At 35.5% G+C, this 135,790-nt stretch overlaps 5 protein-coding genes and 1 long non-coding RNA gene across 34 annotated transcripts; 4 read left to right on the top strand and 2 right to left on the bottom strand.

The window, feature by feature from the left end:
• The first annotated feature begins 13,669 nt into the window (after positions 1-13,669).
• Positions 13,670-22,971, top strand: LOC100251485 (putative disease resistance RPP13-like protein 1). 23 transcript variants are annotated; one of them, XM_059741492.1, is made up of 7 exons: positions 13,670-18,177; positions 18,770-18,948; positions 19,555-19,608; positions 20,782-21,398; positions 21,647-21,743; positions 21,810-22,421; positions 22,529-22,971. In XM_059741492.1, the coding sequence occupies exons 1-2, from the start codon at positions 13,976-13,978 to the stop codon at positions 18,780-18,782; spliced, it is 4,215 nt and encodes a 1,404-aa protein (XP_059597475.1). In that variant the 5' UTR covers positions 13,670-13,975; the 3' UTR covers positions 18,783-18,948; positions 19,555-19,608; positions 20,782-21,398; positions 21,647-21,743; positions 21,810-22,421; positions 22,529-22,971. The 23 variants fall into 23 exon arrangements, with proteins under 23 accessions (XP_059597475.1, XP_010659115.1, XP_010659106.1 ...); XM_010660813.3 differs by having other exon boundaries at positions 20,782-21,743; XM_010660804.3 differs by adding an exon at positions 19,332-19,406 and having other exon boundaries at positions 18,770-19,231; positions 19,555-21,743.
• An 11,896-nt stretch (positions 22,972-34,867) lies between these two features.
• On the top strand, positions 34,868-44,007 carry LOC100853979 (putative disease resistance RPP13-like protein 1). 2 transcript variants are annotated; one of them, XM_019224431.2, is made up of 8 exons: positions 34,868-39,215; positions 39,796-39,913; positions 40,098-40,260; positions 40,358-40,437; positions 40,587-40,640; positions 42,670-42,766; positions 43,385-43,463; positions 43,571-44,007. In XM_019224431.2, exon 1 carries the CDS (start codon positions 35,058-35,060, stop codon positions 38,646-38,648), a length of 3,591 nt encoding a protein of 1,196 aa, XP_019079976.1. In that variant the 5' UTR covers positions 34,868-35,057; the 3' UTR covers positions 38,649-39,215; positions 39,796-39,913; positions 40,098-40,260; positions 40,358-40,437; positions 40,587-40,640; positions 42,670-42,766; positions 43,385-43,463; positions 43,571-44,007. The 2 variants fall into 2 exon arrangements, with proteins under 2 accessions (XP_019079976.1, XP_019079975.1); XM_019224430.2 differs by having other exon boundaries at positions 39,796-39,977.
• A 14,040-nt stretch (positions 44,008-58,047) lies between these two features.
• LOC100259966 (uncharacterized) lies at positions 58,048-67,294 on the top strand. 3 transcript variants are annotated; one of them, XM_010660796.3, is made up of 6 exons: positions 58,121-58,235; positions 58,493-58,979; positions 65,250-65,356; positions 65,493-65,610; positions 65,694-65,846; positions 66,813-67,294. In XM_010660796.3, the coding sequence occupies exons 3-6, from the start codon at positions 65,349-65,351 to the stop codon at positions 67,002-67,004; spliced, it is 471 nt and encodes a 156-aa protein (XP_010659098.1). In that variant the 5' UTR covers positions 58,121-58,235; positions 58,493-58,979; positions 65,250-65,348; the 3' UTR covers positions 67,005-67,294. The 3 variants fall into 3 exon arrangements, with proteins under 3 accessions (XP_002263648.1, XP_010659098.1, XP_059597796.1); XM_002263612.5 differs by having other exon boundaries at positions 58,048-58,979; XM_059741813.1 differs by lacking the exon at positions 58,493-58,979 and having other exon boundaries at positions 58,125-58,235.
• LOC104881267 (uncharacterized) lies at positions 61,108-61,608 on the bottom strand. The gene is made up of 2 exons (XR_787293.3): positions 61,384-61,608; positions 61,108-61,285 (listed from the first exon to the last, which is right to left on the bottom strand). It is a non-coding gene; the product is annotated as an uncharacterized LOC104881267 (long non-coding RNA).
• A 20,930-nt stretch (positions 67,295-88,224) lies between the features above and the next one.
• Positions 88,225-94,931, top strand: LOC100242877 (nudix hydrolase 16, mitochondrial). Its single transcript, XM_002263990.4, has 4 exons — positions 88,225-89,110; positions 91,184-91,298; positions 91,935-92,018; positions 94,464-94,931. The coding sequence occupies exons 1-4, from the start codon at positions 89,040-89,042 to the stop codon at positions 94,734-94,736; spliced, it is 543 nt and encodes a 180-aa protein (XP_002264026.1). The 5' UTR covers positions 88,225-89,039; the 3' UTR covers positions 94,737-94,931.
• A 488-nt stretch (positions 94,932-95,419) lies between these two features.
• On the bottom strand, positions 95,420-114,978 carry LOC100265166 (E3 ubiquitin-protein ligase KEG). 4 transcript variants are annotated; one of them, XM_010660793.3, is made up of 17 exons: positions 114,568-114,760; positions 113,731-114,483; positions 111,271-111,636; positions 110,955-111,185; positions 109,584-109,706; positions 109,152-109,488; positions 108,884-109,041; positions 102,276-102,433; positions 101,460-101,581; positions 101,158-101,292; positions 100,262-100,389; positions 100,009-100,113; positions 99,665-99,898; positions 98,123-98,456; positions 97,848-98,036; positions 97,428-97,733; positions 95,420-97,064 (listed from the first exon to the last, which is right to left on the bottom strand). In XM_010660793.3, the coding sequence occupies exons 2-17, from the start codon at positions 114,462-114,464 to the stop codon at positions 95,826-95,828; spliced, it is 4,899 nt and encodes a 1,632-aa protein (XP_010659095.1). In that variant the 5' UTR covers positions 114,465-114,483; positions 114,568-114,760; the 3' UTR covers positions 95,420-95,825. The 4 variants fall into 4 exon arrangements, with proteins under 4 accessions (XP_010659095.1, XP_059598232.1, XP_059598231.1 ...); XM_059742249.1 differs by having other exon boundaries at positions 100,262-100,386; XM_059742248.1 differs by having other exon boundaries at positions 113,731-114,978.
• Between the last annotated feature and the right edge of the window lie 20,812 nt (positions 114,979-135,790).

The following is a 135,790-nucleotide window of genomic DNA, read 5'->3' as shown; positions in this document are numbered from 1 at the left end:
ATTGCATGTCCTTCATCATCAAGTTGTCCAACAGAAATCAGATTTCTCCTCAGGTCAGGAATATGTCGAACCTTCTCTAGTAACCAAACAGACCCGTTGGGCAACGATATCCGGACGTCTCCCAGACCCATAACATCCAAGGCTAAACCATCAGCCAAATACACCTTACCAAAATCGCCTGCAACATAATTCTGTATGATTTCTCGGTGTGTAGTGGTATGAAACGAAGCTCCTGAATCCAAAACCCAATCATCAAGTGGACTGTCTACTGCAATAAGTAATGCATCATGTACCTCTTCTATTACAGCATTAGCAGAATCATCTTCATTCTTCTTCTTAGGGCTTTTGCATTGCCTTTTAAAGTGACCTGTTTTCCCACAATTCCAGCATTGTACTTGTTGGCTTGATCTAGATTTGCTTATGTTCCGATTAGAATTTCTGGAATTTGATTTACCCCGATTTGAATTTCTGTCATTACCTTTGCCTCTTGTCTCAAGGTTTAGGGCAGAACCAGATCCTGAGGTTTCACCTGCATCTCTTCGGCGAATCTCCTCAGCCAGAATTAAATCTCGTATATCATTGTACTTGAGCTTTTCCTTTCCTGTAGAATTGCTTACTGCCATCCTCATTGACTCCCAACTGTTTGGCAAAGAAGCTAAGACGATCAGAGCACGAATCTCATCATCAAAATCAATTTCTACAAACGACAATTGATTTGTGATTGTATTAAATTCATTTAGATGTTGTGCTACTGATGCATTCTCTGCCATCTTCAAATTGAACAATTTCTTCATCAAATGCACCTTATTATTTGCGGACGACTTTTCATACATACCGGACAAAGCCTTCATTAGATCTGTTGTGGTCTTCTCCTTTACAACATTGTGTGCAACAGACCTAGATAGAGTTAACCTAATAACTCCTAGAACCTATCTGTCAAGAAGCGCCCATTCTTCAGCCTTCATATTCTCAGGTTTTGTCCCCAAAAGAGGCAGATGCAATTTCCTCCCATAGAGATAATCTTCAATCTACATCCTCCAATACGCAAAGTTTGTGTCATCAAACTTTTCTATTCCAGACGCCTTTCCTGCTTCCTCTGCCATTGCTCCCACTCAAACCTAACCCTAGACTCTAATACCAGTTGAAGAGAATTAAACTGAATTCCCAACCCGTGAGAAACAAAAAATTAGAGAAAACTCACGCCAAAGAAATACAATCACACGCATAAGACAGTATTTACGTGGTTCAGCAATTTGCCTACATCCACGGAGTTGCAAGGATATCACTATTATCAGGGAAGAATACAGAGTACAACCTAGCAGCTACAATATTCTCTCTATATATATAACACGACAACTCCACCACACTAAAAAACCCTAATTACAAAAAGTGGTTCCACAATGGGCTAAACGAGCCCAACAGGCCTCAATAAATCTCCTATTAAAAAGCCATGCAATATTATTCGGGTCGGGTTGTCAAACCGGATCAAACAAAACTAGGCTCCACAAAGCCCAACAATATGATGGCCCTGTGCATATGTATGATGCTGAGTGAAAGAGCCTGATTGGAGCCATGTCAGGTCATGCAAGCTGGGTGTTGAGTGTGGATGTGAGTCCAGGTGGGGCAGCAATTGCCACAGGTTCAAGTGACAAGACTGCAAGACTATGGGACCTTAGCATGAGGGCCACCGTGCAGACAATGAGCAACCATGCTGACCAAGTGTGGGGCGTGACATTCCGTCCACCAGGGAAAGCAAGTGTTCGGGCTGGTCGACTTGCAAATGTATCAAATGACAGGAGTATATCATTGTTTAATAACCTGGGAACATTTGGAGTTTTGTCTTCTCCGCAGCTCTTCTTTCTCCCTCTTAAACAATTTGCTTATCTCTCTATTTTTTCTCTTTAAGCTGCTCTGTAATGGTGAGAGAAAGAAGTTGAAGCCTATTATTTCGTCTTTCACTCCTAATGGGGATTTCCTCGCCATTTTATCTCCCGACGGAACATTTAAAATTTGGAACACAAGTTATCAAAGTCTAGTGGCAGAGTGGAAGGGGCTAGATGTGGACTCTAGTATGAGTTATTCTTGTATGACATGTAGTTTTGTTGGAAAAAAATGTAGAAAAGAACATGGCGCATGCTTATTATTGGCCCTTGTCACAAATGATGGGAGCATTTTGGTGGTCGATATTTTTGTTGGTGAAATGAAGTGGGAATCTTCCAGATACCATCCTGGAGGAATTATGGGACTTTCTTTTGCAAATAAAGGGCGTATTCTTCATGTAGTGGGTACTAATGGAATGGTCTCAACATTGAAATAAGAAAATGGAGAACTTATAGGAGAGTTCAAAGCTTCAAAGAAGTCGATCTCTTCTTTAGTTTTTTCTAGCGACGAGAAAATGTTAGCCATAGCTGGTAGCAAGATACGGGTTCTAAGCTTGGAAAATGGGAAAGAACTTCTGAAGTTCCCTAATGATTTGGAGTCTGTGCAGAGTATCTGGATATCTAATGATGCCAATACCATTGTTACATCTGGGTTTGGTGAGAAACATCTTCAAGTGTGGAACTGTGATTTGAATAGCAAGACTGTCAGTAAAGGGCCTGTTCTTTCCATGAAACATCCTCCAGTAGTATTTGAATGCAAGCATGGTTGGAATGAAGATGATGGTTTAGTCATCCTCTCAGTTTCCAGTTCAGGTATAGCTTATTTGTGGAATTTGAAGACCACATTAGTATAGGAGTATAATCCAACAAAGATAATGGTAAAAACTAAAGAAGATGGGAGTACTTGGAGAAGGCCAAATTAAAGGAGTTGATGTCTGGTGGTGTGAATTCACCTGTTCGTGCCTTCAAGTCAATTGGTAGACAACCTATTTTGATTGATTTTGTCAAGGGCTCTCACATGTGAGATAGAGATGGCAATAGTAACAAGCACAACGATGTCAATGGCATGGTTTTTGGGGCTAGTATCATAGGCGGCATCCACAAGGATGTATTTGATAAGGATTTCTCTTCACTTGGAACTGAACTTGATCTTGGGAGAGTTTCGTCACCTAGGTTGAACATGGTTGTTCAAAGTTTGCTCATTGGTGAGTCATCTTTGATCAGTGGAGAGACATAGCCTTCAACTCTGATAGAGACACTCATGATAGTTGAAAGCAATGTCACAAGATCCTCATCTGTTCAACAAAATATCTTTCTTGCTCTGACATCTAAGTTTCCAAGTACAACAGCTAGTCTTAATATGGCTGAAGCATCAGTGTAGGCTCCATCATGAGTTTCCATTACATCAAAACTTATTTGTTAACACGTAGTGGCTTGATGAATTGGCAACTAAACTATCTAGGTAATTAATGTTTATGGCACCGTCTTTTCCTAGGCCTTTGGTTTTACATTCTCTTGATAAACTATAGCTCTAAAGTTGTGGTCAGAATCAGCGACATGCTTGTTGTTTCCTAGAATATACAGCAGCAGCCCTCTTCCTCGCATAAGAGAATGGTGTTTCTTCCACATCGAGGGATGTTTTCAGTCCAAAAAATAATGCTAGCAGCTGAACAATAACCATTTAGTTTGGTGTTGTTTATTCATTTGCATCTACTTACTTCAATCATGGAGATTCCAGTAAAGTTGGAGGGATATCTGGGTACAGGAGGTTGGGCATTCACAATATGAGGAACATAATCACTAACCTTGGTGCATTTGATCAGCATGTCCCAGAAGTAACCAAATCAATGATTCGTGGGGCACCATGTACACATCTCTCCTTCATGCTTCCATACGTGCCATTTACATCTTCATCTGCTTGATTTTAAAATAATGTTTCAAACCATCATCTTTGATTTCATTCTCAAACATTCTTCTGTTTTTAGTTATTTTAAATCTTTTTTTTTTTTTTTTTAGCTTTCTCATCCTTAGAATTTGTTGTCATCTTTCCTTCTAGCAAACAATTTCTACATCTCTTTTGTTTTAAAAATGTTTTGAAATAAGCATGAATTAAATTCCGTAATTTCGAATAATGGAATTTATGGAATTAATTCATGCAAAAATAAACGGGCTTTGGTGGGAGCCCAACATGAGTGACTTTATAATTAATTGATTGATTGACCAATTTAATTGTCATGCATGATTGATTTATCCTGTTCTCTGACGTGCATGCTATTATTCCTTAATTGTGCACTAACCCTCCCTCTTGATAGCGCATAGTGGCTCACTGCCCAGGTACGTACCCATTTTCACTTTGATCAGTGTCTATGCATGTTCTAACTCTCACGTATGCATGATTTATTCTGGGTATTCATTTATTCACTCATTCATTGTCATGATTGCTTCATCTCATTAGTAGAAACCCGACTTTAGGGACTTAGAGGGGTGCTACGGTCTGTACCATACCTTCCCGATAAGTAAACTGACCCTCGAACCCGATCTGGTTTTTCACAGACCACCTTTTCCAAAATAAGAAGTCACACTTAGGGTTTTGTTTCTTATTTTGTTTACCCTTTAAAAATAAAACAAAAATAAGTGGCGACTCCAAGTCATTTTTGAACAAATAAAATCATTTTCAAAATAAAAATCGAGTTTGCCATCGAGTGGAAACGCATAAACCAAAATGCGGGGTCCACACATATGTTTATAATTTTCATGTAAAAAAAAAAGACTTATTTTTACACACAACATATATACCTTGAAAGTACATTTCAAAATTAGTTAATAAAATTAATTTTAAAAAGTCTACTACAAAATATAATTTTTATTAGTTTAATCAAAGTTATAAAAAATTACCTATTAAACATTTATATAATGGAAATATATATATAATTTCATATGCCTTTGTAGAAAGAGGACTTATGTATAGTTGGTACTCTCTTCCTTTTTGGTCGCCCCTCTCTAATTGTAGTAGGTATTACATGTCACATGTGATAAACATTTCTTCATGATGGAGCTAGAAATAAAGGTGGTGGAGGTAGCAATCTAGATTAACGTGGGCCATACCTATCCCTTAGAATGGTTGGGGGTAAATCTAGTAGAGTAGATGTGACAGTTTCTACAAGTACAAGGACAAATATAGATAACTTTGGTAGTAATAGAGAAAATGGTGCAAATATCTATGCTAGGGGTATGACTAATGTCTTAAACTCAGGTCTTAATGGAGTAGCTAAGGAAGCATTAAGGTGCAATGAAAGGTGATCAACATATTGGGTGGCAGGTATTGAAGGTGGGTTTGAAGATATAGTAGGTACTAATAATGGGTTTAAAGAAGTAAGGGTTGTACTAATGTTAGGTCTAAAGAAATGTGTTATTGTACTGATTGTGAGTTTAAAAAGGTAGGAGGTTGTACTAATATTGGATTTGCAGATATGAGTGATTGTACTGATTGAAGATAAAGAGGTAAAGGGGTTGTAATGATGTTGATGTTGACACTAACAAAGAGATAGACTAGGATTAATATATTTACCTTCCTCTAAAGATATCCATCAACCTTAAATAAGTGACAATTGAGTAACTGTCAACTGAATTGGTGGATCATACAAGGTAGTTAAATATTAAATATTAATGATAAATGAATATAATAATATAATAAATATTAATATTATAAGAATCATAAAATTGAATATGAATGTATTATAAAATATATTTTATTAATTTATTATTATATAAAATACATGAATATGAATTTATTTATATTCATAATTTATTAATATTGAGAGCTATTCATTTAACTATAACTTTTTTATTTAAAATTTTTCTTTATAAGATATTAGAAAATTATATTTTATAAATAAATTTATTATTAATTTATTTATTATAAAAGAATATATAAATATTAATTTATTAATCTTCTTTATATCAAACATGTATTAATATTAAGTAAATAAATATAATATGATAGTAAATATTAATATTATCTGAGTAAGTATTTATTGCAAGACTTCTACCTCCAAGATAAAATGGGAGAGAGAGAACGAGAGAGAGAGTGTGAGCGCGGCGGTGAGCGAGAACGTGAGGAAGGAAAAAGGCGAGTTTACGCCGGCGAGGGAGATGAAGATAAGGAGGGGTCTCGAAAAAGGCGAAGAGGAAGCAGGTTCACAGTAGAGTCCAAGGTGTTCGAGTTGGAGCTTATAGAGAGAAGAAGAAAACCCCAAATATTTATAGAGGAAAGTAAGGGGGTAGTTTCGTCTTGGGTCAGAGTGGGAGTGGAGAGTTTAGGGTTCCTAATGGAGGGCCTAAACCACTGTATAAGGGACGAGAAGGAAGACGATGGGTGAGGGAATGCAAGGAATAGGGGAGATCCTACTCTCTGTTGCGAAGAGTAAATAAAGCGGGATGCTTCCTCCGGCTAAGGGTAACTGACTTGGAACGAAAACAATATTGTATCCACATCCCAAAAGGTAAAGGAGGAAAAAAGGGATGGGCTGCAATGGCGGAAAATCTACAGATACTACGAAGGTCAATCAACAGAAAGGACAATATGCAAGAAGAAATGATCGGTGGAAACATGGATGTGAAAATAACGTTCGCGGAAGTGGTGAAGAGACCGATTTGCAGAGATATAAATTCAATTCAGGTGAAGGAATGGAGGGAGGAAATCCACAGAAATCTGGAAAAATTGGAGTATTGTGTTGTTGGGAGTTGGAACCCTAGGTCAAGCGATGAAGGAGATTTGGAGAAATTGAGGAAATTTCTGGCGAGCTCTTAGGGATTGAAAGGAAGGTTAGGGTTGGCAAAATTGGAGAGAAGCAGAATCTTGTTGGAATTTGAATCTTTGGATGAAGCTCAACGAGTTTCGCTTTCAAGAGAAAAAATGATGGGAGGGTTAAGGCTGAGTTTTGAGAAATGCAGTGGATGTAGGGAGGAGGAGGAACAAAGTAATGAAGTTTGGGTTAGAATCTTTGGACTACTAGTATCGTTGTGGAACCCGACTATGCTGAGAAGGGTGGGCGATGAATGCAATGGCTCTGTTGCCATCGATCCACAGACGGTGAAGCTGAAAGAGCTCCAATGGGCTAGGATTCTAGTTAAGACGGACGACGGAGCTAAACCGAGTACGTTGGTGATTGGGATTGAGGAGGAAGCTTACACCCTCGCCCTCTGGTGGGAGCTCAGGTCGTCAGTAAAAAAGGTTAGGGTTGACAGTCGAAAATGGGGGGAGGTCAGGAATGACAACCTTTCATGCTCCGTCTTGCGCGTGGAGGTGGAATCGGCCATTGAAAAGCCCGAGGAGCTACTATTGTCAGATGAGGGGACGGGGAGGACGGAGAGGGTTATGGGTCATGAGGCGATAGTTGACTGGGCCCAACAATTAGTGCCCATGGGATATGAGAAAATGGTTTGTGGGTCGAATCCTTCGGACCTAAAGTTAAAGAGAGTGGTGAAAGAAGGAACGAGGCCAGAGGTTGGGCCATCCAAGAGCTGGGCTTTTGACAGGGATGGCTCTTTGATGGATGGGGCCAGACCAATTAAGCTCACGGCTCAAGAGTCAATCTTTGAACGACCCGAGGAACTAATGCATTCAGATAAGGGGCTGGGCTGGTAGGAGAGTAACTTGGGCTGGAAAGGAAAAGTAGACCAAGCCCTGGTGTTAATGATAAGGGGCGTAGAGAAGAGCCCATGTGGGCTGAGTGCAGTGATGGGTCTGACATTAAAGGAAAGGGTGACCATTTATGTTGGACTAGAGGCTAACCAGCCCAAAAGATGGGCTAATGATGGGAGAGGCCCAACGGCTGAGATGGAAGAAGCCAGATCAAGTCAGTCCATGGCCCAAAACAAAGGTAAAAGATCCCTGGAGAAAGGAAGTCTTCTGGATTGCAAAATTGCTAGCAACGGGAGTTCATTAGAGGGAGAGCACTTAATCATCTGGGAGATAGAGGAAATAAGGAAGAAAAGGGAAAAAGTCATACTCTTAGCAACAGACAAGGCGCTGGTAGAGGAAGCCATGAGGTATGATTTTGGACTAAGAATAGAGAGGGAAAGGGGCTATGAGTTTTCTCATCTCATCCTGTATTCTTTTGATCGGACTCTGGAGGGGGAGTCTTTCGATCACTCTGGGGTGCTAGGGGAAAGAAATGAAGTTGGCCCCGGAATGGATGGCAATGGATGCTGGGACTTGGTAGAATTCAATAAGGACCGTAATTTGGCTAGGGGGGTGGAGTGGAATTCAGAGAGGACAGATCTTCAAGAGGTCAGAAATAAGAAAGATGATAGATGGGAAGAAAGTAGCTTGGCCAAGTTTAGTAATTTTTTGGGCCTTTCAACAGAGGGGTTGGAAAAGGAAATTTTGAACTTCCTGATCAAAATAAGAAATAAGACGGGAGAGAATTCATAGCAAAGAATTGGAAAAGTCAAAATTTGAAAGGGAATTGAAGAAGCTGGAGTGTTCAGTTAATTATGAGAAGGGGTATAAGCAAAAAGACCCTTCACAGGGCAAAGGGGATCAACTTGCAATAGATTAATGAAGCTAAAGCTGATAAGTTGGAATGTGAGGGGGGCAAATGATAGGTCCAAGAGGAAAATTATCAAGACATTCATAAGAAATCAAAAAGTTGACCTACTGTGTATTCAGGAGACAAAAATTCAGCCAATGTCGGAAGGCGTGGTGAGAAGTTTAGGCTCGGGAAGATTCTTAGATTGGAGGGTTTTGGATGCGGATGGGGCAGCGGGATGACTGTTGATTTGCTGGGATAAAAGGTCGCTGGAAATTGTGGATTGGGAGGAGGGCCAGTACTCTATTTCGTGTAGATTCAAGAATATGGAAGATGAGGTTGTTTGGGTGTTTACGGGAGTCTATGGCCCATTCACTAAAGAGGAAAGAGAATGTTTGTGGGAAAAGATTGGGGCTGTAAGAGGAATTTGGGACGAGCCTTGGTGCTTAGGGGGTGACTTTAATAGTACCCTCTTTCAAAGAGAAAGAAGCCGACAAGGGAGAATAACCTCGACCATGAGGATGTTTGCACATATTATTGATGATTTAGGGCTGGTAGATTTCCCGTTGCAAGGGGGAGTGTTCACATGGAGCGGGGGCCTTAATAACCAGACCTGGGCAAGATTGGACAGGTTCTTGGTGTCTCTTAGTTGGCTAGATCAATTCAATGGGGTGATTCAAAGAAGGTTGGCCCGTCCTATGTCTGACCACTTCCCCATTCTTCTAGAAGGAGGCGGGCTAGTTATAGATTAGCAGCAAAGATAAAGGAACTCAAACAGAAACTAAAAGTTTGGAATAGAGAGGTCTATGGAAATCTGGAAGGTAACAAAAATGTAGCCCTACAACAAGTGGATTATTCAGACAGTGTGGAAAGTGAAAGAAGATCGTCTTTGGAGGAGACAGAATTAAAAAAGGAAGCAAAGGAAAGCTATAAAAAATGGGTTCTCTTGGAAGAAAGTCATTGGAAACAATTCTCAAGGGAGATATGGCATAAGGAAGGGGATAAAAATACGAGATTTTTTCATCGAATGGCGAAAGCCCACCATAACAATAACTCCTTGGACAAAATTAAAACTGATGGGGTTTGGCTGTTAGAGGAACAGGAAGTAAGGGAAGGGATTGCAAATGCTTATCAACAGATGCTCTCAGAAGACTTGGGGTGGAAGGCGGATATTGGGAGGATCCAATTAGATCAAATTAGCCAGCAAGAAGCAGAGAATCTTGAGATTCCGTTCTTTGAAAATGAGATTCATTCAGCTTTGATGGAGATGAATGGGGATAAAGCCTTTGGGCCGGATGGCTTTACTATGGCGTTTTGGCAAAGTTGTTGGGATTTTGTGAAAGTGAAGATCTTGGAGATGTTTAAGGAGTTTCATGAGCAAAGCTCCTTTCTCAAAAGTCTCAATAATACTTTTCTGGTTCTGATTCCTAAGAAAGGGGGAACGGCTAATTCAGGAGATTTTAGACCCATTAGCCTCCTGGGGGGCTATACAAATTGATGGCTAAAGTGTTAGCTAATAGACTCAAGAGAGTGTTAAACAAAGTGGTAGCCCCAACTCAGAATGCATTTGTGATAGGAAGACAAATCCTTAATGCTTCTTTAATTGCGAATGAGGTGATAGACTCGTGGCAGAAAAGAAAAGAGAAAGGGTTCATTTGTAAGTTGGATATTGAGAAAGGGTATGATAGCATCAACTGGAAGTTCTTGTTGAAGACACTACACAAAATGGGATTTGGCTCAAAGTGGTTGGGTTGGATGTGAAGTTGTATATCTTCAGCCAAGTTTTTAGTTCTAGTTAATGGGGTTCCAACTGGATTCTTCCCGAGTTCTAAAGGGCTTCGTCAAGGGGATCCATTATCTCCTTACTTCTTCATTCTGGGAATGGATGTTCTAGATGCCCTAATTAGAAGGGCGGTTGCGGGGGCTACCTCTCAGGTTGCAGTATTCAAGGTGATAGGAGACACAATCTAAAAATCTCCCATCTTTTCTTTGCTGATGATACAATCGTGTTCTGTGAGACTAACAAAGAACACCTAACACATTTGAGTTGGATTCTTTTATGGTTTGAAGCAGCTTCAGGCCTAAGGATTAATTTGGACAAAAGTAAAATTATCCCAATTGGTGTGGTGGAGGAGATTGAGGAAATGGTAGTGGAATTAGGATGTAGGGTGGGCTCGCTGCCTTCTCAATACTTGGGCTTGCCATTAGGGGCTCCTAAAAAAGCCCCTTCAGTTTGGGATGGGGTGGAAGAGAAAGTGAGGAGGAGACTAGCACGATGGAAACAACAATATATCTCCAAATGGGGGAGAATCACTCTCATAAGAAGCACTTTGGTTAGCATGCCAATCTATCATATGTCTTTGTTCCGGATGCCTAAGTCAATGGCTAGGAGATTAGATAAAGCTCAAAGAGATTTCCTTTGGGGAGGGGGAAGTGTGGAAAGGAAAGCTCATCTAATCAAGTGGGAGGCGATTTGTGAGGATAAGAGCAAGGGAAGGCTAGGCTTAAGGAAGCTAGTGCTCTTGAACAAAGCTTTGCTTGGTAAATGGATCTGAAGATTTGCTTATGATAAAGATAATCTTTGGAAGCAAGTGATAACGGTGAAATATGGGCAAGAAGGTCATGGTTGGAGAGCAAAGAGGGCTTATGGAGCGTTCGGAGTAGGGGTGTGGAAGGAAATTTAGAAGGAAATTGATTGGTGCTGGGATAACATGGGGTTCATGGTTGGGAATGGAAGCAAAATCAATTATTGGACTGATGTTTGGTGTAATGGTACAAGGCTATCTCAAGAGGGGTGGAATCTAAGACTTTTGAGGGGCTTTAACGATTGAGATGGATATGATAGGGAACTTGCTACATGCTCTGAGGGATTACAAGCCCTCTATGGAGGAAGATTCAATCTACTGGAAGGGAGGAAGGAATGGCAAATTTAGGGTCAAAGAAGCTTATAGATTGGTGGCCAGACCCAATGATATTGTTTTTCCATCAAGATGCATTTGGGTGGATTCAGTCCCAACCAAGGTTGCATTCTATGCTTGGGAGGCTACATGGGGGAGGGTGCTCACTCTTGATAGACTTCAAAAAAGAGGACGGCAGCTTCCTAATTGTTGTTTTCTATGTGGTTATGAAGAAGAAATTGTAAATCATATTTTTATTCACTGTATAGTAGTCAAAGTTCTGTGGGATATTATTCTTGGGTTATCAGGTATGCAGTGGGTCTTTCTAGAAACTGTAAAGGAGGTCTTAACTAGCTGGAGGGGCCCTTTTGTGGGAAAGAAAATAAAAAAGATATGGAAATCCATACCGTTGTGTATTTTTTGGACGGTTTGGAAGGAAAGAAATAGGCTAACTTTTAGGGGGGAGTGTTCGATATTCAAAAGTTAAAAAATTCTTTTGTTTGTAGTTTGTGGAGCTGGGCTAGATTGTATATTGGTGAGGAGCGTATGTCCCTTATAAGGTTCTTGGAATGGTTAGCGTCCAACTAAGGGGTGGTGAGCCTTGTTGTTCTTATTTTTTGCTTTGAGATGGGGTAGTTGCTTTGTATACCCCTTATATACTTGTAACTTTCCGCCTCTTCATTAATATATCTTGCTTTACTTATAAAAAAAAAATTAATATTATCTAAAAAATTAGCGTCTTAAATTTAAAATATAATATATATTTTTTGACCCTTCAATATCTATGGAAATCATGCAAATATATATAAATATAAATTTATTATTAATTTCTTTATAAGTTTTTTATTTAAATGTTTTTGTTATATTTTATAAAATGTTAAAAAATTATATTTTATTACCACGGGCTATGTACATGTTTTTAGACTAGTACTCATAAAAATACAACCTTAAAATCACATAAATCACAAAGTAAATATATATTTATGAGAATTAAAACAAAAAGAAGACAAAAAATAAATAAATAAATAAAACTAACAAAAAAATGTAATTACCAATTATATTCCCAAGAAACTGTAAAGGAGGTCTTAACTAGCTTGAGGGGCCCTTTTGTAGGAAAGAAAATGAAAAAGATATGAAAATCCATACCGTTGTATATTTTTTGGACGGTTTGGAAGGAAAAAAATAGGCTAACTTTTAGGGGGAAGTGTTAGATATTCAAAAGCTAAAGAATTCTTTTATTTGTAGTTTGTGGTATTGGGCTAGATTGTATATTGGTAAGGAGCGTATGTCCCTTATAGGGTTCTTGGAATGGTTAGCGTCCAACTAAGGAGTGGTGAGCCTTATTGTTCTTATTTTTTGCTTTGAGATGGGGTAGTTGCTTTGTATACCTCCGGCATACTTGTAACTTTTCGCCTCTTCATTAATATATCTTGCTTTACTTATAAAAAAAAATATTAATATTATCTAAAAAATTAGCATCTTAAATTTAAAATATAATATATATTTTTTAACCCTTCAATATCTATGGAAATCATGCAAGGATATGTAAATATAAATTTATTATTAATTTCTTTATAAGTTTTTTATTTAAATGTTTTTGTTATATTTTATAAAATGTTAAAAAAATTATATTTTATTATCACGGGCTATGTACATGTTTTTATACTAGTACTCATAAAAATACAGCCTTAAAATCACATAAATCACAAAGTAAATATATATTTATGAAAATTAAAACAAAAAGAAGACAAAAAATAAATAAATAAATAAAACTAACAAAAAAATGTAATTACCAATTATATTCCCAATGTTCCAAATATATATGAGAAAAAATAAATATTTTTTTCATTACATTAAAATATTTCATATAAAAAACTAATTATTTAGTTATTAATATGAATGTCCTTATAAAAAAATCTATCCTACCATGAAAATAAAAAGATAATATAAAGAGCAAAATATAAAAAAATATATATGAAAAATTAATTTATTAAATATTAAAGATACAAAATAATACAAAACCCCTTATAAAGAATATCCCCTAATAAAAAATATAAATAAATTATTTAATATATTGTTGGAAGATATTTTTTGTAGGAAAGAAGTACAAAATACTTCGATATATTCATGAAGGGTATTTTTTATATTTGAATTAGGAATACATTTTTTATACATAAAACACTTTGTATATAGTGCCTTATAGATTATCTTATTACTTTATTAATAGGTTGATTTATTCAAAGTTAGATTTCATTTTCTATTTTATTATAGTTTATTTTTATGTCTTCCAATTTGTTACATACATGGGCCCAAATTCACGACCAATGTAAGTAAAGTTTCATATTTTCCAGGACACAACCCCATGTGTTCTAGTACTTTGTCCACACCATGTGGATCCTCACCGCCGCAACTTTATACTGCGCGTTAATTCGATTGGGAAAGTTATGCTTTGGGTTATCAAAATCATATATTTTCCACATCACCGACCCAAAACCTAACTTTCCCAATTCGGATTCACATTCATGGAACCTTACAGAATTTTTTTGTTGACTCAACGATATGAGTTGCAGAGACTTCATTTAAAGCCCTTGGCTTCCTACAAACCATTATTCAGAGCTGCAGAGAGTTTCTTTAATAATTCCTTTTTACTTGCAAACAAAGAATCATGGCTGATTTTGTTGGGGAAGCTATTTTGTCTGGTTTCATCCAGAAACTGATTGACATGGTCAACCCCCCTGAACTCTGGAATTTTGCTAGCGAAGGGCATGTCCATTCTGAGCTTAACAAGTGGAAGAAAATTTTGATGAAGATCTATGCAGTCCTCCATGACGCAGAGGAGAAGCAGATGACGGACCCCCTGGTGAAGATGTGGCTTGACGAGCTCGGAGACTTGGCTTATGATGTGGAGGACATCTTGGACGGCTTCGTCACTCAAGCTTTGCGACGCAATTTGATGGCCGAAACTCATCCTTCTGGCACTCAACCTAGCACAAGTAAGTTACGGAGCCTCATCCCTTCTTGTTGTACTAGTTTCACTCCAAATGCTATTAAGTTTAATGCGGAGATGTGGTCCAAAATCAAGAAGATCACCGCCAGGTTACAAGAAATTTCTGCACAAAAAAATGATCTCCATTTACGTGAGAACATTGCTGGGGAGAGTTCTACCAAAACAAGGGAAATACTACCCACTACTTCTTTAGTGGATGAGTCCCGTGTTTATGGTAGGGAAACAGATAAAGCAGCCATAGCCAACTTGTTACTCAGGGATGATCCATGTACTGATGAAGTCTGCGTGATTCCTGTTGTCGGTATGGCTGGTATTGGCAAAACTACTCTCGCCCAACTTGCATTCAACGATGATGAAATAAAAGCTCATTTTGATTTGAGAGTTTGGGTCTATGTTTCTGATGATTTTGATGTCTTGAAGATCACGAAAACAATTCTACAATCAGTTTCTCCGAATACTCAGGATGTTAATGATCTTAATTTGCTTCAGATGACATTAAGGGAGGGCCTTTCTGGGAAGAAATTTCTTCTTATCCTAGACGATGTATGGAATGAGAATTTTGATTCATGGGATTTTTTGTGCATGCCAATGAGATCAGGGGAACCGGGTAGTAAGCTTATTGTCACAACCCGTAATGAAGGTGTTGCATCAATCACTCGAACTTACCGAGCTTATCGTCTTCATGAGTTAGCATACAAAGATTGTTTATCTGTATTCACTCAACAAGCATTAGGGAAAAGTAATTTCGATGCTCATTCACACTTGAAAGAAGTTGGCGAGGAAATAGTGAGAAGGTGCAAGGGCTTGCCTTTGGCAGCAAAGGCCCTTGGTGGCATGTTGCGCAACCAAGTAAGTCATGATGCATGGGAAAATATTTTAACAAGTAAGATATGGGATCTACCTGAGGACAAAAGTCAAGTTCTTCCTGCACTCAAGTTGAGCTATCATCATCTCCCTTCTCATTTGAAGAAGTGTTTTGCCTATTGTTCGATATTTCCAAAAGGCTATGAATTCGACAAAGATGAATTAATCCAATTATGGATGGCTGAGGGTTTTTTTCAACAAACAAAGGAAAATACCCGACCAGAAGATTTGGGTTCTAAATACTTCTATGATTTATTGTCAAGGTCATTTTTTCAACAATCTAATCACGATTCATCACGATTTGTGATGCATGACCTAATCAATGATCTAGCTCAATATGTAGCGGGAGAATTCTGCTTTAATTTGGAGGGTATATTAGTGAATAATAACCAATCCACCACTTTTAAGAAGGCTCGTCACTCATCTTTCAATCGTCAAGAGTATGAGATGCTTGAAAGATTCAAAGCCTTTCATAAGATGAAGTGTTTGAGAACACTAATCTCATTGCCACTCAATGCATTTTCTAGATATCACTTCATACCAAGTAAGGTAATAAATAATCTTGTAAAGCAATTTGAATGTTTACGAGTATTATCTTTAAGTGGCTATTACATAAGTGGAGAGCTACCACATTCGATTGGTGATTTGAGACATTTGCGCTATCTCAATTTGTCTAACTCTTCAATAAAAATGTTACCTAATTCAGTAGGACATCTTTATAACCTACAGACATTGATATTATCTGATTGTTGGAGACTCACTAAGTTGCCTGTTGTGATTGGAGGCCTAATCAACCTTCGACATATTGATATTTCTGGTACAAGTCAACTACAAGAGATGCCTTTCAAGATCAGCAACCTAACAAATTTGCAAACATTATCTAAATATATTGTGGGCAAAAATGATAATTCCAGAATAAGAGAATTGGAGAACTTGCAGGATCTTCGAGGAAAGCTTTCCATTTCAGGGTTGCATAATGTGGTGAATAGTCAAGATGCGATGCATGCTAAGTTAGAAGAAAAGCACAACATTGAAGAGTTGACGATGGAATGGGACAGCGATTATGATAAACCACGAAATGAAATGAATGAGATGAATGTTTTGGCAGGGCTACGACCACCCACAAACTTGAAAAAGCTCACAGTGGCATATTATGGTGGATCAACATTTTTAGGTTGGATAAGGGACCCCTCATTCCCATCAATGACACAATTAATTCTAAAGAATTGCCAAAGATGCACCTCATTACCATCTCTTGGCAAATTATCCTTCCTCAAGACCTTGCATATCAAGGGGATGAGTGAAATTAGAACCATAGATGTGGAGTTCTATGGAGGGGTTGTCCAGCCTTTTCCATCCCTGGAGTTTCTAAAGTTTGAGAATATGCCGAAATGGGAAGACTGGTTTTTTCCTGATGCGGTTGAAGGAGTAGAATTATTTCCACGCCTTAGAGAGCTTACCATAAGGAACTGCTCAAAGTTAGTTAAACAGTTGCCTGATTGCCTGCCATCCTTGGTGAAACTTGACATCTCTAAATGTCGAAATCTGGCAGTTCCATTCTCAAGATTTGCATCTCTGGGTGAACTAAATATAGAAGAATGCAAGGATATGGTGTTGAGAAGTGGGGTGGTTGCAGATAGTCGTGATCAGCTGACATCTAGGTGGGTTTGCAGTGGTCTTGAAAGCGCAGTGATTGGCCGCTGTGACTGGCTTGTATCATTGGATGACCAAAGACTGCCTAGCCATCTGAAAATGTTGAAGATAGCCGACTGCGTCAACCTGAAGAGCCTGCAAAATGGATTACAGAATCTCACTTGTCTTGAAGAGCTGGAAATGATGGGATGCCTAGCAGTGGAGTCATTCCCAGAGACGGGTTTGCCGCCCATGCTGAGACGTCTTGTGCTGCAGAAATGCAGGAGCCTGAGGTCGCTGCCCCATAACTACAGCTCATGTCCCCTTGAATCCTTGGAGATTAGGTGTTGTCCATCTCTCATCTGCTTTCCACATGGTGGGTTACCCTCCACCCTCAAGCAACTGATGGTTGCAGATTGTATACGGCTAAAGTATCTACCAGATGGAATGATGCACCGCAATTCCATACACAGCAACAACGATTGTTGTCTTCAAATACTGAGGATACATGATTGCAAGTCTCTCAAGTTCTTCCCAAGAGGGGAGTTACCCCCCACCCTTGAGCGGCTTGAGATTCGGCATTGCTCCAACTTGGAGCCAGTATCAGAGAAAATGTGGCCCAATAATACAGCTCTTGAGTATTTAGAGTTGAGGGGTTATCCCAATCTGAAAATCCTACCAGAATGCCTTCACAGCGTCAAGCAGCTCAAAATAGAAGACTGTGGAGGTCTGGAGGGGTTTCCAGAAAGAGGGTTTTCCGCCCCCAACCTCAGAGAGCTCCGTATTTGGAGATGTGAGAATCTCAAGTGCTTGCCCCATCAAATGAAAAACCTCACATCTCTTCGGGTTCTCAGCATGGAGGATTCTCCGGGACTGGAGTCCTTCCCAGAAGGGGGTTTGGCCCCCAATCTAAAATTTCTTTCAATTATAAATTGCAAGAATCTGAAGACTCCCGTATCTGAGTGGGGCCTCCACACCCTCACCGCTCTTTCGACATTGAAGATTTGGAAAATGTTCCCAGGCAAGGCTTCCCTTTGGGACGATAAGTGCCTTTTTCCTACACCTCTCACTAACCTCCATATCAACTATATGGAATCCCTGACCTCCCTGGATCTCAAAAACATCATCTCCCTTCAACATCTATATATTGGGTGCTGCCCTAAGCTCCACTCCTTAAGGCTAAGGCCAATAGCACTTGCAAGTCTTGAAATCATTGGCTGTCCTCTTCTTCAAGAAACAAAATTTCCCTCCATTGCCGACATCCCCAAATTCAAAATTGATGGCAGAGTAAAGTATTCTACATGTGGTGGAAACAGAATGGAAACAGAAAGCCATTCAACGCTATCCTTTCATTGTTCAATCAGGTACAACCTTGTTTTCACTTCTTTTTGTTTTTCTTTCCCACCCCCACCCCCTTTTTTTTTAAGTTTTTTATTTTCATATTTTTAATATTATTGTCTTAGAAGTATATTTAATGGACTTAGCCATGGATACCCAGATGTGAATTTCCATTCAAATGTTAGGAGTTTTTAGTTGTGGAAGCAAAAATGTATTTTGAAACTTGAAACATTTCTTTTAACCAAGGAAAAGAATCATATTCATTCTTAAACTTCTCTAGGACAAGATGAAAAAAGTAAACATACATTGGTAGTCAGTGAATCTTAAGCTAACCATGGCAGCAAGGGGCTAAAGCTGGTGTTGAATGAAAGAATGAGGATTGTTGTTTGCTTTTCCAAATAGCTTCATGGTATAACATTTCTAATTTTATAAATATTTACATTGTTTCTTACTCCAATTTCTTTCTGAACATTATTCCTTCAACCGCTTGAAGTGTAATTATAAAGCGACAACTATGTACTAACTATCTGAAAAGAGCTCATGTCTATAAATGTATGAAGTTCTCCCTGTTTTGTCCATATGCTAATTGGACTGCCAATTTTCATTGCAAATTCACAGGGATCTGGCTTAATAAGGATATGGCAAGTAGTGCACAGGGTGAACAAGAAGAGAGAGAGAGAGATGAGACATGATCCATTCTCTTGATGGATAGGTGATTTTGGCTTGGCTGCAGTTATTGATTGGGGGTTTTCTATTAAATTCGTGATTCCCTTTTTTGTTCTTTACCTCAATTCTGGGTGAGCATGGTTACTTCTACTTTTCTATTAATTCTAATGTAATTTTGTCTTTCTATAAATAACACATGCTTACAGCAGCCTCTGGCCCTGCCTAATTGGTATATCACTCATATGTTTCATATGAAGGAAACCTCAATGACATTCTATTCCACCTTTAATAGCATCATGGCCCCCAAACTGGTCTATTCTTATGTGTTTCCAATTCTTATTACATGCAATATGATGGATCGTTCTTCCTAATAATTCTTCTTTCCCTAGTCAAGAAATGAAAGCAAACAAATAGGTATTATGTCTGCTTCTTTAGGATGCCTGGCTTCCAATTTCATTGATCCAATATCAATTCCACTTTTAGATAATGATTGAAATTTCTTCTCAACATGTAGGAAGGAAAAAGAAAAAGGTGAATATTATTAGATGCAAAACTTCCTAATCACTAACTGCTACCTATTCACTTGCTGGTATATTCTTCATTTCTTGCTGCAATCATGGCTTGGTATTTCTTCTTAATTTTTTTGTTTTTCATGTTGCTCTTGTCCATAATCCTCCATTACAAAGATACATTATTTTCAAGATTAAGAGCCTTGGGAATTCTGTCATCTTTTGCAGTATTGTTGACTGTGGTAACTTCGGCCCAGAAATGCTATTTCATGGCTGACTCTGGTAAGACATCTTTTCTTTTTAAAGTTTATCAATAGAGTTTGTCATTTTTAAGCACACAAGCACATATAATGCCTTAAATATGGTTCTTTATAAATGTGCATTACATTTATGAATATTTGAAACTGGCATGGTATTTCTTAGATTAAGAAAATGGCAATAGTTAAATAGTCTTATTCAGTGTTTGATGTGTATTAATGATAAGGTTATAATACAATATGTTGAGATCATTTGCTTGCTCCGGTTCCAAAGGTTCTTGGAAGTTGGTTGTAGTGTTCAGAAATGGCATCTTGCTTCTTATCCAAAATATGATTTTAGCAAGGCCAGGAACCTAAAGAGGTGGTTTTTTGGTTTTTGCAAATTTTAATTCAAGTCATAGATTCGGTTAGTTCAAATGGGCTGTTGCTTCAACCTAGTATCACCTTGCATCATGGACTGCAGGAATATCGAGCCCTGACCAAGTGGGGCATGCATAAACTCTCCTCTCTTCAAAATTTCACCACTGTTACAGAGTATGTGTATGCTTCCTCTAAATATAATCTATAAGATATCCCACATTGGATAGGAGAAAAACTTCTTGGCAGTTTGCACTATATATGTATGAGTTTCTCTTAACAATGTAACATGTTTTAAATTGAAAAAGGCTCCTTGGGTCCAAAGCGAACAATATGACTGGAAGTAGGACGTTACAAATGATATCAAAGTTGATCCCCAACCTTAACCCCAGTGAGGTGTCCCTCTATTGAGAGTAAGTTAAGGGGCCAAAGGACCTAGAGTGAATAATATCTACATGGTTGGGGTCATTTCAATCCATCCATGCAGCTCCACAGCCTTACTCCTCTTGGAGTACTAGGAGTCACCTAAGCTTGGGTGCCTTTTGCCAAGGAAGGGCTGTTGATGGCCACACTTCCAAATATAGAAATTAGTCCAAGATAGTGCACATCCCTACATAATGATAGCTTTTCACATATGAATAAACTCATGTTGAATTTTATTTCCATATATATCACAAAAATGGAAGCAGAGTCCATCTCATTCATAAAAGACAATTGTTATGAACTTGATACAATTTTCTACTTTTGACATTATTGAAATCGAAGTTTGTACTTTGATACTATTGAAATGCTAGTTTCTACATTTGATGCCATTGAAATTCTCTGGTCATGTTTGCTGAAGGAAAGGGCTCCCTGCAACACTCTCAATGCTTAAAATCAAGAAATTTCCGATTTTAAAAAACGGTGTTAAGAGGGTGTGGGGAAGTGACGTCTTTGTAGCAGAGCAGGTTTTGATTGGAATGCCTCCTCGGTGGTGTTGAATGTATAGGGATCTGGCAGTGCCATGGACTTGTAACCTTGGAGGAACAAGGGCTGCCTCACAATCTTAAATATTTGTAATTAGAAATTTGTGCTAACCAGGAGAAGCAGAGGACTCTGCAGTTTGGCCTGCAACCCTGCACCACTTTCTATCAGAGATTGTGTGCTAACCAGGACAGGCCCACTTGCTTCTCTTTCATCATTGTATATTTCTAGCCTATGTCCAGGTCTGGCTTCTCTACAGATGATGGCTGTCTTTTTCCTACAACTCTGAGCAAACTTTTGATTAGTAAACTGGATTCCATGGCCTCCCTGGCTTTCAAAAACCTCCCTTCTCTTGACAGTATATCCGTCTATGGGTGCCATGAGCTCCAGTCCAAAGGGCTTCCAGAAACATTTCCAAGACTTGAGATAAGGGACTGATAACAATGTTCTAAGATGAATTCCATGTTTTCTACATGCAAAAAAAAAATCATTCAGGTATGGCTATTTGCAACTCAACTCCAGTTCCAGATTGTCCTCTCATGAATATATGGCTTTAGCAGCTCTTACTAATTGGCATTTTCTCTTAACTTGTTGGCCTCAGTTCCACACAAGCATGGTTAGTTCTACTGTTCTATTGAATTTGCTTATGATTTTATGTTCTTAATAAATAGAATAAACCTAAACCTAAAACTGTGTCTAGACTCTTTTGACATGCTTAACTGGGCTGTTCTTCTTTATTTCAGATCAAGACATCCCACATCCATTTCCTGCCATTAGATACTCATCATATGGGCTGCTTAAAATGAAAGCAACAATATGTCTTCTCCTCTTTTCAATAAGGTAAGCCTGCCCACTCACAATGTGCAGCTTCTGTTTTCATTGCCCTAATAGTGAGTTCATTTTCAGATAAAGAATGGAAGTTTCTTCTCTACATTTAGGAAAGAAAGAATAAAAAGAAGATGCAGGTGAAATCCAAAATTTCCAAAATTCAAGCTACATATTTGCATGTCAGTATGTTCTTGACCTCAACAATTCATGATTATCTGTTTTTCAAAGTTAATGCCTCATTTTTTAAATTTAGTGCTTCATTTTCAGAATTTCTTCTCTCAGGTAAGAAGAAAAGAACGATGAAGGTGGTCAATGCTTATTAGGACTTTCTTTTCTGCTATTGTAAAAATGATCAATAAGATTGAAGATTGGCAAGCATGAATATGTTACTTTGAGTTATCAACATGTTTTTTTATTTTTTTTATTTTGAAATGTTTGATGTTTTCATCATGTTTTTAATCCATTTTCATTTCTTCTTTTCTCAGAAAAAATAAATAAATAAATAAAAGAATCCTCATTTCTGCTGCCAAATAGACCCTTATACAAGTTTAGCATTCTGCATCACTCATCCAAGATTTCACTCTTCTTTTTGTGTTTGATATCAGCTGGAAAATAAAAATGTCAGAAAGTATAGAGGTGTCCAAGGCATTGCTGTATACACTTGAAGAGACCAGTCTTACCTTCCTCAAGGTCTCTCTCTCAAACCATCTCTTTCTCACATAGCAGTACACTTAGGAAGGAAGCAGATGATTGCTAGTACTAACATGGTGGTTTGGTTTATATGTAACAATAAAAAGGTCCATGATGCTGGTCAGCCCTGAGCTGCACTAGAGCTATTGAAGAGGTGGATTGAAGACAAACTTCCTCAAAAACCCATGCATGGCTGAATCAAACGAGCCAGAAAAATGGCCTGCTCAAATGTGATTATCTCTGTTGTGTTGAAGCCTATATCTTGTTTAATTTATCTTGCTCACAGTTGAATAATTTGTCCATGTTGAACATTGCATGCTGCCCTTGAATTCTCAGTATGCTTGTAAATATTCGCCCACAGCCAACAACTACAAACTCTGGACTTTACAAGTGATGATGCAACAAAAATTTCCTTTGGGAAATAAGAATGTATGCTGCCTGTGTATATCATTCCTCTTTCTTGTTATCTTAATGTTTGCTGTACTTGTGGGCTTACTCCTTTGACTTGGATTTGAAGTTTAATAAAGGTGTACTACTATTATTTTCTTCTTGTTTCTTTCTTCCTTCTCTATATTTTACTTTTTAACTTGCAAAATACAGGTCAATCCTCTGTTTTCGCATATAAATTACTGATGAAACAGTAATGTCATAAATATAATTTATATATTATTAAAATTAAAAATAAATGTTATATATATACATAATTTAAACTTAAATTTTTTATTTAATATTATAATATTAAATAAGTAAAGATATTTCATCTTTTTATCTTTAATATTGACATGTTAAAGCATCATGATAATATATAAATATATTAATATTTCTAATTTTATTAAATGACATAAGCATATTTAAAAAGATATATTCAAAGTTAAAATAAAATTTTATTATTTACTTTATTCCCAATTTTAGGTGTTATAGATTTTAATGTTCTAATATTCCAATATATTAAAAATTAGAATAATACTTGTAAATGCATACTTGAATTCTTTATATAATGAATAATAATACTTTTAAAATAAGAATGGTTAAAATATTTTATTTAAAATGAATTTAAAACTAAACAAAGTTTTTTTAAAAAAAAATATACATATAAATAAGCCAAGCTTTTTTATTGTAGGTACTTATTTATTACTCAATTCTAAACAAAGTATTTTGGATCAATTTTGAAGCATTTTCTAAAAATACTCTCAAATGAACTCTAAGAGGTTGTTTGAGAAATTGACTTATTGATCTAATAACTTAATTTAAATCATTAAGTCGATTAAACATGTTTAGTAAAATAATTTAATATTACAGCTTAAAGTTAATAATAACTTTTAAATATTAAGTTAAAATAGTTAATTTATTCTTAATGTCAAATCTATTTTATCTCATTAACCCTCATATAGTGAGTGTATATTTTACAACTATAACTCTACATCGATGATTGATTTTTATGGTAAATATATTATGATTATCTTATATATTTACAATACTTTAAATATAAATATTTAACAAACAAATTTATTTTTTAAGATTAATAATAAAAAATAGTTATTAAAACTAATAAGTGTAAATAATAGTTAAAATTCATAATTGTAAGTATGTCAAATCGATGATTTAGTACTTAAAATAAAAATCAAATAATAAGTTTTAAGTAAATAATTTAATTATGATTTAACTCAAAATCAACTCAAATGATTAAGTAATTAATATTAGATTTTACCAAACACCCTCTAAGTCTTAATTTATTAGAGCTCGTTTAGCAGTGATTTTAGAAATTACTTCTAGCATTTCTAACATTTGAAATTTTTTATTATTTAAGTGTTAAAAAGACTAAAAACATTTTTAAAAATCAATATCAAACATACTCTTTGTCTCGTTTGATTTAGAATTTATTTGTATAATGAAAAAATTAAAAATATGTCTATTGTTATATGCAAATAAAAAATAGTAGAGATAATTTGTTTTGTATTAGTTTTTTTGGTATATTATTTTCTTACATTGATTTAAGTGTTTTATGAATTTTAAGTTATTTTTTTTAAAAAAAATATTAGACTCATTAACTACATATTAAATTTCGTTTAACTAGCAAATGTAATAGGTATTATAAATGAATGTGTAGTTACTAGGAGACAACTAAGATTAAACTAGATGGGTCTTGTATGTTATATCCTCCAATTGGAGCCAAAGAATATGGAAGAAGCTTAGGTGACGACTCTTGGACTATTGAACTCCAAGAAGAGTTAAATCAATTCACTAGAAATGATGTGTGATACTTAGTCCCTAGGCCTAAAGATAAACATGTCATTATTTCTAATGCAACCAGTAGATAGCAGATGAGAAAATTTTGAACCTCCTCAAAAACTTGGTTGATTCGTACAACAATTCAGAAACTGCTAAGTTATGACATTGACCAGGGGTTGAGTTTATGTGTATGGGTCATAATGGTGGAAACCAAAAATTGTAAAAACATATGAAGGGAACGAAGAATGTCAGGATCCATAGGAAAATAAAAATAGCTCCTTCATAATTCAATTTTGAAGTTGACTTAACATTCCACTATAAAGAGTCAATTGCACTCTTGTATCCTATGATATTACAACAAGATATAAGAACTTGAGCTCATGACCTACTATTCACTCTATGCATACTCTCTATGAACTCATGTCTATAATTTAACAAGGTGAATACTATCAACCTCTCAAGATTATCTTTACAATCATTGAGTCTCATATTTTCCTATTATGTAACCAATTGACATATTCTAGCTCTCCAAGAGCATATGTTAAATTTCAATTAAGGAATTACTACGACCATAGATTTCCTGATCACATGTCCTTAGGATCATCCAAGAGGACACTTTGTCTCAAACTTATGAAATATCATGGTGTCTATCTTAAGTATACTTGTTGTCACCTACCTCAATCAATAGTGACTGAATCCATAAGGAATATATGACCATCTAATTAGGGTCTTACCCATAGGTCAAAGCCACTATAGACTTTAACACTTAGTATCCTCTCAAAGTTAAGAGCACATATGATATAGTAGTTTAGTGAGATCATGGCTACTTGATAACCAATCTTATGACTTACTATAAGTCTTGTCTAATATGTAACCATACACATTAGTGCATTAACTAGGGAAACTCATCTCCATAACCAAGATAAGTTATCCCTTCAATTATGAGATGTGCACGACAACCTCAAATGGATTGTTTAAGTTCATAAATTAGTTGTGAACAACTCATCTCCTTACAAGAAATATATAACTTGGATCTTCCGATCAACTCCTAATACACTTAAGTCATATATAATGTAAGAGATGTTGGACCTAAATGCAGAGAAAGTATAATGTATGAAAAGGATAAATAGATTTAGGAAATTGGATCATAATTTAAATAATAAATTCGTATATTATTGTACCATGTCATTCTCTTAAAGACTCTATCCTAACAATGTCAAATCACTATAAATCGTTTGCATTTCTTTTGTTTCATATCTCTTTATTTACTTGTATTTTCATTTATTGTCATTTGTATTTATTTTAGTAAACATTGTTTAAATTTGACTAATTCACCCCCTCTTACGTGTTTACCTAGTTTGGATTGGCATAGACTTCACAATAATAAATAAATAAAATGTGTTACTAACTTATTTCATCATCAATTTTATTTTGTCGTCAAAATCATTTAAAAATATATAATAGTGATTTTTAGTTTTTTCATTAACCCTTTATTGAAAAATTAGTTCTTGTAAATGAATTAAGTAGATTTTATTTATAATTCTAATTTTTTTATATTAAATAAATGAAAAAATATTTTATTTTAAAATAAGTACAAATTTAACATAATTCAATTAAAAATAGAGTGTGATTTAATATAATTCTCATGTATCCATTGAAATAGTTGTTTATTTTAATTTTTTACATGAAGGAACTAATAATAATAAAAAAAAATGAATTAAAAGAAGACAAATTTTAGTATAAAACCATTTAATAATAAAAATATTTATTTTATAAAAAGGATAAATATGGTTAGTCAAATCTTTATTTTATAAAAAAGAATAAAAATCTTTATTTTAAAATTCACTTACAATATTTACCTTATGTAGTTATTCAAATCCTTTTAAACAAATTTAGCACCACTTAATTTGGTTTGTTAAGCTTGCTAGGATAGTCCTCGTACATGTATCAAGCATGGTAATAGAGTTTATAGTAATTCAGCTATGAATTGGCCTTTATTTAAGGCATCAAATGCAACCTTTTCTCGACTAATGACACTTTTAAATAGTGTTTAGTAAGTTAATTTAATGACTTAAAATGATTTAATAACTTAAATTAAGTTATTAAATAGATTAAACATGTTTAGTAAAATAATTTAATATCATAACTTAAATTTAAAAATGACTTTAAAGTATTAAATAAAAATAATTAACTTTTTTTTTATCCCAAATCTTTTTTATCTTATTTGTCCATAATCTATTAAGAATATATTTAACAATCATGACTTTACATCCATGTCTCATTTTTCATAGTAAATATTTTAAAGTTGTCTGATATATTTATTTAAGTATGAAAGTTTAATAAACAAATTTATTAATTAAGATTAATGAAAATAAATATTAGTTAAAATTAATAATGATAAATGTTAATTACAACTATGAGAGCAAATATTTCAATTTGATAACTTAAAATAAATTTTAAGATAATTTTATCAAACAATTTTAATGCTTAAAGTAAAAAATAAATCATAAATTTTAAATTAGCAACTTAAAAATAATTAAACTTAAAGTAAATTTAATTAATTAAACACTCACTTAACTTTTCAATTGATTTTCAACATTACCCAAAGAACCGTCTATGGTTACTATTTAAGAACTGCATTTGGGGGGGAAAAAAAAGCAAGGATTTGACTAACTTGTTAGTTATGACTTATGACTTAAACAGAAAAAGTGGTACTTCATATCATATTTTCTAGGGAAAGTTGTGTTCGTAGCCAGCTATTTGAAAGTAATATGACAATCAAACTCTAATAAGCTGGAATATGAGATTTGACTGTCAAATGGAAAAATATTATCTTTCTCATGCACTCTTTACTAACTCCATGTTATGTTCCTAAATTACCCCTCCATGCCTCCATGTTAGTTGTAACCTTGTCCCTATATCAGCAGCACACCCTCCGTGTTATAGGAGAGACTGAAAATTTTAAAAACAGAAAAATTTGAATTTGAAACCTATGAAAAATCACCTGACCCGACAAATGGTTGTTATTTCCCTAATCTGAAACTTTTTTTCTCTCTAATTTGGGAACATTTCTCTCTCTCTCTTAGCTTCATCACCCATACAATCCTGAGACCCATCTAAAATTTCCCAAAAATTGTCTCATTTGAGAGAAAAAAAAACCATTAATCCACAACTCCAACTTGTGTGTTTCTCTCTTATCCACATAAAAGTGCAACAAAATGGAGCATTCCATCCTAAGAATGTCCAGTTAAAAGACGACTTCAAGAGGTGCATTTGTGATTGTGAATTTACTACAGCAGTGCGTACCTGAACGGAAAGTTGGAATCTAAAATATTGGCTTCGTCAACAAGATATCTCTTCCTGTCATTGAGTCGCATTTTGCCCTAACCCCAAATTGAAATTTGAAGGTAAATAATTTTTATTTATTGTTCTTTAGTTCCTTTGTTTAAAATAGAGCACAGCAACGATTTTCGAGTCGTTGGTAGACTTGAACTTTTGTATTGGGTTGTGGAAATCATATTATTCCCAAATAACCATAAGACCTACAAGTCGCATTGAATCTAGATGGAACTTACAACATATCCAGTTGCAAGTCGCATTGTTATTTTGGGGACTGTACCTTAGGTACCATCTTAACGGAGCTTAGGTAATACCTTAATTAAACTTGAGTATTACCTATTCGAAGCCTTGGAACTTCAATTGTGGACATTACTTACTTCATTTGTGACCCTTAGAGCATGTCATTATGTGATTATTTAGTGTGGTGAAATGGTTCACCTTTCTTATTTTGGGGACTATACCTTAGGCACTACCTTAATAGCCCTTAGGTACCACCTTAATCAACCTTATGTACTACCTTAACCGACCTTAGGTACTAACTTAGATAAAGTTAGGTACTACCTATCTAAAGCCTCAAAACTTCATTCGTGACCCTTAGAGCATACCATTATGTGATTATTTTGTGTAGTCAAGTGGTTCACCTTTGGTATTTTGAGGACTGTACCTTAGGTACTACCTTAATAGCCCTTAGGTACCACCTTAATAGCCCTTAGGTATTACCTTAACCGACCTTAGGTACTACATTAGTTAAAGTTGGGTACTACCTATCTGAATCCTCAGACCTTTATTTCTGATCCTTAGAGCATCCCATTATGTGATTATTTACTATGTTCAATTGGTTCATATTTGGTATTTTGGGGACTGTACCTTAGGTATTACCTTAATAGCCCTTAGATGCCACCTTAATCAACCTTAGGTACTACCTTAACCGACCTTAGGTACTACCTTAGTTAAAATTGGGTACTTGATCGCTCGGATTTCTATCGTTTATTGGATCAAAACAAAATTTATAACATAATTCACTATTCTATAGCAATTTGTACCCAATCAAAAAGTGGTTTTAGTACAAACTATTGTAGTATAGTGGTTTTTAGGTATCGTCCACAAGGATGGATTATTCTTGGTAATCAAGGCTTGAATGAGAGAAGAAGAAATGATTGAGATTAAGTGAAAATGATTTGACAATTCATGATTACAATTCAAAATGACAATGATTCCCAATTGAGAGGAAAATGAAATGTAAAATAGAAGAAAATTAATAGAAAATGAAATTCTTGGAGTTATGATTTTTTAGAAAACAATCTCTATGGTGAATAGATGTTAAGATCTAATTTTCATCAAGTTAGATTGAAAACCTAAATTTTCATTGAAACCGATTTTTTATTTAGTTTTAGATCTAGATATAATTTATCTTCAAATTAGGTCATCGAATCCAAGATATTAATTCAAATCATATATTCAATTCATCTTAAATTATCTTCCAATGATTCACACAATGCAACTATTCAATCTCATCAAATCTAGCATTAAGAATTTGATTAATCTACCTAGCTTGCATTGTAGTAATCATCTAAGACAATTTGAAGAGAAAAATCCCAAAATTTTCAATTAATCAATCAATTGGATCAAATTACCTTTGCGATTCACCATAGATCACCATAGATTTTGCCTCTAAATCTCTCCTCCTCCGAGAAAAACGAGATTTAGCCACTCATGCTTAGAGATTTGGTCTCACAAGACATGTTTGGCTAGTGAGAAAATGAGAGAAAATGAAGGAAAATAGAGAATTTTATAGAGAGAAAATCTAGAAAGTTCTACAATTAGAAAAATGTAAAAAAGTCTTCAAATGAGTAAATCAAGTTTCTATTTATAGGTCAAGGTCAAGTGGATACTTGGCATCATCTAAGAGGTCTTCCGGAGGCTTCTTCACCAAGAAATCTGGAAAAAATGCAATTTCGCACGATTGTGCGAAGTGGAAAATTGATCAGCACCATTTTCACCTTCCTGGAGCATTTCGCATGACTGTGTGAAATTTTCGCATGGTCATGCGAAATTAGTTTTCACTTTTTCCCTTTTAGTTGTAGCCAAATTCCCCTTTGATCCATTTCGCACAATTGTGCGAATTTTTCACATGTTCATGCGAAATTGAAAAACATAGTTTTTCAACTCTTTTTTGTCATTTCTTCCATTTCTTTCTCTTGATTCCACTTTAACCACCTCCAAATCAATTCCAAATCCTGGTCCAAACCAATTTCATTACTTCTTTCATTGTGCATTTGGATCATCATCAACTTTATTTGTTCTCTTCAATTTGATTCATCTCTTTTGTCACCAATTTATCAAAATCATACCTTGAAATGACTCCAAAACTTCATAAAAATTGTTAGTAACTCTTGCTAGGGCAAAAACATATTAATTGAGTGTTTTAAGCATAATTACTACCCAAAAGATATGACACTCATGAGAATTATTATCTAAAATGTGTGGTTTTTTATTAGTAATCAATACTACCTATCCGAAGCTTCAGACCTTCATTTGTGACCCTTAGAGCATGCCATTATGTTATTATTTAGCGTGTTCAATTGGTTCACTTTTGGTATTTTGGGGATTGTACCTTAGGTATTACCTTAATAGCCCATAAGTACCACTTTAATCAATCTTAGGTACTACCTTAACTAATCTTAAGTACTACCTTAGTTAAAGTTGGGTACTACCTATATGAAGCCTTAGAACTTGAATCCCACACATTACTTGTTATATTTTGAATTTTGTGGTTAATCATCACTATTATTATCCTAAAATATATATGGTATACATGTGTGAATTATATACCTTTTGTACTATCTTTTGCAATAGTCATTACTTGATTGATTATCAAAAAGTAACCAACAACAATTGTGTCATCAGATGATGAACATGCAAACATAGTATGTAGTGTTTGCAGGTGGCAGACATGGAGTGTACGATTCTTGGGTTTAATGTCAAAAGAATGTGCTCCTTTATAAAGGGAATGTTTACAAAGCATATACTTCTAGAGAGAAAGTTGTCCGAGTTTAGCTGTTTTATGCACCAAGATGGAATAGAAGTAATGAATGTTCATCAGCTGGCAAACCAAAGTCTGAACATGCATTTGATGATAAGCATTCCTTGCAAAATATTTCATATACATATGTAATCAGTTTCTTTGTTGGCTTCTTTATAGCATGTGTTTTGCTTATTGTAATATCTAGTTTAACATAGGTTGTGGAAATGTGTTATGAATATCAATGTCTAGTAATATATTTTCGTAGTGTTCATAGGTACTATGTGATTATTATTATCAACTTTGTTAAACTAAAAATGATGACTCAAACATTTGGCACATAAGACAATTTGTTTGTTAAAACTCACAACATAAGACAATTTGAGATTTTTTAACACATCATAAGCTTAGGAATAAATTTTAGTTGAGATGTAAAGTTAAAAACTGTATCTAGGGAAATTAAATTTTAGCATATTTCAAATTTAAATTAAAGCTAATATGTACAAATTTTTTCAATATAAGTAAAAATAAATTTCTAATTATTTAAATTATGTTTGTTTTTTTATATAAATTATATTTGGATAATGCAAAAATAATGTAATTAAAAAATATTAAAACAAAGAAGAAGGGCAAAGAAATTTTCCTCATCTATAATTTAATCATGGACGATAAAATTATAGGAATTCTTTTTTCTTTATTATTTTTCAAAACCTTAAAAAAAAAAAAAAAAAAAAAAACCCTTTATTGGGAACTTAAATAATGAAAAAACAATTTCATTGACTTATTTTCCCTAAAAGAAACCATACATTTATACAATACACAAATCCTCCTATCATTCTTTATCTTCTAAAAAAATTATTAAATATATTTTCTAAGTAAAAATACTATTTTCTATTTTAAATAATAAGAACTATTATTTAAACAATTTGCATACAAATCCTAAGTTTTCTTTCTTAAAATAAGGAAAGTGGCTTATGTTTTGTTCCTTATGATTCTAATGTGTCATTTGTCTTGGGTGCATTTGGTTTGTGAGAAAAGTACAGTGGGTTTGGTTGTCATTTCCATTTCACATTTCAACATTCCAAGCATTGTCTGAGGCATCTCCTCCTACATTCCAGACATTCTCCAAAAAATCTTCTTGTACACCCTGTATTATTCCTGTTCTCAGAAAGTTGTTATCTTTGTTTGATCATCCATGATAATGTCCAAATAAGAGAAAATTAAATTTTCCAATATATTTTTTTAGGACAATGGGAATAAAATAAAATAAAAAAACATTTATTTTCTTTCCTCAATTTTTTTTAACCTTTCTCCATAGGAACCATACTAACATTCATCTAAAAAAACTACAAAAAACATAATAGAGTCATCTTCTCCTGAAGAAAGAAAACATAAAAAGGATACAGAACAACCAAAAAGGTCTTCATTCAGGCTTCTCATCCCACCTGCTCTTGTTGTGTGTATCCATCTCACGTATCACTTTTTTCAATTGCATCATTGTAGCTAGTATGAGTTGCTTGGTACAAATATCATTAGGCTCATTATCATTGATCCACCTACAAAAACTCATGCGTTTTTGCATTAGAAGACTATCTATTAGTGTTGAGGAGTTGATCAAGTGTGGAAGAGAGTGAAGCGGGTTTTGGTCCAAACCGATGTCTCTCTCATTGGTTCTTTCTTCTTCAGCTGGTGGATTACAGTCTTCATTTCCTGCAAAACAAGTGCTCATACTACAATAAAAAATTATGGTCATGAGGTTGTTTGAACTTTGGATGCACTTTTTTCGGTTTTGTTTCAAGGAAATGCATTTTTGTTAAAGATGTTAACTTTTGTTATTTGGTTGAGTACAAGAAAATTGAAAACAAAGATCTTAACATTCTTGTCAAAGATGCAAACCAATAAAGATTACAAGGGTTACATCAACTGCAAATAAAATTTAACACAATTACTTGAAAAGATAAGCATATAGTCCAAATTACCTATTTCATTAGTTTGTGATGATGCATCTTCAACTCCAGTCGAGGGCATAGCAGCAAATGACATGTCATTATCATCTCATGCATTGCCTTATGATGAATCACCCTTCAAAAGTGAATCATTCAAACAAAAAGTAAATGTTAAGATGGGTTTCTATTTTACCAATATTTCCATATCAGCCTATGGAAACCAAAAAAACCCCTAAATAATCACATAATGGGATGTTCTAAGGGTCACAAATGAAGGTCTGAAGCTTCGGATAGGTAGTACCCAACTTTAACTAAAATAGTACCTAAGGTCGGTTAAGGTAGTACCTAAGGTTGATTAAGGTGGTACTTAAAGGCTATTAAGGTAGTACCTAAGGTACAGTCCCCAAAATACCAAAGGTGAACCACTTGACCACACAAAATAATCACATAATGGCATGCTCTAAGGGTCACGAATGAAGTTCCGAGGCTTCAGATAGGTAGTACCCAACTTTAACTAAGGTAGTACATAAGGTCGATTAAGGTAGTACCTAAGGTTGATTAAGGTGGTACCTAAGGGCTATTAAGGTAGTACTTAAGGTACAGTCCCCAAAATAACAAAGGTGAACCAATTGAGCATACTAATTAATCACATAATGGCATGCTCTATAGGTCACAAATAAAGTAAGAAATGTCCACAATTGAAGTTCCGAGGCTTCGGACAAGTAGTACCCAAGTTTAACTAAGGTAGTACCTAATCTCCATTAAGGTAGTACCTAAGGTACAATCTCCAAAATAAGAAAGGTGAACCATTTCATCACACTAAATAATCACATAATGGCATGCTCTAAGAGTCACAAATGAAGTAAGTAATGTCCAAAATTGAAGTTCCAAGGCTTCGAACGAGTACTACCCAAGTTTAACTAAGATACTACCTAAGCTCCGTTAAAGTAGTACCTAAAGTACAATCCCTAAAATAATAATGCGATTTGCAACCGGATATGTTGTGAGTTCCATCTGGATTCAATGCAACTTGTATGTCATATGGTTATTTTGGGAATAATATGATTTCCACAACCCAACACAAAAGTTCAAGTCCACCAACGACTCCAAAATCGTTGATGTGCTCCATTTCAAACAAAGGAACTAAAGAACAATAAATAAAAATTATTTACCTTCCAATTTCAATTTAGGGTTAGGGCAAAATGTGACTCAATGATAGTAAGAGATATCTTGTTGACGAAGCCAATATTTTGGATTCCAACTTTCCGTTCGAGTATGCGCTGCTGTAGTAAACTCACAATCACATATGCGCCTCTTGAAGTCGTCTTTTAACCACACATTCTTAGGATGGAATGCTCCATTTCGTTGCACTTTTATGTGGACAATAAAAAAACATGCAAGTTGGAGTTTTGGATTATTGCTTTTTTTTTCTCTTAAATGAGACAATATTTGGGAAATTTTAGATAGGTCTCGAGATTGTGTGGGTGATGAAACCAAGAGGGAGAGAAAGAGAGAGAGAGAAATGTTCCCAAATCAGAGAGAAGAAAGGTTTCAAATTAGGGAAATAACAGCCGGTTGTCAAATCAAGTGATTTTTCATAGGTTTCAAATTCAGATTTTTCTGTTTTTTAAATTTTCAGTCTCTCTTGTGACATAGAGGGCTTGTTGCTGATATGGAGATAAAGTTGCAACTAACATGGAGGCACGGAGGGGCAATCTAAGAACATAAAATGGAGTCAGCAAAGAGTGCACAAAAAAGATAATATTTTCCCCTTTGATAGTCAAATCTCATATTCTAGCTGATTGGAGTTTGATTGTCATGTTACTTGCAAACACAACTTTCTCTATTTTCTAGGAACCAGCCCCATGTGGAGCAACACTCTAGTACTTCATCCACACCATGTGGGCCCTCGCCACAACCACTTTCTACTGTGCATTAATTCCATTCCCTTTTATGGAACCTTAGAGATATTTTGTGTTGACTCAACAATATGAGTTGCGGAGACTTCCTTTAAAACCCTTGGGTTCCTCCTACAAACCATTATTCAGAGCTGCAGAGACTTTCTTTGATTAATTCCTTTCTACTTACAAACAAAGAATCATGGCTGGTTTTGTTGGGGAAGCTGTTTTGTCTGGTCTCATCCAGAAACTGATTGACATGGTCACCTCCCCTGAGCTCTGGAATTTCGCTAGCGAAGAGCACGTCCATTCTGAGCTTAACAAGTGGAAGAAAATTTTGACGAAGATCTATGTAGTCCTCCATGACGCAGAGGAGAAGCATATGACGGACCCCCTGGTGAAGATGTGGCTTGACGAGCTCGGAGACTTGGCTTATGATGTGGAGGACATCTTGGACAGCTTCGCCACTGAAGCTTTGCGACGCAATTTGATGGCGGAAACCCTTCCTTCTGGCACTCAACCTAGCACAAGTAAGTTACGGAGCCTCATCCCTTCTTGTTGTACTAGTTTCACTCCAAATTCTATTAAGTTTAATGCGGAGATGTGGTCCAAATTCAAGAAGATCACCGCCGGGTTACAAGAAATTTCTGCACAAAAAAATGATCTCCATTTAACAGAGAATATTGCTGGGAAGAGGTCTACCAAAACAAGGGAAATACTTCCCACCACTTCTTTAGTGGATGAGTCCCGTGTTTATGGTAGGGAAACGGATAAAGCAGCCATAGCCAACTTGTTACTCAGGGATGATTCATGTACTGATGAAGTCTGCGTGATTCCTGTTGTCGGTATGGCTGGTATTGGCAAAACTACTCTCGCCCAACTTGCATTCAACGATGATGAAGTAAAAGCTCATTTTGATTTGAGAGTTTGGGTCTATGTTTCTGATGATTATGATGTCTTGAAGATCACGAAAACAATTCTACAATCAGTTTCTCCGAATACTCAGGATGTTAATGATCTTAATTTGCTTCAGATGGCATTAAGGGAGAACCTTTCCGGGAAGAAATTTCTTCTTATCCTAGACGATGTATGGAATGAGAACCATGATTCATGGGAGTTTTTGTGCATGCCAATGAGATCAGGGACACCGGGTAGTAAGCTTATTGTCACAACTCGCAATGAAGGTGTTGTATCAATCACTCGAACTCTCCCAGCTTATCGTCTTCAGGAGTTATCATACGAAGATTGTTTATCTGTATTCACTCAACAAGCATTAGGGAAAAGTAACTTTGATGTTCATTCGCACTTGAAAGAAGTTGGTGAGGAAATAGTGAGAAAGTGCAAGGGTTTGCCTTTGACAGCAAAGGCCCTTGGTGGCATGTTGCGCAACCAAGTAAGTCATGATGTGTGGGAAAATATTTTAACAAGTAAGATATGGGATCTACCCAAAGACAAATGCCGCATTATTCCTGCTCTCAAGTTAAGCTACCATCATCTCCCTTCTCATTTGAAGCAGTGTTTTGCCTATTGTTCAATATTTCCGAAAGGCTATGAATTCGACAAGGATGAGTTAATCCAATTATGGATGGCCGAGGGTTTTCTTCAACAAACAAAGGAAAATACCCGGCTGGAAGACTTGGGTTCTAAATACTTCTATGATTTATTGTCAAGGTCATTTTTTCAACAATCTAATCACAATTCATCTCAATTTGTGATGCATGACCTAATCAATGATCTAGCTAAATATATAGCAGGAGAAACATGCTTTAATTTGGAGGGTATATTAGTGAATAACAAACAATCCACCACTTTTAAAAAGGCTCGTCATTTATCTTTCAATAGTCAAGAGTATGAGATGCCTGAAAGATTCAAAGTCTTTCATAAGATGAAGTGTTTGCGAACACTGGTTGCATTGCCACTGAATGCCTTTTCTAGATATCACTTCATATCAAATAAGGTAATAAATAACTTTATACAGCAATTTAAATGTTTACGTGAATTATCTTTAAGTGGCTATTACATAAGTGGAGAGCTACCACATTCAATTGGTGATTTGAGACATCTACGTTATCTCAATTTGTCCAACTCTTCAATAAAAATGTTACCTGACTCCGTGGGTCATCTTTACAATCTACAGACATTAATATTATCCGATTGTTGGAGACTCACTAAGTTGCCTCTTGTGATTGGAGGCTTAATCAACCTTCGACATATTGATATTTCTGGTACTAGTCAACTACAGGAGATACCTTCCATCAGCAAACTCACAAATTTGCAAACATTATCTAAATACATTGTGGGAGAAAGTGATAGTTTGAGAATAAGAGAATTGAAGAACTTGCAGGACCTTCGAGGGAAGCTTTCCATTTCTGGGTTGCATAATGTGGTGGATACTGGAGATGCAATGCATGCTAATTTAGAAGAAAAGCACTACATTGAAGAGTTGACAATGGAATGGGGCGGTGATTTTGGTAATTCACGAAAAAGAATGAATGAGATGATTGTTTTAGAGGGGCTACGACCACCTAGAAACTTGAAAAGGCTCACAGTGGCATTTTATGGTGGATCAACATTTTCAGGTTGGATAAGGGACCCCTCATTCCCATCAATGACACAATTAATTCTAAAGAATTGCAGGAGATGCACCTCGTTACCATCTCTCGGCAAATTATCCTTACTCAAGACCTTGCATATTGAAGGGATGAGTGATATTAGAACCATAGATGTGGAATTCTATGGAGGGATTGCCCAGCCTTTTCCATCCCTGGAGTTTCTAAAGTTTGAGAATATGCCGAAATGGGAAGACTGGTTTTTTCCTAATGCAGTTGAAGGAGTTGAATTATTTCCACGCCTAAGAGACCTTACCATAAGGAAATGCTCAAAGTTAGTTAGACAGTTGCCTGATTGCCTGCCATCCTTGGTGAAACTTGACATCTCTAAATGTCGAAATCTGGCAGTGTCTTTCTCAAGATTTGCATCTCTAGGTGAACTAAATATAGAAGAATGCAAGGATATGGTGTTGAGAAGTGGGGTGGTTGCAGATAATGGTGATCAGCTGACATCTAGGTGGGTTTGCAGTGGTCTTGAAAGCGCAGTGATTGGCCGCTGTGACTGGCTTGTATCATTGGATGACCAAAGACTGCCTTGCAATCTGAAAATGTTGAAGATATGCGTCAACCTGAAGAGCCTGCAAAATGGATTGCAGAATCTCACTTGTCTTGAAGAGCTGGAAATGATGGGATGCCTAGCAGTGGAGTCATTCCCAGAGACAGGTTTGCCGCCCATGCTCAGACGTCTTGTGCTGCAGAAATGCAGGAGCCTGAGGTCGCTGCCCCATAACTACAGCTCATGTCCCCTTGAATCCTTGGAGATTAGGTGTTGTCCATCTCTCATCTGCTTTCCACATGGTAGGTTACCCTCCACCCTCAAGCAACTGATGGTTGCAGATTGTATACGGCTAAAGTATCTACCAGATGGAATGATGCACCGCAATTCCATACACAGCAACAACGATTGTTGTCTTCAAATACTGAGGATACATGATTGCAAGTCTCTCAAGTTCTTCCCAAGAGGGGAGTTACCCCCCACCCTTGAGCGGCTTGAGATTCGGCATTGCTCCAACTTGGAGCCAGTATCAGAGAAAATGTGGCCCAATAATACAGCTCTTGAGTATTTGGAGTTGAGGGGTTATCCCAATCTGAAAATCCTACCAGAATGCCTTCACAGAAAGAGGGTTTCCAGAAAGAGGGTTTTCGGCCCCCAACCTCAGAGAGCTCCGTATTTGGAGATGTGAGAATCTCGAGTGCTTGCCGCGTCAAATGAAGAGCCTCACATCTCTTCAGGTTTTCAACATGGAGAATTCTCCGGGAGTGAAGTCCTTCCCAGAAGAGGGTTTGGCCCCCAACCTAAAATTTCTTTCAATTATAAATTGCAAGAATCTGAAGACGCCCATATCTGAGTGGGGCCTCCACACCCTCACCTCTCTTTCAACATTGAAGATTTGGGAAATGTTTCCAGGCAAGGCTTCCCTTTGGGACAATAAGTGCCTTTTTCCTACATCTCTCACAAACCTCCATATCAACCATATGGAATCCCTGACCTCCCTGGAACTCAAAAACATCATCTCCCTTCAACATCTATATATTGGGTGCTGCCCTAGGCTCCACTCCTTAAGACTCTGGACAACAACACTTGCAAGTCTTGAAATCATCGGCTGTCCTCTTCTTCAAGAAACGAAATTTCCCTCCATTGCCCACATCCCCAAATTCAAAATTGATGGCAGAGTAAAGTATTCTACGGGTGGTGGAAAAAGAATGGAAACAGAAAGCCATTCAACCCTATCCTTGCATTGTTCATTCAGGTACAACCTGGTTTTCACTTCTCTTTGTTTATCTTTTTCCTTTTTCTTTTTGAAGTTTTTTATTTTCATATTTTTAATATTATTGTCTTAGAAGTATATTTAATGGACTTAGACATGGATACCCAGATGTGAATTTCCATTCAAATGTTAGGATTTTTTAGTTGTGGAACAAAAATGTATTTTGAAACTTGAAACATTTCTTTTAACCAAGGAAAAGAATCATATTCATTCTTAAACTTCTCGAGGAGAAGATGAAAGAAGTAAACATATGTTGGTAGTCAGTGAATCTTAAGCTAACCATGGCAACAAAGGGCTAAAAAGCTGGTGTTGAATGAAAGAATGAGGAATGTTGCATTGCTTATCCAAATAGCTTCATGGTATAACATTTCTAATTTTATAAATATTTACATTGTTTCTTACTCCAATTTCTATCTGAACTTACTCCTTCAACCACTTGGAGTGTAATTATAAAGCAACTATGTACAAACTATCTGAAAAGAGCTCTTGTTTATATATGTATGAGGTTCTCTCTGTTTTTTCCATGCTAATTGGACTGCCAATTTTCATTGCACATTTACAGGGATCCAGCTTAATAAGGATATGGCAAGTATTGACAGGGTGAACAAAGAAAAAAGAAGAGAGAGAGATGAGACATGATCCATTCTCTTGATGTATAGGTGACTTTGGCTTGGCTGCAGGTATTAATTGGGGGCTTTCTATTAAATTTCTGATTCCCCTTTTTGTTCTCGGCCTCAGTTCTGGGTGAGCATAGTTACTTCTACCTTTCTATTAATTCTAATGTAATTTTGTCTTTCTATAAATAACACATACTTCCAGCAGCCTCTTGCCCCGCCTAATTGGTATATTACTTATATGTTTCAGATGAAGGAAACCTCGATAACATTCTATTCCACCTTTATCAGCATCATGGCCTCCAAATTGGTCTATTCTTATGTGTTTCCAATTCTTCTTATATGCAATATGATGGATTGTTCTTCCTAAGGATTCTTCTTTCCCTAGTAAAGAAATGAATGCAAACAAATGGGTATGTCTGCCTCTTTAGGATACCTGGCTTCCAATTTCATTGATCCAATATCGATTCCTCTTTTAGATAATAATAGAAATTTCTTCTCAATTTGTAGGAAGGAAAAAAAAAAAGAAATGGTGAATATTATTAGATGCAAAACTTCCTAATCATTAACTGCTGCCTATTCACTTGCTGGTATGTTCTTCATTTCTTGCTGCAATCATGGCTTGGTATTTCTTCTTAAATTTTTTGTTTTCCATGTTGCTCTTGTCCATAATCCTCCATTACAAGGATACATTATTTTCAAGATTAAAGATCCTTGGGAATTCTATCATCTTTTGCAGTATTGTGGACTGTGGTCACTTCAGCCCAGAAATGCTATTTCATGGCTGACTCTGGTAAGACTTCTTTTATTTTTAAAGTTTCCCTATAGAGTTTGTCATTTTTAAGCACACAAGCATATATAATGCCTTAAATATGGTTCTTTATAAATGTGCATTACATTTATGAATCTTTGAAACTGGCATGGCATTATGCAGTGTTTGATGTTTATTAATGATAAGGTTATAATACGATATGTCGAGATCATTTGCTTGCTCTGGTTCCAAAGGTTCTTGGAAGTTGGTTGTAGTGTTTAGCCATCTTTCTTTTTATCCAAAACATGTTTTTAGTAAGGCCAGCAACCTAAAGAAGTGGCTTTTTCGTTTTTGCAAATTTTAATTCAAGTCATAGATTTGGTTAGTTCAAATGGGGTTGTTGCTTCAACCTAGTATCACCTTGCATCATGGACTGCAGGAATATCGAGCCCTGTCCAAGTGGGCATGCATAAACTCTCCTCTCTTCAAAATTTCATCACTGTTACAGAGTATGTGTGTGCTTCCTCTAAATATAATCTATAAGATATCCCACATCAGATAAGAGAAAAACTTCTTGACAGTTGGCACTATGTATAAGTTTCTCTTAACAATGTAGACATGTTTTAAAGCCAAGAAGACCCCTTGGGTACAAAGCAGACAATATCTACATGGTTGTAAGCAGGACATTATAAATTGTGAGGTACCCCTCTATTGAGTCACCCAAAGGTCCAAAGGGCCAAAGAGAACAATATCCACATGGCTGGTGTCATTACAATCTATTCATAGATTTCATCAATTAATAGACCACTGAATTAGGATTTCCATCCATGTGGCTCCACAGCCTTAACCCTCTTGGAGTACTAGGAGCCATCTAAACTTGGGTGTATTTTGCCAAAGGAAGGGCTGTTGATGGCCACGCTTCCAAATATAGAAATCAGTCCAAGATAGTTCACATCCCTACATAGAGACTGCTTTTCACAAATGAATAAACTCATTGAATCTTATTTCCATATATATCACAAAAATGGAAGCAAAGTCCATCTCATTCATAAAAGACAATTGTTATGAACTTGATACAATTTTCTACTTTTGACAGTATTGAAATACAAGTTTGTACTTTGTTACCATTGAAATTCTAGTTTCTACTTTTGATACCATTGAAATTCTCTGGCCATGTTTGCTAAAGGAAAGGGCTGTTGCCCGGAACACTCTCAATGCTTAAAATCAAGAAATTTCCTATTTTAAAAACCAGTGGTAAGAGCGTGTGGGGAGGTGACATCTTTGTAGCAGAGCGGGTTTTGATTAGAATGCCTCCTCGGTGGTCTTGAATGTATAGGGATCTGGCAGTGCCATGGACTTGCACCCTTGGAGGAACAAGGGCAGCCTTGCAATCTTAAATATTTGAAATTAGAAAATTGTGCTAACTAGGAAAAGAAGAGGACTCTGCAGTTTGGCCTCCAACCCTGCAGCACTTTCTATCAGAGATTGTGTGCTAACCAGGACAGGCTCACTTACTTCTCTTTCATCATTGTATATTTCTAGCCTATGTCCAGGTCTGGCTTCTCTATCAGATGATGGCTGTCTTTTTCCTACAACTCTTAAGCAAACTTTTGATTAGTAAACTGGATTCCATGGCCTCTCTGGCTTTCAAAAACCTCCCTTCTCTTGAAAGTATATCCATCTATAGGTACCCTAAGCTCCAGTCCAAAGGGCTTCCTGAAACACTTCCAAGACTTGAGATAAGCGACTGATAACAATGTTCCAGATGAATTCCAGGTTTTCTTCATGAAAAAAAAAAAAAAGGAAACTCAATCAGGTGTGGTATGGCTATTTGGAACTCAATCCCAGTTCCAGTTTGTCCTCTCATGAATAGATGGCTTTAGCAGCTGTTACTAATTGGCATTTTCTCTTTAACTCATTGGCCTCAGTTCCACACAAGCATGGTTAGTTCTACTGTTCTATTGAAATTTGCTTATGATTTTATGTTCTTAATAAATAGAACAAACATAAAGCTAAAACTGTGTTTAGACTCTTTTCACATGCTTAACTGACCTGTTCTTCTTTATTTCAGATCAAGACATCCCACATCCATTGCCTGCCATTAGATATTCATCATATGGGCTGCTTGAAATGAAGGCAATGATATCTCTTCCCCTTTTTTCAGTAAGGTAAGCCTTGCCCATTCACAATGTGCAGCTCCTGTTTTCATTGCCCCAATACTGAGTTCATTTTCAGATTAAGAGTGGAAGTTTCTTCTCTACATTTAGGAAAGAAAGAATAAAAAGAAGATGCAGGTGAAACCCAAAATTTCCAAAAATCAAGAAACATATTTGCATGTCGATATGTTCTTGACCTCAACAATTCATGATTATCTGTTTTCTAAACACTTTTTGGGTAAGCCGGATAAGTTACTGCCTCATTTTTTAAATTTAGTGCTTCATTTTTAGAATTTCTTCTCTCAGGTAAGAAGAAAAGAATGATGAAGGTGGTGAATGCTTATTAGGCCTTTCTTTTCTGCAATTATAAAAGTGATCAAAAAGATTGAAGATTGGCAAGCATGAATATGTTACTTTGAGTTATCAACATGTTTTTTTTTCTTTTTTTTTTGGAAATGTTTCATGTTTTCAACATGTTTTTAATCAATTTTCATTTCTTCCATTCTCAGAAAAAAAAAATAAGAGCATTCTCATCTCTGCTGCCAAATAGACCCTTATACAAGTTTAGCATTCAGCATCACTCATCTAAGATTTCACTCTTCCTTTTCTTCTTTTTGTGTTTGAAATCAGCTGGAAAATAAAAATGTCAGAAAGTATAGAGGTGGCCAAGGCATTGCTGCATACACTTGAAAGAGACCTGTTCCTCAAGGTCTCTCTCTCAAACCAGCTCTTTCTCACATAGCAGTAGACTTATGAAGGAAGTAGATGATTGCTAGTGCTGACATGGTGGTTTGGTTTGTATGTAAAAATAAACAGGTCCATGATGCTGGTCAGCCCTGAGCTGCGCTAGAGCTGTTGAAGAAGTGGACTGAAGACAAACTTCCTCAAAAACCCATGCACTGCTGAATCAAAAAAGGCAGAAAAATGGGCTGCTCAAATGTTATTGCCTCTGTTGTGTTGAAGCCTATATCTTGTTTTATATTACACACAGTTGAATAATTTGTCCATGCTGAACATTGCATGCAGCCCTTGAATTCTCAGTATGCTTGTAAATATTTGCCCACAGCCCACAACTACAAACTCTGGACTCAACAGCTGATGAGGTAACCAAAATTTCTTTTGGGAATAAGAATGTATGCAGCTTGTGTATATCATTCCTCTTTCTTGTTATCTTATTGTTTGCTGTACTTGTGGACTTATTCCTTTGACTTGGATTTGAAGTTTAATAAAAGTGTACCACTCTTTCACTGTCATTGCTGCTACAAGCCTATTACTTTCTTCTTGTTTCTTTCTTCCTTCTCTGTATTTTACTTTTGGACTTGCAAAATACATCTGAATCCTCTGTTTCAATTAGATCATTGGTTTAAGTTTTACTTCAATATTATAATATTAAAAAACTGAAAGATATTTCATCTTTTTTATCATTGGTATTGACATATTAAAGGATTTTGATAACATATGAATATATTAATATTTCTAATTTTATTAAATGGCATAATCATATTTAAAAAGATATATTCAACAATAAAATAAAATTTTATAATTTACTTTATCCAAATTTTGGGTGTTTTATATTTTAATATTCTGATATTATAATATATTAAAAATTAGAGATATTCGGTTAAAAAACTTCAAATATTTTTAAAATTGGAAGAATAGTCTCCATTTTGGACATTATTACCCTTTTTTGTTTCCTCAAAAATGTCATTTCCCTCTCATGCTCGAATCATTTTCCTCTCATTTTTCATACATACACGCTCTCTTTTCTTCTAGTGAACTTCCAAACCTATAATGAAGATCAATGAATAAAAATCAACTACAACTCTCTCACATCCTTATTTCTTTTTTAATATCATTCATCTTAATTTCTCTTTATGTTAGGGGTTTTGTGGTTGTTTTTTGCAATGGCTTCTCTGTTGAGATTTTTTAAGTTGTTTTTTGTTGAGATTTTTTGAGGTTGTTTTTTGTTGGTTTTTTTAAAATTTTATTTAAACTTCAACAATGTTTTTTTTTTTTGTTAGGGTTTTTTATGATTTTTTTTAGTTGGAGTTTTTTGTAATTGTCTTTCATTGGAGGTTTTTCGCAATTATTTTCTATCGGAACTTTCATTGAAGTTTTTTGTGGTGGAATTTTGGTTAGGATTTTTTTGCGGTTGTTTTTTATTGGGGTTTTTTGTAGTTGTTTTTAGTTGGTTTTTTTTTTTTTTTTTTTTGGTAGTTTTCTTTAATCTTCTAAAATGTATGAAGATGAGATTGTAGAGCCCTGTAATCTAATATTTAAGTCGAGATGAATATTCTAATGAAAAACTTAATCTTAAGCAAGTTTGAGAGTTTCAAACTGTGCTTGTGGGAAAATGGTTAATTGTCGTATTCCACAGGCTAAGGATAAGTAAAAAGATTTGATAGATAACTTGTCATAATTGGATTTCTTCCAATCTATTTTATCACACTCGTCTCTTGTAATTGAGCTTGTTTGCAATTTTCTAAAAAAGGTCTCTACTCTTTCAAATTCCCAATCATAGAACTCTTTGGAGAAGTGGGAACTCCATTAATCCACCTCCCTTACTTGTTCCCATGTCTCTACCACCCAAGAGTTTTTAGCGATGACTATAATAAATAAAGTCAAGAAATGCTCTTTCAAAGATAGGCCACCACACTACATACTAACCCCTCTCCTACTTGCTTCCACACCTCTACTACCTTAGAGTCTTTAATGATGGCTATAGAGAAAAGGGAAAAACTTTTCTAAAGATGTCACCATGTCTTCTATCGTTTCAAACTTTAACTATTCTTCTATTACCAACTATGAAACGAGATATACTTTTAAAAACCCTCATCATTTCTAATTACTTTGCACACCCCCACTCCAAAACCTTCCCTCACACCCCTCAAGCATTATCTTCCCTCTTCTTCCTCAAACTTTTCCATCATGGCCCATTCCCAAGGTGACTCTCTTAATTGTGAATTTTAACTCTATTTGTCAATGAAAGCCTTATTTGGAGTAAATAAATTTTTAATGTCAAGACTTTCATTCTTTTTGTCCAAGTCTGTAATGAGCCAATTTACCCAATAAGGTCTTTTTTACAAATGCTCCCTCACTCCAAACGATATCTCTTTGGATCTACTCTAATATTAAGATCACCTTCTTGTAATGATAAATGGAGACATTAAATAAATTAGAAGGCTTAATCACATACTTTTGATCGAAGTAAATTTCTCTTCTTTTGTGAGGTGTTACCTTTGTACGCATGACTAGTCTTCTTTGAAATCTCTATGCTATCACATCTTAAATCCCTTGCAGTTTTGTTACGACGCTTTCAAAGGTAGGCTCAAGTATGTAATGGATGGATTTCCCACCCTGCAACCTAGCAATGGCTCTCCTATTTTGAAGTAATTTATTTTTCTCCAACTTAATTTTTAAACCAAATATTGCCTAAAATCATAAATATTCAGCTGAGATACTTTGGTTAGAGTATAATTCAAATAAATTTGATATATCATTTACTCACTAACTAATCATTCAAGTTTTTGTGTCAATTTTTAACTTGACATGATATCATTGATATCATATTTCTTTTCCATGATTTGTTATGCTTAGTTCAAAGTGAAAAGGCAAGGAAAGTACATGTTAGTTTGGCATGTTTTCTAAAATTTATTTTTAAAAATTACTTTCAAATTAAATAACAAACAAAAATAGTTTTCTTGTATTTTCTAAAATAAGAGTATTTGAAAAGTTATTTTAAAAAATATTTCTTAAAAAAATAAAAAAACTCATTTAAGTAAATATATTTTAATAATTTATTTTTATTTTTATTTTTATTTTTACTTTCAATTTATGTTAATATCCATTAAATTCAATTCAAGTCTTATTACAAATAAAAAAAAATGGTTTCATAATTAAAAATAAATATTTTTTTAGTAAAGTATGAATACTAATATTATCATAAAATCATTAATAATATTTTTATTAAAAAAATATATTATTTTATTAGATATTATAAAATATGGATATTTACATTTGTAAATTCATACTTGAATTCTCTATATAATGAATAATCTTTTAAAATAAGAATGGTTAAAATATTTTATTTAAAATGAATTTAAAACTAAGTGAAATCTTTTAAAAATATATATACTCAAGCTTTTTTATTCTATGTACATATATACTGCTCAATTATAGAAAAAGTATTTTGAATCAATTTTACTTAGTACGCTATTAATTGAATCAGTAACTTAAATTTCAAATTACTATTAAAAATTAATAGATTCGTTAGAAATAAAAAAAATTAAAAATAAAAATAAAAACAAAACATTAAGAGCATATTTAGGAGTATTTATATTTGAAGTTCTTTTAGTTGAATTATTTTCTCTAAAATTATTTTTAAAATAATCATTTATCAAATGTTTATCTATGAAAAACTATAAGTGATTCTTTCAATTTTTTAAAAAGAGTTTTCCAAATTTTGTCAAAACACCTAATTTTTCTTCAAAAGTTCTTTTTAAACTATAAGCATTTTTTTTTAAAGTACTCTCAAATGGACTCTAATAGGTTGTTTGCTAAGTTAATTTATTGATTTAATAATTTAATTTAAATCATTAAGTAGATTAAACATATCTAGTAAAATAACTTAATATTGTTAATAATAACTTTTAAATATTAAGTCAAAATAATTAACTTATTTTTAATGTCAAATTTATTTTATCTCATTTACCCATATGTAGTGAGTGTCTATTTTATGAGTATAACTCTACATCCATGATTGAATTTTATAGTAAATATCTTTTGATTATTTTATGTATTTGTAATATTTTAAATATAAATATTTAACAAACTAATTCATTGTTTAAAATTAATAGCATGAGATATTAGTTAAAATTAATCAGTGTAAATAATAGTTAAGATTCATAAGAGTGATTATGTCAATTCGATGATTTATAATAAATTTTAAGTTAATAAAGACCTTTAATATTTAAAGTAAAAACCAAATAATAGGTTTTAAGTAAATAACTTAATAATAATTTAAATTAAGGTAAAATTAAGTAATTAAATAATAAATATTAGATTTTACCAAACAACCTTTATGTCTTCCTTGATTTATTGGTCTCTTTTGATTTAGAATTTATTTGTTTATATGCAAAGGAAAAATAGTAAAGATAATTTGTTTTATACCAGGTTTTTTCTTATATTATTTTGTTACATTGATTTGGTTTTTTTTTATTTTATTTTAAGATATTTTTAAAAATTACTAAACTCATTAACAATATATTAAATTTCCTTTAATTTGAAATTCATTTATCGAATGAAAAAAAAATCATAAAAATGCAATTATATACAAAGTAAAAACAATGAAGTCATTTTAGATGAGATTTAACTCATAAATTTTTATAGTAAAGTTACTTTTTTGTTTTAATTACATTGTAAAGAGAAGCTAATAAAATCATTCAAAATCGCTTTTATAGTACGACTTTATGGTATTTAGAGTGTGTTTAATAGCGTTTTTCTTTTGAAGAGTTTTTAATGAAAATGTTTTTTTTAAAGTATTTTTGGAAGAATCACATATTATGTTTCTCTATAAAATATTACAAATGATTTTTCAACACTATTTATAACCAGTTTGGTAATGATTTTAAGAAGTGTTTCCAAACTTTTTAACACTTTAAAATTTGTATTATTCAAGTGTTAGAAATGTTAAAAACATTTTCTTAAATTACTACCAAACATGTTCGTGTGTTTGGTAGTGATTCTAGGAAGTATTTCTTAACTTTTTTTATACTTGCAAGATAAAAATTTTCAAGTTTTAGAAAATCTAAAAATACTTCCTAAAATCACTATCAAACTCATAAGTGTTTCCTAAATTTTACCAAACACTAGTTTTTTTTTTTTTTAAAAAAAACATTGTTTAGACTAAAAACATTTCCAATAATCACATTTAATTGTACTCTTATTAGATTGATTTTTAGTTTTATGATTTTCTAGTATTAATTCAATCAATGTTTAAGTTCTAAAGATTTTAAATGAAAAACAAATGATTCTAGAAAAAAAATGAGGAGCTTCTAATTTATTTTTTTCTCTTTATTTGTTTTCCTTAAATTTTTCTCAAAGAAAATCATATTTCAAGATTTTAGTTCTAAGCAATGGAAAAATAAATAGATTATTTGATTAGAAGAGTTATTGAAAACTCCATTTTGAAAATTTAATCATTCATCATTTTTTTACCACATTTTGACAAAAATGCTCTTATTTTTTTCTTATAAAAATAACCATTTCTTTTAAAACTTATGTATAAATATTTAAAATAATTAAGGACATTTATATCAAAAATAGATTATTCTTTAAGAAAAAAACATGAAAAATATTAAATTCATAAATAGGGGATTATTTAATATCTTTTAACCAATTAATTCAAAATAAATAAGAAAGAGAACATATTGTTTGTTGTAAAATAATAATGTTGTAAAATAATAAAGTAAAAGAAGAAGAAGAAGAAGAAGAAGGAAAAGAAAATAGAATGTAAAAAGAAAGTTGAACGAATTTTTATTAGAGATTCCCCTTTTTACAATGAGTCATAAAAATAGAAGATCTGTTTTTAAGAAGAAAAGACCATTTTTAAATGTGAAGCAGAGTATCAACCTTTAAAGATCTGTTTGGATCTTTGGAACAAACGAGAAATCCATTCTATTTCCTACTTTATTGTTGCTCTCAAGTTCTCACCGCCCAATTTTTTAACTTCAAAAATCCTATTTCACTGCCTCTCTGCACTGCTTCCTAAGCTGATGCACGAGAAAATAGTATGTTTTCAAATCATCTCAAAATCATAAATAGGCCTATTTGTTTACTGTTTTTAAAAGCTATTCTTTAAAAAACAGTTTTTGATAACATTTTTTAAGGATAGTTTTTGATTTTTTTTTTAAATTATGTTTAAAACCTAAATTCCAGAAAACAACTTTTGTTCTCAAAAACAAAAAAAAAATGCATTTGATAGAATTAATAATTTTTTTTAAATAAATAAAATAAAAAATATACTTAAAAGCTGTTTTTTTAATTAATGAAATATTTTTTTTAGTTAATTTGATATTATAAATATATAAATAATTTTTATATGTATAATTCATTTAAATCAATAAAATGATTTCTTTTAAAAATTTTAAATTAATTATAATTTTTTATTTAAAAAAAGAGTTACTTAAATAGTAAAAAATCACCTACAGTTTCGTGAACAATAAAAAAATAATGAAAATATTTCTCAAATGGTTTTTAAGAACACAAGAAATACAAAAAAATAAAAATACATCCCATTTCTCAAACATGTTTTTAATGTTTTTTGTTTTCAAAACAGCAACCAAACTTCCATCCTTTCACAAATCACATTCCATTTAAATTCTGAATCATCCTTTCTTACTTTCTTTCTTTCATTCATTCATGGATCATCATACACAGCTGTTTTAAGCTTTGTTTTTCTAAATCACTTTCTAATTTTGAAAACACAAAAACAAAAACAAAACACTCTGAATCTGAATCTGCTTTCAGCTAATATATTTTCAAAAGATGAACAACAATAATGACGTCAGCACTGAGACAAAATCATTATCCACTGATTCTGAACTTTGTTAAAAAAAACAAGGCAAAGTATTGTAACCACAATCGGAGCCACCCAACCAGCTTCCTCCACCTACACCGCCCAAACTGCCACGTGTCCGGCGGCGTCCGTCGGCGAGAATGCCAACAACATGAGGGCGGCCATAATGCCCACGGGGAAGAAGAGAAGCATCAGCGGCGGGGGAGGCAGCGGCGGCAGCATCAACGGCAGGACCACCAGCGACGCGGCTAGAACCGCCAGCACCACGACGGACCCCACACTGAAGAACCGTACCATCGTAGAATAGTAATGCCTTTGCTTTCTCTCACTGTCTGTCTCGTCGGACCTCTGACCATTTCTCTCGCCACCGGCTACCGTCCAGTATCAGAGGTGTGGTTGTTGGGCTTGGGGTGGTTTTTCAGAGACGGAGTGTGATATGGCTGGGTGGACTGCCTATTTATAGAGGTCGATGAGCGTGATTTGATCCTCGCCGTCCATTCCTGGTCTTAATCTCATGATGATGCGGTGAACTTGCCTTTGAAGGAAAGTAATAGTACGAGTGAAAACGTGGTTTTTTGTTTTTTTTCTATTTTCCTTTTAATTTATTTTAATTATTATTTCTGTGGGTCTTTGAATGTTGTTGGAAATCAGGTTTCGTACTGTGGTCCGAATCAGACAGTATCACACCTACAGATCCCCATATATTCGGCCAAAACGCTACGTTTTGGAGGAAGATATGCTAAACTTCTATTATTTATCCATTTTTATGCTCTTTAAATTATTATTAATTTATTAAGATAAAAATAAGTTATTTTATTGAGCTCTTAAATAAAATAAAAGGGTCGTTCTTATCTCTTGCATACCAATAATATACATATTAAAAATAAAAAAAATCATTTTTATAAATATTAAAATTATTTCTTTTTTTTTTCATTATCTTATAGTCTTATATAGTAATTATTTTAAAAAATTATTCCAAAAAATAATCTTTGAGAATGGTTTTAAAAAATTATTTTTTGATGTTTTACAGAATAAGGGTATGTTTGGAACCCAAAATGTTTTTAATGTTTTAAAAATAATTTTATATCTAATACTTTACTTTTATTAATTATATATGTTGTATAATTATTATTTTTAAATAATTATTAAAAAAAAGGGTCCAATAGATGAATTAGGTATGGAATTAAACGTGACAAGTTTAATAGAAGTAGAAAGAAAGCATGTGAATAAGAGAATAAAAGAAGCGAAATCCCAATAAAAGAAGTCCTAGTTGATATGATTTCCACTACTCTTCTAATTCTAGTCCACCATCATAATTTTGAATTTGTCTTCCACACATACTAAAAAAGAAATGAAATTTAACATATGGCAGAGACAAAAAAAAATCTTATTAAAGTTATTTTTGTCTTTTTGACCAACATATTTTCTAAACAAATTAAATTTAGGTATAAATCAACTTCCTCTTTTTTAGTCAACTAATCAAAGAGATGTGATTAGATTTTCTACTTTAATAGCATAGAGGCATAGAGGCTATATTCATCACTTTTTCTTTTACCCATTTTAGATGTAAAAATCAAAATTTAATTATATTACTCAAAAATGACAATGAATTTTTTTTTTAAATAAAAATAAAGATGAACCCCTTAATGGGTGGCAAATGGGCTGAATGGGCGGAGGAGAGCAACACACATAAGCTGATGAAGTGGAGGAAGAGAGAAAGGGAGAGAGAGAGAGAGAGAGAGAGAGAGAGAGAGAGAGAGAGAGGAGAGGAGAGGAGATTGAATTGGAAAATGAGAGAGATTCAAAGATTCTCTCAAAATCCAAGAATGCTGGTGATTGAGGAAATGAGGGAGTGTCCTGGTTCAGAGAATGGAGTCTTTTTTTTTTTCTTCAAAGGTGGGTGGTCAGAGGGAGGGAGAGAGGGAGAGAGGGAGAGGGAGAGATGATGATGATGATGATGATGATGATGAATGATGGGTGCTTTGTATAGAGAGAATATATGTGGAAGTAGATAGAGATACGAATCAGAATTGGGCATCATCTGCTTTAATGTGGTACATTGTATGTGTTCTCCCTCCAGGCTCCCCCTACTTCTCACTTTCCAACACACCCTACTCCTCTGACTCTGCCCCCTATCTTTGACCTTTTTCACTTCTTTCTTCCATATTCTCCCCCCTCCTCCTGTCAAACTCCTATTGCTCCTTTTTTTTTTTTCACTTTACATGTTTTTTTTTCTTTGCTTTTAGAAATAATTTTTGTTTTTTCCTCTCTTATTTATAACAAATTTCAATAGCATAATGATGGATTAGAAATAAAGGTTATTAATTTCCAAAAGTTATAAAGTTGTAGGGATTTCTTAATTTTGAACATTCTTATAAATTTTATTTAATTTAAATTTAAAATATGATAAAAGTAATTTAACAAAGAATAAAATTCGAATTAGAATTTTAAGATAATAATGATGGTTCTCTATTTTATATTGAATTCTTTCCTTTACTATATATATATATAATGGTTTTTATTCATACCCCTTACCTTTCAAGAAGAATCTTGAGGTGAATTCAAAATTTGATGACTTAATATGAGCTTATTCATAAGGTTATGCACTCTTTAAATAGGAATTTATTTTCAGAAAGATTTTGACTTTCGTATTTTGGTGAGTCATTTTTCTTCTAATTTCAAAATTTTATAAGTTAATTTTTCTACCATCCTAATAATTTTTTTATTATTTAAATATTATGATAAATTTATTTATTATTTTGAAATTTAAATTGAAAACATACCTTATTAAAGGTAAAGAAAAAAAAGGATTAATTAGGTAAATTTATAATTCAAAACACTTAAAAAGAGTGTTTATTTTTTTTAACTTTTTACTGAAAATAATTTGTTTTTAAATTTTAAATTATTTGTTTTTCTACTTTTTCTTAATTTATTATAAACTTTTTACTAAATGGAAAAAAAACAATATGTTGATTTTTCTTTATTTTTTAATACTTAATAAAAATAAAATATTACAAAAACAAACAATTTAATACTTAATACTATTAAACATTAAAGTTCTATTTGGAGTTAAGTAAAAAAACAAACACCACCTAAAGTTAATACAAATTCGGAGTTTCAAATGCTAGTAATGGTAGTTAATGACATATTCAATATATTTTTAGTTTAAATTTTGAAATTAAAAAAAATATATTATAATATTCAAATAATAAAAGGATTTATAAAGATGTTGGAGAAAATTAACTTATAAAATTTTGAAGTTAAGTAAAGAAAGGAGGGGTTAGATAAGTAATTTTCATAGGATTGGACAAAAGACTTATTCAATTAAGAATTTAGAGCAACTTTATGAAGATTTATTAATTTTTTTAAAACAAAAATTCATTAGGATAATTTTGAGGAATATAATTACATTTATATTAAATTTCGATACAATGAAAATCTCATAACTGTTCAAAGTTATTTAGCGTAGTATTATCCAACACTCATTTATTAACAATTAACAAATTTATTTTTTTCACATGACACTTTATCATGATGATTTTGACAAATATAACCACTTCTTTATTGATATTTGTGTTAATATATATAATTTTTAAGAGGTTTTTTTAATATTTTAATGAGTTTTAATTAATTTTAGTTTTATTGATATTTTGTGTCAAAATATCCATCAATATTTTTCGATATATCTTGATATATTTGTAAAATCAAGTTATCAATATATTTTTGTCAAAATCAATATTTTCATCCTTGTTCACAACCATTTGAGAAGTAAATTCGATTCTAAGGTTTTTTTTTAATGTATATTTCTAGGTCCCAAAAAAAAAGAAGCAAAGTGTTATCATCCACCAACTAGACAAGCATAAGTTAAATTTCAAACCTCACTTGTGTCCTAGATAGGTTTTTTTATGACAATGGGAACAAAGGAAGTAGTAATTTGAATGTTGCTCAAAACCAAACTATTTCAAGTTTTCTTAATCAAAACCAAGTACTTCTAGTGTCCTTAAACAATTTCAGTACAAAAGAGTCTCAAACCATACTTTTATTAAACCCTTCACTAGAAATAACATTTGCTAAAAATTTAGAAATGTAAAAACATCACTGATTCTTATAGAAATAGAGAATTTGAGGTCCAATATGCCTACTATGAAGGTGTACTCTAGGAAAAAAAAACTTTTTATCATTCCATAAGTCCCAAATTTCGACTTGATATCAAGTAATGAAAATGTTAATCATGATGTTTATGCTAACAATGATTTGGATTTGCTTATTACTCTTAGGAAGGAAACTCGATCATGCACTCAACATCCAATCTCTCACTTTGTGTCATTTGAGAGACTATTCCCACAAGATCGTGCTTTCACTTTCAAAATATCATTCCATGAAATTTCTACAATAGTTTATGAAACACTGAACATGAAACGGTGGAAGGAGGCTGTGAAAAAGGAGATGAGAACCTTCTAAAATAAATAAATAAATAAAAACATGGGGAATCGTACACTTATCCAAGGAGAAGAAAATAATTGGATGTAAATGGATCCACACCATTAAATCCAAAGATGATGGGACCATTAAATGGTATAAGGCAAGGTTAGTCGCTAAAGGGTACAATCAAACATTTGAAGTAGACTACTAAGATACATTTGCATCAGCAGCCAAGATGAACACCATTAGGATTCTATTGTCTTTAGTAGCTATTCTAGATTGGTTATTACGACAACTTGACATAAAAAATGTCTTCCTTCATGGCAATCTAGAAAAAAAAGTGTACATGGGCGTCCCACTTTTATATGTTCACAAAGCATTGATGAGCAAAGTGTGTAGACTTAGAAGGTCTCCCTATGGACTCAAATAGTCCTTATATGCATGGTCTGAGGGGTTTGCAAAATCCATGGTAAAAAGAAGGAATTGTCAAATTCAAGGTGAACACACATTGTTCATAAAGCCTTCTCCCCAAGAGAAGATAACTAATATTTTTTGTCCATGTTAATGATATTATAGTCACTAGAGATGATTAATAGAAGATTATAAAACTAAAAACATACTTAGCAAATTAAATGAAATTGAAATTAAAGATTTGGAAAGTCTACAATATTTTCTATGTATAGAAGTTGCTTGATCTGAATAAGAGATTTTATCTTGCAACAAATATATATACAAGAAACATGTGTGCTAGGATGTAAACCAATTAAGACTCTTGTTGAGGCAAACCAAATGCTAGGGGAGAAAATCGAAGAAGGTTCAACAAATCGAAGCACCTATCAATGAATGATGGGAAAATTGATTTATATATCACATGTATGGGCAAATATCGCTTATGCTATAAGTATAGTCAGTCAATTTATACATGTTCTACTAAAATCCCACTTAGAAGTTATATTCAAAATTATTAGATATCTAAAGGCTACCTTGGGTAAAGGAGTAATATTTCAAAGAAATGATGATTTAAGATTGGAAGCCTACACTGATGTAGATTATGCATGATCTGTAGTAGATAGAAAGTTAACAAATGGATATTATATGTTTGTAGGATGTAATCTCATCACTTGGAGAAGTAAGAAATAACCCATTGTTACTTTATCAAGTCTAAAAGTTGAGTTTAGAGTTATGACTCAAGGCATTTGCAAGCCATTGTGGCTAATAATTATGCTCATTGGCCTTAAGATCAAGATAAAAGATCCTATGATATTGTATTATGACAATAAGATAGCTATTAATATAGCTCATAACCCGATATATTATGATTGTACAAAAAATGTGGAAATTGATTGGCATTTCATCATATCTTAGACAAGCTTAGAATGCAAAATATCTTTGCACCCACTTGAGGAGAAGTGTTGGAAGATTTAAGTTTGAATATGAACCTAATTACACTCAATTTTTTCTATAATTACTCTCATATAGTTGACTAGTATAGTTGTATATGTTACAACTATCTATATAGCTGTTAGATATATATTCATTAGATAATTCTTTAATTGATAAAAATTAGGTTTAGAATTAGGCTATCAAATCTCTAATTAGGTTAGGAATATTAATTCCTTTTTCTCAATTCTTTTGTATTTTAAATACTCTGTATAAACTCATAATGAATAAGAAGAGAAGATTTTTTTTCCTTTACTACTTTCAACTTCTTTCCATTTTAATCAATCATTTTTATGTCAGGATTCTTCATATTTTGAGGTTCGGGATCTTAATCATTTTTTATGAGCTCAAAAGCCACTTGAAAAGCGAAAGAGTTGTTAATAACTTATTAAGATCTCATTATTGTAAGATGCATATGCCTCTTCAAGGGCTACTCATTCAATTTATACTTCTTTAGTGGGCTACTTATTAAATATGTCTCTTTAGGAGTTATTTGTTTTATTTGTGCCTCTTTGAGGGCTATTGTTCGTCATTGATCAACCATTTTTTTTTTTAATTCTTCAAGAGTGTTAATTTTTCCTTGTATTCTCCTTCTTCAGAGAATTATATCCTTTAAGTCAGTAAGTCTAACACACTTCGGGACTTTGCTAGATTCATTTATTAGTTGTCATGCAAGGACATCAATTCACATTGGAGTATTTGCAATAAAATATATAACAACATATGATCAATCAGCCTCATATTTGTCTAAAGGAGAAAGTCAATAACTTTTCTACTATGTGCTTTTAATTAGAAGTAATAGAGACAATATAAAGATATTCTACTTACCTTCATTCATAGTTTCAATAAAATACCTATTTCTATGAATATCTTTAACGCTGAATAATTTTTTCTTCTAGATTTGTTAGAATATATAAAGCATCATTTAGATAAAATCTACCTTCATTTGATAGCATAATATTTGTTTTTTATAGCCTTCAATTAGCATATAACTTTTGATATGGTGTTAAATTTAGCATTTGTTAATGTTTATTTGAAAAATGTGTCTTTTATCTCAAAGAATTCTTTGAGTGGTTGCACAATTTTCAAAATGAACTTTTTTTTTTGTTCATCTTGAGATAACGTATGCAATTTCATATATGAATAATATTTGAGAAAAATATATGGTAAATAAAAATAATAAATATAATCATAGAATACATCCTCAATCAATAAGAATATTTTTATCATTTGTTAAAATATCAATTTTTTACTAAGACATTCAAAGAATCAATATATACTAGAGTAAGGTGGTGTTTATTTTTTTGGTTTTTTACTGAAAGCAATTTGCTTTTAGAATTTAAGTTGTTTGTTTTTTAAAATTTTTAATGACTTATTACTAAATTTTAAAATTTTTTGGCTAAATGGAAAAAGCCAAAATATTTGGCTTTTTTTTTTAAAATAAAAAAGCCAGTTTTTGAAACCAATGATAAAAATATTGGTAATTACGGATATATCGGTAATTTGATTTTATGGCTATATCGACGAAATATCAACGGATATTTTGGAAAAAATTTTTGATAAGCAAAAAATTGATCAAAATTCATGAAAATGTAAAAAACCTTGTAATAATATAATTAGAAGTATAATAGACAATTTAAAATTATTTTATTGAAAAATTTGATATATATATATATATATATATATATATATATATATATATATATTATATATATGATTTGTGAATCACGATATTAGATATAATTATATTGTCAGTTGTACTTATACACTTATTATAAAATTTTATGAAAAACTTATTCTAGTAAATATCAATAGTGTGTATGAGGTTCAATTATGATCATTTGATTACATTAAGCTTCAATTTGGACCATCAATGCACAGGGCCACAATTTGTTTCCATTTTTTTTTTTTTATCTCTACTAAATCTGAAAATCAAAAGGGCCACACCACTTCTCTCACCCGGGCATGCCCTTTTCTGAAGATGCCCTCCGACAGAATCCCTAAAAAGGCCCTATTTTCCTCTGCCACTCTCAATCCTCGCAGGTACTAATCTAAACATTTTTTTTTTTTTTTTTGCAACCCACGTTTGATTCCATAGAAAATCCATCCCCCATTCGATTTCCGGGAAAATTCATCCTCGTTTGATTTCCGAGAAAATCCATGCAAAACCCCCAAAGAAAACCAAAAAAATTGCTTTTCTTTTGCTCCCTGTGTTTTCTGGATCTGTTTTAGGGGTCTCTTTGCTGTTGTGCCATTGGATTTAAATTTCACGAACCCTAAATCCACGTTTTTTGAGCCAGGCTGAAAAACACAAGCTTTGCCTGCGAATCATGATCAGATTTTGTATCCTGTGCGCGGGCTGGACTGGTAGGAAAATTTCTGTTTTTTTTGCCGAAAAATCGCCGAAATAAACCGAAACAAAACGATTTTTCTCCGAAAATTTTCAACCGGAGGCGATTTTTGGCGAAATTTACGGATATTTCTTCCGTCGACATTTCGCCCCCCTCTTTCGTTTCGCCGACCTCGGAAACACGAAATTTCGCCGAAATTTCGGCCAAAAGAACAGAAATTTTCATCCTTGTTTGAAACCTCCCCTCAAAGCCCGACGCCCGACGCCCGACCTTAGCCCACCCATCCCCTCAAAGCTTTCTGCAACTGGCATCCTCAACCCTCACCTCATCCCCAAAGCGGTAATTTCTTCATTCTCCTCCTCAATCGCTCTCCATCCGAGACTACACAGTTGGAAAGACGCTTCACTTTCATTCGACATTGTTGATCTGATTGAAGGTAACCCTCAACCCAAATTTATTTTGGATTTTCGGATTTTAATAGAGCAGTCGAGTCTCATTTCCCAGTACTTCTCTCTCTAAAACTCTCATTCTCTATTCTGGTTCACATATGTAAGTGCTCTGTTTAGGGTTTTTGAGTTCACGTGTTGCAGGTCCTAAGATAATTTTAGGATTTCTAGGCTCTGTTAGAGGAGCTGAGTGGGTGTTTCTTTTGTTTGAGTTCATTTTTAAGAAAAGATTTATAGGCTATTGATTTTGTTTGAGATTACAAAGAATGTGGGTATCGGGTATTTGGGTTTTTTTTTTGTCTCAACAAGACCAAATTAGGAGTATTCAATGGGTGGTTGGGAGTTTAATTTCTATCTTTGCAACCCTTTTGAATTAGTTGTTCAGACTCTCTTACACCATTTCTCTGATTGGTATGTGGATGCTTTGTTTGCTGAATTTTACTTGGGTTCTGTTTATGCATCCTGTCCTTATGATCGACTTTTGAATTTTTGGCTTTGATCCATGAATATCCATCCTTTTAAACTCTCTGATGATCTTGCTGCAGTGAGACTGTAGACTCTTATAGCATGTGCCTATATTTTCATATATAATCTATGGAATGTTTCTTGGATTCTGTTAGATGGGTTTAACGAACAGGGTTATAAGCTGCCCTGTTTATGAGTGTGGTTTCTATTCTATCTTTGTAAAGTTCACAGTGATGCACTGTTGTTGGATTTGTTTTGTTGCTTTTGTAGTCATCATCTAAGTGTAGATGTGTACATAGAGAGAAAAACCAAGGCTGCTTGGCAGTTAATATGCCACACAATTAGTGGATCCTTCTAGGAGATTGCTTTCTCATAGATCAGGATGAATTTTGAGGTTTTAAATTCAAGATTCTCTAAGCTTCGACCTTTTTCAATAATGGCCTCATCAAGATCAAAAGGCCTGTTTGTGACTGCAAGTACCATCACTCCCTCTATTTCCTGTGTGCCCAATCCAACCAGATTCTTCATAAGTTCCTGCTTCAGGTTAAGTAATCTGCTATCAGCCCATTTCAGAAGAAGAGAGAACAAGAATATTGAATATAAAAATCATAAGGTGATTCAGAGGTAAACATAATGTAACATTCTTGTTGCTGAAAGTAGAAAATGTGAACACCTCTACTGGTGTCTGGCCTTTGCTGACCGGCTAAGGCCTCAACAACCCAAGTACCTCCGATTGCTTTCAAGAGCCTCCAATAGCATCCTGGAGCTGATAAAAACAGTGAATTCAAGAATGACACCTACTACCTCTCCACAAAATACCGATAAGTGGCAACTCCAATACTTTCAATGATGATAAGTGGCAAATATGATTAGGGATTTGGTGGAGCTTTAAACACTCTTGAAGTAGGAGAGTTTGAAGACCATTTAGATTTGTAATTGATGATGGTAAGTCTATTATAGCTGTTCCACACAAATCAAGCACCCTTAGCTCTCTCATATTGCCTTTGATTTCTGGAAATCTCTCTAGCTTTGAACAGCCATTGCAAGACAAAGTTTGAAGGTGTTTCCACTTGTAAATGCCTCTTGGAAGAAGCTCCAGGTTTACACATCCTGCAAGATTCAAGGGAAAAAATAAAAAATAAAAAACAAGTTAGTTTTAGTAATTATAATACTGCTGCACCAATCTTTGAAGTACCATGCATTGTACAACCTTCTAGAGTTAGAATCTCCAATTTGGAGTTGAGCAGAGATAGTAGTTCTTTACAGATTTGTCCTGCTACATAGTGTGACTAGTGTCTAGTATCCGGTGTCAGTCAAGGCAATTCAATGGAATGCATTTTGGGAAGGAGGTGGAATCCGGATGAGGAGATCTCATCCGGAATGGCATTGCCAAAACCCAAGCTTTCATGTCCTATATTCCCAACAAGGCAACAACCACAAAGAAGCAAAAAAGTGGCTCTTCATTTCGCTGCTGACGGTCATCTTACAAAGGATTCCACAAAGAAACCATTCCCAAAATTCCATCCAACACAACATGAATGTTCTTAGCATAACAGTAGGCTTTTGCATCCTGGACAGATTCACAATCTGGAAATCTTGCCAAATTACATGCACACAGTTTTTTTTGTTGTTTTTTTTCCTTTGAGAGAGATAGAGAAAAGAAAGAATGGGAATAAACTTGTCAAATCAAATTACATACATTAATAGACAAGTGCCTTTAGAAAGAACCCATTAAATAAAAAAAAAAATAGAAAAAAACAAGAAAAAAAAGAACTGGAAAACCTCTAAGCTGAATTGTCTGCTCTTAGGTGCTTGATAGCAGAATTAACACCTGCAGATGTCTCTTAGGGTGTTAAATTTTCAAGAGTAATTACAAAAAACACAAGTTTGAATTATTCTTGATATGCATATGAGAGAGAGCAAGCTTACCTTAGGTCCTTAGCCACACAGCATCAGGAAATCAAGGAACCCTGTTTTGCCTTGAGGACAAGCTCCTCTGTGGTTGTTCCGATGATATCATTAGCATGCTTCAATCCAACACAGTAATACCTTCCAATTGTGTCCTGAAATCAACATATAGTCAGATTAGACAGAAACCAACCCTATCCCTCTCTCATATATCTACAAAGGGAGAGATGTAGGCAAGATGTGAAACAGAGAAATATATCAACAGGGGTCAAGAACATCAATGAGATTTTTTCTAAGAAAGCCCTCAATCTGATTACTGAGAACTAAATTTATCCTAATAATTTATGTTTCCCTAAATATATATAAATTATTTTCTTTAGTATGTATATGTGTGATGATAAGTGCCTGTAGAAATGCGTAGACTTTCCATAAGCATACTCCATGCAATTTCTTAAAATAATTCCATTGAGGAACAGACAAATCATGTATGTAGCAATATTGAAGTCCCTTATCAAGGTCCCAGTAAAACAACTAATGCAATCAGTCATATAATTGAATTACTTTGTATATGATGGTTTCATTTTCTTTGAATAAGATTTGGTATGATAGCCCTTTCGCATCAACTTACAGAAATGATAGGTCCAGAATGCCTAACTTCTCTAACTTTTGAACAGCATCATCCACATCAAAATTACAGTCCTCCCCAAACTCTTCTTTGATTAGTTCCTCACACCGCGAATCAAGATCCTATTCCAAATTGTCACAAAGCAATAAATCAATGGTCATCCTTGTTATAGGGTAGAGGACTGTAGGCAATCCCCCAAAACCTCTAAAGGACATAATCAATATCTCCTCCATCCTTCTAGGTTGAACACAATCAATCCTTACAAATGGAAATAATCTACACCATAATATTGATGCTACAGGGCAATATAAAAAACAACATGATGTTTTCTATTGCATATCTTGTTTACTTATAAAATAAAAATAAAAAACAACATGATGTATAGATTCCCCCACTCCCCCTGCACATGATACATCATTCCGAGTTAAGTGCTTTGTATGGTCTTCATTGTTGGAGCAAGTCATTTGTATTGATGTTCTTATTTTCCACAACTCATGCAAAGGCCTTCACTTTTGGTCAGGCTTTGGATTTCCAAATAAAACTTACAGGAATAAAAGGAACTGAATTGATAGAAGCAAAGATAGCATTAAAGAAGGAGCTAGTTCCTCAATCCTAAGAACAATCCTAACGGTGATGAGGACCAAACTCTCATGTTAGAAAATGCGAGTGACAAATAGACATGGGCTAAAGCAAATATTAGAGGTTCCTCAATACCTTGCTTTAAGAAGCTGCAGCAAAAATTGAAGTTATAAGATATAGATGGGGAGGAAGAAACTAGCACTAAGAAAATAATAAGAGTTTCTCAACCAAAGATATTCCTAGAAGCATATTTTTGTAGCATTACCCAACCAAAATATTTCTTCAAACCACTAATTTCTTGGCCACCAAAGTTTCCCCTTGTCATTTTCATTCAATCTACTGATCTACACACTTCACTTCCAGGCACATTGCTTATATTTTCAGCTTCTTATTACATTAAACATCACATAAAAAAATTGGGAGATATTTAACTTAGCATAGGAATACATAAAACAGAATTTGTATAACAAAAATTTTATATTTTTAATCAACTCCTTTCTTTGGTTCACTTAATTGTTCATTAAAAAATAAAAGGAAAATAGTTTGTGTACCTTCATGTCCTTGCATAAGCTTATTATAAATTAAGTTTTCTTTATAGCTGAAACAGGATCATAGTGATTACCTCTACGCAGTTCAAATGCAGTAAAAGACTTCTAACTCTTGTCAAAACTGACCCTCGTAAAGACCTGCATACCTTGATGCACTATTTCTTTGGCCCATGTCTATAATCTTACATCTTTACTTATCAAAGGAAAAAAGAAAACTCTCTTAAAAACCTTCCAACATTAAGCTCAGAAGAGTATATTTTTTGGTGTATTAAAATGTCTAACCTATGTGTGTATCACAAGAAGATAATTGGTAGACTTATATACAACAATTTTAATCATTAAGCTTGTGAAAAATTGGCTCAAGTGATTTCTTTTGATGTCTTGCAATTCAGGAAATCCAATCTACAGACTGATTGAATGATAATGGCTATAAGTGATATGGTCCTTCTACCTGTTAGACACATATCTGGTTTTTATTTAGCACAAGACATTAAGGTTGGGCTTGGAAACTTGGATTTGGACTGAGAAGCTTCAGATTTAAGGGGTCGAATTCAAATCCTTTGTTGGAATCAAATATAAAAATGCGTACACATTTTCGATAAATCTGTTCTAGAAGTTAATAAACCTAACCCATTGATTTTAAATAACATTAAAATACATGCAACTCGAAATTCATGCTTTCTCAAAGTTGCCCATAATTTTCATATTATCTTTTGACTGATTTGAATTTTTTACCCTAAAAATTTGAAGAAATCTTAAAGCACTACACATGAACAAACATTGTTTTCTTCTAAGCAAACAATCTAGCATAAGACAAACACTAGATGTTCAAATTCACTCTTTACAAGAATTGGAAGGTAGAAAAGTAGAAGAGAGATTAAGTTTAGCTCAAACTTCTATCTCCACCACGTCTCTGATATCTTATTCTCAAGTTTTGTAGTCAATCCTATTTGCCTCTACTCATTGCTTAAATTTCTCAAGATATTAACCTCCTCTAACTAAACCTTTCTCTTATCTTCACTTAATTTGCATAATTTTTTTTCATTTTTAGATGGTTGAAATTCCAAATTTTTGTTAGCACATTCTAAATTAAAAAGAAAAAGAAAAATAAATAAAAATTGGATTGAATATTTATGAACTTCCACAACATCGCGACCGAAAAATCAGGAGATAAACTCAATCGAATAGCGAATGTACCAAAGCAGTAAGAATGGAAATACCTGGAGCTCTTGCAGAAAAAAGTTAGAATTTCTCGGCAACCAAACAAGAAGGGGGTTTTCTTTGCTGCTCTGTTCTCCCTCTCTCCACCCTTCCCAACCCGACTTCTCTCTCATATCTTCGTCCTTGGGTGGGTTTGGGTGGCCGAAAAAGGCCCTAACTAAATTAGAGATTTTCAAAAAATAAACCTCACCCAAAATTAAAATAAGCCCAAAATTTTCACTAATTAATGATTTTCACTGTCATGTTAATTCATCACTATTAGTGAAAATCATTTCTTATTTTATTTTAATTTTGGGTGAGGTTTATTTTTGGATGTAGCCCCTCATCATTTTCTTTAATCTAACATTGGGAACTTTTAGTACTAGGTTCAAATTTTGGGAATCAATGTAATATATTTAGTTTGGTTGACATGTAAGTAGACCAAGTTAAACAGTAGTTTGACTTGGTTTAAAATCCACAACTGCATTTGTAAAATCTAATTTTTTTATTCAAACTGGCTAACCCTAATTTTATTCTATTCCCAACTGAAGAAGAGCTCTAGGCAATTTTCATTCTCACACTGATTCTATTGGAACTTTATGAAAATTAGATGAACTTATAACTATTTCTAGTGGTTGATTTGTTATTCAATTAAATTAATCCTGTGACATTTTTGTTGATATGTTGTTGATCTATGAAATGTTCGATTTTTGTTCTCTCTCTCTCTATCTCTCTCTTTCTTTTTGTTTTTTTGGCTATATTTTGGAAATTTTGGGACAGCTAAAAAATCTGTCATTTGATCTTGAAACTTTTAGTTGCTTTTATGAAATAATATAGGAATATAACATGAGTTAGCATTTTGTCTCTTCTGTGGAGTGTGACTTCTTGTTGCTTTGTTTAGAACTTCACATGTTTAAGTTTTTGTTGAAATGAAGGAGTTGATCAATACAGAAGCTGGTTCCCACATGCTTGTCGATGCTTGAGGAGCAATAATATTCAAAGCTCATTGGTTTCACCCTTAGTCTTACCCAGTGATGAAGATGTCAGTATTCTTTAGGTTCTATATTTTCTGGTTTTGCTAGTTGGTTATTTTATAATAGTGATTTCAGCCTCCAGCGATCTTTCAGGTTCATTTATTTGATGGCATGGTTATCTTACAAAGTTTAAATGTCCTGCAGAAAAAAAGCCAATGCTGGTGCACTTACCAATTTTGAAGTACTTGACTTTTTACGGTCTAGAGGTGCTGCAAAGGATCCCACTCGGGTGATTGCCCCCATAGCAGCATCTGAGTTTAAGGTTAGAAATGGTTCCTGATTTTGTTTTTATTGGATTAAATGATGTGAATCTTCATGTTTCTGATAGTCCAGATTATATTATAGGTCTATGACTATCTGGTTGAGAGTGCTGCTTGCAATCAAACAAGAGAGAGCATTAATGAGTTGTTGGAAAAATGTAAAAAGTATGACCTTGCAAAGGCTGAGATCCTCAATATAATCAATATCAGGCCAGCTTCACCAGTTGAAATTGACCCGGTAATTTTTCTTGGATTGTTGCTTGTTGTGTGTTGTTGTCGTTCTTGTTTTATTTATTGACTTATTTATTTTTGAACTTAAATTATTAGTTCTCTCTCCAAATGTCTTCACCTGTGAGGTAAAAGTTTATTGAACCAAGAAAGAAACCTACCCTCTCCTTTTGTTTTCCATCATTAAACGAATCAATGGAAGGAAGTGGTGGGATGTTTTAAAAATTCATTTCTCTCTACCAAAGGTGTTCATGATCTGAAAATTTCTGTTTTCTAAAGGCAATGTATCAAGCTATGAAATCAGAACAGTATGTTAAAAGCTTTCAAGAAAATGTAGAGGATATTGCACACTACACTAAGCTTTCACAGCCAGTTCCTACTAAAGAAGTTCCTTAATGGAAATGATAAGGAAAGCTTTGGTAAATTTTGTCTTGTTCTTGTACCTAGCCTTTGAACCTATCTAATCACCTTTTATAAGTTATAAAAAGGAAATGTGCTTGCATTTGTAATTCACTATCTAGTTGAATGATATAAGTGTGGGTTGTGACAGCTGACTAGGCCCAAGATTTCAAGCGGGAGTTGACTAAAACAGGCATTTTAATAATAATAATAAAAAGAACAGTTACAATATAACATGACAAATAACTCTCCAGAACTCTTGAAACATGTTATTTTTTTCTTCTTATTTTAAATATCGGGTTCAGTTTCTAATTGTTGATACTCCTTGTTCATCTTGCACCCTAGTTTTACCTTTTGGAATTCTCAAATTGTATGTTCTCCATTAAATTCTTGTGGGTTTTAAATTCAAATTTATAATTATTTTTAAGATTAAATTCTTGTAATCATCTCGATGTATAACTTTCTTGTCTCATTACCATACCGTGGTACTCCGTATAAGACCAAAGATTGCATTGTAGCTAGAGAATATCCTTGCTTTTCATTTGCAAAATTGTTTAATATTTTATGTTGTATATAGATTATAGAGGAAAGCGAGAAGCGGATGGGAGAAGGGATTGAAGACCTGATAGAGATGGTGATAACAGTGCTGCCACCTCCCCCTAACCAAATGAACACCGAAGAGGAGGTTGTTGCTGGTGATGAAGAAATTGCCGATGGGGAGCAAACGACAACGGAAACAACGACAACAACAATGGCAACGGAAAACTAAGGGAGGGCATTAGGGTGATGACTAAATCCATATGTTTGTGATAGTTCTTTTTTGTTTTTTTTTGTTTTTGGCTTAGTTTCTGTAGTGAAGAGGGCCTTATGAGGAGTAGAGTATGATACATAACAGTACTACCATTTTAGGTTTCAATATGCTATCTATTTTATCACTTGCTCAGCTCTAAGTGAAGTTGAGCACAATGTATAATTAATTCAGTACAATGTATAATTAATTGTTATTGTTAAATTAAATTAAAATTGATTATTATTGCCTCATAGGTAATAATGGATAAACAAGTCCATACTATGATTGCATCTCCTTACCCAACTGATATGGAGCTCATAGCATGCCCGCTCTATGTGTTGATGTGGAGCCAATTGGAGTCGGATTCGTCCTGCTCAATGGAGATTGGACAGTCTTCTTCCCTTTGCATGCCTCTCAGAGTATCTACCCCAATTCCTACACAAAGGATGTTCGGATAGGTGGTTCAAGCACGTCCCTCCGAAGCTTAAGTCAAGTATAAGATAGTTCAAGCGACTTTAGTGAGATAGAGTGAGTCGGCGTATCTCTGTGTACCTTATTTGTGTTTTTGAAGGGTTTTTATAGTGAAGAGAGTGTTACTGTAGTGTTAACTAAACATTTTGACTTTCTTTGTAATGATGATTGTTTTGTAGGTAGTGGGGTGATCATCATCGTTTTGGGCTATTAGCATGTGCCATTAGTTGACGTGCCATGATATTTGACCGTACAATCGCCTATCCCCTCAACCTATTGATGACCTGGGGTTGTGTCAGGTAATTAATTGACATGGACTTGAGGGTTAGAAGAGGTCTCATAAGCCATTCTCATGTCAGGCATGAATGATTACATATGTCATTAGGCCTTAAAGGCTTGATTGGACGATTTCGTCTGTTTGGGGGGTCCGATCTCCCCTTGTCATCTGGCCCCATGGGGAAAGGGCCTCTTTAGGTCTGTTGCCAGATGGAATCGATCGTGTTCTGAATGGAATAATTCGGATGTTTGCATGCCTATGCTACCCGACCAAGGTGTTGGGATTGGAAAGTGACATGTGAAATGACACGTGGAGGGGAACCCCTCCACAATGCCCCTTTTAATCCGTTTACCTATGTTCAGGTAGAGATGGACGGGTTATGTGTCTCTTCAAGTCACTTAGGCATTTTTGGGATGTCACTTGGGGAATTAAAGACGGGTCACATTCACCAAGGTCACTTGTCAGGCGACGTGTCGCTTCAGGATGTGCTTCCAAGTGGCCTATCTTTTGGGATCCCTAGGGTTTTGGTCTCCTATAAATAGGAGACTCTCACACCTTTTAGGTTACTTTTTGAATATTCCTATTTTGGAGCACTATTTTCCTAGTCTCTGCATCCTTGCTGTTGTAACGTCGGTCGTCGTTCATTCCCCGACGTTTTGCTGTTATTCTTGGGTTTGCTTCAAGCGGGTTCTCTTTTGCTAATGGATATCTCTCCTTGACTTTAGTAAGCTTGCTTTCCCTCGCATTTATTCTTCTCTGCTCTGTTGTTTGCTTTTGGGATTGTAATGGGGCTTGTTGAGTTTTGGGTGTGAAATGGGCAGCATGGAGTCCGTTCTCTAGGGCTTTTGTATTTTGGGAGAAGGTGACTATTTTTTGAAGGGGGTGTTTGGTAGTGTCTTATCAGACTTAGGGCTTTTCATACTTACCTTTTTGTTTTTTGTTTTTTTTTTTTTTTCCTGTTGGTGCCCTAAGTGGTCCATTTAGGCATTTTGGCCTATAGTTGTTGTGATGGCATGATGGGGAGGACCTTTCTTAGGGCTAGGGCTTGTTCTGCAAGTTTGGTTTAGGCAGCCTGCTTGAAATTGGGTTTTAGTTCCGCTTAAGTTCCTTGTTGTATAGTTGAGGCATTGTCTAACGGCGGATGGACCAGGTGACTGTTTTCTAACAATATGCGTTATGCCGCACAAGTTCCCACGCAGCCCAGAGCTTCTCAGTATGTCAGTGATAGGGGGTATCGCTTACACCAGCACAGACGGTAGGGGCTAGAAAGGTGGTCGGAAATGTACAAAAGTTGGTTGCCCTGGTCCGGAATGCCCAATTGATCTTCTATCAGAACAGGAGTTTTGGGACCGTTTTCATATCCCGAACGACGTCTCCATCCTCTTGGTAGATGACGAGCCTATACCCATTGAGAAACCATCTCACAATGCTACATATTTTAGCAAGGATCAGTTCAATGTAGGGTTCCGCTTCCCTCTGCCTTCTCTTCTCAAATAGTTCTTCTATTTCACCAAGATCCCTCCGACCTTTCTTCATCCAACTATTGTCCGGGTGCTGATGGGGTGCAGCGTCCTAGATATATTCTACCATCTGGACCTCTCTTTGTTGAAGGTCTTTTTTGTCTATACGATCAAGATGAGCCGAAAAGAGAGGTTCAACTTGTCCGCTCATATTCCCTCTCTCCAACTAGTGACATGGCTTCCAAATTCGAATAAGGGCAGGACGAAGGGGCACATCCTTGTTTCCGATCCCTGGGGTGGTCTATATGAGGGTCCGGACAGAGAATTTCATCATCGACGCTTGTTAGGGATCCCGAGTAGGATACGTTCCTGTAACCTTTGTCCATCCCTTGTAGCTGTTGGTTGTGAACCTATTACTGATTGTTAGAAAAAATGGGCTAATTCAACTGTAAACTATGTGAATGTAAGAGACAATTATATGCAAATATATAATCAACAATATAAAGACAATTGCATATAAATTAAAAGAGTAGGGAAGAGATAATGCAAACACAAGATTTTATAGTAGTTCGGCGCAACCCAGCCTATAATTAGATTATGATTCCAATTCACTCTCTTAGACTTTTGGCTCCAAGCACTCTTTACACTTCTCAAGAGATATCTCACTCTTGAACAACCCTTCAAGTGATACCTCACACTTGAGAAACTTCCTCTCAAAGATTTACAAATAAATGATCTCACAAAATCCTAGTACAAAAACTTTAAGCTCAAATGATACAATAAAACTAAGATTGAAAGGTGCACTAAGGATATGCAAGTTTTAGAAAGATGGTGCACTAAAAAACACTCTTCCAAGGCTCAAATATATTCAAGAAAGGTTTGGGAAGGTTAAGCTTATGAAACAATAAAGATTGGAGCCTTTTTATAGAAGAAAAAAACCAAACTAGCCGTTGGGTGTTCGACCGGTCAAGCTAGGGGTCGACCGGTTGACTAGCCGTTAGCATTTAATGCTTGGCAAGTGACCGTTGGACCTTGACCGGCTGAGGTTCAACCTTGATCTGTTGAACAACCGTTTTGGAAGAAAGAGAATTTTTTACACCCTCAACTTGTTGAGCTGGGGGTCGACCCGGACCTCAACCGGTTGAGTTAGGGGTCGACCCAGACCTCGATCGGTTGAGCTGGGGGTCAACCCAAACCTAGACCAGTTGAGCTAGCGGTCGATCGGTTCCTTATCCGATTCAACCGATTGAGCCATTTTTGGCTCAACAACCAAATTTTTTCAACTTAAAACATTTTAAAATGAGTTTGAAAAACATTTAACACAAGGTTTTAGTTGAAAACATGAAATCATCCAAATTTTAAAATATTTAAAACAAAATAACTCTTTGATTATTTTAGTGCATAAGTAAAGAATGTAATGCATGGAAATCCTAGTGTACCAACAATTTTACAAAGAGATCTTATGAAACTTGGGTATTGAAAAACACTTCTCTTTGAGGTGGTCTTTTTCTTCATGATTTCTCCTTGGCTTGATTTGTCTTTGTGATTACCACTTTGGAAATCATCTTGTCTAATCATATTTGAAATATAATTATTAGTTCTAAACGTTGTTTTGTTATAATCAAAATCAAGATTAACCAAACCTTGGTTTCACACTAATGTTTTTGTTTGTGTGGTGCAGACAAGGACAGAAGGGGTCAGCTTGTGGAGTGGGTGGAAAAGGCCTCTTTTGACTAGTTCAACAAGCTCTTTGAAATATTTGCAACCAAGCCAAACCACCAGGTTCTTTTGATGGATAAGAACCTGCAGACGATCGTCAGGGAGCCCAAGTTGTTCATCCTCCCCAGTACTTCCCCGTTTGGCTCTCCGGTCATTGGTGCTCGACGAGCATCACATGTAGAAGACCTCCCTTGTTATGAGGTTGCTCGCGTGGCAGACTCAAAAGCACACCAGGACCGCTTAGAGCAAAGGGAGAAAAAACGACAGGACAGGACGTTAAGGCAAACTCCATCCATAAACCGCCCGACTTTCAGCTCTATCGTCCGTCTTCCTGCCAAGAAGAAGGGTCATCTCATTTAGCTTGCTCAAAGGCTACTAAATCCGTCGTGCGCATTCCCTTCTCTTTCTGCTTCAACTTTTTTTACATCTTCATCTTCTGTCGCCAACATTGAGCCGAGCATAGAGGTTGACCTGTCAACTGCCAGCACCAAGCTGGAGGCAGAGGTCGAGCCAGTGGTGCCTTGTATAGTTTGTGAAAAGGAGGAAGAAGAGGACATGGTTGCGAACCTGAGAGCCAGATTCAAGGAAAGGCAGTGTAAACGTCTATCCAAATTGAGAAAATAAAGGCTATGCTTAATTAAGAAAAACACCCAAAAGGGAGAGTGAATTGGGTTTTTTAAAATCTTTTCAAACACAACAAGTTCAAGCACAATATGAACAAAATAAAGAGATAGAGTTAGAGAATTCAAACTCGGGTTTTATAGTAGTTCGACACTTCCTTGCCTACGTCCACTCTCCTCAATCTCCTAACCGAGTGAAAGTTGAAGCTTCAACCAAGCTTCCAATCTTCTTACACTTAGATTTCGGCTCCAATGAGCTCTTACACAATCTTTTCAAGATTCAAACCTCTTGAAGGCTTTAACACTCAGTTTTTATAAGAATAAATCCCTCAACCTAGATTAAGGATAGCTCAAATACAAGACAAAGTTAGGATGACACACAAAAGTGTACTAAAGGATATGCAAGTGATGATTTAATGCACTAAGAAAGAAATGAGAGCTTTTTGGTCAAGAACAGGTAGGTAGACAATTGATTGCAAGTGTTCTCTTATCAATAAATGAAGTGGAGCTCTCAATTTATAGGTTTCGAAGCTTGGGAGCCAAAAACAGCATTAGGTAACCTCGACCGGTCGAGCTAAGGGTTGACCGGTTCACTAACCATTAGAGCATTTAATGCTTGATAGGTTACCATTGCCTAGATTGGACCTCGATAGGTCCTCGATCTGACCTTGATCGGGAAGAGAATAACCTTGACCGGGAAGAGAAGGTTACTAGGAGAGAGAGAAGATTTTGGGCATTCCTCGATCGGACAAGGGCAACTGATCGACTGGTTCCCCAATCGGTTGAGCTGGTTGGCCATAACCTCAACTGGTTGAGCCTTTTGGCCCCGAAAACCTATCTTTTTCAATTCCTTTCTTTTCTAACACTTGGGCAAGGTCTTTAGGTGAATTATTATGCTAATTTTAAAACATTTTGCCTAAGGTACATTGTTGAAACTCGGGTTTTAATGAAATCGAAGTTTTAAAGGATAAACCGAGTTTTCTAAGTTGTATGAAATGGTATGAAAGTCCTAAGTGCATTCATCTTACATTCGTTTCTTATGATCACAAGTCTTCCAAAAGTCTCGATCTTGTATCCATTTGGTCATTTGATGAATTTTCGAGTTTATGCCTGAGATTTTTAACCATTAAACCAATTAGTCACTTAACCATGGTTTGTTATCATCAAAACCCGATTAGGAGAACCTTTGGGCTAACGATTTCCCATTTTTTGATGATGACAAACCTTGGTTATCTAGGAGAGAAAAAAAATCTCCCCCTCAAACCAATCATGGATCAATCAATCAATTTTCAATAGGAAACAATGTAAAGCATGAAAATTTGAATAGGAAACAATGGATCATGAAAATAGCATATCATATATATATGGTAACCTCACATGTACACGAAAACATAACATATATGCTAATCAACATAGATATGACAATGATATGCATGAGGGTCTCCTAGATCCTAGATATTTCTCTCACTTTGGCAACATAAAAAAAGAGACTGGGGGGGAACTCTAGATAAACTCAAGGCTGAGAAGGTGGAGGTGGAAACATGGAGCGGAGGTAAGCCATCATCTCCTCATGCTGACTCTCCTGGCAACTCTCAATGTGCTGAATACTCTACTGGAGATGCTTGAATGTAGCTTGCTACTGATCCATACACTCAAATCTCTGTTGTAAGTGCTCAAAACAAGAAGTGAAGTCAGTCTGATACTGATCTATGTGATCTTCCATAGAGTAGAATCGAGTATCATTGACTAAAGCAAGCTCCTCTTTACGAGTCTCAAGTGAGTTGATCTGAGCTAATACATCCATCTAAGGCGCATGATCAGGAGCGTGAAGTGCCTAAGATGGTATCTCTGTGTGAGGAAGCTTGGTGAATGATGGCTGAGAGGATGGCCCCGCAGTGTAAGACAACTCAGTCATCATAGGCTATGAGAAAGTGGCCTCAAAATGAATACTCTCTGATTGAAGTGGAAGAGGAATGTCAAGCTCGAGCTCTCTGTGCTCAAAATCCCTCTAAGGGTCTAACCCACCCTCCATCTCTCTGATCTCGGCCTCCTCCTCTACTTTGGGATGCATCTGTCCTTGTCCCCGGGCCTATGCTGGAGGTCGCTCAACTCTCCTAATCCAAGAGCCATCGAGGGCTTTCTTGAACTTCATCCGCCCCAAAGATTGCTCATCGTAAGTGTCATAACTAGTAAGAGTCTTGAAGTCCGTCTCTCTGCTCAAATCGACCTCGACATCCTTGAATACTCGAGTAAGGAAGCGGTCACAGGGGAGTACTCGAGTCGTGCTCTCACAGTAAGATATCATATCAATTATCATCAGATACCTCACGTGAATCCGTCTCCCTGTCAGAATTGAGTCCATAATGAATGCCTCAAGGTAGGAGACCTCGTCTCGATGTCCGTCTCGTGGCAATAAGATGGAGCAGATCATATGATGAAGGACTCGGCTGGTCACGGTCAGGATGTGTGCTGATGGTTTGCCCATTCCCTAGGCGTCTGTAAGTCCGCACAACCTCTGAATAGCCTCTCTAAGCTCAAAACCCGGCACAGTGGGCCAAACCTTGGACTCATACACCCAGAGTCCAATTGAAGGGATGTCGAAAATGCGGCAAATGCTCTCTAGGCTCAGTCTGATCTCAACACCTCTAACAGTGGACATGACCGGTCCTCTAAGTCCATAGGTCACCCGTGAATAAAATGCACGCACCAGAGTCGGGAAGATCGGCTCGAAAATCGTCACAATTGGAAGTCATCCCATCCTACTGAAAAGTCCTTCAAACCTAAAGTACCGAAGTTGAGAGAAATTTATACTTATCCCTGGAACGACTTTCTTCTGGGCAAATTTTTACTTGTATCTCTAATATTCTTTGACGGAATTGAAGAGGGTCGTGTCGTACCTCGCCTTTCAGCGAGCTTCTGTCTGCTCAAGCTGAGATGGCTCAGCAGGGTGCTTGCCCTAAGCCCTAAAGGCTCTCTCTCCTAGGCTCCATTAGAAAAACGGAAAATGAAGAAATGAAGTCCGAAGAGAGAACAAACCCAAACAAGAGAGAATGAAATCCAACCAGAAGCTCTAGGCGCACGGAAATGGAGTTGAACCTAGCTGAGGCGCGCGGTCAGAGAGAAATCACTCCCAAAACGGAAACCCTAGCCTAAAAAATGTCCCAAAATCAACTCCAAGGCCTACAAACAGTCCAAGATCTTGCCCAAACTAATCTTTAGAAGCAAGAATGTGAAGAGTCTTCAAGGAATGGAGGAGAACAGTGGAGAAAATGAAGCGTAGGAGCCTCTTTAAATTCCCAACCCCGATGAACTGCTTGGTCAACGCTCCAATTTTTTGCTTTTTCTTGTCTCGTGATCCCCCCTACCCTTTTTAGTTGAAATCCCCAATTTTTTATGTCCAATGCCAAGGGAATTTCGATTTTTGGTCAAAATTTGACCTTTTTCCTAAGAGTAATTCTATATGATGCATATGATATGAAATTCATGCAATCATAGGGTATATTCAACAAGAGTTCATCAGGCAATCATTTAATCATAAAGAAATCACCCCTAGTTGTCTTCTAATATCAACAAATTGCTCTTCACTTAGAGGTTTTGTAAAAATATCGGCAAATTGATCTTTTGTGCTTACAAATTCAAGTGTAATGTCACCTTTTTGTGCATGGTCTCTAAGAAAATGGTGTCTAATCTCTAGATGCTTAGTCCTAGAGTGTTGCACGAGATTTTTTGAAATGTTTATGGCACTAGTGTTATCACATTTAATAGGAACATGCTCAAAAAACAAATTGAAATCACTAAGTGTTTGTTTCATCCAAAGGATTTGTGCACAACACAAACCGGCTGTTATGTATTCGACTTCCACCGTTGACAAGGCTACCAAATTTTGCTTCTTACTTATGCCATGAAACAAGTGAATGTCCTAGGAAATGACAAGTGTCACTAGTGCTTTTCCTTTCAACTTTACAACCAGCAAAGTCGGCATCTGAGAATCTAATTAATTCAAAGTTATCACCCTTAGGATACCATAGGCCTATGTCCATTGTCCCTTTTAAATATCTAAGAATTTGTTTTATGACACTTAAGTGAGATTCTTTAGGACAAGATTGAAATCTAGCACACAAGCATACACTATACATGATGTCGGGTCTACTAGCGATCAAATATAGCAAAGAACCTATCATGCTTCTATACATAGTTGAGTTGATGGACTCAGCTTTCTCATCATTGTCAAGCTTGATGGATGAGCTCATTGGAGTCTTCATTGTTTTAGCTTCTTCCATGTTGAACCTTTTGAGAAGATCTCTTATATACTTTGCTTGATTGATGAAGGTTCCTTCCTTTAGTTGCTTCATTTGAAGTCCAAGGAAGAAGTTAAGTTCTCCCATCATGCTCATTTCGAACTCACTATGCATGCATTTAGAAAATTCTTCACAAAGAGAGACATTAGTAGCTCTAAAAATGATATCATCAACATATATTTGCACTAAGAGCATGTCATTTTTTTTTGTTTTTATGAAAAGAGTTGTGTCAATTTTTCCCATTCTAAACCCTTTTTCAAAAGAAATTTACTTAATCTTTCATACCATGCTCTAGGTGCTTGTTTCAAACCATAAAGTGCCTTTTTAAGTTTAAAAACATGATTAGGATAGTCAAAACTTTGAAAACCGGGTGGTTGTTCAACATATACTTCTTCATTTATAAAGTCATTTAAGAAAACACTTTTCACATCTATTTGATATAAAACAAAGTCTTTAAAACATGCAAAGGCAAGTAGCATCCTAATGACTTCTAATCTAGCTATAAGAGCAAAGGTTTTTTTATAATATATCCCTTCTTCTTGATTAAAACCTTGGGCTACCAATCTTGCTTTATTCCTTACAATTATGTCATTTTCATCCATTTTATTTCTAAAGACCCATCTAGTTCCAATAACACTTTGATTTTGAGGTCTTGGCACTAATTCTCATACTTCACTTCTTTCAAATTGGTTTAACTCTTCTTGCATAGCAATCATCCAATTTTGATCAACTAGAACATAATTTATATTTTTAGGTTCAATTTGAGAGATAAAAGCAACATTATTGCAAATATTTCTAAGAGATGATCTAGTTCTTACCCCACTAGACGGATTATCTATAATTTGATCTTGTGGGTGGTTGATGACAAACTTTCAATCTTTAGGAAGGTCTTGTCTTGATTCACCTTGCACTTGTTGAGGAGGTGGTAATGCCAAAGGTGATTCTTCTTTCTTGGGATCCTCTACAATTTCTTCTTGTTGCCTTCTATCTTCAATTTGTAATTTTCCCATGGAGGTCTCCAAGCCTAAATCATCATCCAAACTCTCTCTTTCTTGGAGAGAATTGTTAGATTCATAAAAAATAACATGGATGAACTTCTCTACAACCATGGTTCTTTTATTAAAAACTCTAAAGGCTTTACTTGACATTGAGTAACCAAGAAAAATCCCAACATCCGATTTCGCATCAAATTTTCCAAGATTATCTTTGGTGTTTAATATAAAGCATTTGCACTCAAAGACTTTGAAATAACTAATATTGGGTTTCTTGTTTTTCCAAAGCTCATAGGAAGTTTTCTTAAGAATAGGCCTTAATAAAATTCTATTTAAAACATAACAAGAAGTGTTAACCGCTTCGGCCCAAAAATATTTTGGTAAATTGTTTTCATCTAGCATGATTCTAGCCATTTCTTGAAGAGTTCTATTTTTCCTTTCAACTACCCCATTTTGTTGAGGAATTCTACGAGCCAAAAAATTGTGGTTAATACCATACTCATTGCAATAGTCTTCAAAATCAATATTTTCAAACTCTCTCCCATGATCACTTCTTATATAAGTAATTGTAAAATCTTTTTCATTTTGAACCTTGTTGCAAAACTTTGAAAACTCATAAAAGACTTCATTCTTTTGACTTAAAAATAAGACTCAAGTGTATCTAGAGAAGTCATCCACAATAACAAATGCATAAGATTTTCCTCCAAGGCTTGGTGTCCTAAAGAAACCAAATAAATCCATATGCAACAATTCAAGAGGCCTAGTTGTTGAAATGAAATTTTTGTTTTTAAAAGAGTTTTTGATTTGTTTTCCCATTTGACAAGTTTCACAAACTTTGTATTTTTGAAAATTTATTTTAGGAAGGCTTCTAACAAGTTCATCTTTGTTGAGTTGGGAAATGAGGTCCATGTTAGCATGTCCCAACCTCCTATGCCACAACCAACTTTGATCATGCATGCTTGAAAAACATCTATTATGATCATCATATTTTGAAATATTTGTAGCATAAACATTATCACATCTATGACCCATGAAGATGGTTTTATCATTTTGAATATCTTTGGTGATGCAATGAGATGCTTCAAAAATACTTTAAAACCTTTGTCACAAAGTTGACTTATGTTCAAAAGATTATGTTGTAAACCATCCACTAATAAAACACTTTCAATAAGAGAGGACGTGTCATTACCAATGTTGCCTTGACCAATGATCCTTCCTTTTGCATTGTTTGCAAAGGTAACGTATCCTCCCTTTCTCTTTGTAAGGAAAGCAAACTTGGATTCATCCCCGTTCATGTGTCTTGAGCATCCACCATCCAAGAACTACTTATCCTTCTTTGAACCCTACAAAATAAAATTTAAGTTGATTTAGGTACTCATATCTTTTTGGGTCCTTGAGGGTTAGTGACCTTGGATTTTTCAACCCAAACCTTTTTAGCTTTAGCATTTGAATTCTTTTGAGAACCATTTCTTAAGGGACATGTACTACTAATGTGCCCTCATCTTCCACAAAAATTGTAAGTGGTAGAAGGACTTGCACTTGCGGATTCTCTTACAAAGTAGTTTTTAAAATACTTTTGATTTTTTTGAAGATTTGAATCCTAGTCCTTGTTTGTCAAAAACACATTTTTAACTAGCTAAGATCATTTTAAAAGATTTTTATCCACAAGAGAAAATTGAAAGAGAGGAAGTCAACCATTCATTTTTCTTTTTCAAAATCTCATTTTCACTTCTCAAAATCTCATTCTCTTTTTCAAGATGAGTTTTAGATATTTCAACAATTGAAAATTTTTCTTTCACTTCTTCAAGTTCTTGAATTTTCTTTTTAAGAGAATTATTTTTCAAACTAAGTTTTTCAAAATCCTCATATAATTCTTCAAAAACATCATGGATATCTTCATCACTAAAGTTAAAGTTTACCTCACCAAGATCATATATTGCCATGAAGCACATGTTTGCCACTTCTTTCTCATTTTCTTCTTCGGAGGATTCTTCACTTTCACTTCAAGTGGTCATCATTGCCTTTTTCAGTCTTCTCTTGGCTTCACTTTTGTAGAGAGGACAATCATATTTGATGTGTCCCGATTTTTTGCATTTGAAACACACCAAATCTCTTTTCTCTTCTCATTTCTCCTTGTCACCATGAGATGAGGATTCCTTTTTAGAAGGGTCTCTTCTAAAGATGAATTTTCTTCCTCTAAACCTTTCACTCCTCATGTATTTGTTAAGCTTTCTTGTGATGAGGGTTAAATCATCATCTTCCTCACTTGGTTTTTCTTCTTCAACATCTTCTTTTTCCTTGGTTGTAGCTTTGAGAGCTATGTTCTTCTTCTTTTTGTTTTCACCCTCCTATAGCTTCTTTGCCAAGTTAATCTCATATGTCATCAATGCCCTATGAGCTCTTCCATAGGTAGCTTAGTCAAGTCTTTTGCTTCTTGAATTACGGTGACCTTGGTATGCCACTTTAATGGGAGAGACCTCAATATCTTCATCACCTTCTTGGATTCCTTGTAGGTTTTTCCCAAACCTTCAAGACCATTGACAATGTCGGTGAACCTAGTAATCATCTCAACAATAGTCTCATTTTCTTTCATTGAAAACAATTCATAGTTATGAACAAGTAAATTAATTTTTGACTCTTTCACTTGATTTGTTCCTTCATGAGTTATTTCAAGCAACCTTCAAATTTCTTTAGCCGATTTGTATTGACATATTCTATTATATTTATTTCTATCCATAACACATTGCAAAGTAAAAATGACTTTAGCATTTAATTGAACGTTTCTTCTATCAAGTTTATTCCATTCTTACTTGGGTTTTGGAACCAAAACTCCATCAACTAGTTTAGTGGGAAAAGTTGGGTCATCTTCAATGACGTCCCATACATCTAAATCAGTTGATTGTAAGTACCAAGTCATTCTGGTTTTCCAATAGGGATAGTCGGTTTCCGTAAAGAATGGAGCTCTATGTTTTGAAAAAAAATTCAGTTTGAGATGAGCTTGATGGAATATTCATTTCCTCTTAGATGATTAAGTCTTTAAAACAAGAGGTCTAGCTCTGATACCAATTGAGAAAATAAAGGATATGCAAGTGATGATTTAATGCACTAGGAAAGAAATGAGAGCTTTTTGGTCAAGAACAAGTAGGTAGACAATTGATTGCAAGTGTTCTCTTATCAATAAATGAAGTGAAGCTCTCAATTTATAAGTTTCTAAGCTCGGGAGCCAAAAACAGCAAAAGGTAACCTCGACCGGTCGAGTTAGGGGTTGACCGGTTCATTAGCCGTTGGAGCATTTAATGCTTGACAAGTTATTGTTGCCTCGACTGGGAAGAGAAGGCTACTAGGAGAGAGAGAAGATTTTGGGCATCCCTCGACCGGACCTCGACCGATTGAGCCTTTTGGCCCCAAAAACCTATCTTTTTCAATTCCTTCTTTTTTAACACTTAGGCAAGGTCTTTAGGTGAATTATTATGCCAATTTTAAAACATTTTGCCTAAGGTACATTTGTTAAAACTCGGGTTTTAATGAAATCGAAGTTTTAAATGATAAACTGAGTTTTCTAAGTTGCATAAAACGATATGAAATTCCAAAGTGCACTCATGCATTCATCTTGCATTCGTTTCCTATGATCACAAGTCTTCCAAAAGACTCAATCTTTTATCCATTTGGTCATTTGATGAATTTTCAAGTTTATGCCTGAGATTCTTAACCATTAAACCAATTAGTCACTTAACCATGGTTTGTTATCATCAAAACCCGATTAGGAGAACCCTTGGGCTAACACAAATCTATCATGGTCATTCCCCTTTCTCCTAAAAAGCCCTGCTCGAAGATTCTCTACCTGGAGCCAGTATTGGTTATTGTACCGACGCTAGAGCCTTCGGCTGCTACTGCAGGTACCAACCCTACACCGGACAAGAGGTCATTCTCTGCTGGGGGAGGCATTCGCCCAGAGCTAGGGGGCCCTCCACTAGTCCGACTGAACTCAATGATGACTCCATTAAGTGCGTGGCTTCCGTCCCTCCTCGTCCCTAAGTGCCTCACACCCCCAACCGGGAGGAGATAGCCGAACTGATGAAGCAGATCCCTTGCTTTACAGAGAGGGAGGCTCCTATGAACAACATGGGAGTACTCTTTTCGGCCACCCGGCGAGTCTCGGTAGACTTAGATGGCGATCCCAACATTTTCTTTGTGGCCTGACTTCCATTTGACACCCCAGAATTCGTCGTCTCCCGCATCTTGCCTATGTAAGATTATACAACCATTGAGACGACGGAAGTGGTAAGCCTCTTCCCTCTTTTATCGGTGCCTTAGTCTTTTGATTTCTTAACAATTTCTTGCTGCCATCTCAGGTGGTGGCCAACGTCTGCAATTTGATGCAGCACCGTGCTATGCTCTTCAAACGACTAGAGGCTACTAAGACTATGAGAGTGTACATTGCCCATAACATGGACGACAATGAAGAACTCTGTGCCAAGCTAAAATCGGTGGAGGACGAGTTTACTGTTGCTCGGAAAGTTGTTGATGAAGGAGTCAAATTGCTAAGGAAGACAGAAAAAAGGAAAGAGACAGCTAAAGCTGAGTCCCGTTGGTTGACAGAGGAATAAGAGGCGATGGAGGCTAGGCATAAGAAGGCCGAAGAGAAGAACACATGACTAAGGCAGGAGATGAAAGAGCTCCGGGTGGGGTTTGCCGCTAAAAAAAGAGGAGCTGGAGGGTGAGTATCAAAAGCAAGTAGATGACATGTTTTTTTTCGGCTACCGGTGTTGCATGAAGAAACATAGCATCACCTAGGGTACCCCCAACTACTCTTCATATGATGAGGATGCTACTAAAGCCAGTCCCTTTGGTGGACAGACATGACCCTGATCATTTCTGTATATTTTTTCTTTTTTTTTTTCTGTCCGAAGATGGCTCAACTGGAGGTTGTAATGAACATTCACATTTTTAATACAGATATACTTGTCTTTTTCGTCTTTCTTTCACGTACATTTTATTTTTCATAAGCCAATCCCATTGATTGTACTGCTTTAGGTTGGATACATTCCAAGGGCGGAGCAGGGGTACGTTGTCCAATGTTTAGAGATGGTATGCCCCTAAGCCCCTAACCTTAGTCACAACATAGGGCCTTTCCCAATTAGCCTAAAGCTTTTCGACTCCCACCTTAATCGTGTTCTCAAAGACTCTTTTGAGGACTAAGGTTTCGGTGCGGAAAATACGTGGTTAGACCTTTTTATTGTAATGGGCAATAACTCTCTGTCGATAGGAGGCCATCCAAATGATTGGGTTTCCCTTCACCTCATCTGCTTAATCCAATTATTTCTCAAGTTATTGATTGTCATCTCTTTAACCTTGCACGACTATTTTGGCGGTGGGCATGCCTATCTCAGTTGGAATAACAACTTCCATTCCATAGGCAAGGACAAAATGAGTGATTCTTGTAGGTCGTCTGAATGTTGTTTGGTACGCCCACAGAACTCCGAGCAATTCGTCTACCCATTTTTCTTTGGCTCATTCCAGTCTTTTCTTAAGTGCAGTCAGTAGGGTCTTGTTAATTGCCTCTGCTTGCCCATTGTTTTGAGGATAGCGGGACATGGAATATAGATTCTTAATTTTTAGCTTCGAGCAGAAGATTTTGAAGGTGATATTGTCGAATTGCGGCCCATTGTCCTCTATAATTACTTGTGGAACCCTGAACGGGCAAACGATGTTTTTCCAGATGAACTTGGAGACGTCCTTGTCTTTGAAGCTATCATAGGCTTCTACTTCTACCTACTTGCTGACGTAGTCAGTAGCTATGAGTAGAAACTTCTTTTGTGTTGTTGCCAAGGGTAAGAGACCAACTATGTCCATCTCCCATAATGCAAACGACCAAGGGCTCGTAACCAGGTTGAGAACTTTAGAAGGCATGCGAGGATGAGAGCGTACTTCTGACACCGATCACACTTCTTAACATAATTTTCAGCATCTTATTCATGGTAGGCCAATTGTATCCTTGCGTGTGAGTGCAATGTGCTAAGGTTCACCCGCCTGTATGATTTTCACACACACCTTCGTGGAGTTTGGCTAGGACGTACTGCGCTTTCGGATTGCTCAAACATTTTAGATATGGTCCTCCAAAAGATCGTCTATAAAGACTGTCATTGATTAGGGTGAAGCGGGCGGCTTGTACGCAAACCTTGTGTGCATGCTTCTCATCCCTTGGTAGTTCTCCCGTCTGGAGATATTTCACAATTTCGTGCATCCAGTTGGGGTCCGCCTCAACAATACTACATACTGGTACTGACGCAACTGAGGATGTGGCCTGGAGGTAGACGGGCAACATTACGACATCTCTTATAGGAAGAGTGGTAGCTCTTCCGGCTAGTGCGTTAACCTTTAAATTTTTTGTCTGGGGTACACGTCTAACTGCCCACTTGCCTAGCTTTCCCAAGTGGCTTTCTACCAAGGTGAGATAGCGAGTCATGCATTCGTCTTTTGCTTCACACTCTTTCTGAATTTGCCCAACGATTAGTTGAGAATTGTTACATATTTCCAACTTGGTTGCTGCTAAAGTAAGGGCAAGATCTAGTCTGGCCAAGACCACCTCATATTCAGCTTCATTATTAGAGGCAGGAAAGCTGAGTCGGATAGCTTGCTCTAGCAACTCCCTAGGCGGTGACTGTAAGATCAGGCCTACTCCAAAACCGAAGGCCATGGATGTTCCGTTCACATGAAGTATCCACCATCTTTTCCCAGGGGACTCGTTTAGATGTGATGGTTTTTAGGGGAATTCAGTTATAAAGTCGACCATGACTTGTCCCTTCAATGCTAATCTTGGCTGGTATTTGATTTTGTACTCACTCAACTCAACAACCCACTTCAACATTCGTCTGAATAGACCTGGTTTATGCAAGATGCTTCTGAGTGGTTGATTTGTGAGTACAATCACTTGGTGGGCCCGAAAGTATGAGAGGAGTTTCTAGGCGGCGCTTTTCATGGCTAAGGTCGTTTGCTCTATTATGGAGTATTGGGTTTCTACATCAACCATTGTTTTGGTCACATAGTAAACGAGCCTCTGTTCTTTGTCTTTTACATGAAAAAATAGAACAACACTGATTGCACAGTCAAACACGACCAAATACATGTAGAGTTGTTCACCCGACTGAGGGCTGCTCAGAATAGGTGGCTTAGTGAGATAGTGTTTGACTTCATCGAATGCCTGCTCGCCCACATTCATCCGTCCAATCGATTGCACTTGACCCCTTGAGTGTGAGGAAGAAAGACCTCAGTTTGTTTGTAAATTGGGCTATGAAACGCCCTAGTGCAGTTAGACTACCTGTGAGACGTTGCAACTCCTTTTTACTATTCAAGGCAGGTGTCTCAAGGATGACTTTTATTTAATCCAAATTAACTTTAATTCCCTTTTGGGTTACCATAAATCTTAGGAACTTACTCGCGCTAACACCAAAAGCGCATTTAGTCGGGTTAAGCTTCATGTTGTACGTCCGCATTAGGCGAAATGTTTCTTCCAGGTGTTGGGCGTGTTTGCCTCGGGTTCTTCACCACAATGTCGTCAATGTAGACTTCCACAGTTCCATTGATCAAGGGTTTGAAGATCTTTGTCATCAACCTCTGATAAGTAGTGCCAACATTCTTGAGCTCAAATGGTATAACTTTGTAGCAGTACAACCCGTGTGGTGTCACAAAGACTGCATTTTCCTCATCTGGTTGGAACATGGGGATCTGGTGGTACCTGAATAAAACGTCTATGAAGGAGAACATTTCGTGCATGACATTGGCATCTACTATTTGATCTATTCAGGGAAAAAGAAAACTATCATTTGGACAAACATCATTCAAGTTGGTGTAACTGACACAGACTCGCCATTTCTCATCCTTCTTTGGAACAACCACCACATTTTCCAACCAGTCTGGATATTCAACTTCCCTGATGAATCCGGTTGTCAGCAATTTGTCAATCTCAGCCTGGATGATCCTCTGCTTGTCTGAATGCAAGCATCGAACCTTTTGGTGGATGGGTCGTGAAGAAAGTATGACGTTGAGTCGATGTGAGGCTATAGATGGATGGATTCATGTCATTTTAGAATGAGTCTAGGTGAATATGTCTTTGGTCTACCGAAGCATGCTTTCAAATAGTTTCAATTCATCTAACATGAAAAGGAAGTTGGCATAGGTAACTTGGTCAATGTCGCATGAGAGACGTAGTGGTTGGAGTGGGTCAACTGCAAGTAGATTCTTCTCCACCAGGTTTAGTAATTGTTATTGCTCATCTAGGCATGGCTCATTACTAGTCGGGTGTCCGGATTCAAGCACTACTTGATAGCACTGGTGCTCAACCAATTGATTGCCAAAAATATCGATTTGTTCGTCCTTGTTGAGGTAGCTCTCCATATGATGATATGTAGAGGGAATGACCTTCATACTGTGAAGTCATGAGCGTCCCATGATGGCGTTGAAAAAGGATAAATCATCTACCATCGAGAATTGTACATTTAAGGTGATTGGGCCAGCTTGGACATGTAATACAACGTTTCCTAGAGAAGCTGTTGTGGTCCCACTGAACCCAGATAGTATTCACCTTGGGTTTTCTAGGGTAGATAGTAGGAATTTCATTTTCCTGTAAGCCGACATTTGTAAGAGGTCAGCCGAGCTACCTTGATCAATTAGAACTCTTCTTACATTGAACCCGCTTATTCCCAAGGTTAGGATCAGGGCGTCTTCGTGTGGCTGCAATGCCCAGTTAGCATTTATCGGAGGGAAGGTAATTGTGTCATCAACGAGGCGTGTACTTCCATTTGGCAAGTTGTGTTGAATGGAATTGATTTGTTCCCTTACGGAGGCCGCATGAAGCAACTTTTGCCTTTTCCACTTGGAGTTGTATTTTTCATCAGTGGAGCCTCCGTGAATGTAGTTGATAATAGCTCTGGGAGCTGCTGAAGTTGTGGGGGCTTGTATGGCCAAATCTCGGGTCGATTCCCTTTGTCCACCACTTATGCGGATGTATTGTTTCAGGTGTCCAACCTTGATTAGTCTTTCCTCTAGATAGTGGAGACTTCTACACTGCTCCGTGGTATGGCCATGATCTTTGTGATAGGCTAATGGCTCTGATCCCGTTTAGCCAGATCTGTCTTGATCGGCTCCAACCACTTGAAATCAGACAAATCGCGAATAATTGGGAGGAATTTTTCGCATGAGATATTGAGGAGGGTCAGGCTAGCTTGACTCAGCTGCTGCTAGTTGTCCTGCCTTTTATTAACTTGTCTCAATTGGCTTTAGGGATTTGAGCTTCCTGCATGGTCGTTTCTAGTCGAACGATTGGTGACTAGGACCTACTAAGTAGCTGCGCGGATGTTGTCTTCGAGCATAAAGTACTTGTTTACTCGTTTGAATAGGTCGTCCATCGTTGTTGGTGGCTTTTTGGCAAGAGACTCAAAGAACGACGTACTCAGATTGATGCTTCTCTTGAAGATCTACAAGATGGTGTCCATGCTGCAAGACTCTACTTGGAGCACAACTTGTTTGAACCATTTCATGAAGTCCTTGAGGGATTCATTTTCCTGCATCTTGATGTTCTGTAGGGTGCTTATGTTTTGCTTGTGGCGAGTTGAACATAGGTAGTGTCCCACAAAGGCTTCCGATAGATCTCAAAAATTGTTCATGGAGTTCTTCGAAAAGCGATGGAACCATGAGAGAGCCTAGCCATGTAGGCTGGTTGGAAAGACTTTGCATAACAGTGCATCATTCTTTATGTCTAGGGTCATGAGTTGCCTATAGTGCATGATATGATCGAATGGATCGCTTGTTCCATCGTATGTCGTGAATTTTGGTACTATGAACCCCCTTGAGGGCTCATAGTTAATGATGTGAGGGCCAAACGGCATGGAGAGCATGTCGTCCAGTCGTCAGTTGACGGAGCCAAGTGGAGCCCAATCCGTTGGGGTCTCCACTTGCCACTGTCAGGGCAGATGGGAGGGCCATTCTAACATGATTGTTGCGGCTGAGGGACCCAAACGAGCCTCTAGAGTTTCTACTACATAAGGTTTTCCCCCTATGCCAAGTGATTGAGGTCCCAACCAGGCTTGCATTACGTCAAACAAACATGACCTCCTGTTGCGCCTCCTTCTTGTTGACACCTGGGTAGAGTCGGAGCTTTCGTCCAACTGCACCTAGCGGGTTGGTGAAAGCTTCTCTTCTAGCTGTATTTCATGACTACCAGAGAGGGACTTTACGTTCCTAGGGAAAAGACACCTCGTCATTTTGTCTTAAGGTTGCTCGCTGACCTTTTTGTTGTCAGTTGTGAGAGAGGCCCGATGACAACACTTGGGCAGAAAACTCGTCATTCTCTTCTTTGAGTCTCCTTATCTCGCAGAGTAGGGATTGTACCTGTCGCTCACTCTCTCGTTGGCGTCTTTCCATTCTTTCACGCCAGTCAAAGTAGTCATCGCTACCCATAGCTAATGATTGGCTTCTAGAGAGTGTTGACATTCTTAATCGTTTCCATAGACGACGCCAATGTTGATGCAAAACCAACTAAAGTCGGATTCGTCCAACTTAATGGAGATTGGATAGTCTTCCTATTTTCGCATGTCTCTCAGACTATTTGCCCCAACACTAATGAGACTGAGTAAACTCCTTTCCTGCACAAGGGATGTCCGGATAGGTGGTCCGAGCATGCCCCTCCAAAGCTTAAGTCGGGCAAAAGACAGCTCAAGCGACCTTAGTGAGAAAGAGTGAGTCGGTGTATCTCTACGTACCTTGTTTGTGGTTTTAGAGGGTTTTTATAGTGCTAAAGAAAGTGCTACTGTAGTGTTAACTAAGCACTTTAACTTTCCTTATAATGATGATTGTTTTGTAGGTGGCAGGGTGATCATCACCATTTTGGGTGGCTAGTAGGTGTCATCAACTGACGTGCCATGATCTTTAACCGTACAACCGCCTGTTCCCTCAACCTATTGATGACTTGGGGTTGTGTGAGGCAATTAATTGACATGGACTAGAGGGTTAGAAGAGGTCTCATAAGCCATTCTCATGTCAGGTATGAATGATTACTCATGCCATTGGGCCTTGAAGGCTTGATTGGATGGTTTCGTCTGTTTGGAGGGTCCGGTCTCCCCATGTCGTCTGGCCTTATAGGGAAAGGGCCTCTTTATGTTTGTTGTCAAATGGAATTGATCATGGTCTGAATGGAATGATTTGGACGTTTGCATGTCTGCGCTACCCCGCCAAGGTGTTGGGATTGGAAAGTGACACGTGGAGGGGAGCCCCCCACATCGTGATCTACGACCACCGTTACTTCGAGGCTCGAGCTGCTCGGGAAAGCGTTGGGAATGGCATTCCCGATGAATTCTTTACAATTTTTTTATTTTATGATCTCATTGGAAATCATATAAAGACAATTTCTATTGAATTTAGCTATTAGTGCAAGTATTTTATTACTTCTTGTGCAAATCGCGTATTATATCAAAGTTAGGAAAATGTTGCTTCTTATAGAAGTTTTATTTTGGCTTATATAAGAGTTCTTTCATGTTTAGTAGAAACGTTTCAATATCGATATTGCCCTTTAAAGTAAATTGTGACCTGGCTTAAGTTTCAACTCTTCCCAAACAAGGCCTTTTTTGTGGACAAAGCAATTAAAAGAAAATTTTGAAAGAAATGGTAAGTTTACAAGTTAGAAAATTCTGGGCTTATGCCTATAAGGCTAGGTTGGGCCAGACTCAGAGGCCCATTAGCCCATGGAACTCGTCATCACCTATGTTGGGAAAAGGTAGAAACGGCAAGAATTTCTGATCGGACGGATGGGGCTGCTTCAGCAGGTAACCTCGGAGGATCAGGACCCTTCCGTGCAAAAAGTAGCAAACTCCGGTTGACTTCTTAAAATGCGGCGTCGAGACTTTGACCTTTGACCTAGTCTCACCGTTCGATCCGCTACTTTCTCTCTCTAGCTCTCGCAATCCTCCTTTCCACATCTGAGTTTCATTCTCTCTCTCTCTCTCTCTTTCGAACAGAGTGAAACCCTATCAGCCATTGGATCATGCTCTGAAGGGTTCATCACAACCGCAGTACTCATCAACAATGGTGGAATTATCAAGCGGAATCATCTGCATAACCGCGACATCAATGGCCAATCACCACCTGGGTTCATAGTGAATAAAAACCTTTTCTCTTATACTGAGCATGTCTGGTTTGGTTGCCCGTACAGGTCGTCATCAGCAGCGCTACGAAGCCGGCTGTCGCCTTATTGCCGGGTAATCAAATTCCCCCCACTGTACTCTTTTATTTATTTTTATGTCTTATGATTTGTTGCTGTCATTGTTGATGGTGATGTATATGTTTGTAAGGTCATTTTCATGGGAGCCACCTACTTATTTATTTATTTTCAATTTTTATCTTTCATTTTTATATAACTTAATTTGAATAACCTTTGACTTGTTGGTGGGTAAGTGGGTATGTGTCATTTTTGTTAATGGAAGTAAGAATTGGCGTTTTTGTTGGTTTTAATTGTAGGGTTTTGATAGAGTTGGTAGATTAAGCCAGAATATACTGCAAATGCCCGAAAAGTATGTATTCTTGATAATGTATTACAAATTTGTGAATATGGTGTATGTCAAACTGGGTAAGGATCCAAACGAGGAGATTGAATTTGGGTGTGTGGTGGGATCCTTTTTTTTTTTTTTCCCTTTGAATCACCAATTATGTTGTTGGATTTAGTTTGAAATGATTTATCTGAATTCTGAATACATTTTTGGGTGGAGTTTGGATGGTGGGGGTGCATTTACTTAAAGGGAGGATGATGTTGGTTGGGACTGCTTTACTAGTACTTTGATGTACTATGCTACTCTTTACCATGCCTTCATTAATACACTGGAATGAAAATTTTAAAGGGACTTTCTTTGGGGAGTTTTGGAACATGATTTAAGTATCATCTTTTGCATTTTTAAAAATGGTTTTGCTTGCTTAATGGGGTGGAAGGTTTGGGAATTTTAAGCAAAGAAAATGTTTTGAGGAAGAGGCCAATTGTTGTGAACAAAGCTTTTCATGTGGAATAGTAAGAGGATATGAGTAGCCATAGGTGTTGGGTTGTGATTTGAGGTTGGTCCCACAATGACTTGTAGAATAGGATTGTAAAAGTGTAGGCAGATTTCCAATTCCAGTTATTTCTAAAGTAGATCATGGAAAGATTTTTATTTATTTATTTATTTGTGTGTGAGGGTGGGGATATGTTGGGGAAACAGTTCCAGTTTCTTAACATTTTAGTAGACAAGGGTGTTTTAATGGTAACACTGTGGTTTATTCTAACCTTTATGAAACTTAATATTCAAACAAAGTATTGATACATGTTAAAAGAAATACTAGGTGTATCAAAAGCAAATGATGAAGATTTAATCCCTGGTGGTTCTAACCTATGTCCACATGGTAAATAATGAGTTTGATTAGATAACATGATTTTGGGTCATCTGTCTCTCTTATACACTTGGGCTTGGCAAGATGGCTGGATTATAGTAGGCAATTTCTCTTCTGGTAGCCAAGTGCTAGTCCAGGCACCCAGTTTATCCTTGCCCAGATTCCTAGGTGACTCGATATGACACATATCTTTATGTTATTCCTGCTTTTAATCCTCAACATGATTTTGATTTATAATTTGAATAGGAACAGGATTTGTTTTGATGACATTAAAAAGTGAGAACAAGGCACTGCATATGGGGGTGAAGATATTGTAGAGGGGTACATCACTGTTAGATTGGCCTTTTATTTGGGGAGGGGAGACTCAGCTTATGGAATTATTTTCGTTGGCACTGTGTTGTGAAAAGAACAGTTTGTGCTAGTTAATGGCCTTTTATTTGGGAGGGGAGACTCAGCTTATGGAATTATTTTCGTTGGCACTGTGTTGTGAAAAGAACAGTTTGTGCTAGTTAATGGCCTTTTATTTGGGAGGGGAGACTCAGCTTATGGAATTATGGAATTAGAGTTGCTGGATGCTTACTGCCACATCTCAACAAAGTTTGTATCAATTGTTGGTTTCCTCTTATAAAACAATCAAGTGGTGCATAATTTAGCCAACGATGAAACTGATTTCGATCAAGTTCTATTAGCAATTTCCTCTGTAGTGCCATTTTTCTCCTCCCATATGGATGAGTAGAACCCAGCGGATTGGTTTATTGGCCTCTTTCTGTATATGGTAGCTTGTTTTATTTATGAACAATGTTTAAAGAACTTTGCATAATCTTACTCCTAGGTGTCAGATCAAAAATTTTTGAACATTTGTGCGATGCTACTCTCCAATCTAGTTTCCAGAAGTTAACTCATGAGAATTTTGACAGGTGCATTCCATTTAAGCATAGAAATCCTGATGAGGGAAGCAATGAAAATTCTGAGAAGGTTGTTGAAGTGCTTATGATCAATTCACCCAGTGGTCCAGGTCTTTTGTTTCCAAAGGTACGCAGTTATGAGAATTATCTTTTCGTTATATTGTCTAAGGAATGATGTTTTTGCTTGTTTATTTGATCTACTGCACTACAAGTAATTGTGATTTGCTATTTTCTATGTATACACACAAGCAAAAACATTTATCATTTGGTGTCGTGAAATCTTAAAAATGGATTCCAAATACATCTGAAATCATATTATATTGGATATGAGATTTTCATATGTGGCAAGTTGGTTTAATATCTTGATTCCTAGATTTGTAAACACCAAGGCTAAGCAGTGCATAATTTGCCACTCATCTGCCTTCCATGTCTTTGATACATGTATTTAAGGCTTTGTTAGGGTTGTAGATAAGTTTGAGTTTTTTATTCTTACAGTTCTTACTTTGAATCTATATGGTTAAAAATTTTAAATAAAAAATAAATAAATAATAATAATAATAATAATAATAATAATAAAAACAAACTTACTTTAGGCTAGCTGGTGAAACCGATGCTTGGTGCTATAATTTTAGTCATTTACGGTTCACTGCAGGTCTGTCACCTGGAGAATACATGCATATTAAATTTCATTCTGGTGATAATTGCATCTTAGTCATTTTTTAATATTGAATAAATGTTATAACTGATTGTTAAACTGTTATAGGGAGGCTGGGAGAATGATGAAACTGTTGAGGAGGCAGCAATAAGGGAAGCTATTGAAGAAGCTGGAGTCCGGGGGGTTCTGATGGTATTTAATTTTCCCATTTGATTTTAAAGTCTGTTTGGTTCCATAAAAAAGAACCTTTAGTTTTCTCTCTCCTTTATTTATTTATTTTTTTGGTAGAAAAGCTTATTGAGTTCTTGGGATATGATAACTATCTCTCTTAAATTATCTAATTGTTTCTGAAGGTTTTTTAAATTTTAGGGGCTGAAATTAATCCTGTCTAATCAAATTATCATCCATTGCATCTTTAACATGCTAGTTTTTAGTATTTGTCTTCTGTATTTGACTATTGCTGCCATTGGATTTGACTTCTGATGCCCTTATGTGCAAAGTTCTATTTCAGTGAATTGTCTTGTATTAACTATGCATTTTCCTTCCCATGATAGTCACCATTAAATCCATATATGATCTCTTAGTACAATTAGTAGTCATCTTTGCATTGTCTGTAAGTGTAGGTTACCTTAGTACCTTAGTAAGGAAAATGCATACAACATCAGGTCACTATGTGATCCTAATCAATAATATCTTAAAACTTGTTATGGATAATCAGGTCATTACATTCTTTGAGATGTTGAAAAACGAGAGAGGGAGGAGAAAAAAAAGGAAACAAAAAGGACAGGTTTAGATCAGAAGCAAATGTGGAGGATAGAACTATTAATATGATGGAAGAGTAGGAAATTTATTTATTAGATTGAAAATGCTAGATGAATTCTTAAATTGACTGGTTTCAATTTAACAATTAAAAGATGTGGCAGGTTTTGTGTGCTCAGAAGAAAGTCAGATAGGTGGTCGCACTTGCTATAGATGGGGTCATATGGAATGGGAGGAACTATATGATTTTTATGGTGAAAGTGTTGGCAGAGTTGGCCTTCAGCATTCAAAAATTTAGAGAGTTCTTTTGGTTGTTTAGCTGACTGGATGACTGTAGTATACTCTTGCTTTGTACCTGTGCAGTTGACATGGGCCTTGACCCCTCCCCTCCTAAAGATAAAGTCAAGGTTAATTTTGATTAGACCTCTTTTGGAAACTCTGGCCAATTAAGTATTGTAGGCATTGGAGGGATCCTGGAGGTACCATCATCCCACATTCTCCAAACCTGAAGGTTATGGCTTTGCAATTGAAACAGATTTAATCAGCCCTGGGACATCTGTGCGAGGCCTCCTCTAAGGGTTTGGATGGGGGTCATGGTTAATTGCTGGATGAGGAGGGGAAACCTTAGGTCATTGACATATTGCTAACTTTTGACAGATTTGGGGCTTGTGTCACTTCCTAACTTGTTCCAAGTAAATTGGTTAGCCAGAGAAAATAAACTTGAAGCAAATTCATTGGCTAAAAGGGAGAGCCCAAAGTTGAATGAACTGTATTGAACATTTTATTCCTTTTGCATTTCAATAAGTTTTGTGCTCTTTCATATTACTTTTCCATTTACCATAAGGGAGGGAGGGAGGGAGGATGCACTATCTTTTTTGCCTTGGTCATTTTAAGGAAGAAGGATTTTTTCTTCCTCTTGTATTTCAAATATATTTTTCCACTGGCCGTAGCAAGGGAGGGAGTCATGCATAGCTTTGTTGCATGGAGATGAACTTTCAACATGGATAAAAGAAGACTGAAAATGCTAATGAAATCTATGGGAATAAGCAATGTGCAAGCTATAAATCATACCAGTGGCAGTTGCATTGAAACATCTGGGCTTTCGGAGCTGGAGCTTCAGGATTAGATTCATAGGCATTGTTTCTGGTTAAGCACATAATCTCAGTTTTCCTATGCCCGGTCTAACAGGATTTCACATTTTTCAATTACAATTTTAATGATTACTATTATTATTACTATTCAGAAAAGAAGATTGGCCTATGTCATTATTCTTATTGTTGTCATTATCATTGTCATCGTTATTATTTAGGTGGTAAAGGGAAACAGGGTAAGGATGAGAGATCTTTGAGAACTAAAAGAGAAGCAAGCAACAAGCATAAAAGGGAAAAAAAAATGCCACCAGAAACCCCTGGATGATTTAAGGAAGAAAATTGCCGAAGTTTAACCATTTTGGTAGTTATTATGATATTATTGTCTTTTTCTCTTTCGGTACTCTCTGGCATCTGTGAATCCAAAAAACTTGATGGTTTGCTTGATCAAACTGTTCTGTGCAAGGCTGTTAACACCAGGTTCAAGTGTATGGATCCAGCTGAAACAGATGTTGGCAATTATGGGGCTCAAGGAAAATGGGAAAATGATTGCTTTAGGATCTTGAGGTTTTGGCCACTTGAATATGCCAAATTTGTCCTAAAAATACTTTCCTCCCTCTTCTGCTATTCCTTTGAACTGAGATCTTTCTTTCCTCAACTATATTCCTCCTATCTATTCAAATTCTTTATAATGTGAGACTTATGCTGTAACATATCTGTTTGTTCGTGCTTTACTCGGTTACTTGGACCTGAGTGGGACTAACCCCTGTTTCTGTCACGACTTTTTCAGGAATTCCTTGGGCATTACCATTTCAAGAGTAAAACCCTCCAAGATGAGTTTAGCCCAGAAGGATCATGTAAAGCTGCAATGTTTGCCTTGTTCGTGAAGGAGGAGCTGGAGTCATGGCCAGAGCAGAACACCCGAAGGAGAAGTTGGTTAACCATACCTGAAGCATATGAGAACTGCCGGCATCCATGGATGAGAGAGGCTTTGAAAGATGGCTTTTCCAAGTGGCATGAAAACAAGATAAGCACAGGGGAGGCTTTCCCAGATCAAGATTGATATGTCAAGTGTCCACAAGCAAGACCCATGAAAAAAGGTCATGAGTAGGAGCAAGCATCCACCCAAACAATTTTCTGGGGGCAATTTTTTTTCTTTTCCATTTTTTTTGTCATTTTTAATACCTTGTGGACAGTAACGACGATATTGCTGTTACAGATGCTTGCTCTTAATCACGCATAGTTTCTATTTCTTCTAGCTGTTTTGTGTATGTTTTCTAGGATTTTCAAAATGCTGGCATCCTCCCACCGTTGGTTGGGTGTCGACTGATGGGATCACTTTCTGATTTCTCATTGCCTCGAGCCTCAAAGCTAAGGCATAGTTGGAAAGGTTGGAAATTTTGTTGAACCTTTTGGGGAGTCAAATTTGTTATGGAACTCCATTTTCCCAGGTGCAGAGTAATGATGCTATCCTTCATGATTTGTACGTATTATTAATTTAATTGACGCGAAGCTATAAGACTATTCTTGAAATATGAACTCCAAAAATGGCAACAGACACTAGCATCAGATGTTGCTTTTGCCAACATGATCCAAAGAATTGTGAACCTGCTGTCAAGTTTGGTTGGGCAGATCTGTTGGCCGCAGCCAGTCGGCTGTGTTGGAAGATGGAATGAAGCAGTGTCGGTGGGGGATGATCCATCTAGGTGGTGTTAAGACCAGGAAGAGAAGAAACAAGAACAATAATAAAGCGGGGGAAAAAAAGGTAATAGCTCTGGATATCATAGGGTTCAAATTTGTACAGAAGAAAAATATAACCATATATATACCGGAAAAAAGGTCATTTATCTATGAAATAAAAATGGCCTACTCCTATCTCTTTCTTGGCTGCTCTTGTATCCTATCATTAACAGTAAGGCAAGCCAAGTTCTCCTCACTATCCATCTCTCTGCTCTTTCTGTTTATTGACAATAAATAAACTATACCATCATCGCAGCATACACTTACAATGATCGTATAATTTCCAAGCAACTTCAACTGCATAGCGCACAATCCCACTAGCAGCAGCAGCCGCTCCCACTTTCACTTCCCTGATGAATGAGCGAGAGGCCCGAAACCAAAAGTCTGTGTAATGAACTGAAAGATAAGGTTATCATAAAGTGCCAGTTGTGCCAGGTATGGTCTCATCAAGAACAATATCTGCTGGATCTCCTAGCCAAGTCCTCCCTTCTCTCCACTGGAACTTAATCCTCAATTTCCCATTGGCATCTACTCCCACCACCTGCCCTTTGCTTGCATGTGTCTCCATTCCCCAGCCCCACCGCGGGGTCACCAGCCCTTCTCTGATCCTCACTCTATCCCCTACTTTGAAAGGCCGAACTTTTTCCATCTCCCAAGCCTTGCAAAGCCATAATCTCTCCATGAAGCAGAATGCCACCCATAGCTCATCATTTTCCATCCGATGGACCACCCCAATGCTTGCATGACTGACTTCTCCCCAATGGTGAGTAGGGGTCGAGACTGATGCCCTAACCCTAACCCAGTCTCCAATTCCAAGTTCCTCTTCCTCCACCAGCTCCACTTCTGCTGCATCCAGCATCCATGCTTTTGAGCCTGCTGGAGTATATATTCTCAGCTTTCCATCAGCATCGATGGCTGATATGGTCCCAATGCTTCCATGACTATGGCCTGACCACCCAAACCTTGGTTGTTTCACAGAGAGTTTAACTCTAACCTTCTGCCCAACCATGAGCCTATCCACACTTTCAAGATGGGAAGTAGGCCCCACCCATCTTTCTTGCTCCCCACAAAACCCAACAGAAATGGTTCCATCCCATTCATCTCCTTCATAGCCTATACCTTGTACAATGCCAATGCTACCTGCCCCTATGGTTTTCCAGCTACCAGCATCATCTCTTATTCTCACCCACTCTCCCACTTCAAACATCTGCATTATCTCAAAATCTGCAGGATCACCTCTCCACAATCCTGGAAGACCAAAAAACGCCACCCTCATTTCTCCATCAGCATGCACACTAGTTATAACACCACGTGAATCAGATCGCGTCCCTCTCCAGCCCCACCTTGGCTCATGCAATCCACTCCGGAACTGAACATGCTGCCCAACTTTGAAGCAAGGAACCTTTTCAACATCTGTATAATGTGTAATCCATCGCCCTTTACGGAAACAGCAAGCCAACTCCAGATAACCAGTATCCTGTATGCTATGCACAACTGCTAAACTTTCTTTCCCAAAAGTGTTCCAGTCATAACTTGGTCTAGTTCCCAGGCTGGGTTTTGAACGTACCCAATCACCAACTGCAAATCCTGAAAGCTTCTCTGCATCTCCAGGAGAAACTTTCCACAAGCTAAGTCTGCCAGGTACTTTCACCTATGTAAAAATCATCAAAATTGGCTCCTTATCTATCAGCATACTTACGAAAAAAGAAACAAAAGAAAGAAAAGAAGAAGAAAGGGCTAAAGACTAAATAAACAAGCTATTAGTTTCTACAATAGTTGAAGCTGCCAATCACAATGCACCATCCAATGATACTAAAAAGGTGTGGGTGCTACCATCATTTTAAGCAGAAGCAGAACACATGAATAACTAAAAACACCCACAGGATTCTTAGTGAAACGCCACCAGCACCCTGTACCTTGGCATGGCGCATTGTGATAGGCAACAGGTAGTCAACAACAGTAGCCATCTCCTCATACAAGAAATTTAAATAAACAAGAGATAAAGCATGCTTACATTTAAAGCCCCATCCATGTCAATTCTTACTATCTTTCCAACAGTAGCAGCAGTTTCATTTGACCATCCAAGCCGTGGCTGAGAAATGGATGGCATCACATGAATCTCTTGTCCCACTTCAAAGGGAGGCACCTTCTCTACATCTGTCACTGAACAACGGAAAGGCTTGCTCCTGAAGCAGAAAGCAATACCCACATCACCATCCTCCTCCAAGCTATGGATTAGCCCAATGCTATTCCGTGTTACGTCCTCCCACCCATATTTTGGGGAGGATACTGAAGCTTTCACTCTAACCCAATCCCTAACCTGCTTGTGTTAGGAAAAAAAAAAAACAATTTACACAAGAAAAGATTAATCTTATCCCACCATGGATATTTCAATTTAAGTATTAAAAAAAGAATAAAGAACCAGATATTACACCTTGAAATCCTCAACCTTTTCCATGTCAGAAGGATCAGCCTGCCATGGTATTGGTCGTTTTGGTATTTCAATTATCAGGAGACCGTCATTCTCTATCCCACTTATCCTTCCTACACTATGATGGGTCTCACCACCCCAAGCGTATCTAGGCTCTGCAACAGACCTCTTCACACATACCCGGTCACCAATCTGTAATAACCAAATAACAATTAGTATGGGGAAAAATAAACTGAAGGGGGAACATTGTCAAGAAAAGGAAAATTTCTCTTCCTTACCCTGAAAGGGACAACAGGCTCAACCTCCTCTGGTTCACAATGCCATGGATTTGGAAGATAGCTCAGTTCCAACAACAGGCTACTATCTGGTCTAACACAATACACTATACCAATGCTCCCTGGGGTTACAGATCCAAGTCCATGCTTTGCTGTTGTAAGAGTGGGACGAATACGGACCCAGTCCCCAACCTTAAATTCTTCTACCCTTTCCATTTCAGCTGGATCAGCTTTCCATCCTCTGGATGCTCCGGGGAACCCAACACGCAAAATCCCATCATCATCAACACAGAGAACAGTTCCAATGCTGTCACGTGATTGGCCTCGCCAGCCAAACCTGATAATAGAAAATAATCACTTGCCATCTTTAGCCATGCAATCTAGTTAAAGATTATGAATATACAGAACCTGCTGCATGAGCAGATAATCTAAAAGCTGACTGGAAGATGCCTTACAATTATTAAGTCTTTCAAAATGACAAAAGAATCATAGAATTATAATGTCATAATAGTCAAGAAGGGTCACATGAGCTCATCTGACATGCCATATTTTTCAGAAATATAAGAGATGATGCAAAAAGCAACCAAACTACAATACCTCTGGTGATAGTGTCTCCTAAGTAAAAACAATATACGAGGCAGCATGCAACACATCGTTCTTGCCTATGCCTATGCTAATGGAACCAGAAATGATTGGAAACTGAGAAAAATAGTAATATTAACATAAACTAACAAAAGTCCCTTTCCACTTCCTGCTTCTACCTAAGAGCATATCATGTTATAAAACAAACTTACTAGTAGACAGATACAAAGTTGAGGGTATATCAGATTCGCAAACAATGAACAAATTCTCTCATTTATCAAAACCTATTCCAGGACATTTCTGAGCATCCAAAACAGTATAACAGGAGCATTACACAAGAATCAAATTATCAGGTTTGTTAACCATTACAATTCTTACATGACCGCCATCCAGGCTATGCCATCCGAATCAAAGCCAAATTGAAAACCAAATTTCCATCATCTTTTGATTTCTAAAAATAAGTATTTTGACAAAGCTAACAACATATAAATATTTCATGACAATGCACATCTAGAGAAGCTTGATATAAGATTCGCGGAAGAATGTCTAATGAAATTTGATCTAAATAATTTATTTTCTGAACAGTGATTTTACTAGAGTAACCATTTCATGATGAGCCTGTAAATGCTGATCCTTTGAATCCAGCATTCTTGAACCTTCTATATATGCCCAAAGAATCAGCAAATAGGACCATTCTTTTACTTAAACAAATGATTTTTTAGCTGATAAGCTTTTCAGAACAAGTAAACGATATCATATCCTTAAAAAGGAATAATACACCTTGGGACTTCAACAATGAAACTTTGATGGTGAATGGGGTACCCAACATGTTTTCAAAATAAAATAGGCATAAACTGGCTTGATTAAACTTAAGTGTAAGCAATTTACCATAGTGATAAGGAAAACATCATATAAGTGGTAAACTAACTCAATATTGTGTCAGCAACTACTTCGAAATCAAACCTTGGCTCTTTGATATCTGGTTTAAGTTTCACATGCTGTCCCCTGTCTAATGGAATCACTTTTATAACTTCATTTGCCAATACACGAGCCTCTCCAGAACAAAATGCCACAATTAGATTGTCCCTGTCTGGAACACTCTGCACAAAGCCAACACTCTTATGTTTCGCACCTTGCCACCCATATGAAGGAGTAGATATACTTCTTTTAAATTTCACCCAGTCTCCAATTTCAAATCTGAACACCATGGAAAATTAAAACAAAAATTAATGTATGTTTTTTCATAATCAAATACACAAACATTAAAATTTCCTGGCAACACAATTATATATAATTCTTTTCCTCACACTGTAGTAGAAAGATGAATCCCTCTATTCATGAGTGCCTCCATTAGATCTTCAGAAATCCATTCCCGGGGAAGGGCCTCCAGAAAGTCCCTTAATGTCTTCCCACTGTGGGAAAACAAAAATCCCTTGTCACAATGTTGAATATTTTAAAACAAAAAAAATTAAAATAAATAAAGCAAAAGACACAAGAAACTTTTAGTGTGCCAGGGAAGCCAAGCCATATGAAGATTCAATTCTTCTAGTTGGTACTTACTTGTGATTTCTAACTTCAACAGCAGCATCTGGATTCCTCAGCATGATAATGAGCCATTCAAGATTTTCACGTATCATTTTTGCTGCATCAGCTGCTATATGGAACGCGTTGTCACCTTCATCATCCTGCTAATGATAAGCAAGCACATGGTCCATAAGTGGGTAAGAAAAGAAGAGATTTTCTCATGGACGATAGAAGAAAGAGTTAATATAGAAGTTAACATGCATCTTAATTTTTTTTTGTTTCCTCTTTCATTTTATTTTTTTATTTCTATGGTGGGTGGACAAAGCTCTTGTTTTCAACATTTGTCTCCAGTAGGCAAAAGGGGAGTGTGAAGAAAAGAAAAGGTAAAGGAAAGAAAATCAGAAAACCAGCACAGGGAAACACCTGACTGTGCAAACATGTTCCTCAACAAATTTGTCTTTGGTACATGGTCAGAAGGAACTTGGCTGTCACATGCTGAAACATACTGAAGTAAAGTTTCCTTTTTGTCTTTTATATGTTTGATTATATAGAGACCCATTGCAGGTACTGTTAATTTTCATGGTACGAGTGTCACATGGCTTCAATAAGTGAAGCAGCCCAAAAAAATTACCAGTTAAAGAATCAAACACACCTCAGATCATCATAGATTATTACCAGCAACAGGAAAATACAAAATTTACAAGAACATAAGCACCATTATCAGAAATATAAAGCAAACCATTCATCTCGATTATGTAACTGAGAACATATCGCAAATTAGTCTAACATGCATACAAAATAATGATGTATCTAAGCATCACATAATATCTCTTCCAATTAAACATTCATAAACTATGAATAACAGCAATTTAACCAAACATATGTACACAAATTAGTGATAATGGAACTTTAACACAGTGAGAGTGAAGAACCTGCAAGTTACAATTTGCCCCAGCAGATAAAAGCAATCCAACGCATGATTTTGCACCCCTGGCCAATGCGACATGAAGGGGAATTGTGTTATGCACATTCCGGATGTTCACGTCGACCCCAGCATCAAGAATAATCTACTCAAAGATTTGCAAAACAACAATTATGTCAACCAGAAAAAAGAAAAGAAAAGTGAAGATCCCGAAGGTGTAGATATCTCCACAACATGCACATGGCATATGGCTTACCTACAACAGAAAAATGGTCACATTCACAATCATATAGGGGAAGCTATTTGGCTTACCTTGACCAATTCAACATCATTAGCCATAGCAGCAGTGTGCAAAGCTGTTCGCCTATGCTGCACATCTTGAGCAGTTGGATCTGCCCCAGCAGTAAGCAATATCCGTACTAGTTCTCTCCCCTCTACAGGTAAAATATGCATCAATTTTTTTTTTAAAAAAAAGGTGCAATCACTAAAGGAAATAAAAGAAGTTAATAAGAGAAAAAAAAAAAGTGAGCCATGCAAGGAGCCAAATTCCAATTATTTATTACCCTAAATAAAACCAAACTCCATCCCCCCCTCCCTTCAAAAAAAAAAAAAATGCAGTAATCATCAACAATACAAATATTTAATCACTGATGGAGCAATGAGGGTCCACAACAATGGAACTATTAATAGCCAATATTGATTTGGGAAAATGATGGAAGAGAAAAATGAGCTTATAAGGAAATGTGGGAAGCATAAATAGAGATTTTAGTGCTAATTAGGGACACAGACACACACATATGCACAAGAAAAAAAAAGGGAAAAAGAAATCTTGATCCAGTTTCCATTAACTATGTTTCAAATGTAAGTGTTATACTGGATGTCCACAATATGGTTGTTGAGCAGGCATCTTACTATTCAAACCTTTTCATCAATCCTTAGAACCCGAAGAAATCACCAACTTAGTTAGGGGTGATGATCAGTTTTTAATAAACATGAAAAGAAATATAGCTGAAAATGAAATTTAAGAATGGCACTAATTGATGAAACAAAGCTCATGACAGTTTCTGAATGATGGTTGCCATCTAATTACATTTGAAAAAGCCTCAAAATTCTGAGATCTAGCTTTACCAATTTCATGATCCTTCTTTAAAGCAGCTGCCATACACAGTGCAGTGCCAACTGCACTTGGTATATCAATTGCCTCAGCGATCTCTTCAGGAGATGCCACCTCTACCCACCTTCTGACAACAGCCACATTCCATGTTGCTACGCACAAGTGCAAAGGTCTGGAATATTCAAATATTTAGGGCGCAGCACAACAAGCAACTTACTAAAATAAAAGATAACATATAAAGAATAATATGCCCTAGATACAATAAAGTTCATAGAATTTTTTTATGTATTCCTAGAGGATCTTTAAGATTCTGGGATGGTTTTTATTGGTTTTTCTTTGGATCCTCATATTTTCCTTTTAGTTCTCAAAGAATACCTCATGCTTCCTTGTATTTCTTCCTTAATTCTAATAAAAACAAAAAAACAAAAAAAAAAACATGACTAGTAGGAAAAAAGAGATGGGAGAGAGAGAGAGAGGGCGAGAGAGAGAGAGAGGGCGTGAGGGAGCGTGAGAGCGCGTGCGACGGCGACGATGAGACCGGCGAGGCGAGTCGAAAGCGAAGCTTCACGGTGGAATCCAAGACTTTCGAGCTTGCCCTGGATGAACGGAAAGGGAAACGTCAGATTCTCATTATGGAGAAGAAGCGGGGGGTCTCAACATGGGTTCGATTAGGGCTGGAAAGCTTAAGGCTCTTCAAGGAGGGACTAATCCATTGTATACGAGACGAAAAAGAAGGGAGATGGGAAAAGAAGTGGAAAGAAAGAGGCAAGCTGTATACATTGGCTCGGGGTTTCAACAGAGCGGGTGGTTTTTTAAGGTTGGGGGTTATGGATCTAGAACGAAAAAGGTTTTGTATCTTCTTACCGAGAGGTAGGAGGGACAAAAGAGGATGGACGGCTATGGCGGAGATGGTACGTCAAATGGAAGAGCTGGTTGGTAGAAGAACAGATTTACAGGAAGTAAGGACCGTCAGAAAAGCTACTCCGGCGAAATCATACGCAGAAGCAGTCATGAGAACAAATCGGAATGGCTTAAACGCAATCAAGATGAAGGTCACTAGGGAGGAGATTGCTGGTAATTTACAGAAGCTGGAGCACTGCCTCGTCGCGAGCTGGAAGTCCAACAAAAAGGAAGAAGAAGACTTGGAGAGGTTGGGAAGTCTTTGGGCGAATTCTTGGGGCTTAAAAGGCAAGCTAGGGCTGGCTAAGTTGGAACGAGGTAGGGCATTGTTGGAGTTTGAAGATCTAAGAGAGGCACACCGTGTGGTCTCCTCGGGAAGCAGAGTGATGGGAGGAGCCCACTTAGGGTTGAATCTATGGAATCCAGAGACGGGATGTTGGGTAGAGGAGGAGATGGAACAGGAAGCTTGGGTTAAAATCTTCGGCCTTCCAATCTCGCTATGGAACCCGGGGATTCTGAAGAAAATAGGGGAGGAATGTGGGGGCTTTCTAGAAATTGACGAGCGGACAAGGTCGATGGGGGAGATTCAATGGGCTAGGATACTGGTCAAAATAAGAGGTGATTTTAGACCGAGTATGTTGGAAATTGAGGTAGAGGAGGAGGTATACACAGTGGCATTATGGTGGGAGATTAGGCCGGTGGTGAGACGGATCTTCTCTGCGACGGAAAACAAAAAGAGAAATGAGGTCAGGGGTGACTCGTATTCACGCGCGGAGAAGCGCGTGGGGAAGGAACTGGCAGACGCGGGAACCAAGGAACTGCACCTGATAGTTGATGGGAGTGTTCTGCAGGAGAATGGGCCGGGTCTAGTGCCCGGGAACCAGATCCATGGCCCGGTGCCCCGGGATTGGGTCTATTCAGATGGAAGAGTGGCTGGGTCGATCGCATGTGGCCCAAAGCTTAATGAGTTGGAGAAGGATGGTGGGCTGACTAAAATAGACGGGCCTTTGGGCCGAAATTTAAAAAATAAGACAAAGGTGGCTAGTGATTCAGAGGCAGGCCCATCGTCTAGTAGTTGGGCTGCTGAACTGGGCTGCCACCCTTTAGTTGAGGTGGAAGGCCTGGAAAGGGAGGGCCCAACTGTTCTCTTAGAGAAGGCTGGCTTTTTGGGCCGTTTTATCTCCAGAAAAGGACCCATTTCAGAGGATCCTTTGACGAGCTGGGTGCCGGAGGAGTTTAGAAGGGAACAGAGGGATGATGGCTTTTCAATGACTAACTGAGCGCTGGAAGAGGACGCTAAAAGGTATGTCCTGATTTCCCATCCTAAAGGAAAACAGGTTATGGGGACACCTCTTCTTTTCTCTTCTAATTCTGATTGGGCTCCGGAGGGGGAGTCTTTCGATCGTCCAAGGGGAATTGAGGAGGAATTATGGGGGGACAAGTCAACATGGTTAACAGTCTATGAGGGGAACGTTGAGAATGAAAATGGATCCTGGAAGCTGGGAGAGGCCAACAAAAACAGAGACAAGGTTAGGGGCAAGGAGGGGAATACTGGTGTCTCTGGTTCTCAAGATTCCGAAAATGAGAAAGAGGATCTATGGGAAGACTGTAGTTTAGCAAAATTTAGCCAATTCTTGGGATTCTCTACGGAGGGGCTGGAAAAGGAGATATTGAATTTTCTGATTAAAATCAGAAAGAGGCGGGAAAAGATTCACAGCAAAGAACTTTTGGAGAAGTCCAAGTTTGAAAGGGAACTAAAGAGGCTGGAATGCTCTGTCAATTATGAGGGGGGGAATAAGCAGAAAGGTCCTTCACAGGGCAAAGGGAATTAGTTGATAGTTGCCCAATGAAGCTGAAGATTATAATTTGGAATGTGAGGGGAGCTAATGACAGCTCTAAGAGAAAAATTATTAAGAACTATATAAGGAACCAGAGGGTGGACCTAATGTGTATTCAGGAAACCAATATTCAGGAGATGTCGGAGGGTATTGTGAGAAGTCTGGGCTCGGGGAGATTTATAGATTGGAGAGCCCTAAATGCGGAGGGGGCTGCGAGTGGCATTTTGATATGCTGGGACAAGAGGGTTTTGGATATTTCGGATTGGGAGGAGGGTCAGTTCTCTTTGTCTTGTAGATTCAAGACTACAGAAAATGGGGCTACTTGGGTTTTCACGGGAGTGTATGGTCCTTTTACCAAAGTGGAAAGAGAGGGTATGTGGGAAGAACTTGGGGCAATAAGAGGCCTTTGGGATGATCCCTGGTGTCTCGGTGGGGATTTTAATATCACTCTGTTTCAACAAGAAAGGAGCAGCCAGAGAAGAATCAGCTCAGCCATGCGGAGATTTGCAGAGACTGTGGATGATCTAGAGCTGGTGGACTTGCCCCTTCAGGGGGGAGAGTTCACATGGAATGGGGGGCTTAATAATCAGGCGTGGGCGAGACTAGACAGATTTTTAGTTTCCCCTAGCTGGTTAGATCAGTTTAGTGGAGTCACTCAGGGCAGGTTGTCTCAGCCAATTTCTGATCATTTTCCAATCGTGTTAGAGGGGGGTGGAATAAGAAGAGGCCCAACCCCGTTTAGATTCGAAAATATGTGGCTTAAGGTTGAGGGGTTTAAAGATATTGTTAGAACCTGGTGGCAGGGACTTGAAGTCAGGGGCAGCGCTAGCTATAGAATGGCTGTTAAAATGAAGGAAATTAAAAAGAAGCTAAAAGTGTGGAACAAAGAGGTTTTTGGAAGGGCTGGAAACTAATAAAGCTTCAGCCTTACAACAAGTAGATTTTTGGGATCGGGTGGAAAGTGAGAGAATCTTGACTATGGAGGAAGCTGAATTAAAAAAGGAAGCTAAAGACTCCTTCAAGAAATGGGTCCTGTTGGAGGAAGCCCATTGGAGACAGCACTCAAGGGAGATTTGGTTAAGGGAGGGGGATAGAAACACGAGGTTCTTCCATAGAATGGCAAGTGCTCATCGAAGAAACAATGCTATGGACAGAATTAAGGTTAATGGGGAGAGGCTAGTAGAGGAGCAGGAGGTGAGAGAAGGAGTTGTGAATTCGTTTCAGCAGATGCTTTCTGAAGATATGGTTTGGCAGGCGGATATTGGTAGAATTCAGGTGGGTTGCATCAGCCAGCAAGAAGCAGAGAGTCTAGAAATCCCATTTGAAGAGATTGAGATTCATTTGGCGCTGATGGAGATGAATGGGGATAAAGCCCCTGGACCGGATGGTTTTACTGTAGCCTTTTGGCAAAACGCTTGGGATTTTACCAAAGAGGAGATCATGGAGATGTTTAAAGAATTTCATGAGCATAATTCCTTTGTTAGGAGCCTTAACAACACTTTCTTGGTGTTGATACCTAAGAAAAGCGGGGCTGAGGATCTTGGAGACTTTAGACCTATCAGCCTGTTGGGGGGGCTCTATAAACTTTTGGCTAAAGTCTTAACTAATAGGCTCAAAAAAGTGATTGATAAGGTGGTCTCTATTGCTTAGAATGCCTTTGTAATGGGAAGACAAATTCTGGATGCATCTTTAATTGCTAATGAGGTGATAGATTTGTGGCAGAAGAGAAAAGAAAAGGGCCTTATTTGCAAATTGGATATAGAAAAAGCTTATGACAGCATCAATTGGAATTTCTTAATGAAGGTTCTTCAAAAAATGGGCTTTGGGACCAAGTGGGTGGGATGGATGTGGAGCTGTGTGTCTTCTGCTAAATTCTCTATTCTTGTTAATGGAGTGCCAACTGGGTTTTTCCCTAGCACTAGAGGGCTTCGTCAAGGGGATCCCCTATCCCCTTACCTCTTTGTTATGGGAATGGAGGTTCTGGACGTCCTTATAAGGAGAGCGGTGGAGGGGGGATATCTTTCGGGATGCAACATTCGGGGTGGTAGTAGAACTTCCTTGAATATCTCCCACCTATTTTTTGCTGATGACACAATTGTGTTTTGTGAGGCGAGCAAAGAGCAAGTTTCTCACCTAAGCTGGATTCTCTTTTGGTTTGAAGCGGCTTCGGGTCTTCGAATTAATCTAGCCAAAAGCGAAATCATTCCAGTTGGAGAAGTGGAGGAGATTCTTGAGATGGTAGCTGAGTTAGGGTGCAGGGTGGGGTCTCTGCCCTCTCACTATTTGGGTCTCCCCTTAGGGGTCCCCAGTAGGGCTACTTCTATGTGGGATGGAGTGGAAGAGAGGGTCAGGAGGAGACTTGCGCTTTGGAAAAGACAGTACATCTCCAAAGGGGGGAGGATCACTCTCATAAAAAGCACCTTGGCTAGCATGCCAATTTACCAAATGTCTATTTTCCGAATGCCCAAGTCTGTTGCTAAAAGAGTGGAGAAAACCCAAAGAGATTTCCTATGGGGGGGAAGAAACTTGGAGGGAAAAGTTCACTTAGTTAAATGGGATGCGGTCTGTATAGAAAAACACAAGGGAGGGCTAGGATTAAGGAGAATAGCCACTCTGAATAGAGCCTTGCTGGGCAAGTGGATTTGGAGGTTTGCTTGTGAAAAGGATAACCTTTGGAAACAAGTGATCACTACGAAATATGGGTAAGAGGATTATGGTTGGAGGTCAAAGAAGGCTAGTGGGGCGGCTGGAGTAAGGATCTGGAAGGAGATTATGAAAGAATTTGAATGGTGCTGGGAAAATTTGGCTTTTCTAGTTGGGAAGGGTTCCAAAATCAAATTTTGGAAAGATAGTTGGTGCACTGACACTCCGTTGTCCCAATGCTTCAATCATCTTTTTGTCCTTGCCGCGCATAGGGATGCTACGATTGAGGAGATGTGGGATCAAGATTCGGGCCAAGGAGATTGGAATCTTGTTTTTGTGAGGGACTTCCATGATTGGGAGTTGGATATGGTTGGGGAGTTGCTTCATACTTTGAGGGTTCATAGGCCTTCCCTGGAGGATGATTCAGTTATGTGGAGGCAGGGAAGAAATGGTCTTTTCAGGGTAAAAGAAGCTTACAGGCTGCTAGACAAGCCTAATGCCACAGTATTTCCCGTAAGGAGAATATGGGTGGATAGGGTGCCAACTAAAGTCTATTTTTTTGCTTGGGAGGCTACGTGGGGGAAGGTGCTCACTCTGGACAGACTCCAGATAAGAGGGGTGCAACTCCCAAACTGTTGCTTTTTGTGTGGTTGTGAAGAAGAGAATGTAAATCATATTCTTCTACACTGTATAGTGACTAGAGCCCTATGGGATATTATTTTTGGGTTGATAGATGTTAAGTGGGTCCTCCCAGAAACTGTAAAGGAGACTTTAATCTCCTGGAGGGGTTCATTTGTAGGGAAGAAAAGGAAAAAGATTTGGAAATCCATTCCGTTATATATTTTTTGGACGGTTTGGAAGGAGAGGAATAGGTTAGCCTTTAGGGGGGGTGCGTTGAATATTCAGAAATTAAAGAATTCTTTTGTCTGTAACTTGTGGAATTGGGCCAAAGTGTATTTAGGTGAGGAGTCTTTCTCCCTTATAGGATTTTTGGAGTGGATAGCTTCCACTTAAGGGGAGGTAGTTCTTTTTGGTCCTCTCTCTTTTTGAGGCTGTAGCCGTCTTGTATACTCCCTGTATGCTTTGTGGCGTTTAGCCTTTCTAATGCATATCTTGTTTACTTATCAAAAAAAAAAAAAGATAAAAAAAAAACATGACAAAAAAATAATAAAGCCACTAATTGGTGAAGTGGTAGAGAGAGAGAGAGAGATTTAGGAAAGGGATGGCAGTACTATACTCACGTCAGAGTTTTGGAATTCAGAACAGCCATAGACTCACAGCCCCCATTTTCCAAAAGGACAAGGGCACAATCTGTATATTTCTTGGCGATTGCCCTGTGCAGCACAGATTCACCTTCATCATCCACTGCATTTGGATCAGCTCCAGCCAACAGTAGCTCCTGTTGTCATTAAAAAAAGAAGAAAATATACGCACATATCAAAACAAAAATTTGAAGAGGAATAACTGAGAAGAAGAATCATGAATACCAGTAATTGAGGAAAAACCTACACGCATGCAATCAGGTTGGCCATGGAAGGCACAGACATGAGCAACTGATGGACCAAAGCCTTCCCTCAACCTAGATCTGACATTTGCACCTCTTCTGATGAGAGCCTGAACGCATTCTGGCGATCCAGCTGCTAAAGCAAAAACTAGGGGAGGATCCCCATCTCTGTCCAGGACATCCACATTTGCCTCTCTGTACTCCAAAATTGCCTCAACAAGTTCTGCACTTCCACGTCTACAAGCCAAGTGGAGAGCAGTTTGGCCATCAGAATTTTGTGCTTCAAATAGAGAATAAATTGAAATGCTACTGCCTCCTGATGCAGCCTTTGCAAGCAAATCTCTGTACAAACAAAGAAAGGGAGGAGAACATCAGAAACAGAACCAAAGATACTCCAAATACAGATCTAGCACAAGTAGGTACCAAAATTTACTAACCTTACACCATTCAAATCCCCTTCAGATACAAGTTGATGTAGATGGTTGGGATTATCCTGGAAAACCTCCAAAGGTGCAGGCGCTGGTTCTGACACATTTGTTCCAGGAGGTCTGGGAAATTCACTGTATTTCCACAAAAAACATAATGATAAGCAAACCAAGTAAAATATATAGGTCAGGTTAAATAGCTGACATATTAGCACTTGCACATGCACACATCTAAATATCTGCTTTTGAAGACCAATCAAAGCAGAAGCAGCTGCTAAGTTGCTTCTTGCTCCAACAGTCTCACCTAGAGTTCCAGAGATGTCACTTCCAATAAAATAAAGATATCTCGACCAATGTCTTGAAAGGCTATTGAGACCTAACACCTAGAAGCTTGCCTCAAGGCAACATGCAATGGATTAGCCCTCGAGAATATTGAGGTTTGAGCCTCAAATATTAAATAGATTTTAATGAGTTTGGGGCTTTAGTGTCTTTGGCATCAAATATTAAATAGCCTCAAATTTTTTTTTACCTATGAAAAAAAAAAATTAAATAGATTTTAATGAGTTTGGGGCTTTAGTGTCTCTGATATATATTTAATAAGTGCCTTAAGACCTAATATTCAATGGGTTTTATGCTTTTGTGGGCTGTTGGGATTGCTTTGGCTTGAAGGCTTGCATTGAACTTTTTACAAAATTAAAGTTAGTTGCCTTTCATTTAGCTTTTGAAAAAAAAAAATATGACAAAAAGAAAGAAAGATTGAGAAGAAGAAATATACAAGTTGGACCATATGGAAAGCAGGAAGGAATATACAAGCTTTTAGGTGTGGTTGTGGTTGGACTAATACATAATCATTATCTTATTATTGAAAGATCCAATGCAATTGATGGATGATGAAGAGGAATGGATAGACAATACACTGAAGGAGAAAAGAAATTAGATATAAGGACAATTCCATGGAGGATCCAATAGTGGTATTGAAGGTAGTGCTGAAGAGTGAAGACTATTTGATAGGGCCACAAGAGAGTTGAATTTTACAAAAAGAGAAACTAATTAGAGACTATTAAAAATGACAAACAATCAATTTTCTTAGTATATATTATGGTTTTCTTGTCATTATGTCTTTAGTGATTTACTAGCATTTTTCTAATTTTTTGAGTTTTTTTCTTTACTTTTATTTGTTATTATTTATTATTTTTTCCTTTTGTGTTTAAGTTTCTGTCTGGAGGCTTACACCTCACCTCATTTTGTTGGCTAACACCTTACCTCATTTCAGCAAAATGACTAAGGATTGACTTTTGCCTTTTAAAACATTACTTTCAACTAGTATAAAAGCGTCTTAATAAAAAACTAAAATATGGCATGATTAGAAATTAGAATTCTTACTTCTCAGGGCTCGCAGGAGGGCTGCGAGGTATCTCTTGCAAGTGACGGAGAAATGTTGCTAACATTGCATTAAAAGTTGGTCTTTTGGATGCCTTGAATTGTAGACATTCACCAATCATCTTCCACAATTCCCTAGGTATTCCAACACCAACTACACCTGCATATTGAGGAGGTTGTCTGCGAGACTTGACAACAGCTCGATAGATTTCCTCTGCACTTAAACCAGCCCACCTGCACAAAGAATATAATTTTGTTGTTAAGCAACTCTACCATTAGAAGGGAGGGAGGAGGAGAGAGTAAATGAAGTGTTACATACGGGATGGAACCAGTGCACATTTCCACCAATGTACAGCCAAAGCTCCAGGCATCAGACTCAGGAGATATACCAATTGCATCATCCCAGAATATATTTAACGGCTTCTTTACTGGTGGTTCCCATGCCTCTGGGGCTGTGTAGTGTGGACTGAGCATTGTACAATCCATACATGAATGGATTCCAGAGGAATCACACTCTGATTGAGCTTTCCTGCAGGCAGGTTTCTTCAAAATTGCTGGAAGTCCATAATCAGAAACCACTGCATGACCATTGGCATCCAAAAGAAGATTGGATGGTTTCAGATTCATACAAACAACACCTGCTGCATGAAGCTCAGCCACCCCTCGTGCAATGTCTGCCCCGTACCTGCGATCAAAAAGCACTCAGAATGTGAACATGGGAAGAGTTATCCCCAACATCATAACCATTTCAGCTTATTATAAACTCGAAATTGGTTATAATTTTGGGCAAAATAGCTTGAGTTTAATGGTCCAAATGTGTGCCTCTTAAATAAATTTTATATGCCTAATAAGAAAGGAGTACAGTCTGTTGAAAGCTCCAACCATTATAGATATTCATCTTGAAATTAAAGCAATTGCTTGGCAACCCAAAAGTCCTCAAATGTGAAGTTAATTTGGGCACCCAATATTACGGAATAAATATTTGCATTTTCTGATACAAACAAAAACACTACTTTTCTCTAATCTTCTCAACCTATAATTCAATCAATAAGGTTTGGTTTGTAGAGCAAATGTCAAAAGTCAAGATATTAATCATCTCATTGGATCTTCACCCCTCATTGCTTGCATTCTCCCATAAAAGACTCTAAGAGAACATTCTCTCTCCACCCTCTAAAATCTGAGATGAGAATTCTCACCATGTGCACAGTTTGCTGTTATCAATTCCAAAACGTATAAGCATCTCACCTCCATCAAGATATGTTCTTAGCTTCTATGAATTTCTATGTGGAAGTCCAGATTAGCCTATTCTGAAACATTTAATGAGCTTGATCTCCAAACTAAGACCTACTATAAATGACTTTTTCTATATTTAAAATATTAATATGGATAGTTGGTGCATTGACTGGATCCACTTTCTTAAAATCTCACAGGTTTGCATTGTACACCAATTGAGCCTCATAATTGAGTGATCCTAGTAGGGTGAGAAAATTAAAACTAGTCCAAACTAACTCTGAATGTTGCTATGCAAATGACACCAATGAAGTAATCTGTTACTCATGTGATACACATAAGAAAATGCATTCAACATGCACGAACAAGTGCATGAGGAGAGAAACTACATAATGAAACATCTCAAATAAGATGTAGAGCCCTTCATGCCTGGCCACACTATATATTTTAGCTATGACACCAAATGTACAATCCATTTCACATCTGTGCCACATTGTACAGCAGTTGCTCAAATAGCAAAACGCTCTTCACCTCATCTCCGCATGCATTGGTATAGCTGTCATGGCACCAAATGACAGCCAATTTCACCTAAGCTCCAATGCATGCAGAGCTTCCTGTCACTGCACCAAGCAAGATTAACAATTTACTCATTCAGCAATGTCATTTACAGAAAAAAAAAATGTAACAGGCAAATAAAATGTAACACTTTCCCCATATGACACTGTCGTTTATAGACACAAACGAACAAGGCAAATAAATGTAACATATTCCCCATTCATCATAGTTGTTTATAAACACAGAATAATGATTAAAAGCCAAGAAAATGTATCACTTTTTAGTTTGCTTCGCTGCTGCCGTTAATCGGCACAAAATAACAAGTAAAAGGTAGGCAACAAATCTAACACTTCCCAGTTCATCGCTGTCGTTAATGCACACAAAAGAACAAGTAAAAGGTAGGCAAACAAATCTAACACTTCCCAGGTCATCGCTGTCGTTTATACACACCAAAAAACAAGTAAAAGGTAGGCAAACAAATCTTAAACTTCCCAGTTCATCGCTGTCGTTTATACACACTAAATAACAAGTACACGGAAAATAAGTGTAGCACTTTTCCCATTTACCACTGTCGTATAGACACAAATTAACAAGGCAAACAGACATCCAAAATTTGCAGTTGTCATCAATAGACTCAAAATAACAAGTATAAGGCAAACAAATGTAACACTTCCCCATTTTGCTGCTGGCCCTCTGGTGAAAGCAAAGTGAAAAGTTATTCAATTTATAATAATTTAGCATGCATGTAAATGTTCAATAATGTTAACATTGAAACCCTCAAACAAAACACAGATTCACTATCGGAAGTCACTATCTCAAACCCTAGATCCAATTTCTTTGTAACATCTAAAACCAGAGTCAGTTATGTTTTCCAAACAATCCCTTGCATGCATCAAGTAAAGATTTATGTTCCAGTACATGAAGTTCACACACAAATGAAAATCATAAAATTCAAATAATTCATCCAATAAACAAGCAAGCAAGAGAACAAAACCTCAGGATTTGCTCCAAAGTAAGCCGCCCTTCATTGCGCTGCATTTCGGACTGAACGGAACCATTACATCTATCCATTATCAGACAAAGAGAACCCTCCATTTTCGTAGCTCCATGGAAAGTGCACACATTTCTACACCACATTGATGCACGCCTCAAATTATCGAGTCGGTTCTGCACCCAACCCAAATCAGTGTCCTCCCCGACCACCACCTTCTTAGCCGCCACACCGTGGCGGCACCGCCCTGACCCGCCGGAGAGCACAGCCGCCCACATTTCCACTCCGGCGCGCCTCCCTTCCCCAATCCGCTTCACCAGCCTCAAGTCCTGGTGCGACGCCAGCTCGATCACCGGTCCACAGCTGGAGCTCGACGTGTACGAGCCGCGGCTGCATCGGCGGCGCCGGTGTGACTCATCGTCCTCCTCCTCTTCGTTAAGTAGCTCGTCCTCGTTATCCTCGTCTTCATCTGTAAAATCGCAGTCGAACGCCGAGGACGGCGCGGAGGATGACTGGATTAGCGCGAGGACGCCGTAGTTCTTCCTCAGCGCCTGAACGGAGTTCCCCACGGACGACACGTGGCGGCAGCGGGGGCAAGAGAGGTTGGTATCGGGAGATGCAGAGAACAATCGAGAGAGACACTCCTTGCAGAAGCCATGACCGCATTGAAGCAGCAACGGAACCCTCTCCTCCTCGTTGTACCGAGTCTGGCACACCAAACAGCAGGGAATCTTCATTTCCCCTCACTTTCTCGCCCTAATTTTCTCCAGAAAATTAAAGTCAATAACCAAAATTGCTCGATTCACAGCTGAATTAGAGAGATCCAGATGAGAAAATTACAGAAATGACAGATCCAATCACCCGAATTGGGGCAAGCCCGGAGAGAAAGAGGAGCCAAGTCTAGAGAGAGTGTTGAGACGAGAAGAGGGAAAAGAGAAGAGCGCAGCTGCTTGGGTTTTTTCTTTTCTTTTTCTTTTTCTTTTTTGTTTATTATTATAAGTTTTTTTCTTCCCCTCCGCCTGCGTTCCCAACCCGTTTCTTTCGCCTCAAATACATTGGTTTTATTATATTAAATTTTTTTGGAAGAGACACGAGGGTTAGCCAAGCACACTGCACACCATGGCGCGGCTCTGCATGGCCCATATTTGGCAAAAAAGGCTTCCTCCTTTTAATCTCAGCCGTCCACGCATGATTTCTTCTAAGATTCTCCCAGAGAAGATTTTCCCTTCTTTTACGCTCTTTCGCTCTTTGGCGGTGCTGCTCATCCATCCCTCCTACTCTTTCTACCATTTTATCCAAAATATCATAAATTTCACTAATAGTGAACTAGAAGCATTTCCATTGGGATGGAAATGGTTTTAAGATTTTCATTCCACCAAATTTTACATTCTCAATACATCGAATGATTTTTTTTTCTTTTGTTTTTATTTAAGGATAATAAAGAAAAATTTAAATTTTTTTCGTCAAGTACTAAAACATTTTTAATCCTGATCATATCAATCGAATTTCACGATAAATTAACAATAACGAATTAAATACATTTCAATTGGATTGAAAAGGACATCCATGTAGTACATTCGATTAACAAAATAGTTTTTTTTTAATCTACTTTAAAAAAATATATCAAACGATAATGATTTTATTTTGTTCAATTATCAAAAATGTCTTAATCACCTTAATCTCAACATAAGTTTAAAATTTGAATATGTTTTAAGTAATAAGAGTGACTTAATTATAATATCTTACACGTTTCAATTTAGAAAGAATAATTAAGTGAAATTCAAAGTTGAAAATAGCTTAATTTCAAATGAAAAGTCAAAAAATCACAACTTAGGTAAGTTAGAAATCTAAGTCACATCTGCCCTAACTTAACTTTTTGGTCAAGTCTTTCAGTCTAGGATCACCTTTCATGGTGTTGAATCAAGTTTCTTGAATTGAGTAAAATAATATTATTAATATAGGAATTTAAATTCTCAATTAATTTAACATAATGTTTTTATGTATACAAATTACAAGACAATATTATTCAAATGTTGTAACCTAGTATTATGTGACATCACTAATGATAAAACATAGACAAACACAAGAAAAATGCATTTGATTAATGTGTTTTAGTAATGTGCCACACATGCCTTATTCCATAATAAGATGGAGTGGCACATGCCTCTACTTCCATGATAAGATGGATATCAATTTAGTATATTCCAAGGTGTGTTTAGGGCATGTTTGATAATTATTTTCAAAAATAGTTTTGAAAAACAGTTTTTAGTAACTGTTTTTTAAAAATTGTTATCTAATATTTTGTAAAACAAATGTATGTCGGGAACTGAAATATTTTTAATCTATTTTCTATGTTTTTAAATATATTTTGAAAATGACTTTTACATGTAATGCTTTATTTTTAATTATTTTTCATATTTATATCATTATTTTTTAAAACAACTTTGAGAAAAATAATTGAAAACAACTAAAAGTTGTTATATGAAAATATCATATTTTCTATTTTTAAGAACAACACATTATTCTAGTTACCATATGTATTTTCCTACTTTTGGTCATAAAGAATAGAAAACTATTTTTAAAAACAATTACCAAATTGACACTAGAATTCTAAACTTTCAAAACTTAAAAACCTAATTACACCCAAAAGAATTCTCTTGCTATAAAAAAACTCTTGTTATATTTTTTTCGTAAAAAAAATTTAAAACTCGAAGTGTGAATTAAAAAGAAATTATAGTATTTGTGGTTAAATTTCTTTCATTGATATACTTATGAAATAAAGTTCTTTGAGTTGAAAAACTTCAAGCTTATCTTGTGTATTGATCTAGTTGTGACAATTTTAAAATTTTCTTGGTTTGAGATCAAAAGAGTCGGATTTTGTTTTTTCCATGTTGATAATACTAAATATATATATATATATATAGATATATTTGAAATTTTTATTTTTAATAATTTTACTTTAACAAACTTTTTTTATAAAATTTTTAGTAAAAGCTATCGCTTTATAATTAAAACTGAAAAATCATACTTTGGGTTTACATGGAGCTTGCTTCTAAAAGTATTTTTATTAAATTTGAACTAGGGTGTTTATGTATTTACATTATAAACTTAAAATAGTAGAAAAATAAATGACAAAATAATAAATACTGATATTTATTTTTAAAATTGGCCTACTTAAAGAGACTTGATGCACTTAAGTTCAAGGAAGTAAACTCATCTTTGGAATAAATTAAGTGGTGTATCTTTCATGAAGAAATATGATGCACTTCCAACCCCGTAAGGGATGTGTACCCAATCTTGATGAAAATATGTATGCTAAAGTTTAGTGCACCTCAAGCACACTTGGAAATGTGCACCCAAGCCTGGTGCACTTCTAAAATGTGTGTATAGAAGATTGACCCACCTAAAACCTAAGCTAACCACTCCGATATGAAATTTGCTTATTTTTCATACTCTCTCCATTTTTTCACATCTGAAACTCCTTAAAAACATCCTTAAACTTCATTAAAGAATATGAAACCTTAAAAACTCTCTTACAACCAAAAAAGAAGCTTAAATTTATACTATCAAAATCAAATATGTGCTTAAAAGACAAGAACCTTCACCACATATTCTAATATACATAACCTAATATTACAACCCTTGTCTTATTTCAACATACAACACCATGTAACGAAAAACACTCAAAATACACAAAAATTCCATATGTAATATAGCTAACAAAATCTTCTTAGGCTTCACATCATGGTTCAAGTACGTCTCCTCTCTTATACACCTTGACCTTTGTAAGAAAAAAATTATTTTTGAAAAAAATGAGCCACAACTCTTCTCCATCAAGTAGAAGTTCATTCAATAGTATATAACATCACCAAGGTATGTAAATATTTTCACCATCTACAATTTTAAGCTTACCATATATACCTTTCATGAGACTTTTAAATACCTTTCTTGGATTCATTAGTTATTTGTAACTATGAAAATCTGTATTTTAGGAATTCTCACCCAGGGACATACTTTTATGCCCCCTTATTATATTTACACATGGATCTTCCAAAAAATTATTTTGGATCTTTCATCCTAAGGTATATTATACCTTTCTTCCTTTAAGGGCCCTTGTTGTCGCCTCGCGTATCCGGTGGTCCACGTTGCTGCTAGATGGATGGACACGCGATTCTCAACACACAAAGGGTTCTTGATTCAGCGGTTTGTACCTGCAAAAGGCATCCGGACAGGGTGTTCGGACACACCCTCCGATGGTTTTGTTAGCCATGGTAAGAGAGAGAGATATAAATCAGTTGGCCTTTTACTAGGTATCAAAAGGTTACCAGGGGATCCCCTTCTTCTGCGTGTGAAGGCATATATATACAGCTTCAGGGGTACTACTCCTTTCATTAATGGTGAGGAGATATTTTATGTTGTAATGATGATAATAGGTGTCAGTAGGAGCATTATCACCCTACGAATGGCTGTCAGAGACCATGGTAGGTGATGCGGCTGTCAGAGATCGTGGGAAGTGATTATGTAGAATGATCGTGGGAAGTGACTTGCTGTCACTTCCTCTTGTCTTCTCACTCTGCAGGTGACAAGGTGTGGGCCATGGCTGCTTGTTGTGATTGCGTGTAAGACTCGCTTTACTTTAATTGACCATCCAGACGATTTATATCCGGATGGCTCATGCTGATTATCCGGATGTGTTGTGGAGATTATCCGGATGTCTACGCTCTGCCAGCGTCGTTTGCTCTTCCTTGGATAGGAGAAGCTGAAACGTCGTTTGCCTTTCCTTGAGGCGGTCCGGATAGGATAACTGCACCATGCATATCCTCAGGGGAATCCGGATGATGAAGGTCCGGCTGATAACACGTGCCACGCGTCACTATGAGCTGCGTGCCACGTGTTTCCCAAGGAGAGGGGTCCCTACAGCCCTCACCTAAGGATCCCCCTTATTATTTTTTATAAGACAACCCAACATGATGCCTTAATTTGAATTTACAAAGCCTTAAGCACTTCTCCATGTTGCTTATGCCACAAATCAAAGTTAGTTTCCAAACATAACAATACATACATACATACATACATATGTATATGCATGCATACATACATATATATATATATATATATAGAGAGAGAGAGAGAGAGTATATCTCAACCATAAACAATAAATTTTAGCATTTCAATCAATATCATATTTGTAATTTCATCATCACATATGATCAATATTTTCTCAACAATAAATATTTAGCATGTTAACCATTTTTATAACTCATACATAACCTAAAATTATTATTTAGATAACTAGTACTTTCAGTTCAAAGAACCATAAGAAAAAACAAAATAGAGTTTTAGAATAGCAACTTCTCTATTTATTATGTAAGTTCATTTTTCTTCCACTTTCAATTCTAAGTTTCTAAAAGAAAAAGAGAATTTCTAAGTTGCTTCTTATGCTTTAAGTTTTTTTCCTTTCAACATTTAATATTTCTTTTTTAATACATAAGTATAATTTCAAGCTTATAGAAGTTAACTCACTTTTAAGCTGCTACCATGCCACACAACTAGTCATCTTAAATGTCCCTAATTGGTCCTCTATTCTGCACTTGTTCTAGCCTCTTTTTAGATGAATCTTGAGATGAAAAATTACTTCTACAACAACCATTAAAATGTAGAAAGACAGGTGAATTCTAGTCACATAATAATACTAAAGCTTAAAATACGTAATGATTCTAGTTAAGGAAAACTAGATAAAGAATCACTACTACTTGTAGTATCTAAGTTTTTATTCTCTGAGATTATCACTAATGTGTTTTGTTATTTAAGTTTAAAACATCAAATAAAAACAAAACAAAATTAAAGAAAATGTTTAGAGAACATCACAAGTTCGATGTCATGAAAGAAAGTGGAATTTTTCTCACTTTGACAATCAATCCAAGACTAAACCATATCTTAAAATTGGTTTAAATTTGGAAATCTGATTTGACAGTTTACTTTAGATCTAAAAACTAATTAAAATGAACCTTAACCTTTGTTTATTATTTTAATAATCAAACCTTATATTCATCCGCAAAATTCTTCTCAATCTTATCTACAATCAATCAAAATAAGTTATCTAATGATCAAGATGTAATCAAATATCACTAGAATCAAGTTTAGACTTAACCATCCCTTGATTGAGAGGAACTACTTAGAGAATGTATTCCATCACACTTGAAACGTAAAATTAATGACTTTAGGAAGGAAGCCACCTTCCATGATTCCTCATATGAATTCTCCTTCTCATAATTCCTTTCTCCAAGTCACATACAATCAACCAAACATAGTGGAAAGATCTCTCTTAAAGAACTCATGTTTGGTTGCTAAGAAAATAGAAAAGAAAATACAAAGGAAAACTAAATTTCTATTAAACTAAAGAAAACCAAAACAAAGTACATACTTGGATGGATGTAAATCCTCTCTCAAACCCTAACAATGAGAGTTTGTATACTATTTAACCCTAAAAGGACATGCAACACTATCTTATCGGCCACTTGCTATGAAATAACAATGAGAATCTTGAAAAGACATACGAAAAATCTAATGTCATAATTTTAGAATTGATTTCAAAGTAATAAAATGACAACTTTAAAATAACAAAATGACAATTCCAAAATGAGGTTGCTCACTTAGAAATGGACAATGTTAATTTGAAATTGAGCTTCCTTATTTTGAAATGAGGTTCTTGATTTTGGGATGAGTTCTTCTGATTTTTGAAATGAGTTACTCATTCGGTTTTGATGATTTTGAATTTCGAATTTCGAATTCATGCATTGATTTTCAGCTTTAGCTTCTTTTAAATTGGTTTGACTTTTGCTTATCAATTTGAGTTTCTTTTGTTCATTCCTTACACCCATCAACATTGTGAAATCCTTGTTTCCTTGGAAGTCATTTAAATCATGGTTTTTATTTTATTTTTGTTGCATTCTTCACTAGTTTCACATATTAGTCCTCAAACAAGACTCATATTTGAGTTAGGAGAACCAATTAACACTCAAAATGCATTATACAATCCTTATTTTAATTATAAGAAAACCTCACTGAAAAATAAAAAATCCAATAGGGATCTAGAAAGGGGGTGAATGAGTGATTTAAAATTTTTCAATAAAAATTTATATGTCATACCCAATTCTTTTAACCTGCGAGATGTTATGAATAATCTTTTCTATTCTTTATGGACAATTTAAATAGAATATCAAATATAAAATATAGAGACAATGAAACATAAGATTTTTATATGGAAAACTCTCACACTAACTATGGAGATAAAAAATCACAAAGACTAAGACCTACTAATTTAAATCCACTATACGAAATCAAGTTACATAGATTAACATGGTCGCTTTACCCTAAAGACTTACTCTCTAGTACTTACGACTTGATTCATGTCCGTGACACAACAACCCTCGATTGCTCTAGTGGATCACTTTAGCCTCGTCAAATGGATGAAGGTCTTCAAACCAATATTCAAATAATCAATCCTTGAATGAGAGATCAAGAATGGTGTGACACTTGAATTTTTCTCTCTCGGAGACCCTCTCTAAAGAATGAAAGTTCTCTAAATGATCTCAATGTGGTCTCTTTGGTCTTTAACCCTTAAGAGGTTAATAGGCGGGTATTTATAGGCAAAAACCCGAAAAGTTTCAATTTTGAAAGAGTTCTAAATCATATTTGCATGAAAAAATCTCGGCAAAATCTACATGACTGTTTATGCTAACTTACTCATTGCTTGAGCGCCTTGGGCGCTTAAGTTGTATGGTTTGCTTAAGTGGTCCTGAGCACTTGAGCATTCCAAGTTGCTTGAATGGTCCTACTCTATTTAAAAATCAATTTTAAATCATTTTAAGTTTAAAACAAAATCGATCCTTTTAGTACCTCAACAAAACTTGATTTGCCACAAGTCAAACCTTTTTAGATGTACCAGTGACTTTCTGATTTGACGAACAATAACACTTAATCTTCAATGGGAAGAAAGTCACTATCTAAAGAGACTTCTATGACCATACATTATAAGGAACAAAATTGCCAACATATAGACACTACTTATTGTCTTAACACTCACTTTTATGTGTTAATTAATAATCTTGACTCAAATTCTAAGCTTATAGACATTTTCATATGTACCTTGACAAAAATACTGATTGTACTATTTTATATGTGGAATTACTATGTCTCTCATCTTTAACAAGATAAGAAATTGACAATGATTAAGCAATAATTAAAATTATCTCCATAAACAATTAATTTTGTATCTCTATAAAATGTCTGCATGAAGTATAGGACTATGGCTTTTTATTATTATTATTTTTAGTACAATGGCATGGGAGTATAGATAGATTGATCAAATATTCAAGGGCGTTGCACTACCTTGATCAACACAATGGTAGGAAGATATGACTCGACTATAATGTGGAGCAATCAAGGTAGTGCTTTGAGATGTGGGCTTTGTAAGGTGCACTTCATAGGTGGATGAGGGAGGACACTTTATTGAGATGCGCTTCATATGTAGGTCTAAATGCTCAAATAAATAAGATAATAAAGTGAAATTGAAATCATAATATACACATTAATGGAATTATATCTTATTATATCATGTCCTATTTTTTTAAGGGTTTTTATCCTAACAATCTCTTACTAGCCCTCAAAGTATGTTGGATATACATCTAACACCTATTTTATCCTTATGACCTTCAAATACTTCCTCAACAAAGTCTTGGTGAAGGAATTTTTCATGTTTTCCATAGAAAGTACCTTCTCCATGGTAACATCACTTTTCTATACTACCTAAAAAATAAGGTGGTACTTCTTCTTTATGTGTTTACCTTTTTTTTATAGTTTCTTGGTTCCTCAAATTGTGTCATCACCTCACTATTATCACATATAGGATCATGGGTGGTATAGCAAGGGGACTACCTAGAGTCCCATGAGGAACTTTCTAAGCCTAATGAGTTTTCAAGCTTGAAGACCAAAATATAGCTTCTCATGGCTTACACAATAGTTTTGGCTAGTTGAAAAAATGGTCGACTGATTGAAACAAATGAATCAATTGCCTAAATCAATCGATAGTCGATCCTTGCCTAAATCAAAACTTCTCCTAAGCTCCAAACAGGAAGAAACTTGGGAGACTCCTAGGGTGCTACTAAGATCGTGGCAACATGGTGTCGAAAATCCCTTTGAAAGGACTCTAAAAGTTTCTCAGAAGCAACAATAAATTCAGGTATTGTTCAAACCAATAAGGAGTAGGATAACATTGGTAAACACTCGAAAAATCGACACTAGGACTCTACAATGTCATTGACATGAAAATAATCGGTGAAGAAGTGAAACCTAATCGTGTGGTGTATAAGAAAGAAAATAAAGAGCACCAAGTTTAGGGTTATTAGGAAGCTTGAATTACTTTATTCCCTGATCATGAGAAAATCCATGCATGGATTAATGGGATGGGGGGAGGTCAAAAAGGCATGTCCTTGGGTAAGAGCTTCATAATTTTTTATGTACTATTATAACTAATATAGCTTATGGAAAAAACTGTATTCAAGAAAGATAGATGGTGTGATAACTATTGTTGGATATGATATAACTAATGTTTTAAAAATCGAATAAGTCATTGAATCGAAAAAGTTACCCGTTCACACTTTAATGGTCAAATTGGTAGTCGAACCAGTAACGTCATAAATATATAATTTATATTTTATTAAAATTTAAAATAATTTTGAGAAATTAAAAAATATATAGATATAATTCAAATTTTAAATAATATTTTATTTTTTGTAATTGATATGTCAAATTAAATAATAAAGATAAATATAGATGTATTAATATATTAAATTTTATTTAATAGAATATGTATAATATTTAAATATAAAGACATATTTAAGATGAAAAGAATTATAATATTTAATTTTATCTATATATTTATATATTTTATTATTTTAGAAATTTTAAATTATTATATTAATGAATTTATAATATTTTCATACTTTTCATTAATAACTATTATAAAAATAAAAATAAATGTAAAAATTTACATTTGTTTTTAAATGTTTTATATGATAAAAATTAATAAAGAACATTAATATATAGCTTTAGTGCATCATTTAATAAGGTGGTTAAGTAGCTTAGCAGTCACATGTGCATTTTGTTAATGATAGGTCCAAGGCTTAGGCCCTCATTGTGCAAAGTGTTTTTTCTTTGTAATACAACCAATCCCACATTAGAATATTATGAACTCCATATGTAGAATAAATACATTCCACATGAACTATGCTTATAAACTAGTTGGAGGCTCAGACGAATGTGTTGCATGTTGATAGATTGGGCCATAATGAGAGCAAAAAGCCCATGTGTTTTTGGGTCAAACATAGGTTGATCGGTTCATTGGAAGCCAATCGGCTCATCTGGTTTGACAATTGGACCGCCAATTCGAATGATTTGATGATGGTTCAACTCCCAAGCGGCCCATTCCATCAAACCAGATCGAAGAGGTGGTCGATTGACGGTCCAACCAGTTGGACTGATTAGTCCGATCTGATTTTAAAAACAATGGATATAACTATACATATGAAGTGAAAAATCTATGATTTATATGATTTGTTGTTCTATGTTATGCAAAATATTTTACGTAAGTATTTTACAAATTCTTTTTTGATAATCAAACTCTTGTCTACTGAGTTGTAGCTCACCACTCTTGTGTAAAATTATTTTCTATAGACTAAGCAAGAATGGAGCAAGAAAGAAAAAGAAGTTGAGTTATGGTGTTACAACTAAGGAATTTGGGATGTTGTGTTTTTGAAGTATAAATGTTTTCATATTGGAAAGTTTTGTAATATTAACATAAATAGAAAAATATAATTGTATATGATAGTTGTACTAGTATATAAGTAACTTGAATAGCACATACTGGGCTTTGATGGAACAAATAAAATGTAAATTTGATATTTTGGATTGAGATGGTTTAATATTGCTTGAGTTTGTGTATAGTTGATCATTGAATTATTCCATGATTTTCACAATAAAAAGACTATGAAAGGTTCTTCAACGAAGGAAAAAAGATAACTTATAAAACATACTCTAAAACTAAAAAAAATACTAAGTTAAAACAAGAGAGGAAAAATTGCATAAGTGGTATATAGGGTTAGTGGACAACTTGAGTTGAATTGATAGTGCGAGAAAACAAGTGCACAATTTGAAAGGTACGCATGTTTTGAAGGAAGATGGTGTGTAATTTGAGTAGTGACCATTATTCAAGTGGTGCATTGAAGTTGCACAATTTAAGCGGTGCACATTGGAGGTGCCTAATTTGAGTGGTTCATAGATAAGTGTGCAAAGGGGTGTGCAATTTGATTGATGCATAGATTAGGCACATGGCACAATTTCACTCATAATAGCTATGTTAATAGCATTATACAATTTTACTCAAGTAAATGTCCTCATTTATTATTTTGTCATTTATATCTCAATTTGTTTTAAGTTTACAATGTAAATAAAAAAATACCCCTTATTTGAATCCAGTAAAAAAATACTTTCAGAATCTAATTCTAGGTAAATCAAAATTTGATTTTTCAATTTTAGCTATAAATTGACAAATTTTATTAAATTTCTTTGAAGAAAAGTTTGTTTAAGTAAAATTATCAAAGATAATATGGAAAAATTGTTTTGGGTATCATCAACATTAAACAACTAAGTTCGCTACCTTTTTGTTAGGATAGAACACTTAAAAGCAAGACATGATGTAACAAAGTTAAACCTGAGTTTCCACTTATCTAACTATCATTTGTATTGATATTGATTTGAGCATTCAGGCTTACATTACTAGCATTGTACTTAGGTGTTATACGAACAAGTCATGGATTTCTTACAAGATTGATAAGATGCTTACAACTAGTTCATGAACTTAGGCATTCCATATGAAGTTGTAGTACACTACCACCGAACTAGAGAGATGACTGGTCTTGATCATCAAGATGGGTTTCCCATGATGAGTGCATTAGTGTGTATGGTTACACATTGGATAGGACTTATGGTTAATCATGACATTAACTATTGAGTAGTCATGAGTCACCAAGCTACCATACTACATGGACTCTTAACCTTGAGAGAATACTAAGCATATGTTGAAGTCATCAGGGGGCTTTAACCTATAGGTGATACCTTAAGATCGTTATATATTTTTTATGGATTAGGTCACTGTTAATTAAGGTTACTAGCAATAGGCATTCTTAATAAAGACACAAAGATGATTATCGCGTCTTATTTTGTATTGCTCTTATACTATCACTTCTTTATTCCCTAGTTTAAGTTGCACACATGTTATAGATATTATGAGGTTTTGTCATGATTTTATATCCATTATTTTTTCTTGTAAGTTAACCCTATTTTCTATGAAAGCATGTTGTTTGCTATTGAGATATACTTTTTCCCTTCTACATTTATGTGATTCTATTAATATGTTTGACCTACTTTGATTCATTTAATATCATCATTGCATTATTCTTGTATATGTCATTTGGTATCCACTAATTTATCAATTACCATAGTTACCTCTACTTGATTAGTAGAGACCTCTTTAGGGTTTAGATAGGTTCTACCTTATGATACTTTCCTAATAAGTAACACGACCCTTAATCTAAACTCAGTTTTTCGTAGACATGTTTTTCCTTTAAAAGGAGTTGCGTTAGGTTTTATTTCTTATTTTGTTTTCTCAATTTTTTATAAAATCAAATTTTCACAGTAAAAAATGAGTTTCTCCATTGAGTGGGGCACGTGAAAAATGTGAGCCCACACTTGAATTCGTCCTCGACCTTCCTTTCCTTTTCAAAAAGACTTAGAGGCTTTCCATGGAGTTTTCAACATAACTCTCTAGCATGTTTATTAGCCTCCAATAGAAAGTACACTATTAAGAGTCCCTGTTGATCAACCTTCTGTCTTCACTTTTTCTTGGTTTCGTTGCAAAGGTAATAATAGCAATACCAATAGTTTGGCCAATAATGGTGACAATAGTCTTTTTTTTTTAGTTGGATATTAACTTATGTCAAGCCATTGACAAAGTTTTGATCTAGCATAATGCCTTTTCATCCTTCCCTTCTAATAATTGTTAAATCTTCCCCAAGTAAAGTAGAGTACTTAAGCAAGAATTGGGACTCCAATATCATCAACATCATCATGTAAACCAAAAAAAAAAAAAACTCCCTTCCAATAAACTCCTAATACATGATTGCATCTTTATCATACTGTATTTTTTAATTTTAATGATGATCTAATTTGAGTCACAACCCTCACATCTAAGCATTAAAAGATTATCTTTTTGGTATTATGATATAAATTCTATTCTTTAGTTTGTAAATCAGAGTAACATCTCCCACTTTTGAATAAATTTGATGAACGATCTCAAATTTCCCTCGTTACAAATCTTTGGCTATATTGAGTTCTATAACCAAGACATTATCTAAGAACCTTCCTTATTGTAGGCACTAAATTTGAAGTCATCCTTACCATCTCTAGCTTGAGTTATTTCTTTTTTTCTTTTCCCTTTAAGCATGTATTTACCAACTATGACCACTTTAATTAATTATTCAAACACTCTAAACTTCTCCTAGACTTGGGACTGGGATACGAGTATTTATGGTTATTTAGTAATAATAGAAGGTTAGATTTTTCTATCATCTTGAGTTGAATAAAAGGTACTAATCGTGTAATGGAGAGGATAAAATTTGGGTTTTCTTTTAAACTAGGCTCTCCAATTTTTATTTTTATTTTTAATTATTAATAAATAATAATAATAATAATAATAATAATAATAATAGGAATAAATTTCAACCACACATTTCAGCAATATTTTTTACACTAAATTTTAATAATTAGTGTTAATAATAAATTCTAATAGGAAATCTTGACAAAAGCACAAATTTTAAGATTTATGTACAAAATATTTCAATAAATTTCATAAAATATAAAGAAAATATTGTAAAATAAATATATTTCTTCTTCTTCTTAAGCTAATTTGTTTTTTTTTTATTTAAATAATATGTTTGAAATGATTGGATGGGACTGTAGAGGGCATGATTCCTATGATGATAGGAACTAAGATTGATATTCCAGTAAACTCTAGCATGCAGCTAAAGAACAACATCAGTGAGGAAGAGTGAGATACGTACCCAGCTACACTCAAAGGAAAGAGATCGATGTATTTGCACATGATTGAAGCCCAAACATATGGTTTGTCAAAGGAATGAGTTGAACTCAATCATAAGGCCCTAGCCTTGAGTGCTAGTCATATGGGAAGGTGCGATGGACCATTAAGTCTTGCAAAGAGATCACAAACATCCAACCTGGCGGAGGAAAAAGCAATGGGACTCCAAAAATTAAAAGTACTAGAAAGGAGATAGAAGCACAAGGTGGAAGATACTGTAATATTCCTACCTTGAGGGATATTTATGAATTTTAAAATTTTAAAATGACCTATCTTGAATATAGGGAAATTTTTGTATTTTATTTATTTATTTATTTAAAAAAAAAGATAAATTAGATATTTTTTGTTCCTTTAAGAGTTGAATATCTTTATCTCCCCAAAAAAGAATGGAGTAACTGAGCTCAAAAAAATCAACATCTTTTAGAGTCATGCTCTTCTTTGGTAAGAAGTTGTCTTACCTATATGTTATTTGATTAATTGTATGCCTACATTCCATTAATTTAATGTATAATTGTTTTTTTTCGATTTCTTCTTCTCATTTCAAGAGGGTGAGCTCGATTAATACATTTGAGTTTTCTTTCGATTATGGTTTCTCCATATCAAAAATTGAAAAGACAAAATAAAGAGGAAAAGAAAAAAGGTGTTTGAAAAACTTTAATTTGAAAAGTTAGAAGATAGAAAATTTTAGTATTTATTTCTTTTTGCAATTTAAAGGTATTGATTAATTCTCTAGGAATTTGAATGAATTCTTTTAGATAAGGGTAACAAATCATTTTATAATTTCTTATCTATTTTCATATATTTTTAAAGTATTAAAATATTTGAATTCTATAGAGTGGATCAAATAATATTTTTATGAAATGTGATTTGATTTGTTCTTTGCCTATTAAATGAATTGAGAATATCATATGATTTGTCTATTATTGTATAAGTGAATTTTATTTTTAATTATCATGATTTATTTATAATTTTTTTAAACTTTCATTATGACCTCGGTCAAAGGGATAAGTTGTTGACCTTGATCACCGTTAATAAGGGTAGTGTTGGAGTGCAACTCCAATCAACAAGAAGGATATTATTAACCTTTAGTTTACCATTGATCGAAAATCATCTTGCCTATCAGTAAAAGGAATAAAGTAAGACTAACTACCTAGTGTAAGTCATAGTATTTGAGTACAACGTGACTATTAGTGGACTAGAGTAAAATGTTTATTTATGATTTGTTTTTAATATGAATTGAGTATGCAAAGTGTATTATTTGGTCTATCTTTAAATTGAAAGTGTTGATTTTTTTAAAAAAATTTAATTTAATTATTGAATTAAATAATGCACCTACTAATTGTTTTTTTTTTGTTTTTTTAAATGATATCTCCCTGAATTTAATTTCTACTATACATGATCCTTCAAAGAGCAAAGCTATCGACATATTTTCTATTGAAAAAATAGTATACCATATTAGCATACTAATGTGATATAACTATTCATTCATATTATTATGATTTCATCAAGAATTAATTATTTGTAAAAATATGAGCATCTCCTGTAAAATATGAGCAACACCAAATCCCTGTAAAGCCCAAACCTCCATTTCTCTTACCCGTTGTCCCTCTTACCCTTTAAGGGGTTGTTGTGTAACAAGTGGATAATATCCCACCAAAACGTCCATGAATTTTATCATCAACTTGATAAATTAATTTCAAAATAGAAGGTTTTCCTTGAAAAAATACTCATGATTTCATAAAAAATTAATTAATGGTTAAAATAAATAAAACAAAATGTTATTTCATTAAAAAAATAAAATTTATTTTTGTAATAATTAAAATTCGTTTAATTATTTTAAAATCCAAATAGCTTTCGCTTTTTTTTTTTAATTTTAAGTTTAGAGGTGACAAAATATGAACAAGCAATGAGATGGTACAAGCCTGAGAGATATTTTCTCAACACTTGTATTTTAATTGACCATGGAAAAAGTAAAAGCATGTGGCTGCTGTTTTCTCTTTCTTGGTGCAGTTTTCTAACACATGATTCAGTTTCTACGCGGTGGCCAATTCTTCCGTGGCATGCTACCATTCGCTGCAGTATAGAAATAAATATATTTTTAAAAAATTATAAACTAAAAAAAAGGACGACCAAACCCATGACCAATTCCATGTGTTTGGCTGTGGGTTTTTGAAGAAATCTTTCATTGGATTTCCTAATAGTTGGTGGGCAAGAAATGGGCCTTGAATGTGATGGAAAGGGTATTTCTATTTTTCCTTTTTCTTTTTTGGGTTTCAAATAAAAAAACAAATTTATAGCTTTAATTTTAAAAAAATTTAATAATAATTTTTAAAAAAATTTTATTAAAAAAATAAAAAATAAAAGATAAAAAATGATGTCCATCCCGTAAATATCTTTATCCATACTGAAAATGATATGGAAAGTGTAAATGTCAATAGCTTTATACTTTCTTTCCTTAAAGCGATGCAAAACAATCATAAAATGGTTAAAGTTATGGGTGTCTTTGTTATCGTTTCAAAAATAACAACCATGTCTATTTGACCATTAATTATAATTATAATTGATTTTTAAAAGATTAACTATATTATAAATCAAACTAATTTTATTCATTTTCTCGAGGTTTTAACTAAATATATCTTGTTTTTATAGGTCTAAAATTTCATTCAATGCCTTCCTTATATTGAATGAGATGAGAAATGAGTAAAAATTAGAAATAAAAAGGTTAGAAGAAGCATTTGATAAAATTTTTAACGAGAATTCTTTAAGAAATGAAATTAATCCAAACCTTAAAAGATAAGAGAAATGAAATGAAGTAACGACTTCTTAACAAAATGTAATTTGGATGGAAAGAGATGTGATGTAATGTAGGGACTTCCAAACAGAGAGAGAGAGAGAGAGAGAGAGAGGAGGCATTTGATAACATTTCTTAAGGGAAGTCGGTGTTTTTAACCCAAACCACAAAGGAAGAGGGGAGTGAAATTAACCTTTCAAGAGTAAAAGAGAGAGAGAGAGAGGCATTTGATATAAGAGGTATTTGTTTTTAGTCCAAACCTCAGACGGGGAGCGAGAGAGAGAGAGAGAGAGAGAGAGAGATATTTATATATCAACATAAAAAACTAAGTCTAGACTAATGTTTAATTAATTACAATGATGTATTATAATTAACTGTATGTAAACTATAAACGATGTGCAAATTTCCCAAAAACGAGAAATAGGTACACAAAACTCACACCCCATCAAGCCTTCTCATCATCCCATCCATCTGACGAAATGGTTCGCACAAAAAGCTTGATGGGAACATCATCCCCACAGACCCCTCTTCCTCCCTAGGCATGAATGAGTCCATGTCAAAAAGGCCGAACAGTAGAGACTCAGAGCTGGAACTGGAATGATCAACAGCCCCCGACCCTTGATCCCCCATAACCATTTTCCGAGACTCCTCCCTCTCTTTATTCTCCATGTAGCGCTCCACATCGGAGTCCCGACCGGTGAGCTCCTGGACGAGAGCTCTGAACTTGGAAGCAGAAGTCTTCACTTTCATGGGGCTTGATATGTAAACCACCTTAACCGCTGCTCTTCTGCTTTTCCCTTGTTTCTTCATCTTCTCACATCCACATAAAACGATACGAGAAGACTGGATATGGGGGGTTTTAAATAGGGTACGGAAATTGGATATTTTTGGCCGCGGTCTGGGCTTCTAGGAAGGTGAAGAGTTTGGGAAAGAGGAGAAAAGGGGGAAGGTTATAGGAAATTGGGACTGGGACAGGGGGGCATAGAAGATTCGGCAAAGCTACCTCCCTGACACGAAATGTCATGTAGGTTTTGTGTTATGTGGCTGGATGGTGACGTGAGGATAACAACAAGCACGTGCCCTTTTGGCATGGACCTGGAATTTGGAAAATTGAAACCACGACCGGAGCTAATAGCCATGCGCACTGCGGGGGTTGCTTCCTTTGTGGGGCTATGTGGTTCATTCTCATTTGTTGGATGAGTGGGTCAGGGCTGCATGGCTCTTTGCGTTTACACTTAGGCCACATTTTCAAGGTTAATCTAATCTAAGTGTAGCCTCTTACTTTGTCTCATTTCCAATAATATCAAACTTTCAAAATACGTGGAAGGTCAAAAGAGATGGGATTAAGGTGGAGAAATTTACGGAATTACGGAAGGTACTAGCCTTTTAATCCTATCCTTCATGTTTGTACTTTTTATTTAATTTTAATATTTAATAATGTTAAGTATTAAATTATTTATTTTTTAATATTTTATTGCTATTAAATATTAGAAAGTAAAAAAAATTTAACATAGTATTTTTTTCTATTTAGAAAAAATCAAAATATTTTATTTTTCTATTCAACCAAAAATTTATTATAAGTCATTAAAAAAATAAAAAAAACAAACAATTTAAAATCTGAAAACAAATTGTTTTCAACAAAATGCTGAAAAAACAAATATTCTTTAAATTTAGTTTCTGTAAAGCATTAAGATTATGTTTGGTTATCTGAAACTATTAGGGAAAGAAAATAAATGTTAAAGATGTTTTTTATATGTTTGATTTCACCGTAAAAAATATGGAAGGAAGAAAATCAAATATAATTAAAATTAGTTAGTAATTTATTCATTTTAAAATTATTTAATTTTTATATTTAATCAAACATAATTTCATTTTCCTTCATTTTTTTTTTCTTTTTATTTTTCCTCTCTATTTTCTTTCCCTCAAATTTTTAGAGAACCAAACATAATCTAAAAAAGAAAACGGAAAGGAAAATGGTTTTCTCATAATTTGTTTCATTATAGAAAATATATATAAAAAATAAAATAAAATTAAAATTAATTAAAAATTTATACATTTGAAAATTATTTAATTTTTATATAATATAGGAAAATAAGTTAAATGAGTTTGAAAAAACATTTAAAATATTTATTAACTTTGAATCTATTTTTTATTTTTCTTCTACTTTTTGCCTCCATTTTCTTATTTCTCACATTTTTCCTCAAATTTTATGAGAACCAAACATACTCTTAAGGTTAACAAATTATATATACCAAATTTCAGTAATTTAAAAAATAAATTTTAAATTAATTATAATTAAATTTAAATTTTATATTTTTATGATAATTAAATATAACAAAATATTTTCTTTGATATTTTTATGGAGCCAAACATAATGTAAAAGAATTGATTAATAAATTTAATTTTATTAAATTTGGGAAAAATTACATCATGTGATATGCATAACATATTGAAATTTTATAGGAAAAAGTGAGATTTGATTTATTAATATGAAAATATATGGAAAAAAGAACTTCAAATTTTTTTAATTAGTATTATCTTCATCTATTTAAAAATAATTTGAAATACATGCATTTTTTAATAAAGCATCCAATTATTTCCAAAAAATGTCACTTTACTTGCTATAAAATCCAAATCAGTTAATAACTAGACTCTTCCATGTAGATATTTCACTTCATTTTAGATATTTTTTTATTTTATTATTTGAGATTTTTTTTCTCTAGAAACAAACACTTCGTAGGATTCTTATTTTAACTTCCTAAATTTTTTGGAAATATTGTGCAAAAAAATCCTATTTAAATAGGATTAATATTTTTTTTTTTATTTTCTAGAATTTTAAGAGGAAATATTGTCCTATTTAATCATAATTATCAATTCAAAAAGTAATAAGATTATTTATTAAATAATAAATTTAATAATATATAATTATTTTAATTATGACTCATTTATTTAATATAAAATATTTATTTATTTATTTTTATACTATATATCAAATTACAACCATATTGTAAAATATTTTATATTTGAAAAACTCTTACAACAAATTTTATTCTCTATTATATTAATCAATTATTAATATTAGATAATAAATACAAATTTATTATTGGTTTTTTATTATCAAACTTATTTTTAACTTATTAATTCTAGAATAAACTGTTTTTTTTTCAAATTCTTACTTTATAATTTTTCTAGGGAAAAAAAATCTCAAATAATAATAATAATAATAAAATATTAAAAGGAATAAAAACATTTATACGAATGAGTCTAGTTGTCAATTGATTTGAATGACATGACAAGTAAAAAGATATTTTTGGGAATAATTTGATCACTAATTAAAAAACAAGATGTATTTCAAACTATTTTTAAATAGATGAAAATAATATTAATTTAAAAATTTTGAGGTTATTTTTTCCCTATATTTTCATATTAGTGAATCAAATCTCGCTTTTTCTAATTTTATATTCAATCATGTACCTCTTGTCATGATCACATTTTTTTTCTTACTTGATCATAATATTTGTATCCATTCACTATACATATTTAAATAATTTTTTTCCTACTTCAATCACATTTTTATGCCATTAATAATATTTTTAATATTAAATTATAATTTTATTTTGCATGTATTTAAATAAGATTACAGACTCTAAATTTCTATATGAACCATCTAATGAAAAAATTTAAGATTATTTTTTATTCTCGAAAAATTTGAATGAAAATGCGAAGGAAAGAAAATAGAAGAAAAAAGTGAAAAGAAAAAAAAAAGATAAAAATTAATAAATTTTTTTTTATATTTTTCATTGTGAAACTAAGTATGAGAAAATCATTTTTTTAAGTATTTTTTTTCTCAAGTAACTTTCAAGAACCAAACGTGGTGTAAAACAAAAACAATGTACTCCTAAAGCAAACCCTAACCATCTTTTCCTACATCATTTTCATTTTTTATTTTTTTTATAAAAAAAAAAATGTCATTGTTTCCAATGTTGAGTAACATAATTGATAATAGTTACCCAAAAACATAAATTTCGTCTTTTATGTGACATCTTTGATGTTTACATGGATAAGATAAGATAATGCTTATGTATTAACAAGGAAAGTAATTTTTTTAATAACAATTATACCCTCTTAATCCTTAATATTTAGAAGGAAAATAAAATTCGAAAAGATGTTGGGGCATTATGTAAAATTCTAATACTATTTTTACCACGATGAGTTCACAATTAAATAATTACAAATTATCATGGGTTTATTTTAATTTGTAGAAATTGTGGGGAATCATATATTACGTTCGATGTAATTTCGTAGGAGTCGTAATAAAGATGGTTTTGTTACGTTAGTCAAATAAATGAAAGAGCCAAGCCCTTAAATTTCAAAACCATCCAACTTCGACCTTCAAGTTGAGTGTCATACTGCCATCTTCCATTTGGCGTCACCATTGACATCTTACATATCAAATAAGTAAATAAAATTAAATAAAATTTCTTCTTGTATCTTTGGTGCCACAAAGTGTAGCCTTGGCTTTGCTTTCTTGCTTTCTTTATTTTATTTATTTTTATTTTTATTTTTTAAAAGTTATTTATATTATATATTAAATTAATTTTAAATTAAAAACAATAACTTTTAAATTTTTAAGTCCAAGCACAACCCTATTTTTAACATTTAAGTTTATTTTGAAAGAAAAAAAAGTCTGCAAGTGATGGTGGAGTAAAAGAGGAAGGCATACCGGAAAATGAATGACAACCAGGTAAATATTTAATGAAAATATAAGTAAAAAATAGTCACAACAAAATTGTCCTCATTTATGATCTTATATATAGTATAGATTTTTACTACTTCCTTAGCCATTGGTGATTACAAATCACAAATTTTTGTATTTAATGAAGAGGGATTATAAATTTTCTTAAACATTATACTTTGATGTAAAATTAAAAAGAAATAGAGTTTAATTCAAAAAATTATTATCACCATATAAAAAAAAAGATTTAGTGGGTGTTTGGTAAATTAATTTAATAATTTAAAGTGATTTAATATATTAATTTAAGTCATTAAAAATAAATTAA

Source organism: Vitis vinifera, chromosome 13 (genome assembly GCF_030704535.1).
Source record: "Vitis vinifera cultivar Pinot Noir 40024 chromosome 13, ASM3070453v1".
Classification (NCBI taxonomy): domain Eukaryota; kingdom Viridiplantae; phylum Streptophyta; class Magnoliopsida; order Vitales; family Vitaceae; genus Vitis; species Vitis vinifera.
Note: the sequence above shows the minus strand (reverse complement) of the source record. Positions and strands in the feature narration are given on the sequence as shown.

What these genes read in the sequence shown, in the direction of transcription:
- LOC100251485 (XM_059741492.1), top strand. Translation starts at nt 13,976, where the DNA reads ATGGCTGATTTTGTTGGGGAAGCTATTTTGTCTGGTTTCATCCAGAAA.
- LOC100853979 (XM_019224431.2), top strand. Translation starts at nt 35,058, where the DNA reads ATGGCTGGTTTTGTTGGGGAAGCTGTTTTGTCTGGTCTCATCCAGAAA.
- LOC100259966 (XM_002263612.5), top strand. An exon ending in TAGCAGCATCTGAGTTTAAG is followed by an intron (nt 65,611 to 65,693) that starts GTTAGAAATGGT and finishes ATTATATTATAG; the next exon opens with GTCTATGACTATCTGGTTGA. An exon ending in CACCAGTTGAAATTGACCCG is followed by an intron (nt 65,847 to 66,812) that starts GTAATTTTTCTT and finishes TGTTGTATATAG; the next exon opens with ATTATAGAGGAAAGCGAGAA.
- LOC100242877 (XM_002263990.4), top strand. Translation starts at nt 89,040, where the DNA reads ATGTCTGGTTTGGTTGCCCGTACAGGTCGTCATCAGCAGCGCTACGAA. An exon ending in GGCTGTCGCCTTATTGCCGG is followed by an intron (nt 89,111 to 91,183) that starts GTAATCAAATTC and finishes GAATTTTGACAG; the next exon opens with GTGCATTCCATTTAAGCATA. An exon ending in GAGTCCGGGGGGTTCTGATG is followed by an intron (nt 92,019 to 94,463) that starts GTATTTAATTTT and finishes CGACTTTTTCAG; the next exon opens with GAATTCCTTGGGCATTACCA.
- LOC100265166 (XM_059742248.1), bottom strand. Translation starts at nt 114,464, where the DNA reads ATGAAGATTCCCTGCTGTTTGGTGTGCCAGACTCGGTACAACGAGGAG. An exon ending in CCTCCTGCGAGCCCTGAGAA is followed by an intron (nt 109,707 to 110,954) that starts GTAAGAATTCTA and finishes GTGGAAATACAG; the next exon opens with TGAATTTCCCAGACCTCCTG. An exon ending in GCCAACCTGATTGCATGCGT is followed by an intron (nt 109,042 to 109,151) that starts GTAGGTTTTTCC and finishes TAATGACAACAG; the next exon opens with GAGCTACTGTTGGCTGGAGC.